This window comes from Sceloporus occidentalis, unplaced genomic scaffold, assembly GCF_023333645.1.
Source record: "Sceloporus occidentalis isolate IW3139 unplaced genomic scaffold, rSceOcc1.0.p SCAF_94, whole genome shotgun sequence".
NCBI lineage: Eukaryota > Metazoa > Chordata > Lepidosauria > Squamata > Phrynosomatidae > Sceloporus > Sceloporus occidentalis.
Genome location: NW_028317074.1, coordinates 2,434,611 through 2,578,789, shown reverse-complemented (window position 1 = coordinate 2,578,789; position 144,179 = coordinate 2,434,611). Strand labels below are relative to the sequence as shown.

The window sequence follows — 144,179 nt, the reverse complement described above, 5'->3', positions numbered from 1 at the left end:
TTATGCATTATGGTAAAAATAATAAAAATGCAACCTATTCTTTAAATGGAATATCCCTGGGGGAAACTACCAATGAGAAGGATTTAGGAATAATGGTTGACAACAGACTTGACAACAGTGCGCAATGCCAGCAAGCAGCTGCGAGGGCCAACATGGATTTGGCATGCATAAAAAGAGGTATTGATTCAAGGGAGGAGGATATTATCTTGCCTCTTTACAGGTCATTGGTAAGACCTCACCTTGAATATGCGGTACAATTCTGGGCACCGGTCCTTAAAAAGGACATAATGGAATTAGAAAAAGGGCAAAGGAGGGCTAGGAAATTAATAAGGGGATTGGGAGATAGTAGTTATGAAGAGAGACTAAAAAGAAATTATATACGCTAGAAAAACGGCGTCTCAGAGGGGATATGATAACATTATATAAATATATGCAAGGCCAATATAAAGAGCTCTTCAGTGACCTGTTCATTAACAGAAATATGCAAAGAACAAGAGGTCACCCTCTGAGACTGGAAGAGCGCAGGTTTCATAGACGACAAAGGAAGGGATTCTTTACAGTGAGGACAATAAAGGTATGGAATTCACTTCTAAGGGAGGAGGTGTTATCCAATACATTAGACACCTTCAAAAGGGGCCTCAATATTTTCTTAGAAAGGCATGACATACAGCAGGGGCGTCCAACATGCGGCCCGCGGGACCTCGGGGTGCGGCCCGCGTGAGATCGGCAGCCAGGATCACAAGAGCCCTGCTGCTTACTTGTGGGAGGGTCTATTGTCCTGCACAGAGGAAGTGGGAGGCTACGCCCCCTGCTGAAGTCTGTGAGCGGCATCGAGAGTTGTAGTGCAGGTAAAGGGGTGGGAGAGGGTGTTTGAATGAGTATGCGTGATTGAGGGAATGAATCTGTGAATGAATGAATTAATTTGTGTGTGTGTGTGATAGCATGGATGTGTAAGTGCTGGAACATAGGCATGATGGGACTGTGATTAAAAAAATTATATATTATGATTGTTAACAGCAATCTCAGGCATACCCAGATTCCAGCATGTACTGGTTGGCTGGGCATGATAGGAGTGCTGTCAACAATCATATATAAATTAATAGTTATTGTATTTTTTGTCCAATTTTAGTGCGTTAACACACCACAATTGGACAAAAAAAAAAATCAACAATATGACTTGGCATGATAGGAGTGTGATTGCTAACAGCAAACACACTCTTTTTATACCCAGGCAACAAGTAAATGCTGGAACCTAGGCATGATGGGACTGTGACTGCTGTTAGCAGATTGCTGTTAGCTGTTAGCAATCACACTCCTATCATCCCAAGTCAGCCAGTACATGCTGGTACAGGGTGGCTGTAAGTGCAGACCCCATACTGCTGGGAGCATCAATACACAAGGGGGGCAGCTAGCCAGGTTTCAGCATGTACTGGCTGACTTGGCATGATAGGAGTGTGATTGTTAACAGCAAACACACTCTTTTTATACCCAGACCAGTAAATGCTGGAACCTAGGCATGATGGGACTGTGATTGCTGTTAGCAGATTGCTTTTAGCAATCACACTCCTATCATCCCAAGTCAGCAAGTACATGCTGGTACAGGGTGGCTGTAAGTGCAGACCCCATACTGCTGGTAGCATCAATACACAAGGGGGCAGCTAGCCAGGTTTCAGCATGTACTGGCTGACTTAGCAATCACACTCCTATCATGCCTACAGCAATCACAGTCCCATCATGCCTAGGTTCCAGCACTTACACATCCATGCTATCACACACACACAAATTAATTCATTCACAGATTCATTCCCTCAATCACGCATACTCATTCAAACACCCTCCCCCACCCCCTTACCTGCACTACAGCTCTCGATGCCGCTCACAGCAGGGGGCGTGGCCTCCCGCTTCCTCTGTGCAGGACAATAGACCCTCCCACAAGTAAGCAGCAGGGCTCTTGTGATCCTGGCTGCCGATCCCCGAGGTCCGCATGTTGGAAGCCCCTGGTATATGTGCAGTGGCGTCGCTACAGGGGGGCAAGGGGGTTGCCCCCCTGCCGAATTTGGAATAAAGTCGCAATGCGACTTTAAATCCCGTCTTTTTTTTTTAATGAGGAGGAGAGAGAGGGGTGCCTAGCAACCGCTCGGCGCCCCCCATTCTCCTCTACGAGGCCTCTACCTCCATCGCGGTGCCGGCATTTCATGCTGAGCGCCAAAATATGACGTCATATTTCAGCGCTCAGCAGTGAAGCAGCGGCCACCGCAGCAGAGAAGGTAGACTGAAGCCTCGTGCTCCTTCGCTGGACCTAAAGGTGAGAGAACTACAAAGGGGGAGGGTAGATAGTGAGTAGGGAGGGGGGTTAGAAAGAGATAAGGGAGGGAGAGGGGGTAGAAAGTAATAAGGCAGGGGCGTCCAACATGCGGGCCAAATGCGGCCCGCGAGACCTCGATGTGCGGCCCACGTAAGATCGGCAGCCAGGGCAACCGATCTTATGCGGGCCGCACCTCGAGCATGTACTGGCTGACTTGGCATGATAGGAGTGTGATTGCTAACAGCAATCACAGTCCCATCATGCCTAGGTTCCAGCACTTACACATCCAACCAGTAAATGCTGGAACCTAGGCATGATGGGACTGTGATTGCTGTTAGCAATCACACTCCTATCATGTTAAGTCAGCCAGTACATGCTGAAACCTAGCTAGCTGCCCCCCTTGTGTATTGATGCTGCCAGCAGTATGGGGTCTGCACATCACTTACAGCCACCCTGTACCAGCATGTACTGGCTGACTTGGCATGATAGGAGTGTGATTGCTAACAGCAATCACAGCAAGCACAGTCCCATCATGCCTAGGTACCAGCATTTACTGGTTGCCTGGGTATGATAGGAGTGTGATTGCTGTGTGGGCAGTGTGGACGCCAGGGCTGGCTTTAAGGTGTGCAACCTGTGATCTATGCCTGTAATTTAGGGGGTTTTAAATATACCTTTTAATTACGTGTTTTTATGTGAATTCCAATTGATCTATACCTGCAAAGCTGGGTTTTTGCGTTATTCAGTAGATCCATATCTATATATTTCCATACATTATTTATGTATTCCTGCAAATACAGTGTTTTTTTATGTCTTATTCAGTTGATTAATACCTGCAATGCTGTTTCCATGTATTTATTTGATCTATACCTGCAGTGCTACGTTTCATATACTATTGTATACCTGCAAATACAGGATTTGTATGTCTGATTCTGTTTATTTGATATATACCTTCAGTGCTGAGATCACAAGTAAATTTCAGTTGATCTATACATGCAAAGCTTGGTTTGTGTGTTAATGTGTTGATCTATATATATGGGCAGCAGGGGCATCAATACACAAGGGGCAAAAACACTAAGGGGGGTATAAACGACAATGCAGTGTGAAAAATCCATTCTGATGTAGACGTCTGTGTGACGTAGATTGTGTCCTGCTGTTTGTGTGTTTTTGGTTATCAGTGTAGCAGAGGCTGTCCTCGGGTGTGTGTATAGGTGTTGGTGTGGCAGAGCCTGTCCTGGTGTGTGTTTGGGTGTTGGTGTGGCAGAGCCTGTCCTAGGGTGTGTGTTTGGGTGTCAGTGTGTCAGAGCCTGTTCTGGTGTGTGTGTGTGTGTGTGTGTGTGTGTGTGTGTGGATGTGGGTGTGGCAGAGCCTGTCCTGGTGTGTGTGTGTGTGTTTGGTTGTCGGTGTGGCAGAGCCTGTCCTGGTGTGTGTGTCTGGGTGTAGGTGTGACAGAGCCTGTGTTGGTGTGTGTGTTTGGTCATCTGTTTCCTGGCACTTAACTTACAGTAGGAATTATTTAATTTATATTTATCCAGAGATAAAATGCCCTCCTGAAGTTGTAGTGACTTCAGGGGACAAAACGTTCAAGGCCCTGAAATCATTTAGTGGAAAAGTTATTTATTGTGTTATAATATTTATTTCAAGGATTAGTCGCACTCAATTGTGGCTTCAGGCTTCCCATGTTGAATGATCAAGTATTATTTTAGCCCAATAACAAAAGTATAATTCCATAGCACATTACTTTTGGAAATTATGAATGCCCCCCCAGTTTGACTGTGGTCTCTTGTGTGCCCCCCTATATATTGTTTCTAGAGTCGCCACTGTATATGTGATATTAAGACAAACATGAATCAGGACAGAAAAATGATACCTCTTACAAAACTGCACATGAAATATTTTAGCAACTAACCTGCTGCAAAAAGATCTTTAAATCCACAATAGCAGTAGCCGTAAGTTCTGATAATGTAAGTTTTGATGCCTCTTCAATAATTTTTTTTATCTCAGATGCTGTAATAATATTAGCGCTCTCATATTTCAGAAACTAAAAAAATAATAAAAACATTTTGCAATTCTTCTAGGATATTTACAATTGTTTAAGTGTCAGCCCTGTCCTTTATTAGGAGGAGCAGCAAAGCACATTGCGATACACCACTCATTATTTCCTTATTTGGACAGTGAAAGGACTGGTTTGATTATTAATCATTAGCAAGCTTTTTAATTATTTGAATTATTATTTATATTTTTAAATCAGTCCAATGGCTATATTTTGCTACCGAAGAAACCAATGTTAACTGGCTTTAAGGAGTATTTGTATACCCCACACCAAACTACAGCCACAAAGTAATGCTCAGGCAAAATAAAATCTCAAAATCAGTTTTTCAGAACTCCGTAGATGTGTGACTTAATGCAACAGACCACATTATACTTCACATGACAGAGATTCCTCAGATGTTTAAGACTATATGCATTAAGGCTATTATGAATTTTGAAGTGACGTTCAAAATATTGAAAAATGTTTGGAATCGGCACAGTCCTCAAAATAAATTTCTGGCAACTCTAAGTGTACACTTATTCCTTAAAACTAGGTGAATACAGCGGTGCCACATAATGGTAGATCCTTACTCACAAGTGTCATAAATCGAAGAATTCCAGGCTGCAGGAAACCAGTTTCTAATTCAAGTGAAGTAAGAAGCACAAATCGGTTCCACGGCTGTGATGCCACATGATGAGCTAAAAAAAAAAAAAAAAAAAAGGTCTTTATATATATATATATTATAAGTTAAAAAAAGAATAGCGGACAAAGAAAATGATTTTATATATCCAGGCTACGGAGTCAAAATGTGTTAATAATCAAATATAGTAAAAGCCCTGAGCCAATATCATCAACCGATTGGCTCAAAACACAACCTTAATTTGCAGGCAGGACTCTGGAATATGGAGACAATATGGAGACAGCATGAGAAGTATCAATAAAGCTGAAACCAGATTGGATTAAGTGACAACGCTGGCTCCTGACTAGATGAAAATATTTGTGTTTTTTGGATGTGGCCCATGTTGATTTTATCCTGCCGATATATACATAAAATATTGTTTCCCACAGCACACAGCTTATCTTAAGGAAGTAAGGCATTTCCATCTTGCTCATAAGATCCACCACACTTATGCTGGCTTTAGTGAAAGATTATTTATCTGTGTGATCTAAGCTGGTTCTCCTATATCTTAACCAAGCCCTTCTATGAATTTTACATCAACATTAAAAGACAGCATATACAACGATAAATCAAAATGTTTTAAATATAAAAAGAGGGACTCACCAAGATTGAGATCTCTGGCATGCAGAAAATCTAACAGAGTTTCGATACAACTTATGGCTGCGTGGACAAGTAAAAAGTCTTTCTGTTAAAAAACAAAACAAAAAAAAAAACCAAAAACATAAGCGAATGGAATCACTGTATTCCTCTATTCTACAAGGATATACAAGCTTAACTTAAGTTAAAACATGTAAAATGTGTTGTAGCGTATATTGGCAATCTAAACAATGTGTTAAAAATAAAGACAAAAACAAGTAAACCTGGTACAGGAGTTAACGCACAAATATAGTCTATGCCATCAAAAAGTTTAGTGTGCCTTTAAACACTACAAAGCACTACTGAATCCTTGCTTAACAGAGATGTTCTGACTCTGTAGAGAGTCGGCAGCAAGCGAAACTGAGCATTGGCAAGGAGGAAAAAAATGTGCAAACCTTACAATTAATATAAGTAGTGCTTGCTTAAATGTCTTCTAAAGAAGCACCTATACTACTGATACTACTATCTGGATCATGTGTGCAAAAATTAGTATGTGTTATAGGGCAACTATTTTCCTTTTTTTTTCTTCTTTATTTTACTAATCACATTGTCATTAGTAAGCTGGGCTCCATTTGGTTGAATGCAGTACTTCTATTCAATAGCAATAATATTACAAGTTATGGATATTAGATTAATAGGGACAGAACGTTGATCCAGGGATTTATTCTGATTGCCATATTTGGAGTCGGGAAGGAATTTTCCCCCTGGTATGGGGCAATTGGCATCTGCTTCATAAGGGTTTTTTTGCCTTCCTCTGGATCAACACAGTAGGGACACAATATGTATATAGGTTGAACTTGATGGACTTTGGTCTTTTTTCAACCTTATGAACTATGTTACTATGTTACTATGTATTCAGCCTGCAAGGGGAGCCCAGAGTCCTCAGGAGGGTCTGGATAACTCTCTTAAATCAGGCATCCGTGGCCGTATTATATATATGGTGGAAGTTGACGCCCTGGAGAGGGGACACACGGGGCCCCTACTCCAGATCTCGATGTTGTTGAACGTTGTAGATCGCGTTCTTCATCCTAATGTGTCAGGCACGTCAGTTGTCACCAACGTGGTGTTTTTCCGTGATGTGCCTTCCACATCAATTGCCCTGAAGGGGTCAACTGTGTTGATATATAATCCTGATGATGCCACTCCCATTGGCAGAGTGGAGCATATGATTTGCATATTGGTTTAATTTTGCAAGCGCTACAGTACAGGCTCCTGCTACCTAGAAGTCCACTAGGTGGCTCATTATTCAGATCTGTCTGGCAATCCAAAATAATTCAATAAATTACTTTAATACAATTTGGACTTTTCTGACTTTAAGTCAGAAAAATTGGAATCTTGGTTATGTTTAAGCCATATTGCTTAAATCTCTGGGGATGGGGGGCAATGCCTTGTTGCAATGATGGTAGAATTCCCACCAAGTATCCGAATTGTTCTGGGAAGCAGCAAAAGAGTAAACATGGAATATTTATAATGTACCTGTATCAGTAGATTCTGTAAAGCAGCAAGTAGGTAAAGAATGCTCTTTACATTCAGGGGATAAAGAGCAGATTCCCTTTCAGTCCGTGACCAATTGCTGCTTTCTGAATGTTTAATCTTCAGCAGAGCTGAGGTAAATTTTTGCTTCAACAGGATTTTTAATAGCTGAATATGGCTAACTGAAGAGAGAATTAAATTACTGTTCATTTGTACTTTAAATGAAGAATCTTATTAAAGAAAAGTTCATACTGATAAATCTAAAACAAAGAGTAGTCATGAAATGTTGGATTCAGTATTTAACTGTGTGTTTTCCAGTTAGGGGAGCATGTAACTCAGTGACATTACTATGTATTAAAGAGGCACAGCCAAGTGATCTTCCGCTGTAACATGTGCCAAGTTGGCTCCTCTTTACACTTAGCAATAACGTGAGGAAAACATCAAACATTTATACAGAATCAGTGCACTGAAGTAGTGCTGTTGGAAATGGGATATATTTTCAAATATTCAAAAATAATACAAAGGATATACAAGCTCAGAACTTAAAGTTAAAAAATGTGTTGTATCGTCTATTTCCAACCCACAGCCTTAAACAAAATTGAATCTAGCGTACCTATAAGCATGGATGATTTCTTTTTAGAGTGGAATGAAATTAAATGTAGCATCTTATCTATATCCATATCAAATGATCTGTGCACCTGTTAAAATAACCATATTAATTTAAAAAAAAACTATTAATAATAACATGGATGCTTTTCTGATTTAAATTTGTTTCAGGGGAAACATACTAGATCAATGACAATTAGAGCATTGAATTTATATATATAAACAATTTATCGTTAAGTGTAAAAAAAAATAGTTTTACCTCAGATACAACCATTATTCCCTTTAAATATTTAAATGTTTCTATCATATCCCCCTGTCACATCTTTCTTCCAGGCTATATAGGTTAAAATCCTTTAACCTTTCCTGGTAAAGTTAATCCTGTAATCCATAAACCATTTTAGTTGCCCTTCTCTGAACTTTCTCCAACATATCTATATCCTTCTGGAGATACGGTCTCCAGTACTGTACACAATACTCAGTACAACGGCTCAGTACACTCTTTCTACTGCTAATACCTCTCGATATACAACCAAGCATTCTGCTCGCATTACCTGCTGCTCTACTCAGGGGCGTACCTAGAGTATTTGGCACCAGGGGCAGATCCTGTATGTGTCCCAGCATGAGTCAACTTCGTCCCCAAACAGCCCGGCCTGTGCCACCTTTGTCCCATAAACACCCTGCCTGTGTCATCTTGGTCTCCAAGGCTCAAACATCCTACTTGTGCCATCTTTGCCTTTCCACAAATCAATTTTACATCTATCATACACACGAACACTTTAACAGTCACTCACTAATTCACACTTTCATTCACATAATTAATTCACACAATCATTTATTCTCTCCCATTCACACAAATTTACACATTCATTAATGCATTCTCACCACCTCATTAATTATCTCCCTCATTCAGACAATTCATCCACACATTCATTCTCTCACTCATTCTCATTATCTACCTTTCCCCCTTTTCTACCCCTTCTCACTATCTACCCCCCTCTTCCTCCCTTCTCACTATCTAACCCCCTCTCTTCTCACTATCTACCCCCTCCTCACTATATACCCCCCTCCCTCCTCACTATATAGCCCCCTCCCCCCTCACTATATAGCCCCCTCCCTCCTCACTATCTACCCTCCCTCCCTCCGCTGCTTCAGTGCCGAGGGCCGAAATATTTCGGCGCTCAGCATGACATGCCTGCACCGCAACGGAGTTAGAGGCCTCGAGAAGGAGACTGAGGGGCGCCGAGCGGTTGCTAGGTGCCCCTCTCTCTCCTCCGTGTAAAAAAAAAAAGTGACGAGGCTGCCGGGGATCCGGGACATGTGGTCACCCTAGCCTGTGGCACCCCTCTGACGAGCGGCACCCGGGGCTCTACTGCATTGTCTACCTACCTTTAAATCCTCAGAAATAATTACCCCTAAATCCCTTTCCTCACATGTTGAGGTTGGGACAGTATCAAATATTCTATACTCTGCCCTTGGGTTTTTATGCTCTCGATGCATTACTTATCCACATTAAATGCCAGTTGCCACAGGTCTGACCATTTTTCCAGTTTACCTAAATCATTTGCCATTTGGCTTCTCCCTCCAGGAATATGAACCCTGTTGCAGTAAAAGTCTTTCAAAGACATTAGATAAATAAAGCATATCTGTTTTTTTCTTACATAAGTAAAATGTGACATATCAAAAACTAAAATAAATAAAAGTTGCAGGACCCAATAAAATACATAAACAGCTACACAGAAATGTTCTACCAAATCACTTCCATGTCATGCCCGGAAGAGAATTTTGGCACAAAGGGGTTAATAGTGTGATGAGGAACGGTTTAATATTCCGTTTTTCAGTTATTCTATGTACAAAAGTATTATAGGAGCTTTACATCAAAGAAAAATATGCTATAGGGGCAGAAAGGGATGTAACCATAATTTGTCTCATTCCTCTTCTATTGCTGGTTATAATGCATGTTTGCTCATTTGGTTAATAAACTATATGCTTGAATTCATCCATTGAGTAAAAGTGCCTTCTCTGTATCCTTGAACCTGTTAACCCCTGCCTATACACGCAGGTATTTCCAGTCCTGGGTTAAACACTTTGCTACTCAAATGTATCAGAAGTGTATGTGTGCGTGGGCCACACTCATTTTTCACTGAGAGAAAATATGGCCTTTTAGCTTTATATTAATATTTATATTTTATATTAATACAGGGTTAATTTGGCAAAATGCAGAAATACAAAAACCCACCGAAAATAATCATCCACAGGGGCCCTGCCGCTTCCCTCTGTGTTGCTCAGCAGCGTCTATTGCTCCTTCGAGGGGACGCAGGAACCCAGCGGAGTCACGTGAATGCGCGTCACCTCACGTGACTCCGCTCCTGGGCAGGTCAAGAGAAGTTCAAACAGACTGCGCGCAAAGCAGATGGAGACAGCGCTCCAGCGTAAGTCTGCGAGAGGCACCGGAAGAGCTGCAGTTCAGGTAAGGGTGGGGAAGGGTGTATGAATGAGTGTATGTGAATGAGGGAATGAATGTTTGTGATGAATGAATATGCATGTGACAGCATGGATGTGTAAGGGGGGGCAGGGCACAGGGAGGCTGTAGGTTATGTGCATGTATTGGCTGCATGTGCATGATAGGAGTCTCATTGCTATGTTAAATATATATATGATTACTAACAGCAATCACACTCCTATCATGCCCGCGCATACCCAGATTCCAGCATGTACTGGCTGACTTGGCATGATAGGAGTGTGATTGCTGTTAGTAATCATATATATTTAATATAGCAATGACCTATCCTGCACAAGCAGCCAGAGTAGCAAAAGCTATCAGAAATTACACTTCATGTCACTTCACAGCCGGGCAGCCGCTTTGAATGTGGTCTGCTGGCCCACGGACCGGCAGACCACCGCGTGAGTAAGCAGGACTGGCCAGTCCGGTCCTGCTCACTTACGCGGGCCACATCTCGAAGTCCGGCGGACCGCATTTGGCCTGCGGGCCGCACATTGGACGCCCCTGTACTATTAAATTAAAAGTATTGTGCTGTTCCCTTTTTTTTAGGCTTTCTGCGTAATAGAATTTTTCTACAAGACGAACACCCTGACTCCTTATCACTCCTATTACAGAATTGTGTTTCAGTTCCTTGACTTCACTATACATTATGACACGCCAGCCATTGAGAGCCTCTGCTGCAGGAAGAGTTTGTCCGGGCTGTATAATCAGCAAAATATCTTCAAACTCTTCTCACAAACTGCATTATGCATTATACAGGGCCATCTCAGCCCTTCTTGCTGGAGAGATCTGCTACAGATAGCCCTTCATAATGAATAGTGAAGTGAAGTAGTTAAAACCAACCAGCCGCAGCATCTATTGGGCTTCCTGTGGCATCACTGCTCGTTGGGCCGGTTAAATGGAGATTTATAATCTCCCAAAATGGCCCATTAACACTCTGAAGGGCTGTGCCGTGTCGAAGGGCTGTGCCGTGTCGTAGGGCTGTGCTATATTGCTCTTGCCCAGTGCCCTTAAAGGGCAGAGTGCCTGAAAATGACATCAAATCCTGGCTCTGAGCAGTAAGGGCAGTGAAGCGGAGGGGCAGATAGTGACACTGCCCTGGGTTAGACCTAGAGCGGCAACGATAAAAAAGCCAGTGCTAACAACTCTCCCTTTATTACCATTCAGCATTACACAACATTAACCTGAAGTCATCTAGGTGTGCAATACATTAAAAACAAAACTTTTAATATACATTTTTAGGGAATAATACCAAGATGGGCTCCTCGTACTATAATCGTATGCTAACCTCCAAGCTGTAGATGTGCTGAAAACTAACAAGAGAAGATGTGATTAAGTTAGCTGAGCAGCAGATGGTCTCTGATAAGTCACCGTGTGAGTCTTCCCATGTGAGTTCTAGAATCTTCTGGATTAGTTCAATAAGAGAAATGCTTGACAGAAGCATGGCTGTTGCTTAATATCCATGAACACAGAAGAGAAGAAGTTAATTGGTTAGCTAATTAGTTTTACTTTGTATAATTTTATCATAAAAAATGCCTACATGAGTCAATAACAAGCAACTTAACAATATGGAATCTATACACTTTGCTTTAAAATATCAATACTAATCCACAAAAGCACAGATCCATAGGTTTAGCTCTTATATGGCAGATTTATATCTACCTCCTAAGTAACCCGGTACAAATTACCACTTAACATTGATAAACAACCAATGCAATTTGAGTTTTTACCTCTCATTCTGCAGCTTGAACTCGATTGGTGAAGGCTGCAGTACAGAAAGTTGAAGGCTGGCTGTAGAACGCTCACGCTACATGGATTGCATTTTCCAGATAAACTGCTTACTGCAAGCATTAAAAATGTCTTAATTTGCCTTTCTATTTACAATCAAACTGACAATAAAGAATTGAAATATGTTTTCTGCAGATAAATTACCATACATTTACAGTACCGCGCAAAACTTTTAGACGTGTTTGAAAAATGCTGTAAAGTAACAATGCTTTCAAAAATAGCCATACTTGTATATTTTTATCATTTAACAAAATGCAAAGTGAGTGAAAAAAATAAAACTCTAAATCAAATCAATAGATGCTGTGACTACCCTTTGCCTTTAAAGCATGAATTTTGTGAATGAATTAAGTTTTTTAAGTCACACAAAAAAGAACCCTGTAATATGGGCTCCTACTGACAGGGGAGAGCCCAGGCTGTGTAATGTGTAACAGTGGGGGAACCATTTACGATTGGACATAATATGTCCTTATTACACTAAAGGGTTAAGAGTATTTTGCAGTGGTTATTGGTGATAAATACAATTGTATTACATTCTTTTACAAGAGAATGGCAGTTAAATAAATCTGAATCATTTTCTTTATAAAATAATGATGATAAAAGAAAAATCACATGGTGCCAATAGATACATTTTAATATTCAAATGTTTCATCACCATGATAAAGAAGCTTAAAGTTGATGCTGTCCGTCAAATTTTCAGGATTAGTTTTCAACTGCACTGTACAAAGAAGGCTGAGAATTGACGGCAGGTTCTTGTCTGCTAGGGAAAAATGGATGTTTGGAATAAGAATAGGTCGTTTTGGCTTACCAATAATTTGCTAGTAGCTACCCATATTATAAATCAGAAAATGTGTTTTCTACTATGTTTACAAAGTTTTCTACTATGTTTTCTACTACTATCTAGACAGCCCCCCAGTGTCCCCTAGAACGTAGGGAAATACAAGAATTTATGGAGAATCCTTAGACGGATACGTTTGTTTCAATGACCGTTGGATAGAGAAATTCCCATGGATAAACACAAGTCTGTAATCAGAATTGAAGAAAATGTGATTTTATCTCACTTTGTTCTTTATCTAAGGACCTGGATGCTTCCACTGTTGTCAGTGATGTAATCTTTTGGGGTATTTTCCAAGCCCAAACACCACACTGAGTAGACTCTATATGGAAATACTATAGGGGTACTTTTTCTCTCCACCATAGACTTTCATCAGTCAGGGTGTTAATGCGTAGGGGATTCCCACCAGGCTATTTTAATTGTTTACCACAAGGCAGTATGATCAGGAAAATCAGGATGTTTATTTAGTACATAAGATAGTAAGAGACTAGAGCTAGAAAATATACAAACGACTAATATGCAGCTTACAGTATGCAAAAAACATCACCCTATGTTTCAAAAATACAGTATTAAAACTGATACTAGAAAAATAAATAGTGGGAGTTCCCCTTTAAGAAAAGGCCAGTGTATAAATTCTCTTGAATCACAGTCTAATTAAAGATGTTACATTATACTGCAAATATCTACACATTAGTGTTACAAGACTACACTACCTTGTAAATGTATATCACCACTCTGTATTAGTATCCTCTGTAACACTTGTAAAAGTTGGCTTGAAATCATACCAGAGATATAAGAGTTGTTACTTTCTGTTAAGAAATTATTTAATACCAAAAGCACTTGATGAGACAATACTATAGATCCTCTAATAATGAGATCCTAAAAGAAAAAAATATATATACATTTTTGTTAGAACAATATATATGTTTAGACTTTTGAGGGCCAGGGGTCAGGACAAACTTTCACAATTTTGCCATAATTCTATTGAGGCGACAACCTTATAAACATCTTACACTTTACGTAGGGGAAGCAACTGCTTATAATTTCTTTTCTGTAGTGTTTTGCATTTGAAGACCATATTGGAAGATATTTGGCTACCAGTATATTATATCATAGTTAAGCCTAATTTGTAGCTTTGATGGCATTTTGGTGTATAACAACTCTCTCTCTCATTTCCACTATCAAAGGGTAATGCCAACTGTCTGAATGCAAAGTTGAATAGTCTTAGTCTTCACATTGAAACACTGATTTCAACTCTTGAACACTACATACCAGGAAAACTTTAACCGAGTTTGGATTGCTCTGCAAAATACTTTGCAACGGCAGGAAAGTACACTCATTATTCGTTAACAACGAGACACTGCAATCTCCAGATGATCTACCATCATCATTTGAACCCTTATAAGTAATCCAGAGCTTAATGATTTTGCCGCCATAGTTTTCAATCAGCTGAGGATACCGGAAGAAGAACTTGAGAAAAAGGGGGTGATGGAAATAGAGAAGCTGGATATCAGGAACACTCTTTAGAATTGTACATAATAGATTCACAGATATCTACATTGGAAGAAATAAATAGCATTAATATAGTGTTGTTGATTTAAGAATTTATGATATCAATAGGTTGTAGTAACATTTGTAGAACAGTTCTGTGTTATTTGAAAAATTTATTTATTAATTTATATAGCACTATTTTACTCTACATTTCTGTACAATAAGGAGATACATCACATAACAATTTGAACTCACAGAAACAAGAGGTTAGGAAGACACTATCATGAGATCTCATTTTGACAAAACTAATGTGGAGAATATGAAAGTAAACCAGAAATGGCATGCGTGGAAATAAATATTTTTTGAAAATTGATGAACTTTTGAAACTTTTCTTGATAAATGTTAAATCATGGTTTGTTTTTTTATTTCAACATCATATTATTATCATCATGATGTTTTAATGATATAGATTAAATCTCATCTCCTGTCATGACTGTGGTGACTGGATTAGGTGGGAGTCTGTTGCAGACAGCTGTCTAATGTAGCTTTAGGCTTCTTCCTTGGTACCATCTAACGGAACAGGACTGACAACAGACTGCGGAACTGTCAGCAGATGGACTGGGGAACTGGCAGCAGATGGACTGGGGAACTGGCAGAAGACGGACTGGGGAACTGGCAGAAGACGGACTGGGGAACTGGCAGAAGACGGACTGGGGAACTTGCAGCAAATGGACTGGGGAACTGGCAGAAGATGGACTGGGGAACTGGCAGCAAATGGACTGGAGAACTGGCAGAAGACGGACTGGGGAACTGGCAGCAGATGGACTGGGGAACTGGCAGCAGATGGACTGGGGAACTGGCAGCAGATGGACTGGGGAACTGGCAGAAGATGGACTGGGGAACTGGCAGAAGATGGACTGGGAACTGGCAGAAGATGGACTGGGGAACTGGCAGCAAATGGACTGGGGAACTGGCAGAAGATGGACTGGGGAACTGGCAGCAGAAAGACTGGGGGACTGGCAGCAGATGGACTGGGGAACTGACAAAACTCAATACTGCAGTGTCAGGAAGTACAATGCTCCAGCAGACCCTTCATTGCCTGCCGGGCCTCAGGTGTGTCAGCAACCAGTGGCAACCTGAAAAGGGACAGAAAGCTAAGTACCACTGAATCTGTAAGGGAACAACCCGCCGATATGGCCAGGCGTCTACTGATCTCAATAGGAGCCCTTTCCTGCTAATTCTACAGATGTTTCTCTAATTATTATTATTTATTATTGTTTCTCTATTATTATACAGAAAGGATTTTCTGGGGTAATAAAACCCTAAATACACTGCAAAAACTGGTAATGAAATCCTAACTCTTAAAACTTAACCTTTATTAATACTATACTAAAAAACTAAATGTAGTATCAGCTATATCCAAGACTTTTGCCTCTCACAAGATGGCAGCACCCTTTCCTCCAGACCCTTCTGAGAACTCTGGGCTCTCTCTGCAGGTTGAATACAGACAGGCCATTTTCTATTGGATAAATAGAGAAATATTCCCACAGAAACACTCCAACCTTGTGGAAAGCGTTCCCAGAATAGTGGAAGCTGTTATAGCTGCAAACGGGGGATATATATAAATGTCTATGTATTTAGAATGCGATGTAAAAAATGTCCCTGTTAGTGTAATAGGTGTCCCAATACTTTTGTCCATGTAGTCTATATCAATCTGGCTACACTTGGTGTTTTGTGTTTTCTTTTCTCGAAAAAAAAGTTGTAGATTGTTGAAAACTCTACATAGGATGTTGACTACCCTACATTAGCAAAACTTATAGCTTTCTCAGGCATATTCTCTATATTTATCCTGCATTGGTTTACTATTATTTTCCTACTCTTATTTTTGAATCTCACCAGGATATCAAACAGAAGGATGAACCTTATTTCATGCAATTTAGGCAGACACCAGGGTCATAATGGGAACAAAAAAATGTAAAAAACAAAACAACAGGCCATGAATGATTGTGTGCTTTCTGTAAATGAAGCTTAAGCCCAGGCCCACTATGCTTCCACCTCTGTGTGCCCTATGGATACAAGCCTGATTTGTGAAGGTCAGCTTTGGAGGACAACATGGCCCAATAAATGTATAGGAAAGGCTAAATTGTGACTAAAGGCTTATTAGGGTCAGCTATGTATATCCATAGAAAACGTGTATAAAGAAAGGAACATGATTACTGTTCCAGTTCAGGGGAGCCAGTAGACTGGAAACATTCTGGAGCACTAACATACACAAACATATGTTTATTTTTAAGTCCTTCTGTTCTTTTTGTAAATATCCAGTGTGAGGCAAAATATGGACCATACAAGGCTAATTTTTAACACATCATTTTTACATTTTATTGATTATTTCATTAATTTTTTTAGATCAATAAGTCCCCAAATAAAGCTCAAACTAGGGTTTATCACATGAGACTTTACCGTACTTAGATCTTCAGACTTGTCTTGACAAACTGCCAAAAGATAAAATGCAGCCCTAATAACATATAAAGAAATATGGCCAGCCCGGCTCTGTGTACAATGTAGAAAACCTAGCACTGTACAGAATAAATCTGCCTCCGGTATAAACCTGCCATAGAAGAAAGTAAACATATCACAAAAAATAAATATATTCTTTCATTTATGAACATTACGTAAAGCAATGTTTTTGACAAATGTATTGAGCATGCAGATGACAAAGACCTATAAACCCATGGCTTCAACAAATTAATGTGCTATCTACTTGTACTAATGTGGTAATTTAATGGTCACAGCATATTCTTAAAAAACTATGTAGAAAAATTGTGAGATCAGTTATTCAGTGCATTTTGTCAAAACAAGAGGAGGTATTAGGGGTTTTTGCCTTTAATCCAAGAATATATCACTTGAATTAATAGTCTTTACAAATATGTACATTTTAAGATAGATCCATGTTTCAGCCTTCTGTAATCTGATTGTGAGATACAGCAATTTAATTGTCAAATTAATTTATTGGCAAATATTTAAATGACAACATTTATGGAGACATCTGAGGGCAAGTAGATGTTTCTAATCTACCAACGTTTGCATCATTTGTTCAATATTTCTCTTTTAACATGCTCTATGTATCCATCTCAAAAACACATGGTGTATCATATGCAAATATCCAAATAAAGAGAAATAAATGCAAAGCAATGTTTTTTTCATGCGAGACTTCGTTATTGTAGCAACCATCACCACCACAGGTTTATAGCTGATAAAGATGACTACTAGTGAACTTGAAATATAACACCTGCAATGTTCTGTAAATCTAATCATTTGCACAACACACGTTCATTAATTAACACATTATATCAAATTGCGTTTTTTACCTGTCCTCCATAACATAAGCAACACAGAATATAACTAGAAGGGAATGCTGTTGGTGCATCAGGGAATTATGATCACTTGGTGCTTCCAGTAAAAGGGAAAGGCTTTCAGGAACACTGCCAGTCAGGTGAATTAGACTCTTTTGTAGTACATCAGATACCTCTGTCAAAAAGGTAACATGCCATTTAGACAATAAGCAAACCAAGCAGAAAACACATATTCCAGGTTTCACATAATTCACAAAATACACACGAGGACACACAGTCCATCAAATGGTGAATTAATGGTAATTCTCTTCTTTTTTGTGTGCTCCTGATAAATGAGGATGATAACTAGAATTTTTAGTCGTATCCTGGGAGATTGAAAATCTAGTACATTCGCAACTGATGACACAATGAGACAGACAGACCCGCCTGTCATGATTCCATACCAGATAATTTTGTTAACTTTCTCCTTGGAAATCTCAAGCTCTTTATAACTAAAATAAATGCGTACTGGGAACTAGTCTATTTAAACCAACTCCAACAAACCCTCAGTGCTCAGTTGTTTTGTTGCCTCCAGTGAGAACACTGAGTTTATGTGCAGTTGGACCTTGGACTTCGTTCAGTAGCGACCTTGGACTTCGTTCAGTAGCGTTACCTTGGATATACTATGTACTTTACTGAGACTTTGCACAACTACTGTGGTTCTGAAAACACAGATGTACCTAAAGCTGAAGGATGAAAGAGACATGGAAGGCAATTCATCTGCATTGACCACTAACTTTAGCCAATTGCACATGTAATACACTGTATTCATCCTGCAGACCTAACACTCAAGAAAAGTTCCTAAAAGTAACTGGTTCCCAATACCAAATTTCATAAACATTCACAAAGTTTCTATACTCGGAAAGAGTATCAGTGGAAAGCATTGACAGATTGCATTTTAATAAAGGATTCTTACCTTTGAGTGTTTCAGCTGGTGCTTCAGCAGCCACTGCCCATAGTGTACAACACAAGCTACCCAGGAATTCAGAACATGTCTGGTTCAGTTGAGGATTCCTTGTAAAAAAAAAATGTATGGTAGAGAACATACAATTAACAATTCACCGTGCATCTTTTAAGGTCGATGAAATAATGCTACCTGTTCCTTTAATTTCTTGCTTTGTAATAGATAACAGATAAGAAATATAAATAAGTCTATGACTATAGGAAGGGTGACATAAGAAGAAAATGCCGTTCACAAACAGCTAGATATAGCTGAACAGCCTTGATCTAGAATCCTAATGTTAATCCAGCATTATTAATACTCATTCAGTCAATTCTATAAAATGTGCCAGACTGGAATAAACTCAAAACAATAAACATGGGACATCCAAGTTTGTTTCTTAAGCATAATATATAATATTTATAAATGCACTACTATATCGTGTTTTGGTTAATACATTTCATTTCGCCTTTTCCCATTGCCTCACCTCTGCCCTGAACATAAAGCCATCTTCACTTCCAGTACCAGCCTGATGAAAGAAGCAGAACCTGTAAAAGTAGAGGCAATCAATATGTATCCTCCATCCTACACAATGAGTAAAAAGTTCAGCAAACTATTATTTTCTTCTTGGTGGCCGTGTTATAATAGCATTTTTTGTAACAAGCAAATTGTGGAACAACATTGTTTTCATGAATTATATAAAACGTACAATTTTGTAGACTAAACTCAGAAACTTAACAAAGCTAATGTTAGTAGTGAGAGATGCATTTTAAAAGTGCATGGCTCTACAAACGTCTAGATATGTATAAGAATCACATATTTTTATGTACACAATGGCAACTTTACATACCCAACTTAATGGCAAATGATTCCTTCATGCTGGGTACAACTGCAAACATACTGCATAGAACAGAAAAATAAATCTCCATCACTGATGCAACTGGGGCTCTTTCGTAATATTTCTGAGAAAAAAAAATGAAACTAATATTAAAGTCTATTATATATAGACTGGATCCATTTGCTTTTGTTGTTTGTATTTTGCCTTTTTATTTTAGGTATAATGTTATTGTCACGGCCGTCCCACCTAAGGTATCAGGCCGCGCACTTCCCAGGTCAGCTAGAGGGTCTCCTCCACCTTCAGGTGCATGTGTACATTTTTCACAAGCGGTACCCACGAGAATAGCAGGTACTCCATACACTTTGTGCTCCCCTGGGCACGGTAATAGGAATGCCCGCCAACACGCAGGCATGCTCATGGCGTCACCGGTTGTGCTCTAACCCTAACGGATACCCCTATGAAACAGCACTACACAGGACCAGCGGTGCTTGGTTATTCCAGTGCCCCAGTGGTAGTGTCCCAGCACCCACTGTTCCCTTTTTTCCGCCTGCAGAGTATCTTGTATTTTTTGATCTCCTGCCTACGATTCTCCTGTCTTAATAGTTTAGCGACCGTGATACTTGCCGACTGCCCCAACCTTCGCCTGTTTGATGTTTGTGAACCTGAGCCACTTGTCTTTTGGACCGATTCACCCCACTCTTATCTACTCCCTAGTATACTAGGTTGGTTGGACCAAGAAGGAGGAAGCTACTGCAGCATGGATGAAAAGTGTCTCAAGTAAGAGCTCTTCTCTTTTTCATTTTGGAAGAGTGCATGTTAGAGTACAGGAGCTGCCAGGGACTGTTATTAGACTATCCCTTTTATAGCTGACAAATAAATCGTAGTTGCCATGTTGCATATTTGTTAATTGTTGATCAGAGAACAATTTTCTTAAAAGCTGCTTAAAAAAATAAACAAATATTGTAAAATAAAAAATATCAGATCACTTCTAGATGACAAGGTCAGGCCACTGAAATTGATTGGTGAATAGGGCCAATAATCAGTGACCTGACTAGGGCTGCAACTAACAATTATTTTCATAATCAATTAGTTGGCCGATTATTTTTTCGATTAATCGGATAAAAAAAACATATGCAAATTTTTGGTTTATCTAAAATAATTTAATGAACAAACTGGGTGTTAAAAACAAACAGTAGAATAAAAAAACTTGACATTAACATCTGCCATTGTATCTCATCACCTTCCTATTTTACTGACATAATAAAACAAGCTATATTTTAAAGGTACAAAACCTCCAAACATAATATTTCTCAAACTAGGTTTTATTACTTAAAAAAGTTTTACTAGTAAATATGAATTCACATTTATTCCTTTTATTTTCCAACCTGTCTCCCAGTTATGCACATCTGACATCAGGCTTGCCACTCTGCCCCCCAGTTATGCCTTATACCCCCAGAAATGCCACTGCACCCCCCCGATATGCCTTATAACCCCAGATATGGCTTATCCTCCCTTTATGCAACTCTGCCCCTCTGATATGCCTTATATCCCCCCATATGCCACTGTGCCCCCTGGTATGCCTTATATCCCCCATATGCTACTGTGCCCCCTGGTATGCCTTATATCCCCCATATGCCACTGTGCCCCCTGGTATGCCTTATATCCCCCATATGCCACTGTGCCCCCTGATATGCCTTATACCCCCTATATGCCACTGTGCCCCTGATATGCCTTATATCCCCTATATGCCACTGTGCCCCGATATGCCTTATACACCTCTATATGCCACTGTACCCCATGATATGCCTTATATCCCCCTATATGCCACTGTAATCCCTGATATGCCTTATACCCCCCTATATGTCAATCCCAATCAAACAAATAGTGATGGGAAGTTCAGATCAGTAAAGTGAATCGGATCATTTCGAGTCGATCCAAGGCACCTTCCCTGGAGCTTCTATGACTGAGCAGCGGAAGGTCATGTTAAATGAAAACTATCTTTTTTTTTCAACAGAGACTAAATATACTTTAAAGTTTAGTAGCACTTTACATCAGTCTAAAACAGAAATACTGTAGACTTCTGTTTTATATTTGGACTTGAAAAGTTTGGAGGATTGTCAGCACTTGTGTATTTAAAGGCTCTTAAAATTCATTGCTCTTTATCTACAAACACTGCTAATAAAATTGATATGTTCTATTAACTTCCATGAAATATGCACAAGGTGTACAAAGTTGTTTCTGGTTTTATCGATTATCTCTAGAAAGTTATTTTTGTTTTTAATCTTTTTAATTATATTAATGTTATCATGGCCTCCCACCTGTATATAACTTGTAGTGGAACAAGCGTTATGAATAAATATAGCTTTATGTAGTTTTATATTCATTTGTCAAAAATTCCCAAATTCTTGCAGCTTCTATATCAGGGGCGTCCAACATGCGGCCCGCGGGCCAAATGCGGTCCGCGGAACCTCAAGGTGCGGCCCGCGTGAGATCGGCAGCCAGGATCATAAGAGCCCTGCTGCTTACTTGTGGGAGGGGCTATTCTCTGCTCCAGTCCTGCTTCCCCTGTGGGGAGAACGAGAGAGGCTGCGCCCCCTGCTGAAGTCTGTGAGCGGCATCGAGAGCTGTAGACAGGGCCGGCCCGACAATGGAGCCGAGTGGGGCAACCGCTCCAGGCGGCACTTTTGAAGGGGCGGCACTTTGCTGAGATTTCCGGCGCTCAGCATTACAAGCCGGCACCGAGACCGAACAGGGAGACTCGCCGCAGGACTGCTGAAAGGTAAGTACAAGGGGGGGGGGGGGGGCGGCAGGGACGGAGGGAGAGGAAGGGTAGATAATGGGGGGGGCGGCAGGGACGGAGGGAGAGGAAGGGTAGATAAGGGGGGGGGCGGCATTTTAAAATTCGCCCCAGGCGGCATTTTGCCTTGGGCCGGCCCTGGCTGTAGAGCAGGTAAGGGGGTGGGGGAGGTTGTGTGAATGAGTATGTCTGATTGAGGGAATGATTCTGTGAATTAATTAATTTGTGTGTGTGTGATAGCATGGATGTGTAAGTGCTGGAACCTAGGCATGATGGGACTGTGATTGCTGTTAGCAATCACACTCCTATCATGCCAAGTCAGCCAGTACATGCTGAAACCTGGCTAGCTGCCCCCCTTGTGTATTGATGCTGCCAGCAGTATGGGGTCTGCACATCACTTACAGCCACCCTGTACCAGCATGTATTGGCTGACTTGGGATGATAGGAGTGTGATTGCTAACAGCTAACAGCAATCTGCTAACAGCAATCACAGTTCCATCATGCCTAGGTTCCAGCATTCACTGGTTGCCTGGGTATAAAAAGAGTGTGTTTGCTGTTAGTGAACCCTGAATTTTCGGTTTTGGTCCAGAATTTTCATTTTAGTGCATCCCTAAAATAAATAAAACTATTTTTTTTTTTACTTATCCAGAATCCTGAATTTGTAGGCCCAGAAATCAGTGAGAGGAAAAGTAAAGGTTTTGTGTCATTTACTTTATTTAAATCTGCGGCCCTCGCACGTATACAATTCTGATGAAGTGGCCCACTGCAGAAAAAATTTGGATACCCCTGTTCTATATATATATATATTTTTTTTATTTTTTATTTAATGACAGTATTCTGTTTCACTCACCGTAACGGTGGGGATGCAAATTGTGTCACAAATTTCTAAGAGGAAAAAGGAAAACTTCTCCAACGTATCCTCACTTTCAGACATTGGTGCAGTGAATGCATTCTCCTGGGCACAAGGATCACTCTGACAATCTAATGCTATTCTTAATAAGACAAAGGGAATCAACATACATTAACCTATAAAACACTTTTTTTTAAACAAATCTATATGACAAGTTCTAGAGATTTCCATCTCTGACATATCTGCTTCCAACAAAAGTATAGCTACGGCATTTCATTCAAATTCTCCATCATTTCTCATGATCTTTCAGTAATGATCATGTCTGGTGGCACTGGAAGTGACATGATTCCTGGGCTCTATGTGTATTGCTTTTGAATGCTGCACATATACATATATTACCAGAGAGTGTTTTATGTTAAGTTACCCATAGAAGTCATTAAGTTATGTGACATGGCAGAAAGGTGACAACAAATAACATTGCATATGTTTTCGCATATATGGCCCCTTCTTTAAATCGCTTAATGCTGGGAACCCAATGTGGAAAAGAAAAGGCTGAACTGAAAGTATAAAATCCAAATGAAATATATTGTTGATCATCTCAGTTATTCCCGATTTCAAACCTTCCAATTCCTTAAAGTCCCACAATATATGTAACCTTGTTCCATGCCACATCTCCAACAGGTGAGTGTGTTTGATACACAGAACTTTTGAAGCATAATGGGGACAAAGTACCACCTAAATATGATCCTATAGTGGATCTCCCATATATTGATGCCATGTATAAATTTCTTAACCAATTTAGTTCCTTGTATCTAGTCTTGTTCTTATTTTTCCTAAGACTTATCCTTATGTTGAGACCTCAATAGTCTGATTGCCTTTTTCAATGTGGTACATAAAGCAACAGAGAACTGACCTAAACTCAGCAGTACTCACAAAATATCAACCAAAAGCGTCAACAGCAGCGAAGGTGCCATTATCGGCTTCATCAAAACTCTTTTATCCCTGCCTTTAAGCAGGTCTCAGTGCAAGCAACAGGTTATTAGTATAACTATGGATCAGTTTGTCATCATTCGGGGATAATTGTCTGATCCTTGTTTAAATGCAAGAATGGACATTGTGATGCCACCCCACCGGTGTCAATCCCTTTAAAGTACCCACTGCTGTCAGTTTCACAAAATTTCAGAACACGTCAAGATGCTGTTTTCAGAACATCTTTGGCCATTAAGTGCATATTTTATTCTTCTTACTTTTGTTTTATATTTCATTGTACTCCAGTGTCACTCCAACAACCAAATAGTAAACAGCCAGCTACAGGTTTATCTAAAACTAGAATTGCAGACCTAAAGCTAAATATATTTTGTTCAAAAGAACAGCACTGATCCAGATTTGTTTTTCTTACCATTACATCATATAAGAATCTGTTTTATTATACTTTACATTATTTTATATTGAAGACTTGCAAAAAGAAATTGTCTTGTAAATAAATATGCATACTTAAACAGCTTAAACAAAAAGCTTACCTACAAGCACTTTGAAAAGCTTGCAATGTGCTGGTCAGAAGATGTCCTTGCCGAGCAAGATGTCTGACTTGATCTCTATTTGTTGAATGAAACTGGATTTCAAATAAAAATAGATTCTAAAGTACAGAATCAAAAGACTTATAATACACATGTATTTTAGTATGTGTGACAACAACAGTATGAAAAACCTAGAAAACCAAATATAATAGAGAACTAAAATGCTGACATATAAAACAAAGTATACAAAGAAGACACGCAAAAACTAGAAATAGAAAGAGAAAGGTTTGGCTTTATTTTATTCTAGCACAAGCCTTCCAATCGTACACATGAAATAAATAGCCAGTGATCATATCACTGAAGTATCTACTCAAAGGGGAACTGTCATTCCATGTATATCTTGTTGGAAGGAAGAGAGAGAAGAAGTGTGACAGAAATATTAAATACATAAAGTACATCAAGGCAGTTATTTTCAGAGGAGATATGTTATGAGAAGAGGTCATGCTCTAAAACAGGAGGATTAGAGGCTGAGGTGTAATCTAAGGAAGCTTCTACTTTGGTGAGGGGTTAGCAGATAAGTGGAACACCCTTACAAGTAGGTAGAGGTTAATTCATGGAGTGGATTTAAACATGCATGTGACAGGCTTAAAGCTACCCTAAATATAAGGTCTGTGGTTTTTACAGTAGGAAATATCAGCCAAAAGATTCTTATCTGCCATCATATTCTTTGTTTAGCAAAAGTTAGCAAAGTTAGCAGTTTTCTGTGATGTTATGTCCCCTTTATCTCACCAATTTTGGCCAGAACATATCAGCATTCTATCAAAGAGGGGAAAAATATTTCCTGTTTAAAGTTTGTCAACAGAGTATCATCTTAAGGCATAACTCTTTCTCAACATCATTATTTTAATTTGTGTTGGGAGAGGTTTACTAGTTAAAACAATTTAAATGTTTTATTCATTACATTATTTTGAATTTTACTCTCATGATATAGAATAATTTACCTTTCAATTACACTTTCAAAAATTAATGAAATGTATAATGGGATCATTTTCTCTCTCAAACAGTTGCCTGCATTTGATAATATCTGAATGTTCCATGCCTTCTCAGAGGACAACTGATATAAAAGGTATTCACAATGTGGATACCTTATACAGCAAAAATGTTATTTAATTCTATGTGTATGTTGTAATATATCTGCACAAAATAAAACTCACCACCCGCCTCCTAATCATGGCTGGAAAAGGATTGTCAGCACATCGTTTAAGTATCTCAGTGACCAACTTCTGCAGTTCTCCATACTGTACAGGAGTAGTGAGGTGATCTTTCCTTTGTACGCAACAGGAAGAAAAGATAATAAATAGGACAAATTACTTTAATATTATTTTAATCTAACATACAGAATTGTCAATGCATAATACCATTCAGGGCCATTTACTAAAACAGAATTAATAAGAAGGTTTTTATTTTTCTGCACAGATGGCTTCTGTTTGACTTCATTCCATCTGTTACTTATAATAATTAAAGTGAAAACAGATATGCCCAATGCTGCCAACTGGATTGTATTGTATCACCTTAGTATTCTCTGGAAGTATATTGGTCCTTTGATCACTATAGAGTAAGCCATGATTGATTCCCAATGTAAGGTGTATTTTATGTAATAAAATAGGTCTCAAATATTAGTTTCATTACTAAAATGCCAAAAAATGTGCAGGGAAGATGATAATAGTGCATATCTGCTGCAAAACTCTATAAACTTGTCGGAACAATGCTATAAACCTTAGAAATCCTGAAGCACATTTAATGGCTTGAACTGCAACTTCAAGAACTTGGCAGTTAACAGCCTCCAGAAGAACATCAGTAGCAAATGTAAAAATTCCTGGATTTGTAAACAACTTGATTTCTTTGGGTTGTCTGTAATGGTCACAAGATAATTAAATTGTAAGTACAACATTCCTGAACATTCCTACTACAATGACAATGCACATATATCAGCCAATGCAGTTTTTTGCCTGTTTCTTGCTGCCAGATGTACCGTTGCCCGTACGATTGACGATTCAATTCAAAATCCTGACCCACTTTCAAAGCTCCTCATAGCAGTTAAATCTCTAACTTAGATCTCCTTCCAAATCTCGATCTCTCCATTCATCTGACGATCTTCATCTCTCCTCTGTTCTGAGTTCCAGTACTCAGGCAACCTTATAAGATTTCTCCCTGACGCTCTCCCTGTGTCTTCAGTCCTTTAAAATATCCTCAAGACCTACTTCTCAGGGAAGCCTGTCAGCTGATGGGTTAACTCCCTTCATCCCACCTTTCCTAATCCGTGCCAATTCGATTTATTTTATCAAATCGTACATTTTTAAAACACCCCATGGGAATTTAACATGCCAGTATTTTAACTCTTTCCGTGCAAGATTTTTTTTGTGACGATATAGCGCTAATTTTAGGACTTGCTCATAAAAATAAAATAAATGTCTTAAATATATATATTTTCAGACTTTTTTTTTTACATGTTGTTGGAACTGGCAAGTTCCCCTGATGGTGACATCAGTGGGGAATCATTTTTTACTTTATTTATTTTACCGATTTCTATTTTAGAAAGTTGTGGTCCATTGACTCGCATGGTTGAATGCAGTACCTGTTCTCAGGAGGGTCTGGAGAGACCCTCTTGGAAAGGTGTTTATTTTTTTAAGGATGCCGCCATCTTGTGAGAGGCAAAATCTCTCACAATGGGGCTTGTGAAAGCTCTACGGAGCAAAATCTCTCGCAATTGCGCTTATGAACGCTCTCCGGAGTGGTCACAGTGCATTCTAGGGTGGTTTTTTTGGTGTCGCTGAATGCCTCGATATAGAGGCATTTCAGCGACACCATTTAAGCTTAGGAGGCGATCGTTGATCAGGCGTCCATCGCCAAACAATATATGCCGGACATTGGCATCTGGGGGAGGGGCCCACGCAGGGCCCCTGCTGCCGATCTCGTTGTTGCTGACTGCCTCGATTTTGAGGCATTACAGCCACGCCATTTAGGTGTCAGGGGAAAGGGCACCAGGCAGACAGCCAGAATGGTTACCCTTGACAGGACAGGGGGAGTGGAGGATATAGTACTCACCTAGTTGTGCGTGTAGAAATAGGAGCGTCCTATTCAATAAACCCCAGTCTATTTCTCACCTTACACTGCCTGGGTGAATGAGAGCTATAATTACTTGGTTGTCTAGTGAATTATTGGCAAGGAAGATCTACACGGCGGAGAACGGTTCTCCCTCACAACATTTATATATTAGATGATAATGTACATCGTGTGATTTCACCTTTCAAGTATTTCTGTAAGCAGCAAAAGTCCTTGCTTGTGCAATTCCACGTTGTTCATTTTCAGTACGTCTTTTATACTTCTTAGGAGAGCATCTATGCCTATGCAATTATTAAAAGATTACAGATTACACGGCTACCTTCTGTTTAAAAAACTATTTCATCAGAATTAATTTTTTTTTAAGATTTTGATCTACTAACCGTTTAGTCAAAAAAAATATGTAATATTAGTTTTAATTTTTTTTAAAATAGTAATGCTATTATAATGCTATTACAAGGACTTATAATGTTGTTGTACATACCATACACTGTGTGACATTTAGAGAAAAATAGTCTCTCTTCGGTCATAAGCAGTAAACAGCAATATATGGACCAAATCAGGACTTCACTGGTGCTTGAGAGATGCTCAAACAGAAACTCTGCAAATTGTTAATTTATTATTAGTGGATACCAGCATATGTCCCTGTCAGTAAAATAATGTGCACTATTTCTTTCTATTTATTTCTTGACTTTTCTCTACCTTCCTCTTCCATTCATTCTTTATTTTCTTTAATGTTCTCTCTTTCTTCTCCCATTCTCTCTACCCCTTTTTTCAGTGTTGAACATGTACATGTATAGAGTATTTAGGTACATCAGGGATCTATATTGATGATTTCAGAAAGCCTCATCACAGAACAAATACTAACAATGATATGAATGAACAAGCTAGAGATAACAGATTATGTTCCTTTATTTTGAGGTAAGAGTTATTTTATGGAAAAACTGCCTGTGTACAGGACAACTATCTTGGATTGCAGTTTTTGTCAAGCTACCTGTGTGATAGCTTTCAAAGTAATGGCCTGGTTTGTCTGGAAAGTTTACCAAAACATCTATTAATTTAATTTGAAGCCATCAGTTTAGTTTACATATTAATCTATACATTTTATAAGGAATCCTCAACTTTCTGATGCATACAATGGCAAGGTTGTTACAGGCAGTTAGACGGTAGTTGAGCTGGCATTCCCAGGGACATGACAAGCAATTGCAATTATGAAGAGATTAACAATGAACCGTAGCAAATATATATGATACATATAGGTATAATATGTCTGAAGAAGGGACCTAAAGAGTCTTGAAAGCTTGCAATCTGTTATACATCAATTAGCCAAGAAAGCTATCATCTATACCAAATTTGTTTTCTCTCATTAGCAATAAACATGGCACGAATAAAGTACAGTGACAAACACTAAAACCCTGTAAAAGATAAGGAGGTTGCTTCATAAAATACGGTAGTATGTAGTATGTATAACAGTGCAAAGAATAATTCAATCTGTGTATTAAGTATTTGCAAGTTTCTCCTGCAAGATGGCATACGTTGGCAATGAATACATTGTTAATAAGGCGAGATAATGTTACTAAAAGAAACATAACGCATGTAGAGGGTTTCAGTTGTTTCCAGTTTGTTTCATTGGAAGGTGTTGCTTATACTTATTTATTTAATGTAACTGTATTACTGTGATTTACACCGTGTACTATAGTTACCATGACAACGAACACCCACAGCAGTACAACATTTAGGGAAAGAGCATCTTTTTCATTGTTAAGTTTCACGAATAAGTCTAGTGACTGCAGGTTACCTGGAATATCAGCTAGGATAAAGGATGGTGCATATTTTCTAGTCGAATGTACAAGGATAGCAGTAATGCATTGTGTACTGGCAATCTGTAATAATTCTTCTTTGCACAGTAACACCTGTAATAGGAAGTATACCTGTATGAATATAACATTTTAAGGAAATTGGGAGCCTTTTGAACTTTACTTCCTATAAGTATTACCTTTTTTAAAACTAGGGGCAAAGGGTTCAGTGCTTGTAAGGTAGGGGTGCTTTCAGAATCCCCCTGGTATCCTGATTCACTCATAATCACACTTACAAAATGTTCAGAATTTAGCAATTGTTTGAGTAATCCTGAAAGAAAAGCAATTAACATTGTTCACAAACATAATGTTAAACATTGAAATACAACAGTATGTATAAAAGGATTAAAATGCACTTTCCAAACAAAGGGAGGGCGCACAGTTACCAAGGGAGATAAGATCAAAATAAAAAACACTATATACTATATAGTGCACTTACAGACACAATATTGTTCAAAGTGTGTCACACAATCTTACAGGTACACCTGTAGTGTAATGAAAGTATTGCAAACAAAAGAAAAAAATCACACTTAGACTATAAAATGTGTACAAAAGCTGAACACAAAATACCTGTAACCTTCTATATATTCTAAATCCATTTTCAATCTGGAGCATCTGCAGGATACAAAGCACCACTTTAAAGCCACTAACGTCTGAAGTAAGAGCTGTGAGATGATCAGTAGAAGAGGCGTCAATCCAATGAAATAATGAAAAGAAAAAGGATCACTTGTTGTATTTCGCTTAAGGCTTCTTCGGGAGTGATTTAGAACGGTCTCTGGTATGTATGCTTTGTATCCGGCAGACATTCCAGATTGAAAACAATTGAAAACTCAGAAGTTGCTAGTGGTTTGTGTTCAGCTTCTGTTCAACTTTTATCCTGTAACTGCAATTGTAATCCTCTGTTTGCAAAATTACATTTGATTACACTATGTTTGTTCTCATTTTGCTGGTATTATAGGCACCGGTGGACATATTATTGTGTGGCACACTAGTGTGTCTGTAAGCCCGCTATATATAGGACTGAATTTCTTTTTATCATTACTACCTGCACTTTTTTGGTCTTTTTTATCTCCCTCTGTAAGTGTGAGCCTTTTTTATTATTGGGAATTCCTATATTTGGAGTAAACAAAGGAAGTACTTAGAGAGACAGTGTCTTTCCAGGCAAGTATTTTTCATTCCTACTTTATATACACACATTTTTGTTCTATTTCTAAAAAAAAAAGGATGCATCCAAACATGTGTTAATTGGCATTGGTGTACTACATTTAAGATGTTTCAAGAAATCATTATACTTTAGTGCTATTCAGAACATAAAGGGTTTAATCCTGTAGTTCATAACAAAGGAGGTGTAAACCCGCATAATACATGTTTAATCTGTGCTACAAAAAGCTGCAACTGAGAGAATCCATTAAAATTAGACACTTAGAAAATTTACAAAAGTATTCAATCTCAAAAAAAGTTATTCTGAGCTAAAAAAAAAAAATGCATTGAAATTCATGTAACAGTGAACCTTACCTATGCAGTTTATTTGCAGTTCCTTTGTCAGTGCACTTTCTAAAGTCGCCAGAAAAGGACCGCATAGGTTGTCAATGAAATGATTAGAGAGCTTCTCTGCAGCCGCCGGTGAGGAGTAAAGCTTGCCATACAAGTAACAAACAGCAGATTTGATTGATTCGTTAGGATACATCAGTCCACGTGGCATGCACTCCACGAGGTTGCCTAAATCAGAAAAATACCAACAAATCTACATGACTAAATTAACAGATGAACAGCAACTGTTTCTATTGGAAATATTGTGATAAATAGGTTCCAAAATCCATAATATTTCAGACTGGAATCAATGAAAACTTGATCCACGTGTGCTAATCCAAAATCTTATATTGGTTTTTGCTTCCCTGTGTTTTTACAACAGTGCAAACTTTGGTTAATTAAAACTAACATTAAGGGATGGCTAACACTGGGAAACAAATAAGCATAATGGAAACTTACAATGTTCGGTAGAAAACATGTCAGCAAGATGCGGCATTGCATTTACTAGCTTTCCCAAGAAGCTGAACACAGGCAGTATTGCTATGATACTTGATGTTTCTAACAACTGAAATAGAAATAAGATTTTAATGCACTAAAACAGGCTTTCTGTTTATTGACAGATCCTCCTGAACAATATGAGCTTGTATCAGAATATCCATAAAAAAAATCACCGGTGGCTCTAAATGCAAAATTAGAGTTAAAATTTAGGATGGGTGTTCAACATTATTATTATTATCTTTTATTTATATAGCGCCAATAGTTTACGCAGCGCTTAATACAATACATAAATTCAAGGGATATGACAAGACAAGAATTGACAGACTAAGACAAACTGATACATTTGGTGGAGAGAGCCCTGCTCGCAAGCTTACAATCTAGAGGGAAATGGGGTGACAAACATAAGGCATAGAGAAAGGGTGAGAGGTAGTGTGGTGGTTGTATCGATGACAAGGAAGTTCTAGCAGCTAAGAAGTGGACTTTGAGATGTTTCTTGAATTTTCGGGAGGGAGGGTGAATGCTGAAGGTTCCTTGGGAGTAGATTCCAGAGATATGGGGCAGCTCGAGTGAAATCTTGTAGACGGGAAAAGGAAGAGGTGATAAGTGAGGAGGAGAGCCTTAGCCCATGGGAAGAATGTAGGGATCGAGTAGGAGAGTATTTGCTAATGAGGTCAGAAATGTATGGAGGAACAGTATTATGGATGGCCTTAAATGTCAGAACCAGGATTTAATTCTAAAGGTAATTGGGACCCAGCGGAGGGTTTCACAGAGGGGGGAAGCAGAAGAGGAGCGACGTGCAAGGAAGATGGGCCTAGAAGCAGCATTTAGGGCAGACTGTAGAGGAGAGAGTCGAGACAGTGGAGTGCCAACCAGAAGAGTGTTGCAGTAGTCAAGACGGGAAATGATAAGTGAATGAACCAGAGTTTTTGTGGATTCTTGGGTGAGGAATGGGCGGATACAAGAGATTTTTTTTAGGTGCAAGCGGCAGGATCTGGCGAGGGACTGAATGTGAGGGATGAAGGAGAGGTTTGAGTCAAGGATGACCCCAAGGCATCGGGCCTGGTTAGTAGGCGAGATAGTTGTGTTGTTAATGGTGATAAGAGAATTCAGGTAGTGGAGTGGAGATGGAGGGAGGGAAGATAAAGAGTTCAGTTTTAGAAAGATTAAGTTCCAGGTAGTGTTGTGACATCCTTGAAGAAATAGCAGACAAGCAATTGGTAATACGGGACATGAGAGATGGAGTGAGATCAGGAGAAGACAGGTAGAATTGGGTATCATCTGCATATAGATGATACTGGAGGCCAAATGAGTTGATTAGTTTGCCAAGAGAGGAAGTATAAAGAGAGAACCAGCAGAGGGCCAAGGACTGAACCTTGGGGGACACCAACCGACAGTGGAAGGGGCGATGATGTCTTGCCAGAGAAGTTAACAGAGAAGCAATGGTTAGACAGATATGAGGAGATCCAGGAGAGAGCTGTATCTCGAATGCCTATAGAAGCAAGTGAGTCTAGAAGAAGGTGGTGATCAACAGTATCAAAAGCAGCAGAGAGATCCAGTAGTATTAGAATAGAAAAGTGACCTTTCGCTTTGGCAGAGAGCAAGTCATTGGAGACTTTTGTTAGAGCTGTTTCAGTAGAGTGAAGGGGTTTGAAACCAGACTGTAGAGGGTCAAGGAGGGAATTAGAGGAGAGGAAGTTAGTGAGGCGATTGTACACAAGGGAGCAGAGAGATAGGGCGGTAGTTAGTCAAACAGACGGGATCTGAGGAAGGATTCTTTAGAATGGGTGTGATTAGCACATGCTTGAAGGCAGATGGTACAGTTCCAGATGATAGAGAAAGATTAAATAGGTGGGTAAGTGATGGACCAAGGTATGGACATAGAGACTTTGTGAGGTGTGAAGGGATGGGATCAAGGGGACAGGTTGTTGGGTGAGAGGAAGAAAGAAGAGTGGCTATCTCTTCATATTAAAATTCACAAACTTCAAATTCAAGTAGGCCCAACTAAATAATGATATTACTGAGAACACATAGATCTACTAACAATACCAACTGTAAAACCCACTGGGTGTTATGTAATGAAGGTTATGCAGCAATCACACAAAACACGAGGGGACTCTTAAAACTGTGTTTGTGCCAATGTATAATAGGTTTGTGTGTAAGAGGACCAGTGGGTAGGTGACCTGAGCTGCCTAGGATGTCCCCATCTCCCTGATAGAATGGGCCCACAAAGAAAGAGGAACAACCCTTAGTTGAGCAAACATGATTGTTGGAAGGTCACCAAACAGTGAGTAGTGGTCTTCTTGAAGGCTGCCCAGCCTCTACTGGTATTGTGCTAAAACCTTTGCACAATACTGTAGGTCCATTGATAGCTGTTTTTACTGTCATTATACTGTCTACTAATATTTTATTGCTTGGTAACACTTTTTTTTAGTTAAGAAGTTTTTTTTGTATTTTCTCTTGTGTTTTTATTATTGTTTCCATGTTTGTCTTTAGACATATATATCCAACACACAATATTCTAGCACATCTAATAGGGCCGCGCCATTCAGGGAGATTTGATAAAATGTGTTGAGCATCTGTTGTATCATTTTAAAAGAAAATGTTGCAAAGACAAATTGAAATACCTGTTTATGGCATTCATCCAACACAAAATGAAAAAGATGCTCTAATTTTAGTTCGACCATCAACTGCACCAAAACTAAGGAGTAAAACAGAAGGTCAGTATATGCCCTTGTGGCATATGTGATAATATTCTATAAAAAAAAACTCAAAATACAGAGAAATAAGCTGTAACAAACATCAGCCTAGAATATTAGGTGAAACAAACGAAAAACAGAACAAAATAGAGCAAAAGCTAATAAATACAAGAGTTATGTTGTTGCACAGAATGAATGTTCATTCATCATTGTAGAGTTGTACAATGATGAATGAAGTCAGGTAATTCACTACAAATTATCTTACTATCTGTAACCAGATCCAAGACAGGCCCATCTTCAATACTCAACAACATCCCTGAAAGAGATCAAAGACAATGCATTGGTTTTCTGTCTTTAACAACCTAATTCATCTCTTCTATTCTAAATACGTTTTCTATAATGTTGGAATTTATCTTGGAAAATATTTGGTAATATTAGGAAAAATGTAAGTAGAACAAATCTACTTTACAAATTGTTTTTGTACATCTGATTATGTTGCTACCATACATTACCATAGTAACATATGTCCATTGTTTATTCTTAAGCATTGATTAATTTGTGCACCATATGAGGCAGCAAAAATGGTTACAATGAGTGCCAACCCTGGTACTTCTAAGTATGGATGACTGCCTCTTTTAGCTAGCAAGGTCTTCTTATTGCACAATCTAAGTGAATTGTGATTTTATAAATGATAAATATAGTTTTATCACAGTAGTAAATAAAGTATTATGTTCATGGCTCAGCATCAGTCTAGTGGAGAGGACCATAAAGACAATTATCTTCAATACAGAATGATTTGCATAACAGTAAAAAGGCAAAACAATGTAAAACACTTAACATAACATGTAAACATGAAGCAAACTTTAGTACCATTAACAAAGACAAATTAATATAGTTTTGAAAAGCACGATATAGGTACGGATACAACCAACAACTTTTTTTACAAAATTCACCCCTTTCTATTTTACCAAGCAATGTCTCTATGAAGTGTGTACAAACTCTTCCATCACTAGTCAACAGTTCTATAACAATGGATGAACTATTTTTCAAAACCATCTGGAAGGTGGACAGTACATGTTTCTTACGAATGACCTAAACAGAGACAAGAATCGTAGATTAACGAATGACATGGTTTCCTAGAAGACAAGAGCAGGTGTGAGGATATTATAAGCCACTAGTAGTATCTATATATCTATCTATACTATATCTAGTATTTAGTAGAGGTGGTAAATACAACCCCCGAGGACAAAAAGTAGCACAATAGAAAGGAGCTAATGGTTGGTTTGTATAGCCTTGGTTGGCTAGTATGTACAGAACTTAGGGGCCTGCAATAACATTTTAGAAGCCATGGCTTTGAGATGAACCTATACTTTGCCAACCATGTCTATTATGATTCAGGCTTTGCAAACTGTAAATCTGTAAAGTATGCTTACTTATTACTGGGCTTGTGTTATTGACGTTGTTTTATCATCTTGTATATACTGGTTAGCAAGTATATTTAGGAACTGTGGCATTCATATCTCAAAATCACACAGTATAACTTTATGGGAGTAAAAATTTTTGTATACATTGCACCAGTCAATTTGCTAGCAAATGTACAGATCAAATGGTATCCTACACAGTCTACTGTAGCTTAGTTTTATTTTTCCTGGCTAATAACTACAAACATGACTGCAATGTGTACAGCACTCTAGATGTTCTCTGTAGTTTCAGAGCTTTCAACGTGGACTTTTTTTTACAACAAAAAAGATAAGGTTGTGGCCGAATGCACAAACACTTGCTATCCACTTAATACCACTAATGGAAAATGTCCTGTAAACATATCACATTTGCATACATACTATATTTCACTGACACAAGATTATTATTATTTTTATTTAAAGTCTTGATTATGTGCATAATACTGTAACTTTAAATTAATATTTTTGAGCAGGATTTTATTATCACTTATGTATTATTTATCTTTCATTATTATTATTATTTGAGGCTTGTCAAGTTGTTTTCCATTACTTATCTTGTAAGTGTATACTTGTATAGTTTGGGGCCTTCATAATTGACTAAAGGCGTGGTGAATACATCAGTTTTATTATTGCCAAGTTACGGTATATTTTTTTAATAGTCAAACATTCAGAGAAAAAAAATATTTTGTGTCAAGCCTGCACTAGATATATTTATACATGGCATATCTGATGTCTTAAAAAAATCCCTTTTTAATTTTTTATTTATTTTGTTCGCAAAATAGCGTATCAAATTAGTCACTGTACTTGAATAATTTAGTTGGTTTACTTTAATCTAGATTGCTTAAATTATTACAATGTTTAATGTTCCGTATAATACAAAGAAGTCATTCTGTGTATGTACTCGGCACTGGCCTCTCGCATGGCAATTTAACCCAACAGACACCCATCATTCAACAACATGAAAGTGTGTCAGGAAAAGGGGTACATTTACTCACTGAGTGTTAGTGTGTGTTACATGGAGTGTGTATGTTAGTATTTATTTGTATGAGTGTGTAAGTGAGTGTATGTAAATGTGCTAGTGTGCATATTTGTTATGGGGGGGGGTAAGAGGTTAGTGGAGCTAATTTACTTTACCTGTCCCCCCCACCCCGGACAATTAGGAGTTAAGACAAACGCATTGTGAAGGGGGGGTAAATGGCCTTTATTATTTCCTACTACAGTGTTGTGTCATACTACATTCGACAACAATTTAAAATGTTATTTGGGAATAAATTGGTTACCACTGAAAGGAATATACTCTTCAAAAACCAACTAACACAGAGGTGAATCCACGCTATTTAACAATGAGCCTTGAGGTAATTTAGATTCGCTGCTCATTAGCGAATGGTAGATTCGCTAAAAAAATAAAAAGTGACCGTAACATCTAATCATTAGGTCGGGCTGTAACCATCCTAAAACTTTCATGTGCCTCGACTTTCTTCACCGGGATTCTCACCGCAACGGCCTCGTCTTCCACTATCTCTATAACACAGGCTAAGCAAACAGCCGAATCTTCGCTTTCACGACCAGATAACAGCCAGCTGGTGTCATGACGGTAGTGAAACCGCTCATATGTCAGCAGCTCTGCCATGGCCATGCTATTATTGGACAAGAACACTAAACTCAGGCGAGATCTATTAAAAAACATACCTTCCCGCTCTTTCCCCGAACCTTATACTGAACGGTGATTGGTGTATCAAGTAGTCTGTTCGTTGATTGGCTGAACTGCGCAATAAAAAACAGTTTCGCCCTCGGCATTTCCATGTTACTACAGGTGATGCTGGTTTCTGCGGCGCTTCTATACAGGAAATGCACATAAAATACATTTTAAATACCTCACGACATAAAATGGTTATCCTATCATTTATTTATTAAATAAGGTGTGCGTTTTCACTTTAAATACTCAACAACTGATTACTAGAGAAGGCAGAATGTTTTGCAGATCATTGGCGGCAGTTATTAAAAAACGTCTTGTGCCTACGTCACCAACACCGAACTTTAATGTATTTTACAGAATTTATGCACTTCTAAATATCAGATAATCTGTGCACTGTCAGCTGTATCAAATTGCAGCTGGGGAGCTCCACAGGGAAGCCCCTCTCAGCTCCTCAAGATTCCCTCTTCGCTTCAGTCAGTCTCTATAGAGTATATCGGAGGGAGCGGCTACTGTGCTTGCAATCACAGAAATGTGCCTGGAGACTATTAAAAAGTTTTAATACAATGTATTTTCACATTTGTAATAATTTGGCACACGTGATCTGCCCTAACCCACTGAAGATGTTACTTTGTAAAGCTGATAAGTACATACCATACATGACTTATGATTGCTGCTTCTCATGTGGAGTTGTGGACCACCCACTTCAAACCTTTCATAATCTGGGTCTCCATGACACGGTTCTATCCTGGCTTTTATCATACCTCTCTCATCCTACACTCATTGTCATCTTTTCAAGTAATTCAATCTCCCACTCATTTGCCATACCCCAAAGGCCCAGTTGTTGGACCCTTGCTATTCTCAATTACTACTGCTTCTTTTGGCAAGTTTTGTTGTTCTGCATGCAGTATTACCTGTATTAATGTCATTAAAATATACCTACTTCCAGTATCTAACTCCCTCCTCTCCTCAGTTCTTAACAGCCCAATTCCTAAAACCCGATCTCCTTAAAGCAAAACAATTTACCTTCCCTCCTTCCAAAGCCAACATTCCTCTATGTTAATGGTAAAACCATCATACCTACTTCACATGTTCTCTCCCTAGGTCTTGCCATTGACTGTGACCTAATATTCACCTTTCACATTTAATCTATTTCCAAAAATTGCTGCCTACATCATACACAACTTTACTTATATTTGCCCCTTCCTAACACAAGATGAAGCTAAAGCTCCTGTTTATATGATTATCATCTCCCTTGTTGACTACTTTAACTCAGTCTAAGCTGATCCCCATCATTCCCCATTTACAAATCATCAACCAGTGGCATACCTAGGCAGTTGGCCCAGGGCAACATAATCATCAGTAGGGTGCCACCAGCAGGGCCATCATCAGAAGGGTGCAACCATTACAGTCATAAGGGGCCTGGCTGGTCTAGGGGGGCACTTGCCCTCTGTTTAAAAAAAAACTTGTTTTAACTTGTTGATTGGCTGATTCCTTCCACACAGAGCTCAGTGTAAGTTGCCGCCAGAACCAGGTAAGAGATGCCCCAGGCAGGCTCTTTTAGAGGAGGCAGAGATGCCCCAGACAGGCTCTTTTGGGGAGGACAAGGATGCCCCAGACAGGTTCTTTTTTGGGGGGATGCAATCTGGGTGCCAGGGCTGATTTGATACTAAAGGGGGGGCTGGCTGGGTGGCATAAATACACAATGTGGAGCTGGCTTGTAGCAATATGCAAGCGTGTTGCGGGCATTAATTCACAAGGTGGGTGCTGACTGGGGCATCACATACATCAATACTAAAAGGGGGGCTGTCTGGTGGGATAAATATACAATATGGGGCTGGCTGGGGGTATAAATACACAATGAGGGGCTCACTGGAGTGCACAAATACACATGGGGGCCAGTGGCATTAATACACAAGGGGCAGCTGGGTCCATCACATAAATCAATACCAAAGGGAGGGGCAGGCTAGGGGTATAAATACACATAGGGCTGGCCGTATTGTATTGTATAAGTATTGTTAGCTTAGCCGGTCCGGATGCAGCAGAGCCTGTCCTGGTGTGTGTGTGTTTGGGCATTTGTGTGGCAGAGCCTGTCCTGGTGTGTGTGTCGGTGTGGCAAAGCCTGTCCTGGCGCGTGTGTTTGGGGGTCAGTGTGGCAAAATGTGTCCTGGTGTGTGTTTGGGTGTCAGCATGGCAGAGCCTGTCCTGAAGCGTGTATTTGGTTATCTGTTGATTGGCACTTTATTTACTGAAGGAATATATTGAACTATTTCATTTTAACCAGAGATAAAACGCCCTTCTGAATTTGTAGTCACTTCAGAGGACAAAACTTTCTAGGCCCAGAAATCAGTGAGAGGAAAAGTAAAAGTTTTGTGTTATTTACTCTGTTTCAATCTGAATATTTTAAAAAAGGATTAGTGGCACTAAATTGTGGCTTCAAGCGTCCCGTGTATGATGACTTTTTTAGCATACTGATTCCCATCCCAGTACATAAGATTCTATCTTATACTATCGGCCAAGCACTGATGTTCTCTTCGGTGCACATGGATGCAGAGGAGTTCAGATTCTGTCTATTCTGTGTATTTTCTTTATTTCCATAAAAAGGCCCACCAAAATCCTCAGCACCAGGCCCATTGTGCTCTTAATCCAACCCTGCCATCATCTGATATTATCATACACTGGAACTCATGGTCTCTGGGTGAAGGGCAGGTTCTTGGGGTCATACAGTCTGGAACTCCTCACTCTACATTGCTGGGATCATTTCAAAGGCTCTCAATTGCTTCCGGTATGTTTGTATCAATTGAGCGTATCTTTAAATAACGACAAGTCACCGTTTTATTAGGGATCGCTATTAGAACAATTTGGTTATCATATATGGCAATTAACAGAATCATGACGTGCTGTTAAAAGTGACGTGACATGGCGCATAATGTATTGAAAACGCATTTGAGGCTGAATTGTAAAGGAATCCAACTCTGACTCCAAAAAAGGAACACGTTCTAAACATGCACACACAGGCTAAAGGTTACGTGGTTCTGAGATTAGTGATGTCCGGATCATGAACGAATCGTTCATTTGATCCGGTTCTTTTTAGTGATCCGGATGAGTCGGTTCACTAGACTGAACGATTCGTTTGTAGCGGTTCAGTCTGTGAATCATCATGCAGCTGTAACCTGATCCTAGAGCTGTGAGTCATCTGCAGAGCACTCTGGGGTCAGGTTACAGCTCATTAATTCTCACAGGAACGATGACTCATAGAGTCAGAGATTCGTTCAAAGAGTCGAATGATCCGAAGAGTCGAATGAACCGAAGAGTCGAATGAACCGAAGAGTCGAATGAACCGAAGAGTCGAATGAACCGAAGAGTCGAATGATTCGAATCTTACAGGGATCCGGATCTTACAAGGATCCGAATCTTACAGAGATTCGAATCATTCAGAGAAAATCACTGATACCATACTTTTATAAATAAATACATTAATAATGTTCACACTGCCCCCAGGATTTAGATTCCCCTGAGTTTGCCCCCCTTTACCTATAACTGCACCTACAGTTAACTTTATTAAATTAATTAAATTAACCCTCAATCATCAGCATAAAATTAACCCTTATACCCCATCAACCATAACTGCCCCTGACATTAACCGTAAAGATCCCATTAACCATAACGGCCCCTGAAATTAACCCTAAAGATCCCATTAACCACAACGGCCCCTGAAATTAACCCTAAATACTCCATTAACCATAACTGCCCCTAAATTAATTGCATGTACTCCAGATAAATTACCTAATAAATTGGTATGGTTGATGGGGTCTTTAGTGTTAATTTGGGGGCAGTTATGCTTAATGGGGTGTTTAAGGATAATTTAGGGGCAGTTATGCTTAATGGGGTCTTTAGTGTTAATTTAGGGGCAGTTATGCTTAATGGGGTGTTTAAGGATAATTTAGGGGCAGTTATGCTTAATGGGGTCTTTAGTGTTAATTTAGGGGCAGTTATGCTTAATGAGGTGTTTAGGGTTAATTTGGGGGCAGTTATGCTTAATGGGTCTTTAGTGTTAATTTAGGGGCAGTTATGCTTAATGAGGTGTTTAGGGTTAATTTGGGGGCAGTTATGCTTAATGGGGTTTTTAGTGTTAATTTAGGGGCATTTATGCTTAATGAGGTGTTTAGGGTTAATTTGGGGGCAGTTATGCTTAATGGGGTGTTTAGGGTTAATTTGGGGGCAGTTATGCTTAATGGGGTCTTTAGTGTTAATTTGGGGGCAGTTATGCTTAAAGGGGTCTTTAGTGTTAATTTGGGGGCAGTTATGCTTAATGGGGTCTTTAGTGTTTATTTGGGGCAGTTATGCTTAATGGGGTGTTTAGGGTTAATTTGGGGGCAGTTATGCTTAATGGGGTGTTTAGGGTTAATTTGGGGGCAGTTATGCTTAACGGGGTGTTTAGGGTTAATTTAGGGGCAGTTATGCTTAATGGGGTGTTTAGGGTTAATTTGGGGGCAGTTATGGTTAATAGGGTGTTAAGGGTTAATTTTAGGGGCAGTCATGGTTGATGGGGTGTTAAGGGTTAATTTTAGGGCAGTCATGGTTGATGGGGTGTTTAGGGTTAATTTAATGGTGAGGGTTAATTTAATTAATTTAATAAAGTTAGCTTAAGGTGCAGTTGCAGGTAAAGGGGAATGTAAATCCTGGGGGCAGTGATTATGAATGTATTATTTATAACAGTATGGTGACATTCTCTGAATGATTACAATGCCAATGAAGGCAGAGAGTCGTTCAAAGATCCGGATCTTACAATGATCCGGATCTTACAATGATCCGGATCTTACAATGATCCGGATCTTACAATGATCCGGATCTTACAATGATCCGGATCTTACAGTGATCCGGATCACTGTAAGATTCGGATCCCTGTAAGATCCGAATCTTTGAACGACTCTCTGCCTTCATTGACATCACTGGAGGCAGGGGGGAGGATTCATAATGAAAGGGGCGGGGCCAATCGTTAGTGTGCCTGCACGGAGTTACTGGAAAACAGTAACTCCGTGCAGACACACTGAGTGATCCGAAGATCCGGATCATGAATCGGATCATTTCAGTGAACGAATCGAAATGATCCGATTCACTTTAATGATCCGAACTTCCCATCACTATCTGAGATACGAGAGCCCTACTAAACACTCCCCTTATTCTCGTCACCGCCCCCACATTGGGCGACACTAAACTAGGGGACGGGGGAAAAAAAACCCAACGTCATAGCTCCTCCCCATCCGGATTCGAACCTCGCCGGAAACGCACAACACGTTTTAGTCGCATTGCTCTTTCAAGCTATTCTTTAGTATTCCTCCGTGAAGCTTCCGGGCCGAGAGGGCTGTGTTGTGTGCTCCCTTGATTTGGCTGTCGCTCGATCGCAGATATGGTGAGTATTGCGATAAAAGGAGGTAGTGTTACCGGGCTGACATTCAGCCCGTGATTGGATAGCTTCCGAGGAGGAATAGCAGGGGAATGTCCGATGTGATACTCAGAAGTAATTGCTTCTGTAATATTTTGGCCAATGTATTTTAAACTCTTGTTGCACCCCTTATTTTGTTATATAGAATATATTAGATGTTTTGGGTGTTTTTCACTTTGCGCATTGTCGTTCTAATTATTTTACGACACAAACTCTGTAACGTAGAGCTTTTATCTGTTTCTTAACTTTAAATCTGTTGCGTGGCGTTGTGTTAACACGGTCTCCTTTCCTCCGAGACCCGTTCCCTTCCCACGTGCTTGCAGCGGGTCTGACTGCACCGTCCCTATCCACATGCAGGTTAACCATTAGTATGCCACCTATCGGTAAACTCTGTGCCAAGTAACCTTTACTCACCGATTACGATTAACGTTCAAACAATTTACTTGGGGTGCGCGTTCATATAAATAGTGATAAGCCCGTTTAGCTTTGGAGACCAGGGCCTGTTGTGTGGATGAGTTCATTTAAAAAAAATTGAGTGGTGTGAATACATTTCCAAAGCTCAGTCTTTGTTTTTTATTGTAGACTGAGGCAGAAGTGAACCCCAAGGCCTACCCGCTGGCAGATGCCCAGCTTACAAAGACTCTGCTAGACCTTGTGCAGCAGGCCTCAAACTATAAGCAGCTCCGTAAAGGGGCCAATGAAGGTAAGTTTTCAGCTTTGACTCTCAATGTTTCCAGTAATGTGCAAGGGGTTACTATACGGGACATTGCCTTATTTCTATTGGACGACACGTGTTACTGAATGCTTTATTTGCCTTTATGCCTAGTGCTTTTGAGATACCCTAGAGATATGCATAGAGCATTAGATGCTGCAGCCTCTTACACACCACTGATGCATTACTAACACACTAAACACAACCCCCACGTTTATGATTGTCTCTGTTCCATTTCTGATTGCGCTATCGGCGCAATGTTTAGTGCGGTGATATCATGAAACCAGACACAGCTTGACTATCCGTCCATGATCTTTACATGGTAAATCACAGAACTTCTGTGTCTGCACACATGGGTCAGATTCTCAATTCTGTAATAGCCAATAGATGTGTTTGTGTAATTCAGTCTATCTGGTTAGTTGAGACTGTTGGTCCTGGGTATGATCAGCTATACAAGCATTCATTCATAGTTGGCTGAACATAATATATTGATAGAAATTTAAGTCCTAATATATTGGGCAGCTGCAAATACACGTTTAGCCATAAAGTACCGTATTTGCTCGATTATAAAACAAGGTTTTTCTATCAGAGGAAATGCTCTGAAAAATAACCATAGATTAAGATCCAGATCCTCCACAGCACTGCAGGGGACCTGGATCCTTTGCGATGTGTGCAGACAACCTCCACTTCTACCGGGCCTTCAATGACTGAGAACCAGCATCACATGACCTTCTGGTGCTCATTCATAGAGGCCCTGGAGGAAGTGCCAGCAGCAGCGGAGGCTGTCCGTGCGCATCGCGCAGACCTTCACCTGCTGCCCCTGCTAGACACCAAGGAATCTGAAGCACAGGGAGATGTCGGGGGAAGGGTAAGAGTGGCATATGGGGGTATACAGGCTTTCTGGAGGTAGTGGCAAATAGGAGGTTAAAAGGAATATCAGGGAGGCAGACTGGCATATAGGAGGTTAAAAGGAATATCAAGTGGCATATAAGGTGGTATAAGGCATATCTGGGGGCAGGTTGGCAAATAAAAGGAAATAAAAACAAAAAATGCCTTTTTTTTTCCCCAATCATGGTTTTTATTAAACATGAAAAAATAGTTAATATGTGACTACTAGCAACTTTTTTTTCTTTTAGGGTGGTCTTATATTCAGGCTTTTTCTTTTTTCCTAAATTAATATTATGATGGTCGTCTTATAATGAAGCAATACGGTATTTTCATTGTGTGAATGAGACATTTTAACTTGGCTTACATGAGACATTCAATAAGTTGTAAAACTAGTTTCATTCTATAGCAATGCGTTTGTGAAGGAATTCTGTTTGATGGTTAAAACTGGTTTCATTACTCAGTGTTGTGTCAGATATCCATCTTTACCTGTAATTCTCTTTCAACAGCTACAAAGACCCTAAACAGAGGTATAGCAGAGTTCATAGTGATGGCAGCAGACGCTGAACCCCTTGAAATTATTCTACATCTCCCTTTGCTGTGTGAAGACAAGAATGTGCCCTACGTCTTTGCACGCTCCAAGCAAGCTTTGGGTAGAGCATGTGGAGTCTCAAGACCAGTTATTGCCTGTGCAGTAACCATCAAGGAAGGTTCTCAGCTGAAGCCTCAGATCCAGTCTGTCCAGCAGGCGATCGAGAGACTGCTGGTGTAGCACAATGTTGAAAGATGTTGTCAGTCATTATTCTGACATCTAAGACCTGAGTTCTGTTATCCCTACCAATCTTATCAGGTTTCATAATAAAATAACATTAGTCTGGCAGAAATTGCATTCACAGGACTGAAGCATTTTGTATCAAATTGATTCTCTATTTCTGTTTTCCTGATCTGGAATGCAAAGCTGCATTTCGTTTCAGTGATGTAACATTTTGTTTTAATGTTTTCGGTAGTTTTGAGCAAGTAAAATATTTTTGTACCTAAAACACCTTATGGTTAAATGTACCTGTGGGAAATGCCAGGCTTCATTTTTTTTTCTTCATCTTGACCTATTATATGTATTTCTTAATAAAATATACATGTAAAAGATTCCATGTGTTAAATTTATGGATTTAATATGCACATATTAAACTTCTATGATCCACATTTGCAAGAAAAGGGTGCCTTTAACCCCTTCGCGACCTTTGCCGGTTCAGGACCGTCATGACATGAAGGTCACTAAATGACCTTTGACGGTCCTGAACCGTCAAAAAGTAAAATAAGCTTAGAAAGTGATCAACGATCACTTTCTTCGCTTAAAGGGCGTTACTGTAATGCCTCGATGTCGAGGCATTCAGCAAGGCCGAGATCGGCATCGGGGGCCATGTCTGGCCCCTCCCGGAGGCGTCAACAGCCGCCATACATTGTATGGCGGCGGATGCCCGTTTTAAAAGCGTTTAGGAGGCGATCAATGATCGCCTCCTAAACTTAAATGGTGTCGCTGGAATGCCTCGATCAGGAGGCATCCAGCGACACCAAACACTTACCTCTGGGTGGGCTGTGACCGCTCCGGAGAGCGGTCACAGCCGCCGCTGCTGGTGATCTTCGCCATCAAGCAAGATGGCGGCGGCCCGGGAAATAAAACAATAAAGCCGAAAAAGTTCGCTAGAGGGTCTCCAGACCCTCTAGAGAACTGGCTCCACTTGCTGGTTGAATACAGGTACTGCATTCAACCATGCAAGTCAATGGAGCCCAGCTTTCTAATCACTATGTGATTAGTAAAATATTCAAAAAAAATGGAAAAAAAAATTAAAAAAAAATGTGCTAACATTTAAAAATTATTATGCAGAGATGTCACTAGATGAACCATCCAGTACCAGAAAAATGTGTAAAAAAAATATATAAAAAAAGTATTAAAAAAATAAAGTTTATTATTTTGAGCAAGTGCTAAAATTTCTCAAAAATCTCAACAAAGAGTTAAAAAAAAAAGCACTTCAAATACCCAAGGGGTGTCTAATATATAAAAAAAATGGCTGATGGGGTAAATTGGAGTGGCCTAGCTCAAAGATAGGGCATAGGTACAGACTGACCAAAATGGAGAAAAAAAGCGCACTTCCCAAATGTGGCATTTTAAATCTGAAACAACCCGACAAACCCATGCATGTCGGGTATCACTGCACTCAGGAGATGTTCCTGAACACACATTGGGGTGTTGTTTGACAGTGGCATATACCAGGACCTGTATATCTATAACTAAAGTACAATTTGTGTGAAAAAAAAATAAAAAAAATTACTATTACAAAGTTTGACAAAGTGTAGTTGTATAATTGGTGCATGGAAAGGGTTAAAATAACAGCATTTGGAATACCCTGGGGTGTCTAGTTTTCAAAAATATATGGTTTGAATGGGTTAAATTGAGTTAACCGGCTTCAAAGATGTTCCAAAGAGGAGATGGAGGCAGACTGACCAGATTTGTTAAAAAAGATTTGGAAATCATAAAACGCTGCTTGTACTTATTGCCCTATAACTTACAAAAAACAGCAAAAAAAACATTGGGTATTTCTAAACTCAGGACAAGTAGTAGAATCTATTTAGCTAGTTTTTTTACTTGCTTTTCTAGGTGAGTAAAAGATTTTTCAAATAAAAGTCATAAAATGTGTTTTTTTTTCAATTTTTCACCATGTTTTTTTAATTTTTTTATAGTAAATAAGATGATACGATCAAAATAATGGTATCTGAAGAAAGCCCATCTTGTCCTGAAAAAAACAATATATAACTTATGTGGGTACACTAAATGGGTGAGGAGAAAATTACAGCTGAACACAAGCACCACAAAAGTGTCAAAACAGCCTCGGTCCCACAGGGTACAAAACGAAAAATGAGCCCGGTCCTTAAGGGGTTAAAAATGTGATATTACATTTAATACATAAACATATGCTTTTGGGAAGGTTTGATTGTATGTAAGATAAGCTTCCTGGTTTTACAACATGAATGCGTGGTAATGCACTACAGACAGTTAGGAATCAAATGCTCCAATGGAGATGGGATGATATCCAGAGGGTAAAAAACCCAAAGCAAAAGGTACTGTTTTTTCACAAAGATTCTTAATTACTGGGTTATACAGGAACTTTCTGGGGTTTCTGAAAGGTACAAGGGATTTTGGGATAACTAGAGGACTGCAAGAGTCCTTGCCAGAAAAGAGAGCGCGGTGAATAGAGGTGTCTGGATCAGGAGACTGAGCGAAGCTGCGCAAGATGGCTTCTGTAAGAATGCTGTGAGCTGAGAGGCTTCCCAAGGATGAAGGCGAAATTGAAAAAAAAAAACCCCACATTTTAATGCTTAGGTATCACTTTTATTTTGCATTCAATTGTTATGTTTTATCATGTAGTAATAGTGTTAAAGTGGATGGGGGCAGTGAGAGGGCAGCTATAAGAGATAAGGGGTTAGTGGAGCAGAAAGTAAGTAGTGACAGGCATCACATAAATTTTACCAAATAAAATGGGGTACTACGCATTTCTTTCAGTGTTTAACAAGTAGATCGGAAGGTCCCTGGGTATCATTGGTGGATTCCTGCCAAAGAAAGTTTACTATGCACAGCCGCCAAGGACACAGAACACATTTTCTGAAAACCATGTTTTTTGTTGGTAAAACACAAAAAAAAAACCCCCAGAATTGCTCAACAGTATCTCGTGTTAAATGGGTGATAAGTACTGTGGCATGGTTGCCATTCAGTTTAAACTCACAGTGCAGAACAACCAACAGAAACTTGTGGCATGTTGGGGAGGGACGGTAACATCTACATTATGGCAATTTATAGCTATAGTTCCATAGCTGGAGCAGAATGTGACAGCCCCGGGTTAATCTGTGCCGTCTGTAGTAGTTATGACCATCAGGTTAATAAGTGGCGCTTATATCCCTTAATGTTTGATTTGTGTATTTCTTTTATATATTTGTCTGTGCTTTGTTCTCCCTCCTGTCCTACCCTATCCATGTGCCTCATGCCCTGCCCACAGACTTTAACCAACCCGACCACAGCCCTCTTTTATGGAGGTAACCCATGGGTGGTGGGATACAGACAAGGGGTGGTTCGGAGAGGGAGTCTCCGGTAGATTCCCAGTTGCTGCGACTGCCAGGAGAACGGAGATCTGCCGGTGCAGTTATCATACGCACACCGGCTATCTCGCGGTCTGTCCCGGGGAAACTTTGAACTGTTGTCGCCCAAGGTCCCTTCGGCTGATCGCGTCGCTTTTTGGACAGGATACCCCCAGGACCCCAAGCTATCCATCAGCACCCCGGGATCACCCCGGGAATGACGGCTAAAGTCATACAGACTCCGCGGGGCTTGGTGGCCTGAATGTGGCGCCGGACTGTCTGGGCAGGGGGGGGAAGATGTGGACATGATTTATGGTCTTTTTCTCACCTAACCTGTATATAAGCCTGTGTGTTTCCCCAATAAAGTGTTGTTCTACCTCTGGACAATTAGTCTCGTCTAATGCTTCAGGGACCCGCTATGTCACCTATTGTCCTTCTCAGGACAATCTCTGCACTGCCTGTAGCTGCATCTCGGAGAGCTGCGGGGCTACGATCGGAGAGACAACGGGCCAGTTCCTGAACGCTGCCTCGCTAGTATCGTCTAGCACTGGCAGCGGTTTAACCCTAGGCATGCCCGTCACACAGAGATAGGAAAGGCATCACCAGGACCCTGGGACATGGTGAAAACTTTACCCGCCAACAATGGTACTGAAGGGCTAGAACAATGTGAAATGCATAACTTATGAATTAGCTTTTCTAATACACAATTTTTTGGCTTACAAAAAAACACCACACGAAAAAACAAAATCCACAAGTGTTCGAGTTCTTTATTCTGAAAAAAATACAAAGAACAAAACTTACAAAATGCCATATCGGTTTCTGTCCAAACTATTTTTCTGGAGATGTATATTCCCATATTTAAAGTCATACAGCCTTCAGTATTTTTTGACCCACTGAGGAAACATGAGACATTTAACTACATGAGTAGATTCTATAATAAAAATGACTTCAGTGCATCCTGAAGGACTGTGGTGACAGCATCATAGCTGGCATGCTACCGAGCAGTAACAGGATCATACAAAAATATGAAAGGGGCATGTTTCATTATTCTGCTGTAAGTAAAATATAACTATGGTGTTAAATCGAGTGGGTTTTATAGAACGTCATTTCAAATAACTGTCACTGAAATTAGCATGAGTTATGCTACATTTCACCCTGCCACATCTTGGCATGACCATAATGGAAAAGATTAGCAAAATAACTTAGCTGCTGTCACGCTGTGGTACAATGGGCCAAACATACTAGAAATAACAGTATGAATCTTTGTAAACATGGGTAACCTTCAACCGTTGGATTATCAAAGTGTCAGATGTCTAGTTATTTTTGAAGTGATTTACAAGAGCGTCAATTAGCTCCTGTTTTTTGCCACCCTTCAGCCCATAACCACGACAGGCCTCTTTTAACACAGGCACAGTCAGCTTGCCTAGTGTCCCATTCTTCACATAGTTCCTGAGGTCCTCTTCTGATACGGAGATATCTGCTTTGGCTCTTTTTTCAGCATGTTTTTCTCCATCACCTGAAATGAGCATGTTGTTTTGTTATCATATTTAACCCCTTGATGACAATTGACGGTCCGGACGTCGCGTGAAAAGAAACCGGTTAACAACAATTGACGTGCCAGGACCGTCATGACTTCAAACGGTGTTGCTGTAATGCCTCAATGTCTAGGCATTCAGCAACACCGAGGTCGGCATCAGGGGCATCAACATCCACCATATACGCCCGTTTTAAAAGGCATTCACCCGAGGACTAGAATTGTACCTCTCCTGTGATACAACCAATGTTTTTATGGATGTATTGTTTACATAAATGATTGACGCGTTCTCTTCAACTCCACAGCAGATATTACCGTTTTGCTAAATGGACACCACAGACTGTTCCTTAGGAGACCCGACAGAGCAATAATGATGCAGATTAATTTGCTGCACCACACTGAATGAACATTTTGTACAAACTTACATAAATATATATAAAAAAAACAACACACATCTCTTAGTTAAGAAAATACACACCTTGCTTTCTTTTAACAGCTTTTCCCTCTGGGTTGTACCCTGGTGGGTAAACCAACTCCTTAAACTCCTCCACCAGAGATCCCAGGCGAGTATCTATCATCTCAATCTTTGGCACTAAACAGATAAAAAAAAATGTGCTATTTTACATGTACAGTATGTATAATGTATGAAGTTTAAAGAGTAGATGTCATGGGCAGGACACCATGTCCAAGACCACATATTAATTTACGAGTGGATCGGAGGCTTAGAAAATTTTTACTTCACAGGAAGGATGGAAGTTTCCATCGCACGGCTACTAAAAGAGATTGTATATTATATTACGCTGCGTGATATGTATTGTTTAGAAACGAGAAGAAACCCACACACACATACATTTAACTGAGGTAAAAACTGCTGTTTTGCAGCTGCCCTCCTACTCCTCCACAGTCAGATAATTCTTGACACAGACTTGCTGCTTGAACCAGTCAAACAGTTGCAGGATAGAATTCCCATTTAAATAAATAAAATTGCTTTCCATGAATGCACAAAGGGGTTTGAACAGACACCAGCCTGCAGCATTTGCCGAGTAAAAACTGGTAAGTATATGACGTGCGTGGAGGTGTGTTTGGGGTAAGAGCATATGGAGAAATTCTACAGAACCCCCAATGCAATTTGCAAGGGAGACACCGTGAAAATGTAATTAAAGTGCATATGATAGCAGTGGTGTCCCTTTAACACAGTGAGGAATGCAAATACACATGGGATAGGCTTATGGCTCTCCTAAATATAATAATAGGAGACTAAGAACCAAATATTCTCACACTAGATAAGAACCATCTGGCCATTACATAAAATTGTATTTAAATCTATATATATTGTACAGCACTGCAATATCAATATATCATTTCTATAAATACCCTTGTCACTGTTGGCCGTGTAAAATAACAAAGCATTCTAGGTCTCCAAAATCTTACACGTGAGGTCCTCTATGGGCTCTGGCTCCATCATGTCCAAAGCAAGAGCCTCCAGGTTACGGAAGTGCTGCTGAAGTACAGGGTTCTCAAATGCATCACTCCTGAATATCCAAATACAAAAATATAAATTGACAGACAGAGAGATAGAAAACCTCAAAGTAAATAATGTGATAGTTCTAATAAAGCAGACACTACACTTGCGCATTCGGATTCGTACAAATTGCAAATTTGGCTATTTATATAAAGCCAAGGCAAAACCCTCCCCAAAGCGCACAAAGCAAAAAGCTCTCATTCTCTCTCAATCAGCCTCTTTCACGTTCTCTAAATGTTTCCCTACCTTCTCTGCCAACCACTTCCGCATATTCTTCTTCTTCGCTCTCTTTTATCTTTGTCTGCATCTCCTGACATGAACTTCCACCAAAATGATAGCGCTTTTTGAGGGAGAGGACGTTACCAGAAACGTCACCATTAAAGTTACCATTGTGGTGGAAGTATGTGTCAGGTTATTTCAGCGGAGATGCAAAAGTGTAAGCAGAAATGTAAGTGATTAGCAGAGAAGGTAGGCAAACATTTAGAGAGCATGAATGAACGTCGGTACCAGGCAACAAATTTGGTTCACAAATTAATAAAACGCCACAAGATTTTCATGCAAACCAAATGGGCAGACAACATAATTCAGTGCTCGAAAGCCCAAAAAAGATTAGGTTTTTGGCTCATTTGCAGATATTTAGTAGACACACATCATCTACTCCCACAAGGCACTTGGCAAATCACTATTTTTTTTCATTATATCAAGTTTCCATTTCTGAAGCATAATGCAGTACACAAGCTGAAATAAAACATTGTAAGATAGATTCCCGTGAGCACTCGTCTCACAAATGTTGGTCCATCATTCTCCATTGGGATATATTGGACTCAGATCTCAGTCATTGGTGCTAGTAATTTCAAATAAAACATCCTAATTTGTGTCACAAAACTAGGGCCATGTGTTATAATTCTGTGATTTACTGTGTTGAGTGTAAAGCTTTCTTGGATTATAATGAAACTAAAAAGGATGAAGTAACCAAACAAAAAAAACCGATGTCAACAGGAGAATCGCTAAGCCCAGTAACATAATTCAAACAACTGCTCAGTGCATACTCCTTGTGCATATGGAATCTTAAGGTTACTTTGTTGCTCTGTAAAGTATTCTTAAAGGGACACCCCCAACAATAGTATACACTTTCCCATTTTCACAGCTCAGCTATTTGTTGTGCAGGCAATATACTAAACGCCAGGCAGCAACAGTGCTGGCTCGGCATTCAGTCCAGACAGATGTCTGCAAGCCCCCCGTGCACCGAGTTCTCCAGCTGATTTCAAAGGGGATTGCTTTGCTGTCACTGATCGGCTAATTCAGGACACGGAGGAGACATTTTACCGCAGCTTCTACCAAAGTATCCCCCGTCAGGGTTTTGTGAACATGTATGAAAGTACTTACAAAGTACTTTAGTATGCATTCTTTGTTGAATATACCACCTGGGATGCTGGAGTTGCCCTTTAAAAACTATGTCTGTGAGTTTTTATTATCTCTGTATGTATTTCTCCATGGTAGGTGTTGATGTAATTTCCTCTTTTGCTTTATTGATCATTGAAGCCCTATAAATATTTGGGAAACATATGAGGGGAAACCTGTGGCGCACAGTTTCCTAATTTGCACACTCACAGTTATCTTTATCTTGCACTTAAGTACAGACTCACCTGTATTTAAACCTCAGTTTATGCACAATTTCTTTCATCTTATTGACTTGTTCATCATTAGCAGTGATCTTTTCTGGAAAGTCAACTTTTCGAATGTCATCAGCAAAGGGTAGGAAATGAAGATTGAACCCTAAAGCAATTAGGAAAAGTCACACACAGAATACTTCACTATATAAAACCTACTATGTCAAACTAACAATTATGGTAAATTAGATAGATTAGCAGCATGCAATATGTATACTAATTGTGCATGTTTTCCAAGGAAGTGTTTTCCATAGTAATCAAGCATGAGAGAGAACAGTTATTTGTCTCACCTGGCGGTTTAATCTGCACATTATCATCATCCAGTTGCTCTTGCTGTGGGACCAATGCTACAAAACGAGGCGGCGTGTTTCTGCGAGGTGTATATCTGCAGATGACCATCACCTCCCGAGACAGGCACCTGGTCAGTAAGGTCTGAAACAAGGTGCTACTGCCTAAGATAAATCAGAGAGGTCAATTTCATTTACAAATGTGCTAGGAAATTAAAGTCACTAAACCAAAACATATTGCTTTGATTTCAGGTTAATTATACCCTAAAAAAATTAGCTTGCTGCTTGAGAGCTGCAATCGAATTTGTGCAGATTTTTCAAATATAAGATTATACAAAGCAGCTACAAGCCACATGTAGCAGATCTCACACAATGCCAGATGTGTTGATACTAATGGTTCGAACAGACTAGGAAAATATGTTGGTGGCGGGTGCCATATCCCCCACGGTTTATCATAATTATACATTGTTTGGTACGGATTCCTTCCTCAGCCAAAGCTCCTTCAAGTAGTATAACCATCACCCTCCCTTCCCAATTCAAAACAGAGAGGAGACAATAATTATTTGGTAAGGAAGTTTTACAATAGAGCTTTATTTACTAAACTGGGAGTTGGCTGGAGGGTTTTGATAGGAGTTGCAGTGCCATGTCACCAGCTTCATTATACATTATGCTGCTCCAAGAAGATCTTGCCTGGTTCTGTATAACTAAGTAATATTTCATTCCGTCACTGATTGACCTAGCAATTATGCATGTCCAGCTCAGCCCATCTTACAGGAGAGACTTGTTTAGGTTGGCCCTTCATAATGCACAAAGAATTCAGTGAGCTGTAACCATAACTCTGCTAAAATAAACTCTCCTGCTTTGGTGAATAAACCCCAGAGTTTGAGGTTTTTTTACTCTTAAGCAGCAGGTACTTAATGTCCACAATTTATTGATATATTCTTTATATTATGTTAAGTATCATAATTATATTTTAAAGGGATGAATAACCATTGGAACATGCCAGCATTGGAACCGAGTGCTCCATATTGACCCAGTTACCAAGTGGGTCTTCGAGAACTCAGAAAACGCATCACCAAACTAGCATCTTAAATATCCTTTTAATAGCTTTCAGCAACTATCCCTTTGAGCTCACCGTTAATGAGAGATTCCTCTGGGTAGACAAACTGTGCAGGCTTAATGAAATGTTGCTTCTTCAGGAAACTTATTGGTTTAAATCCAGTAAGTACCAAACTAGGATCATCAAACCTTTTTAACAGCTCAGTCTCCTCCTTCTCCAGACAAATCTGACGGTTTCCATACGCCTTAAAAGAAAAAAATATGAAAACAAAACATCCGGGGTATTAAAGTGAACACTGTACATTAAAATACAAAGAACTAGGTAAGTGGTCCATTGCAAACTGAATCAATTATGCACTAACTAAAGGAAGCACATGCAGAGGAAATTGGACTTAAGTGCTCAGTCCAGGGAAACTCATGGCTGTAGAGCAGAATGGAACTTTCCCTGAGCTGTGCTACTTGGGGCAGGATAAGCATACCAGCAACTTATCACGTCTTGGGGAAACTAAAGGTTTCTTCCCAAGTACAATACAGTATTTGTTTCCCCCTTTACCTGAGATCTTTTGGTATCACTGGGAAGCAGTAGGCTTCCGGTCTCCCTGTTGAAAGTACATGTCTTGGTCTTCACTGGTTCATTGGACTTTTGGTAAAGTTTCACAGCAGCTGGCTTTACAGCTTTCTGAACTAAGTTAAATATCCCCACAGAGAGATTGACATCATTGCCCAACTTGAAGGTCAGCCTGGAGATAAAGAAAAAAAGAAAAATATAATACATTTTAACCCCTTCAGTGCCCTATAGTCGTACCAGTACGTCCATAAAACGCATCTCAAGAAACACATATGGACGTACCGGAACGTCCTGACCTTCTTGCAGTGGCAGGGACATATCAGCAGTTCAGGTAAGGGTGGGGGAGGGTGTATGAATGAGTTTACGTGAGCGAGGGAATGAATGTTTGTGATTAATGAATATACATGTTATAGAATGGATGTGTAAGTAGGGGGGGCAGGGCACAGGGAGGATGTAGGTTATGTGCATGATAGGAGTCTCATTGCTATATTAAATATATGATTACTAACAGGAATCACACTCCTATCATGCCCGCGTTGGACGCCCCGGCCTTTTAGCATGTTCCCTATAAGTGCTGGGAAAGTATTGAAATTCTATATAAAATTAGGTATTTCTGAAACTAGGAGACCTGAATTGATAAAATTGGAGGGGATTTTTTTATCACTTTACCTAATTTTGTGAGGATTCAGATGAGAAAATATATATAAAAAGTGTTTTTTTTTCTAATTTTCTCTAGCTTTTACTAAATTTCTCATCCTAAATTTTGAGCTAATTATCTAACTATGTTATCAAAAGAAAGCCCTCTCCTTCCTCGAAAAAACAATATATAGTTTACATGGGTACACTATTATCAGGGAAGGAGAATAATCGCTTAACCGACATACCGCAAAAATGGCAAAATTGCTCCGGGACTTGAGGTACCAAAAACCCCTGGGACCGAAGGGGTTAAGGAAATTGTTACAAAGCCACGACAGTAAAAGAGGTGTACAAATATCATTGCTTAAACTAAAATGCACTATATTTATGGATATATGCAGGATTCTTTTGCACAATCCTTTCAACATCTTAACGTGCTTAATCACACGCGTACCAAGAATGTACCTCGCTAGGAGAACAGTCTTTTGTCATAACTAAGTCAAATGTATAAAAAAAAAAAACTACCTATAAGCTTGTTCCATTGACCATTTTTAAGATAAACACAGATAACGTTATCTCAGGTCTCCTCAACCCACCCTTCCATAGGCTGCATGAACAAATCAACAATAGGAGAGAGTAAACTTTGATTTAGGGAAACACTATAAATATGACATAAAAATAAAAAATTTTTTTACTATAATAGTATTTCTAGTTTTGGTCCTCAAGAGAACAAGAAACAAAATACATATTTCTATAAGGGCAATTAGGCAGGAAACTCTGGTTCATTTGGAAAGAATGAGTAGGATTATTTTTACGTTCTGCTGTTAGTAAATTACATAAAATTCTTCTGAAATAAAGCCATCCAGTGAAGTTGCAAATCTCTTTGATGCTTTGCAAACATTCTCTATGTAAACACTGGGTATTTGTAATGCTTAGTAAATGAACATAAAGTTACAGTAATGCAGTACACCTGGAAACAGCTAGCTACATTACATGCAACCAACCCCAAAAATGCTGGAATATCTTACCTTGATAGAGCCCTTTTCCTAGATTCCTTGGCCCGTACCTTCTTCATGAGATCATCTAGCTTTTCTGATGGTTTTACCTGCACTCCCAAGTCCTCATCCTCATCAACGTTGACAATGTCTCGATAAAATAGGTTAATGTTAAAACCCTTGGCTTTCTCGAGATGCATCAGATCGACAACAATACCTAAAAAGAGACACTATTATAAAACAAAAGTTTCTCACAACCAATATTTTAGAGAACAGCTTTGTGCGTCTGTTGCCATGTTCTATAGTATCTAAAATATATAAAACGCTTCCTTTCAAGGAGATATGGAACTTCAGAAAGGCTCTATACATCTCAAAAGGGCTGAAGCAAAATGTTTAAAGCGTGAGTTCTGTCACATGTAAAACTGCCTTTTTATTAACAATATTGTTTTCACCCATTTCTCGGAGATCCTTGGCCTTAGCTATTGCCTGCGTGGTCTTGGCAGAATCATTAGAATGAGGGTCGTCTTCGTTCGTGAACAGCATTATTCGCTTGTGGCTCATTTTGAGCTTGACGTTGCTGAAGAGGTTTGAGCACTTCCAGAGGGCATCGCCCAGGGAAAAATTTCCTTGGTTCCCAATGGTGTCGCAGAACAAAGACTTCCCCTTTTCATCCCTGTATTTGTCCAGTTCTAGGACTCGCTTAGCACCTGAACAAAGAAAAACAGAGGCAATAGCTAAAGTTTTGTACAAAATTCAGCGTACGTTAACATCAACATATCGGCCTGATATTCAAAAAGCTACCTGACGTACAATAAATCTGATTACAGCTAAATGAAAGTACCTTGAAGTTGTATTTTTTGTATATATATATATATATATATATATATATATATATATATATATATATATGTTTATATATTCATAACAAAATTTCATAAATCTACTCAGTCCAATGCACATCACTGGATAAGCATAAGCCTCACTGTCTTAAATAACTAACTTATAGCAATAAATAAATATCTACTGCAGCTCCCATTAATACCAGTCAATGAAAGTGTTTGACTATACTATTCTTATAAAAACTCATTATCCTAGTATATGTGATATATATATATATATATATATATATATATATATATATATATATATATATTTACACACACACACACACACACACAATATCTATGCAATAACTCAGTTTACTGTAAAAGTAGAAAACAGCAAAAGAATATGCATCACAGAAACAGATTATCAATACAATGTTACAGTATAATAATGTTGGCAGATGTCAAAATATTACACAGAAAATATTATACATAGGAATCCAATAACAGACATAAGAGAGAAATAAAGTTAAAAAAAAAAAAAATTAAAGGAAGAAATCGTGTTGCCAATATCCAATACAATAAGCAATAATAAGATACTGTGCTAGTACCCAGTAATATGTGTTTGAGGACTAAATTTAGCCCCAGTAGCATATGCATTTGACCTACCTGGAGTATCAAGATCATGAAGAACATAGACATGTTTGAACTCTGAGTTGCTCTCTTTGGTTCCAAAAAATACTACAGAGAGGAGATCTTGTGCACTGCTGATGATCTTAGAGGTGTACACATTGCGAATACACTAAAAAAAGAAAACAAAAAATAAACCAGCTTCTGAGTACTGGAATTTTATAGCAGCATATATTCCATTACACATAAGCTTGATCTAAAAAGTCACATGCAGCCCTGCTGTATAAATACAAATAAAAAAAACGGACTTCGACACAGATTTCCACAGCAGACAAAAATGAGAACTTCAGATGGGAGCACTTTTCCCAAGGGTGTTTGTGATGGTGGCCAAGAAGCCATTTCTTGCATTGACTTTTTAAAATAGGCCATTTTCTAACTGAATTTTATTATAGCGATTGGCCCAAGTAAGTCAACCAAAGATGTCAGCAATATTACCGTATTTGCTCAATTATAAGATGACCTCCAAATCTGAATATTAATTTAGGAAAAAAGTTTTACCAGTAAATGTTAATTCATGTAAACTATTTTTTTAAATAAAAGCTATGATTGAGACAAATATTTTGTTTTTATTTCCTTTTATTTTCCAACCTGCCCCCCAGTTATGTACATCTGCCCCCAGGCTTGCCACTCTGACCCAGAAATGCCTTATACCCCCTATATGCCACTGTGCCCCATGATATGCCTTTTAACCCTCTAAATACCACTGTGCCCCATGATATGCCTTTTAACCCTCTATATGCCACTGTGCCCCATGATATGCCTTTTGACCTCTATGTGCCACTCTGCCTCCAGAAATGCCTTATACCCCTATATGCCCCTCTGGCATTTAGGCGGTTAACCCCTTCGTGACAAAGGCTGATTTTACTTTTTGTACCCTTCGTGACAATGGCCGTTTTAACATTTCTGCGCTGCTCGTGTTTAGCTGTAATTTTCTTCTTTCCCGTTTACTGAACCCACACACATTAGATATTGGGTTTTTTAGTTGAAAAATCTTTTACTCATCTATAAAAAGTAATGAAAAAAACTGCTAAATAGATTCTACTATTTGTCCTGAGTTTAGAAATACCCAATGTTTTTATGTTTTTTTGCTTTTTTCTACACGTTATGGGGCAATAAGTACAGGTAGCGTTTTGCTATTTCAAAGCCATTTTTTCCAAATCTGGTAATTCTTCCCCCCATGTGTCATTTCGGGTATCTTTGAAGCCGGCCAATGCAATTTACCCCACCAAGTCATATATTTTTGAAAACTAGACAGCCCAGGGTATTCCAAATGCTAGTATTTTAACCCTTTCCAAGCACTAATTCTACCATCAGCCTCTGTCAAACTTTATGGTAGTAATTTTTTTTGCATTTGTTTTTTCACACACATTTTACTTTAGGTATGAATAAACAGGTTCTGGTATATGTCACAATCATAAAACACCCCAATATGTGTTTAGCAACATCTCCCGAGTACAGCGATACCTCACATGAATGATTTTACCTGGCTGTTTGGGGGCACAAGGGCCACATTTGGGGCATGCGCATTTTCAATGTTGAACTTTGGCATTTGGGGATCCACTGCCCATGCCCTATTTGGTACATCTTTGAGCCGGGCCATTTCAGTATGCCCAATAAAGCCATATATTTTTGAAAACTAGACACCCCAGGGTATTTCAAATGCTAGTATTTTAACTCTTTCTATGCACCATATCTACCACCAGTCTTTGTCAAACTTTGTGGTAGTCATTTTTTTGCATTTGTTTTTTCACACACATTTTACTTCAGGTATGAATTAAAAGGTTTTCGTATATGTCACTATCACAAAACACCCCAATATGTGTTCAGCAACATCTCCCGAGTATAGCGATACCTCACATGAATGATTTTGCCTGGCTGTTTGGGGCAAAAGGGCCACATTTGGGGCATGCGCATTTTTCAACGTTGAACTTTGGCATTTGGTGATCCACTGCCCATGCCCTATTTGGTACATCTTTGAGCCAGGCCATTTCAGTGTGCCCAACAAAACCATATATTTTTGAAAACTAGACACCCCAGGGTATTTTAAATGCTGGTATTTTAACTCTTTGCATGCACACATTTCACCACCAGAATTTTTTCAAAGTTTGCAGTAGTATTCTTTTGTGTGTATTTTTCCCCCACACACCTATGTTATGTATGAATTTACAGCTCCTGGTATATGCCGCTGTCACACGACACCCCAATATGTGTTCAGCAACATCTCCTGAGTACAGTGATACCCCACATGCATGGGTTTGTCATTTTTTGGGGGGAACTAAAAGGCCACATTTGGTACGTGTGCATTTTTCTAATTGGAAATTAGATGTGTGGCCATCCTTGCCCCCGTGTTAATTGGGACATTGTTGAATCCGGCCAATTCAATTTACCCCATCAAATCATACATTTTTTTTTAAAGTAGACACCCCATGGGCATTTAATATGCCAGTATTTTAACTCTTTCCATGCGAGAATTGTTTTAAGCTAATGTGCTAATTTTAGGACTTGCTCACAAAAATATTTTTTATATATATATATTTTAATTTTTTTTTGCCTTTTTTAAAACATTTTAAAAAAAAATTTCAACTTGAAGGTTCCCCTGATAGTGACATCAGAGGGAAATTTTACTGGTTTTTTTTACTATTTTTTTCTAATTATTATTAATTTTATTTTATTTTTACTAATCACACTGTGATTAGAAAGCTGGGCTCCATTGACTTGCATGGTTGAATGCAGTACCTGTATTCAACCTGCAAGTGGAGCCAGAGTTCTCTAGAGGGTCTGGAGACCTTCTAGCGAACTTTTGCATCTTTATTGTTTTTTATCCCGGGCCGCCGCCATCTTGCGGATGGTGAAGACTGCATGCAGCTGTGGCTGTGACCGCTCTCCGGAGCGGTCACAGTCCATCCTAGGGTAAGTGTTTGGTGACGCTGGATGCCTCCTGATCAAGGCATTCCAGCGACACCATTTAAGTTTAGGAGGTGATCGTTGATTGCCAGACATTGCCCCTGGTGCCGATCGTGGCGTTGCTGAATGCCTCGAGGTCGGTTAAGGGGGTTAAAAGGCATTTCATAGAGCACTCTGCCTACAGAAATGCCTTATGCCCCCCATTTAACACTCCCCCCACAGTTACCAGTGCTTCTGTTTCCCCGGTGTGTTGTCCGGGCAACAGGTAGACGTCTACGTGATTCCCGTAGACAACTTCCTCTGCAGCCAGAAGGAGGTGCGGTTAGCAGCGGGGGTTGTCTGCGTCCATCGCGCAGACCTTCCCCGGCTGTCAGTAGAAGCTGCTGCTCCAGAACGCCTCCTCTTTGTCTCAATGTTTCATGCCACTGACTGGCTGCTTCAAGCAGCCAATCACTGTCAAGAAAGCATTCCCACCCCGCTAAGTATTCACCAATCCAGCACTGGAGCTGACTGGCTTTAGACATATCAGTTGCATAGAGGTGTGTACAGCTGAAACACATCTCCTGCATGACAAATAGCTGGGGTGGGAAAATTAATATGGGGGTCAGCCCATGCACCACATGTAAATTTAAAGGGATCACTCAGCTATCATATGCACTAAAACGCATACGATGGGTCGAGTGTCCTTTTAATGTAAATAAATAGCTGTGGTGAACAACCTAAATACTTATAGTATTCTGCTAATAAAAATGTGTCAGCCAGCCGACAATTGGATGAATTTACAGATTAAATGCAGTCCTAGCCAAAGGTGCCTTTTTGAATCTGCCTTAGTCAGGGGCAAGCGTGGACAAAAAGTATGTGCATCCCCTTTTACTAATTTGTTAACCTTTCTTTAAGTATAGGTAAAATATATAAAATATCAGTTTACTTGCCACAGGCAAAGTAAAAAGCAACATGAACTTTATAACATAGGTGTTCAGCTGTATCACCTGCAGAGTGATATCAAATGGAGTTAATCCGTCTTCACTAATGCTTTGAAACATAGGCTTAGATGCATCAACAAGGAATATAAGACTGTCTCTTCCTCCATAACGATACTCTAAAATAAAATAACAACAACAGATAATGCATGGTTAATGTCCCCTTAAATATATTGCAAATTAAGCAATGTTTCCAAGACCAACAAAGAACAAACACCTGCATAATGTATAAAAAAGCATGTACCATCTAGGGCTGCAACTAACGATTATTTTCATAATCGATTAGTTGGCTGATTATTTTTTTTAGATTAATCGATTAATCGGATAAAAAAAAAATATATGTACATTTTTCATTTATTTCAAATAATTGAATAAACAAACAGGATGTCAAAAACAAACAGCAGAATAAAAAAACTGACAAAAATGCATTTCTTGTTTTTATTTCCCAATTTATGCACATTTGAGCCAAGGCTTGCCACACTGCCTCCCAGATATGCCTTATATACCCTATATGCCTTATACCCCTGATATGCCACTCCGTCCTCCCCAGATATGCTTTATTCCCCACTAGATATGCTATACTGCCCTCATAGATTCCCAGACTCGTTCGCAGCACACTGACACAATACTTTTATAAATATATTCTCCTTAGTTTGCCCACCTTCACTTCTAACTGCACCTTAAGTTAACTTTATTAAATTAACTCTCAGTCCTCAGCATTAACCCTAAAGAGACCAATAACCATAACTGCCCCCAAATTAACCCTAAACACCCCATTAACCATAACTGCCCCCAACTTTCAGCAACCCAAATATAAATTTTATATTTACGGTTAGATGAGTTGCTGAGCAGTGTGGACGCTATAAGGAAATGGGCGGAGCCATTCGTCGGTGTGACTGCAGGGAGGGACTGGGAAGCAGAATGGGGCAGAAAGAGCATTTGCTCTGAAAAAATCCCTCATCCTATAATCGATAAAAAGATTTATTTTTTTTTTAGGTAAATCAATATTTACATTTTTTCCAATTGGGAAATGGGATACAGAAAAGAAAAAACAGGGGGGGTGTAGAAAATTATGCATCGAGTCCATGTAACCAATACGTCCTTCAGTTTAGGTGTCAATAAGCAGCAGTGACCCACAGGACTGTAGTAATGCGTAGGACAGATAAAAAGATTTTATTTATTAGTTGTTGCAGCCCTAGTACCATCGTTGTCCCCAAACAGCTTGTAAGTGCCCCAAGATTGCCTGTGCTATGTTTGCCAGGAAACAGCTTGTCAGTGCTCCAAACAGCCAGCCTGTCCCATATTTGCCACAAAAAAAAATAAAAAAGACGAGTAGCAGACAAAAACCTGGTTTTGTGGGGTCCCAAAATTTCTGATGACAGCCCTGGAAAGGGGTATCAGGGACATTAGACTGTCCTTATAAAGATAATTCTGACTAAGTTTGTTTTATAACTGGTATCAGATTAAAAATATTTTTCAAAATATATAATGCGGGTTTCTAAACAAAAATTCCACTTTTGCATGTTTTAAGGCAGCTGCATATTAGCCATTTGTATGTTTTCTAGCTGTGTTACTCTACTGGACAAACGTGTGAAAATATATAGATGGACAATGTGCTTAACCCCTTCAATCCCAGTGGTTTTTGGTACCTCAAAAGCCCAGAGCAATTTTGCCATTTTTGGGGTATGTCGGTTTAGCGATGATTCTCTTTTCCTGTGAATAGTGTACCCATGTAAACTATATATTGTTTTTTCAAAGAGAGATAGAGCTTTCGTTTGATACCATAGTTGGATGATTAGCTGAAAATTTAGAATGAGAAATTTAGTAAAAACTAGCGAAGATTAGAAAAAAAACCAAATTTTTTTTTAAATTTTCCCTCTGAATCCTCACAAGTTTATCAATTCAGCTGTCCTGATTTCAGAAATACCTAATTTATATAGATTTTCAAGACTTTCCCAGCACCAGGGAGCATACTATTAGGTGTACAATTTTGTATAATTTTTATGCCTATGGCTTAACGGGTTTGGGGGTTGTGAACGGGGGCAGGAGGGTTATACTGGCTAGATGTTATGCTAGGGCAATGGGAAGTAAGGTTTTTTTAAGAACTTTTTTATTATTTTTTTTTATATATATTTTTTTTATTTTACACAGTAATGGTTAGACATCACAGCTCACATTATAATTTTTTTAGTATTATTTATATCATTATTTTAATGATTTATTTAATATTTTTTAAATGGTTTAACTTTTTTTTTTTCAGCTTTTCCGTTTCAGGACGGGAGGGGGAGTGAGAGACATGGTTTCTCACTCCCCTCCCCGCGATCCCCCTGCACCGATCACACTGTGATCTCTATGCAGGTCCTCACAGACCTGCATAGAGATCGCAGCGTCTCTGTGCCTCATCGGAGGGCAGGATATCCCCGCATCCCCGATCGCGCGGGCACTTTCAAATGTAACAGCTTACCGGTTTTCATGCCGGAAGCCGTTACAGGAGATCGAGCAGCAGAAAGCCGGCGATGCCGGCTTCTGCTGCCAGGGGGGAGTCCAGGCTGTCAAACGACAGCCTGGTCTTCCGTGCAGCGGCAACAATGTGTTCCTGACGCTGCACGAAGGGCTGGACGTACCGAGAAGTCCATAGGGGTTTCTTAGTGGTCGTTTTTTGGACGTCCCGGTACGTCTATAGGGGATTGAAGGGGTTAAATGCATAACACACAAACAATGATACTCTTTCATATCGTTATTGAACTCACGCGTTAATCTGTGCAAGTAAATCGGGGTTGACCTCTCTTGAGGTCATTCCCCAGCATCTTTAATGAGTTAAGGTCTCGGCTGTGACTGGGCCACTGCTCCCTCCACCGCACTTCACTGTCAGGATGATGTTTTCGTGTTGGTCTGCGATCCTTTTTATGCCATACGTAGTGCTGCATGTTTTTCCCCAAAAATTCAACCTTAGTTTCATCAGTCCACAAAACATTTTCCTGATAATGTTTTGGAGTGTGAAGGTGCTCTTTGGCAAACATCAGGCGCACAGCAATATCTTCTCTTTTTGAGAGCAGTGGCTTTCTCTGTGGTGTCCTGCTATGGACTCCATGCCAGTTCTGTGTATGATAAACTTATGAACAGAGATGTTAACTAGGGCTGCAACTAACAATTATTTTCATATTCGATTAGTTGGCAGATTATTTTTTTGATTAATCGGATAAAAAAAAAAAAATGTAAATGTTTAATTTATTTAAAATAACTGGATGTTTAAAAACAAACAGCAGAATAAAAAAACTTTGATAAAAATGCATTTCTTGTTTTTATTTCCCAACCTGCCCCCCCGATATGCATATCTGAGCCCAGGCTTGCCACACTACCTCCCAGATGTCACATATCCCCCATGTTTGAATTTTGTATTCAAAAGCCTGGCAGATAATATGAATTAACCAAGCAATCTCATGTGAACACAACGGACAATCGACCCAAATTCACTAGAAGAGATTGTAAATTTTGCAGTATACTTGTATCTTATTATTATTGAATTACATGGTCCCAACATTTTCCGCAACAGTATAGAATCAAGTTTAAACACTTCTAGTCTAGTGTGTAAAAGAGCACCTGAAACAGGTTTTGTTATATGATGAAGATATGCGGAGGCATGTGCATTTTAATAGCCATAAGGAATCAGCTCAGTATGGAAAATGCCCCCGAAATACCACATAACAAAAATGACACCCTCTGTGTCTGCAGATAAATGAGATAAAACCAGGTTTTTGTCAATGCTAGTCTAAATTACTGTATTATAGGATAAGTATATATATAAATGTATATTTTTTATACTTATTAATAGAGCTTCCCCTTTAAATCTCTGAATTGTAACTGGTAAATGTATAAAAATAACTAACTTAATGTTGTGTTGTTATATCTAGCGTAGTTACGCTAATCTGCTCCAAAACCAAAAAGTGTACAACATGAAATGCCCCCTTTATGTCAATCATAAGGCCCTTCATTACTAACTTTGTTAAATAATGACAATTTGGAAGCAAGAACAGCGGCGTTACAGGACAATCGTGAGGATATCGCTGCGACGACAGTCCTGTCAAGTCACTTGGGAAGTATTATGACGCTTGCAAGAATTACACGATGCCTCCTCCTCTGGTAGTTGTATACAACAGAAGACTGCATTTTTTAATGACAGGTACCAGCAATCGAAGGGTAAATGTTCAAAAAATATATATATATGTTGTCTTGTGTATCTTACCACTGGTGACTACTTCTCCATCTTCCAAATCCTCCTCATCATTCCCTTCCTCATTAGCAAAATAGGATCCCCATTCAGGCATTATTAGAGAGTTCAGTATAACCTACAACAATATACCAGTCTATCAAACACGCAAGAGACAAGCATTACACGTAAAACATTCACAAGTTACAAAATAAGTTTAATCGGCGGCTGGTTTTACTTATCATAACAGTTTACATAATAGTTTTTGGAGTGTTTTTTTTACATTATTTACTTATTTATAAAGGTCCCAAATCTATACTCTTATATGGAGAGGTAATCTGTCTGCATGAGATTATTACATTCTCTCTTCCAAATATTGGTGTAGACAAAGCTCGAACAGCCAATCAGTGTCTCTGGCTAAATTAATCTGAGAAATTATTATTTCCGCTTGTGGTCTTCCTACGAGTCGTACGGTTAAAATAGAACTAAAGTACCCAGCTCTGCACATTTTAGTCGTCTCCATATCTGAGGCCACCTCGAATCTACCGACTGGTTTAACAAGCGAACTATGTACGTATAAGCGGAGTCCTAAGTAAAGTTGACACTTTGTAATAAACCAACAAAACGACGTAAAGTTGCATAGTCATAGTCATTCTGTACCTCAGAAACACCTCCCAACCAGCTCAACACTACCCTGCAGGTACGTTCAAACCCACGTTATTCACCTTTCGCTTTTTTCAGTGGGCGGCACTTCCTGACATTTTATATCAACGTCATCATCCGTCGCCCGAATAGATAGGCGTGGTATAATGCATCAGCATGTTCGGTTAATGACATTGCAGTTTCCTTATTGGTAGTGACTGAGCAAATGGGCGTGGCCTCCTCCATGTTGCGTTTTGTTGTTCCCTGGTTGGCGTGTCTCCGACGAAGATACTAGCGTTGATTGGCCAGTCTCCCCGCAGCGGGCGTAACTGGAGAAGCTGACAGCGTTAAGTGTTGCCGGGCTGTCAAGCTGCGTTTAGCAGATCTCGGTGGCTTTGCACGGTGGCAATGGAGAAACCTCAGGGACCTCATCCGGTTCGCTTGTATGTGTACGATCTCTCTCGCGGGTTAGCCCGGAGGCTTAGTCCCGTTATGCTCGGTAAGGTTGGAAAAACGTTTTTGTCCATGTGCGCAAAGGCGAATGCTGCGTTTGTTGATTATGAGGATGCGTAGATGCGCCGTTTTATGTTGTTCGAAGTAATCGGCCTAGCCTGCTCGCAGGGACCCCTACGCGATATTGCAGCAGAAGTGGTAAATTGGTTATCGAGCACCTACTGTCGTGCAACGTATGTGCGGGGCCGTGAAATATACACGCGATGAATGCTTCCTGAGCGTTCTGTGACCGGCTGGGGTCGGTAGGGTGACATTCTTGTGGGAGTGCCCTGGGCACTTGGGATGCTCTCTACCTATCCGGCGTATCTCTATATGCGCGACAGTTACAAATAAATATCAGACACCGACATTGGTAGGTAAGACGGGCGGGAACCGTTCTCCGTTCTGAAGGGAAAGCAATAACTCAATTTGAAATCATGCATTTTACTTATTGTTTGACTAAAAACGAATATTTCCCTCCTAAGACCTTGGGTGATATTATTCCCTGGCCCTCTAGGACAATGAAAGTAATTAACAATCCCTATTCTGACTAGACTACCCCCTCACCTTAAAACTGTAATCAAGGAGCTGCATTGATAACGGGCTCCTTCATGTCTGTCCATTTCCAATCACTGCTGCGGTCTCACAGCTGTGGTGTCGCTCGTGGTCTCGGATTGCCGCATATTTATAGGCGATACCGTCAAATTCTATAATATCTCATTATATTTTTTTTCTTCCCTAGGGAAACAATTAGAAGGAATCTGGTAAGTAAATTAAGTTGCATTTGTATCATATGTTTTATATTAAGAAAAAAAAATGCCAGCAAAGGAACACAAAAAAAGATTTACTAAATCTAATAAGCAAATATGATAATTGCTTTATTTTACCATGTTTTTTGATTTACAAAAATATGTAGTATATATCTGTAAAGTATACCACTGCTTCATCGATTGATGTCTTGGCACAATGAGCTTTCCATCCTTACACTCAGGGAGCTGGCACGTTGTATTGTGTTTACAGTTTACTTCACTAATCCTTGCATGTTCGAGTCGCCCAAAGAACACATTTTACATGTTAAAGACCCAGGGCCGGCCCTACCATGGAGCAGAGTGGGGCAATTATTTTATTATTTTTTTATTTTTTTTTAAAGCGGAGGAGAGAGAGGGCACCGAGTGGCTTTCGCTTACCAAGTTGTCAGTACCCGCTCGGCGCCCCTCTCTCTCTCTCTCCTCTGCGAGCCCTCTAGCTCGGTCTCGGTGCTGGCTTGTAATGCTGAGCGCCAGAAGATGACGTAATTTCCGGTGCTCAGCGTTACAAGCCGGTGCCAAGACTGAGCAGGGAGACTCGCCGCAGGACTGCTGAAAGGTAAGTACAAGGGGGGTAGATAATTAGGGGGGGGGGCATTTTAAACTTCGCCCAAGGCGGCATTATGTCTTAAAGTTTTTCACAAACCTTTAATTCATTTTGTTACAGGCACACCTCCATTATTGTGTTTGAGGAAGAATTCTTCTATGGCGGTGGTGGCATTACAAGCTGTGTACCTGTAAGTGCCAAATTGTCATATGGAAAGGTGTCACACGCCTGTCCAGGTCAGGTCTATATTCATACCAATATACGTATGTGCCTAGCCCTTTGTGCTTGCATGTGTTTTAGGGGGGCACAATGCTAGGTGAGCCAGACACTGTAGTGGATCTTGGGAATACAGAAGTGACCGAAGAAATCTTCTTGGAGTACTTATCCTCTCTTGGAGAATCTGGGTTCAGGTGAGATCTGGAGGAACTTTTTTATGTAAAACACTAATAACGGCAGCTGTTTTATAGAATGAGCCTAGAATAAAAATAGACGTGTCTGGTTTACACTTTTATGTAGTTCTCTTCTGCAATGCTCCAAGATTATTTGTGCTTTTTTTTGTATATGAAAACATTAACATACTAGATGATTAATCCAGTGAAGCTTTAACTGGCATAACACAAAGCCAATAAATACATTTTTCATTATGTACTGTTATTTATAAGTAATTCATGTTATTTATAAAGATATTAACAAGGAACTTTTTTATGATTTGAAAATTCAGAAAAATAAAGATAAATTAGTATCTTGAAACTACTGTATGCTAAGGTGGATGCATTACCTTATTTTCCCACAGTGGGGTGGCCTATAACCTGTTTGATCACAACTGCAACACGTTCAGCAATGAAGTAGCCCAATTTTTGACGGGGAAGAAAATCCCTTCATATATCACAGAGCTACCTTCTGAAGTCTTGTCCACGTAAGTACCTTCTCCTTTCCAGGTAGTAACTTAAGAGACTTGGCATTTATATTAGAGGTGTTAGAGGTGCTGCCTTAGCCCTGACCAAACTTATTGCCGGCTGAATAATGTTTGTGCTCCTCCAGCACGGATTTGTATTACTCGTAAAGAGAGGCTTGATTTCAGCTTTTTTTTCCAGAGAGCACTTAATATGCTCTGTTGAAAGAGCGCTTAATACGCTACAAAACTAACATAAAACAGAATTTGACGGCAATATAGTCTGGCCGTTTTTTTGATCTTGTCTTAGATTCATCGTATGTCTTCATTCTTGCGCTGTGGCAATTCTCCCCCACTATAGCGTTTCCTTGCCTAGGGTGGTAAGGGCAATTGGGATCTTGGGTATTCACCTTGACAGTTACGTAATTAAGAGGTAAATTCCGAGTCCCAGATTTACCTCTGTCCCAGAAAATGCTGTGGCCGTGTTAGTCTGCATTCCGCAGGAGGGTTCTGGGCAGCCTTTGGGCAAGTAAAAATGGCTGACTGACGCTCTTGGTATGGCCCTGGAAGGCAGGTGAGAGGAAGAACATTCAGAGTGTGTTTGAGGGGAGGGTTGATGTTGTCACGGTCGGGACTACTTGCCAAGCCATGACTGTGTGGAGGGTGTGGACATGAAGGGGTTAATAGCACCAGGCCTCTCGATTTACTAACGTCACCCCTTAACAAGGCATAAATGACACCAAATTAACCCCCAAATCCTGCCTGTATCTCCCCAGGTAATCTGCCACCACTTGCGATTTTGATACCGGATTCGTGAGATAATGGAATTAGAATATATATCTCTATCTATCTATATCTATCCTGTAGAACTTAATAACAATATGGTAACGTGATCCTCTCTTAGGGTCAGAGGCGTATGTACTGAAAATAGCGCCTATGGCAAGCACTGAAATTGCGCCCCTGTCCAAATATCTAAAACAGGCATAGATCAACACATAAACCCAGATCAATTGAAATTCACTTGTGATCTCAGCACTGAAGATCTATATCAAATAAACAGAATCAGACATACAAATCCTATATTTGCAGGTATACAATAATAATATATGAAACGTTGCATCGCAGGTATAGATCAAATAAATACATGGAAACAGCATTGCAGGTATTAATCAACTGAATAAGACATTAAACCTGTATTTGCAGGTATACATAAATAATGTATGGAAACATAGCATAGCAGATATGGATCTACAGAATAACACAAAAACCCAGCTTTGCAGGTATAGATCAATTGGAATTCACATAAAAACACGGCATTAAAGGTATATTTAAAACCCCCTAAATTACAGGCTGCACACCCCAAAGCAGGCCCAGATTGACTTAGGCCCCTACCTTAAAAAAGGCACAGTCAGGACCGGACTGACTGGGCCTATGCGGCCTCTACGGCCGCATTAATGCAGGGCATAAGGGGCAACTGCGACCGGGCCGGGCAGTCCCCATCAGGGCCAGCCTTAGGGGTGTGCTGCCGCACAGGGCTTAAATTAAAACATCGGGGGGGGGGGGGGGTATTTATTTTTTTACTTTATTTCACATCCTCCATGTTACTTTTTTTTTTTTTTTTAAACTTTATTTAACATGGAGGATTTTAAATAAAGTTAAAAAAAAAACAAAACCCCCCGATGTTTTAATGTAAGCCCTGTGCGGCCACACACCCCTAAGGGTGGCCCTGATGGGGGCTGCCCGGCCCCCTAGAGTGGCGGGCCCGGTCACAGTTGCTGCTTACTCCGGTAAGAAGTTTGAGGGAGGGGGTGCAGTGAGAGGGGGTACATAGTGATAAGGGGGAACATAGTAAGAAGGGGAGGGGGAGAGGGGGTAGTGTGAATGTGTACAAGAATGAATGAATAAATGTGTGGATGAATTGTGTGACTGCGTATGAAAATTAATTAATTCATGTGTGAATGATTTGTGAGACTGCATTTATGAATATGTGTTAATGATTTGTGTGAATGAGCAAGTGTTTGTGTCTATCATGAATGTTTAAGTGATTTGGGGAAATGCAAAGATGGTACATGAAGGGTGGGCTTTAACAATAAATAAATAAAAATGGGCTGCTCAGTCTTAAATGCCCGGGCCTATTTTTTGTCCCAGTCCGGGCCTGTCCCAAAGCCAGCCCTGGCATCCACACTGCCCATATACAACCTGACCAGCACCCAGATAACACACATAAGATTTGCCATCTTTGTCCCCAAATAGCCTTTGTCCCCAAACAGTCCGGCCTGTGCCATCTTTGTCCCATATACACCCTGCCTGTGCCATCTTGGTCCCCAAGACTCAAACCTCCTGCTAGTGCCATCTTTGCCCTTCCACAATTATACATCTATGATACACACAAACACTTTTAAAGTCACTCACTAATTCACCTTTATTCAGACAATTGATCCACACATTAACTCATGCTCTCCCTCATTCAGACAATTCATCCCCATATTAACTCATGCTCTCCCTCATTCAGACAACTCATGCTCTCCCTCATTCACTCAATGCATCCACACATTAATTCACACTCTTTACTTATATCTACCCCCTCTCCCTCCCCCTACTCACTATCTACCCTCTCCTCCTTTGTAGTTCTCTCACCTTGAGGTCCAGCGACGGGAGCACGAGGCTTCTGTCTTCCTGCACTGCTGCGGAATATTTCGACGCTCAGCAGTGGGCACCAGCAAGCGGCTTTTAAACGCTGTCTGTTTTTTTTTTTCTTTTGTTTTTTTTGATGCGGGGGAGACCGCATCAAAAAAAAGACGGCGTTTAAAAGCGGCTCACTGGCGCCCCCCCTTTCAAATGGCGCCTATGGCACGAGCCATAATAACAAAAAGACAAACATTACACAGTGCCACAATTAAAAAAACAGGACATACAAAAGAAAAATAAAGCCGCAAACAGTTCTTAAAAACAATGGGACTTAAACACAGGACCCTCGCTCACGAGTTTCTCCAATAAGTAGGCCTGTGGGAACTCCTTAAGTCCAGATGTTTTCTTATGATTATCAGAGTATATCATGGAGTTCTGCTTTGAGGTCGCTGCATTGCCTCTAAATCAGACTCTTTTGCAAGAAAAGCCCCTCTGATCACATGGCCAATTATGACACCTTCCCCAAGAATTGGTTCCCATCTTCGATGTGCCAATAAGTTATGGTGGGCTAAAGGTGATGGAAACACCTCCACTTAAGATAGGAATGGAATTCCTATAACTCAGGGTCCTTATCTGTTAGGCCATGAATCACCACAGGGGTACTTTGGGAAGATGACACCTCTTGCCAGAACAAATACAGAGGGCATGCACAAAGAAACACATTTAAATCAACATCAGATTAACTCATGGAATGCTTAAACAAAAAAACTAACCACCTCTGCTGGGTTACCCTTCCTTGCATCCACTACATCATATGAGTTAATCATGACAGATGTGTTGTGCATTCTTAGGGTAATCTGTGGGAGGAAGGTTCGAGGCTGTGCTTGTACTGGAGATTTGTAGACTGAGGAAGACCATCAAGTCAGTGCACATTTTGTGGAAAGATGGTGATCGGCTCTGTCTGGAACACTACAGCTATTAACAGATTTTGCAGGCCTGTTTTTCTGTGTGGGGGGGGGTCCAAAACGCATACACACTGTCTGCTAGTTACAGGGTTTTCACCTCCCTTTTTTTTCTTCCACCTTTGCTCTTATCTCTGATCCTTTGTTCTTCACTTTCTCTCTTTCTCCTGTCTTGTCACTCCTTTCTCTCTCCTATCATTTTTAACCTTTCTTCACTTTGTCTCCTCTCCTTTTATCTCTATTCTTCCTTTCTCTCTTCCCTCTCTTTATTCTCTTTTCTTCCTTGTCTTTCTCTCTCATTTCCCTTCTGTGTACTACACCAAACATTTTAGCTATCGTGGCCACAACCTGATCAAAGATATCCCAGGAAAAACCTCTCAATGAGTGTCCATTAAACAACTTGGCAAAAGGGGCCAACCCTACACCAAGATGGGTTGCAGCTCACTAGGCCAGTTGGGAAGATTTCACTAGAGAGGTCTGTGTTAAATGGACACTGGCCCATCTAGTAGTACCCCTTGGAACTGTCACCTTTGGATGCAGAGGGTGTTGGGATATAAAGTCATGTTCTGGTGCTCAGCACACAGATTTTTCTTATCTATCTTTTCCTCCTATCATTCTGCTTTCCTTACTCCTTTAGATACCACTTCTTTTTGTTTGCCTTATTAACCCCCCCCCCCAAAAATGACGTAACCCAATGTGCATGATGATGGGGCAAAACCTCTGCCAGCCAGCCTGTGGTTAGAGCGATGTGTATGTTTTTGTATAGGTTTCTACCCAGCTATCCACAAGCATGTAGTTTTTTTTTTCTTCATTTTGACATATACCTAGGTTTTTTATGTTTTGGGTTTTTTTATATATATATATATATGTGTGTGTGTTTCTATTCTGTCTGTATCTGTGTTCTCACATTTTACATACAAGTACATATAATGGCCTTGATGTCGGATGCAATAAAGAAGCTGTTCATTTCATTGTTTCCTAGTTCCTTGTTTAAGATCACAAAAATGGGTCGGTCAGAAAGACTTAGGTAGCTGATTGAATGTTTTGGTCTTGACAGATTATGAGTGAGGGGGGGCAATTAGGAACTGAAGGTGGGAAGCACTTTCTGAAGTATTCCTTTGCACTTATCTGGAGAAAATTGTGTTTCATTATGCTATCTTGCGTTTTAATCTAGATAATTTCTACTTCTCTATCGTTCTAGCCCATTTGGACAAATCCTCCGTCCTATCTTGGATTCTGTTCAAATCCAGCCACCCGGAGGGAACAATTTTAACAGACATAATGGACCAAGCTAACTGGGCTGAAGCCTCCAATTCAGCATGGCTGTTGCCCTGCTTTTTAACCTAACCTATTTTCTGTTGCTAACCATAACTGTTAATTATTTAATTCCGTTACAAGAAGATCACACCGTATGGGGCCATATTGACAACATTCATATTTTTATATTTCATAATATTCAAAAGGTTTTGAGTCTCAATTTTATGTAAAACTGCATGTTCTTTAAAATGTATTTGTTAAATACACTACACTTAAAATGGTTTTATTTTTTGCTTGAACCAAGCAAAGTTTTTGAGGCATAAGCCTAGAGTTACTTGGTAAAACGTAAGGGGCAGAAAGATCCAAAAATCTTTTTGTCCCGTTGTCACCACCGGTAATCAAGCATAGACTGCCACTATTTGTATGGGTGCTGCACGAGGCAACGAGGCATGGGTTAATAGTACCCCTACCCATACATGCCTGTGTGTTATTTTCTGATATACCCTACCTGATTAGCTCATTGGCTGCACATCTTATTCCTACCTATTTTCAACTTTTTTTATGTTTTAAAAGCGCACAGGGCATGCCTTTGACATTAGAAACTCCTAGAATGTAAATGTGCCTTTACATAAGGTATGCATTTAACGCCGATGTATAATATACACCAACATATCTCATACTGTTGCGCCTCTGTGCATTACATGGTTTAAATTTTCATTCTTAACATACCCATCTACCTTGTAATAAAAAAAATGGATAGATTTGCTCTACATGTTATGGCTGGGAGTACTTCTAAATCCATCCACCCATTGTTGCAACAAGTGGTAGTACTGATAACAGAATGTGATCATTACTGGTTTCCATGGCTCCTCTATCTATGTGAGACGTTCATTAAAAGCCAAAAATGACCCTTGTCCCCTACAGACCCATGATAAATGTCCAGAATGTACCACTGCTGATGTGCAAGGGGGGTTGCTAGAGATTAAACATTTGCCGCATTTCAAAACAACGCTCTTAACAGTTCAAGTTCTTGGAAAGATCTGATTAAGCTTGGCGCACATATCTTCCATTGATTGTATTAAGGCTGCCTGCACTTTGAATTTCCTTTCAGAATATTTCTGTCACTTCTGATGCAATGTTGAAAGCATCAACCGCCATTTGTTTGTTTTGGGATTGTAACGCTATTGATCTGTTTCTCTCAAACAGAACATTATTGATTTTTGTCCAAGTACGCAGGTTTAACACATTATTTTGCACTTTGCCATATATACCGTATTTGCTCGATTATAAGACGAGGTTTTTTCCAGAGCAAATGCTCTGAAAAATACCCCTCGTCTTATAATCAGGGTCGTCTTATAATCAGACCTCAAATAGGTCTGATTATGAGACTAAGATCCAGATCCCCCGCAGCGATGCAGGGGACCTGGATCCTCCTGTGTTATGCCCCCCCCCCCAACTTACCGGTGCGATACAATCGCGTAGAGCTCTACACGCTTCCCGGACTAAGCACTGGGGACTCGGAAGCACCGGTAAGTTGGGGGGGGGGGCATAACACAGGAGGATGCAGAGGACCTGGATCCTCCTGTGTTATGCCCCCCCCCCTCCAACTTACCGGTGCTTCTGAGTCCCCGGTGCTTAGTCCAGGCAGCGTATATAGCTCTACGCGATTCGCGTGGAGCTCTACATGCTGCCCGGACTAAGCACCGGGGGCTCAGATGCAGGGGACCTGGATCCTCCTGTGTTATGCGCCCCCCAACTCAGAAGCACCGGTAAGTTTGGAGGAGGGAGGGGGAGTGTTAAATGGGGGGTGTAAGGCATTTCTGGAGGCAGAGTGCCCTGTGAAATGCCTTTTAACCCCTTCAATGCCACTGCCTCCTGAAATGCCTTTTACCTCCCTATATGCCACTCTGCCCCATAATATGCCTTTTAACCCCCTAAATGCCAGTGGCATATAGGGGTATAAGGCATTTCTGGAGGCAGAGTGGCACATAGGGGGTTAAAAGGCGTATCATGGGGCACAGTGGCATTTAGACGGTTAAAAGGCATATCATGGGGCACAGTGGCATATATGGGGTATAAGGCATTTCTGTGGCAGAGTGGGGGGAAAAAAAGGAAATAAAAACAAAATATTTTTCTCAATCATAGCTTTTATTAACAAACAATTGTTCACATAGTTTACATGAACTAACATTTACTGGTAACTTTTTTCCTATAGGGTCGTCTTATATTCAGGCTTTTTCTTTTTTTTCATATTCAGATTTTGGGGGGGTCATCTTATAATCAGGGTCGTCTTATAATCGAGCAAATACGGTAATATTAGTGCCAGTCCTCACTTTCTACAATGGCCCACAGCATAGTTTTGCTGTGTATTAGAAGATTAAATACAGGCAGTACTAACTTTACATTGACTCAACCTACAGCATTTTCTACTTGCCGTATAACTTCAATTTAGTATTGATATGAAGTAAAAAATCTTATTGCCTTCTCATTATTGTTTTGTTTTTACCGTCCTGTGATCCTTACATTTCTTCTCATTGTGTTAGAGGTGCTTTGTAAAATACATAATATACAATGATGACATGTTTAACTATGTTCTGTACTGTTCAGTGTACTGTATCTTGTTAATGTTTTTAATATAGTTGATGAAAGACTATGTAGACCAATTGTTATCTGGGTACTGTGTATCTGACCTTAGATCAGGATCATAGTCCTATCTCTATCTGTATGTAAACATCTTAAAACAACTTTTCTGGAACCTCAACTTAAAATAAAAAACATCCTATGTCCATCCTGGTTAGAAATGATGCATAGAGGGTGGAACTTTGTAAAATTCATATACTTTATTCATGCAAGTGTGTGCATTTTCAATAGTGCTAGGCAGGAGCTTGTGTAATTCATAGTCGTCAAATTTTAGATATCCTATTTGTCACTTTTGGTCTCCATGGTTAATAAGAGGCTATTCCTGTCAGCTGCAAAACCATGCCAAAAACACAAAACACACTGCTCTAGGCAAACCAGACAGGCTTCTTAACACTACGTAGCAGCGAAACAAAAAACATGTTTGGGGTTTTTTCCACTAAAGGTATTTCTTACGATTGGTTATGAGTGGATGAAACTGTCCCAATGCATAATCCACCTATACTCTAATTAGGGTGACCATGTGTCCTTATTTGCCCAGAACAGTCCCATCAGTCTTGTGTGATCTGATTCTGGGACAATGACTTGGATTGAAAAGTAGCCGGTCGCACTGCTGGGTTTAACTTCCCCAGGCACACATTTGATGTGTCCTATTTGAGAGGAATTTTGTTGGGGGATGGTATAGAGGTGGGACCACCCTTCTACCTTAGCTCACCCTTTGGCTATCTCTCTTGTCTCAGCTTCAGTGCATTGTGATGTGGCCATGTGGTAACTGTGATAAACCTTGTACAGATCTCTATCTCACACTGACCCCCATGGGGGGGGCAGTTGTCCATCAGGGGTGGGCTGGCAAAGGGGCAAGTGAATAGCTGCCCTCTGGGCAAGCCTGATTTAATGAGTTGGAGTCGCTACCAGCTACGTTTGTGTTTGTTTTTTTTTGTTGTTTTTTTATACATATATATATATATATATTAAAGCGATTGTACAAATAACCACCATGATAAATGACTGCACATTAAGACTGGATCCTTTTTCTGCACCTTTTATGACTTTTCTATATACTCTTTCTGAAAATGTGTTTGGAGCAGGACTGGAGAATACTCTCTGCTAAGCTGTCGCTGTCTCACATGCCAATGCTTATCAGCCTGTATCTGCTGCTACTGACAAGTTAAAATGGCGTCAGCACCCTTACATATCTAATGCTTGTTCCTTAGTAAATGCTGATTGGACAGGGTGAAAAAAGTAAAGAAAAACTCCCAAAAACATGGACCCATCAACCACAGTCATAACCATCATTGAGACCACCCCCCTGTTTTGTTTTTTGGCTATTCCTACCTATCTCTCCTATACACAGTCCCTCTTACCATACCTCCTCGATGTACCTGGGAACTCTGGGTCGCGGGGTCTTCACACGCCCCGCCCATTTTCCCTTTAAATGGGGGTGTTTCCAACCAACGTCAGTGGGCAGTCCTGGCCTCGTCCCGCAAGGGAAGGCTCCGGGTAGCCGGAGCCCAGAAGTTCCCAGGTATGCTCATCAAGAAGAGCCAAACCAGCTTGCAATGGCACTGGCTACGTGTAGCGATGAATTTCAGCACTTTTGCAAGTCGTTTTCGTCTGTTTTCATCAGAGATCGCTCTCTTTTAACAAAAAAAAAAAAGTGAAAACAAATGAACAAGTCAAATGTATTTAAAATAGTATAAGTGATGAGATGGGCGGATTTGCAAGCATTTGATTTATCTTTGTATGCAATTTAAGGGTTATTGAACACTGAGATGGCGAGTCAGGTTGCAAGCAAAATTTGCTAAGATATAAGTATTCAATTATTTAGTGAGTTGCTCTTTTTCCCCCCAGCAGCAACTTGACTGCTACCAACTTAAAACCCTATTCTCTCTTCTTAATACAAAACTAGACCGCCCGATCCTACAAAACATTTACAAGGTCTTGTTTATTTTCTCCTTTACTATTTCTGTGACCTTTGTGTACATCAGAGAAAAGCAACATTTGTCTCAAATTTCATTTTTCCACCTTTGGGAGGAGTCATATTCAGTGTATCCTCAAAGAGATGTCTTGGTGAGATGCTGCAGTAAGGTGAAACCTGAATGTTGGTGAAGTGAGGCAAGTAAACATAAACAACGCTTCTATCCCCCTCTGGCACTCTGTGTTAACGGTCTGATCGCTTATTTAGTCTTCATGTTTTCAGTGTATATATATAATCCTCACTTCTACTTTAAGGCTGTTTCAAATAACTGCTTCTTTTTCTATGAGGCAGATCGTTGATGGATTTCTTCCTCTTTCCATCTCCGAATCATGAGTCCATGTGCTCTCTATGTAGCAGCCGGTATTATCTGCATGTGTGTAATGTGCCTGAAAGGTCAGATAGGTCAGAGTTCTGTCTGCACAGTGACCTTCAACCTAGTTGGCCATGTGTGGCTGTAACATGCACGCAGGAAGGGATCTATGATACGTGCACAGTGTCTTGTTTACCAGAACCAGCTGACCTGGCTGCAACCGTGTGATTGGCTAGAGAAACAGCACACCTCCCTCCTCTGTACCAGCCTCCTATACGCCCAATTTCCATTCATTGCACATGCAGCAGCCTCTGCATATGGGGACACCATGGCAGAGAGAGAGCTCTCAAAACACAGGGACGTTCTGTGTCTGTTTGATGTGGATGGGACCTTAACCCCGGCACGTCAGGTAGGCAACAATAATGCTACCTCTTAAACCTTAGCCTAACATTTGTTTTTATCCAAACTCACTGAGAATGCTGTACTTGCAAATTATACTTTTACAATTTTGCTTGTGGTCAAATCGCATATAAATTTACTACATGTAAGTAGCTCTGCTTATTCTTAATTGAAAAATATTTTTGCGCTAATTTCTAATTTTGTTTATATATTTATTTTCCATTTCATATATTAATTAATATATTTTTGTAAAAAAAAAAACATTTAAGATCATTGACCAAGTCAGGTTTTCAACAGGAAATGAGAGCCAGTCCCTGATTAAGGTTGAATCTTTGGGCAATTTTATTTTTTATTTTTTTGGTAATTTTCATGTTTTGAGAGAAAATATTTGCTTTCCCCACCACACTTTTATTCATGATATGATGAAATACAGTTAAGGATAAAAGCTGATTCTTAGCTGATCCACAACATAAATATTATTTGTTTTTTCAAAAATATATACGTAGTGGTCATACAATTACAAAAGATATATGGTCTTCATAGCTGGATCTCGTTCTTAGCTGTAGTCTGTAATCTCCTCTCCAAATAAACTTGTGCCTTAACTGCTAAATTATTTGTGCCAAAATTTGTCTGCTCAAGCAGAGGTGCTGGATTTGAAAGCAAAGCGGTCCTGTATAGAAGTATAGAAGTGTAGTAATCACATGAAAACTGGAAGTATAGTACGGTTTTTGTGTCTATTTTATTTTGGGTTTGGGGTATGCAACAAAAAGTGTTTTTGTTAACTGTTTAGTTGACCAACTATCGGCATGTGTGAGAAGAGAAACAAATAGCAAACAACGGGGAATGTCCTGCTCCTGAGAGCTTAGAAGCTAACTTTCGTCTCAACATATAAAGCGTGATAATGTACAGACTTAATACATTCCAAAATTGGATACTAATTATGATAAGTGCTTTATAGCAAGCTCCCAAAATAGCTATAATCACCCTGCGAGTACTCTCAAGGACTTCTCACTTTACGTTTAATTCCAACTCTGTGTGTTTAATCTCTTTTGTTGTCTGTGTAGGATAAAACCAGGGGAGGGCTAAACACTATGTGGGGCAAGACCAACCAAATGACCCAAAACATATTCAATGACTTCGTTTTTAAAACTTTGCACTATACAGCCCTCTCCAAAACACATCCTTCACAAAAAGAAAACCCGTAAGAGGAGCAAAGACATCCCACTCGTTATGTAAATGCTGCCCAAATGCCTTGCTTACGCTAGACGCTCTGGTAGTTTAAATTTAAATAACGTTAGCAAAACATCCTCTTGAGTGATCAGGCCCCCCAGTGTGCCACTATTCAATTATTACTTTTGCATTACTATTACAATATGATCTCCCCAACCATCTCATTTACGCTATGGAAGACTGTGCCTAGGTGGCTCGGGCTCCATCAGGTGCATTAAAACTCTTCTCCTGGAGCCTCAAACTCACTCACCGCACTTAGAAAGTACTTTAATATGCATGTTTTTCTCTCATCATGTTAAAAAATAAAGCACGAACCTGCTTCTAATGTTGCAGGGACTGTCTATGAATGTCCACTGCAGCCAATCAGTGTTGAGGAAACTGCCCCTATTGAAGTCAACAGGAGTAGCAAATGTGCATGCACACACGATCTTGCAGTTCCAGGGAAGGGACAGGGCACCTACGTGAAGGCAGGGCAAAGCAAGCAATCCCTCTATGCATTTGCTTGCAATAAATATAAATGAACACTTAGCTCTCATATCTGATAAAGTGCAGGCGTTTTAATGTGAAACCACAAGGCCGTGTGAGCAGCCATGTTGCTGAAGTGGCCGTTCTGTAGATGCATTGGACAGTAGAAGAATTAACAAGTCATCCTATGTAGACAGATGGCGTTATTGAGATGATGACACTGGTGGATCATTAAGCATGAAACATTGCTGAGAGCTTGGCTATTTTGCACGCTGCTACAAGGCTTTTGTCTACGTGTGTGATCTAAAGCAGTTTATTTTTATATTTTGGCTGAAACAGGCCCTGTTTTGCTGTTTCTACTTGATCAAAATAAAACCTTTTGCTTCTCATATGCTTGACTCTGATTTCTACAGATTCAGCGTTTTTGCATAAAGCAAGAATTACACAATGCTTGGCTTTTTATGGCTTCCTTATGTTATTGTGATAGCAAACAATTGCTCAATGCTGTATTACCGGGCCCTTCGACAGGTCTTGTTCCCTGGACTGAGATTTGCTATAATAATGTCCTAAATTAACGTCACTGCTAAATAAAAAAACACAAAACGTATTGTTTGCTTGACTGTTTTTAACAACCAAAAAAAATGTAACTATCTTTGCTTATCTACAACAAAGTTTGCTTTTGTGCCACTTAAATGGGGACACCCATTATGTGCCTTGGAGTACAGCGGTACTATATTGCTGAGCTTATCTCCTGGTGAGAGATTTGCCAGCCTTCCACTAGTTTAATGTGGTGTTAATAACTTGTTTTTCACGGTATCTAGTCTGTTATTAATACCATATTGTCCAGATTACTGGTTGCACTTGTTTTGGAGCCCCTTCACATTTTCTAATACAAGTATCACCTAAAACAGTCTGAGAATAAAGTGTCGATTTTTTTTTGTTTGTTTCAAGACGTTTCTGCAAAATAAAATCTTTGTTACAGCTACATATACTTTTTGTGTTTTTAGAGCTGTTATTTTAGTCCAATCTAATTGGAAAACACACTAAGGCCTTATTATACTGCCTCTGTGGTAAGCTATAAAATATGTCGCCCACTGGGACGCTATGACAAATGATGGTCCTATAGAGACAGGGACTCTTTATCATAAGTAGGACTTAGTTAGCATTAACATAAAGAATTAGATTAGTGTGAAGTTTGAGTTTGAAAAGTAACAACATTGTGACTACAGTTGTTACCCCTAGGGCTGCAGGTAAGCAAAGTTAATTGGAACAATGTGAAAAAAATCAACTTTTCTCTTGTTCAACATTGCATTACTATACAACATATACAACATCGTATTAAAGAATCAAAGTATATGTCCCCTTTCAATTGTAATTTTTCTTCTGCATCTTCGACAAGAGATATAAAAAAAAAGTTCTCCTTATTCTATTTTTTTTTTAGATAGATGGATAAGGCAAACATCAAATTTCACTCATTTTAATATGGTTCATAAATGTTGGGGGCCAGTAGAGGAGCAATTTTTCCCCATTTAACACTAGCCGTATCGGAGAGTGATGAACACTCACTACTTCCTGGGGTAATCCTTGATGTGTTTTAGAGTTAAGTAATTCTATACATACTGAGACTTTGGTGGGGGGATTGTCCACTGGACTAAAAGTTTTGGCGTTCCACTGATTTATTGTGGTGTCAGTAACTTGTTTGCCCCATGGCTTGTATGTTATAGATATCGTATGGTTCTGATTATAGTTTGTGCAATATAGCTATGTTTTACTAAAATTGAATCCCTTAACTCTTGGGGATTACCTAAAATATCAAGACGGCCAGCACTACTCAAATATTATAGTATCATTAACTCGGCTCTTGCTAAACACAGCTCTTATTCCACTTAAGTAGAAGTCACCTCACCCACCTACTTACACAGAATGGGTAAACAAGATAAAAGCACTATGGAAGACATGGTACACACGGCTTGAAGTACAGTCATCTGAACGAAATGTGCTGTGCGCCCTGGGCTGACCACCTATCATGTAACCCGCATAGGGCCCCTTGAATTGACGAGGCACACTTTGACGTTCCATAACAAATCAGAAATAGATATTGCTCGGGGACTGATGGACTGGAAATGCTAAGTTGAACTCCTTTCTTTTCTTCTGTCTTCATCTTTCTGAGCTATTTTAAAAACAAAATAAAAAAATTGGTTTGGCTGTATCCATCACCCTTTTATTAAAATTAAGCCGCCAAATGGACAAAGCCTGTCTTTATAACACAAAATGTACAACTGATTCACATTTGACATTTATGTGATACTCTGCATTGAAACTCCAAATAAACCTTAAAAAAAAACAATCAGGATGATGAATAGATGCTTAACCCCTTCGTGACAAAGGCTGATTTTACTTTTTGTACCCTTCGTGACAATGGCCGTTTTAACATTTCTGTGCCGCTTGTGTTTAGCTGTAATTTTCTTCTTTCCCGTTTACTGAACCCACACACATTAGATATTGTTTTTTTCAGGACAAGAAGGGCTTTCTTTAGATGACATTGTTTTGATTGTATCTTATTATTTACTACTAAAAAAAGTATAAAATATGGTGAAAAACTTAGAAAAAAATGACTGTTTCTAACTTTTAGTTGAAAAATCTTTTACTCATCTATAAAAGGTAATGAAAAAACCTGCTAAATAGATTCTACTATTTGTCCTGAGTTTAGAAATACCCAATGTTTTTATGTTTTTTTGCTTTTTTCTACCCATTATGGGGCAATAAGTACAGGTAGCGTTTTGCTATTTCAAAGCCATTTTTTCCAAATCTGGTAATTCTTCCCCCCATGTGCCATGTCGGGTATCTTTGAACCCGGCCAATGCAATTTACCCCATCAAGTCATATATTTTTGAAAACTAGACACCCCAGGGTATTTCAAATGCTAGTATTTTAACTCTTTCCATGCACCATATCTACCACCAGTCTTTGTCAAACTTTGTGGTAGTCATTTTTTTGCATTTGTTTTGCCACACACATTTTACTTCAGGTATGAATTAAAATGTTCTCGTTTATGTCACTATCACAAAACACCCCAATATGTGTTCAGCAACATCTCCTGAGCGCAGTGATACCCCACATGAATGATTTTGCCTGGCTGTTTGGGGGCAAAAGGGCCACATTTGGGGCATGCGCATTTTTCAATGTTGAACTTTGGCATTTGGGGATCCACTGCCCATGCCCTATTTGGTACATCTTTGAGCCGGGCCATTTCAGTGTGCCCAATAAACCCATATATTTTTGAAAACTAGACACCCCAGGGTATTTCAAATGCTAGTATTTTAACTCTTTCCATGCACCATATCTACCACCAGTCTTTGTCAAACTTTGTGGTAGTCATTTTTTTGCATTTGTTTTGCCACACACATTTTACTTCAGGTATGAATTAAAATGTTCTCGTTTATGTCACTATCACAAAACACCCCAATATGTGTTCAGCAACATCTCCTGAGCGCAGTGATACCCCACATGAATGATTTTGCCTGGCTGTTTGGGGGCAAAAGGGCCACATTTGGGGCATGCGCATTTTTCAATGTTGAACTTTGGCATTTGGGGATCCACTGCCCATGCCCTATTTGGTACATCTTTGAGCCGGGCCATTTCAGTGTGCCCAACAAAACCATATATTTTTGAAAACTAGACACCCCAGGGTATTTTAAATGCTGGTATTTTAACTCTTTGCATGCACACATTTTACCACCAGCATTGTTTCAAAGTTTGCAGTAGTATTTTTGTGTGTGTATTTTTCCCACACACACCTACTTTATGTATGAATTTACAGCTCCTGGTATATGCCGCTGTCACACGACACCCCAATATGTGTTCAGCAACATCTCCTGAGTACAGTGATACCCCACATGCATGAATTTGTCATTTTTTGGGGGAACTAAAAGGCCACATTTGGTACGTGTGCATTTTTCTAATTGGAAATTAGATGTGTGGCCATCCTTCCCCCGGTATTAATTGGGACCTTGTTGAACCTGGCCAATTCAATTTACCCCATCAAATCATACCTTTTTTAAAAGTAGACACCCCACGGGCATTTAATATGCCAGTATTTTAACTCTTTCCATGCGAGAATTGTTTTAAGCTAATATGCTAATTTTAGGACTTGCTCACAAAAATATATTTTTTATATATATATTTTATATTTTGTTGCCTTTTTAAAAAAAAATTTTTAAACATTTTTTTTTCAACTTGTCACATCAGTGGGAAATGATTTTTACATTTTACTGTTTTTTTACTATTTTTTTCTAATTATTAATTTTATTTTATTTTTTAATTTTTTTTTTACTAATCACAATGTGATTAGAAAGCTGGGCTCCATTGACTTGCATGGTGAATGCAGTACCTGTATTCAACCTGCAAGTGGAGCCAGAGTTCTCTAGATGGTCTGGAGACCGTCTAGCGAGCTTTTAAAACTTGCTTGTTTCTCTTGCAGGACGGCGGCCATCTTCCTTGATGGCGAAGATCACCGGCAGCTGCGGCTGTGACCGCTCTCCGGAGCGGTCACAGCCCACCGAAAGGTAAGTGTTTGGTGTCGCTGGATGCCTCCTGATCGAGGCATTCCAGCGACACCATTTAAGTTTAGGAGGCGATCGTTGATCGCCTCCTAAACGCTTTTAAAACGGGCGTCCGCCGCCATACAAAGTATGGCGGATGTTGACGCCCCGTGGAGGGGCCAGAGATGGCCCCTTCGTGCCGATCGCGGCGTTGCTGAATGCCTCGATGTCGAGGCATTCAGCAACGCTTTTTGGGTGCAGAAAGCGAAAGTAGATCGCTTTCTGCACCCGTTTAAAGACGTGCCGGTCCTGGCACGTCAATTGTCGTAAAGCACATGCTTTTCCGTGTCGTGCCAGGACCGGCAATTGTCGTTAAGGGGTTAAGGGAAAAGTGTCTCCTACTTCCTTAATACGTGAGCCCTATACAGAAAGATTTTGTTTGGTGTGTTGACTCTCCAGCTTCACTTTCTAACTCCCAACAGTCGACAAAGCCGACATCTTTGTAGAAGGTGTCTGTATTTATGTAAACACTAGAAATGAAAAGAGACGGAGATAGACAACCAACTATAAACAAATGTGTTCCATGCAGCGTTTCTTTCAATAGGGAAGTTGGAGGACTTTCTTCTGCTCTCTAGTTTCCAATCTATTACAAACTCGAAGATGCTGAAGAGTTGGCAGAGCTGTGTTGCATTACCGCGATCAGGCATCATACCCTAGTACTAAGAACAGTGTAAAGATTTGTACTTTCAAAAAGTTCTTTGAAAGAATCCATAAGTATATTTTAATAAACATGTTTAGACATTTTAAACTACCCTTGAGCATGTTTTTCTTCCAAAACATCGTGTATGTTCCTTTTATGATTACAGCCTCCGTGACCTTTGTGTGTTATTCTTTTGCTGGGTGTGACTCCTGACCTGCTACATATTTCTAACCACCTGAAAAACACTTTGTACTGTAACCTTGTTTTGTTGTGCATCTGTTTTTATGTGAAAAGGTGCAGGGCTAGCATATGACTTTATCATTGAGCCATTTGCACATGTGCTTAATATGATGTAATGCTTCACTCACATTAGTCTCGTAGGTACCTACGCACTGTAACAAGGTGCGGGGTGTTGTCGTGGAAGGGGTATACATTCCCCCTCGATTTTGCAGGGTTTTATACGACATATAGGGCAGGCTGGTGCTCCACCCCGCAGTTTACATGCACCTGGACTGGGAGTTTAAACTGGGAGTTTAAGCTGACTCCAATGCACTGGTCAGCTGCAAGTAATTAGCTGCACTGACTGCAATATAACCTGACCTGTTGGACAGAGGGAGAGAAGAGAGTTTGTTTGGAAGCAGCAGAGCTTGCTATGCCCAAAAGAGACCATCAAAGAGGTTGGTGGGATTATGTTTTGTTTTAGTTTAGACCCTTAGTAGTGAGGGAGTTATATGTTAGTAAGCGCTCAGACGAGCTAGGCTTTTGTTTGTAGCGAATTTGTGTTCTATGTAATCCTGTAAATATCTTCATACGTGGACTACAAATAAATCGTGGGTGATTACCTAACTGAGATGTGGCGTTAATACCCTAGAGGACCGTGCTGTTTGGTACCCTGTGTGGGTGCAGGATCACAGCACACAGATTTTAGTTTAGCCGTCAAAATTTTCAACAATTATTAATGCTCGTATAAATAAAGGAAGGTCAATTAGCGAGAGACTCATTGAGCCACCAAGCCAGCCACCGTGGACACACTGTACTGTTTGTGGTTTCTTAGAATCGTTTTGGACGTCTTTAAGTAGACAGAATGTATGTAGAATCCTATGTCCTGAATGTGATTAGCTGGACATTAAAATGTAAATAACAATGTGTTGAAATGGGTACAAAAGGGCAAAAAGTATGTCCTAAGCAAACAATGCTATAAACCTGCTCAACCATATGTTTATAGTCTGGTGAACCTTTGGCACTATTATTGCAACAAGCAGGCCCGGACTGGGACAAAAAATAGGCCCGGGCATTTAAGCCCGAGCAGCCCATTTTTATTTATTTATTTATTTATTGTTAAAGCCCACCCTTCATGTACCACCTTTGCATTTACTCATTCACACAAATCATTAACACATTCATTAATGCAGTCTCACAAATCATTCAAGCAATTCATCCACACATGAATTCATTAATTGTCATACGCATTCACACAATTCATCCACACACCTATTCATTCATTCTCATACGCATTCACACTACCCCCTCTCCTCATCTTATCTGCCCCTTCTCACTATGTTCCCTCTTTTCACTATGTACCCCCTCTCACTATCTATCCCCTCTCCCCATTTCTCACTATCTAACCCCCCTCTGCCCCTTCTCACTGCACCCCCCTCCCTCAACCTACTTACCTTGTTGTTGGAGTAAGCAGCAACTGCGGCCGGGCCCACGGCAGGACCGGACTGACGGGGCCGCATTAACGCAGGGCATAAGGGGCACCTGCCCCTTAAGCCCGCCGCAACTGCTACCGCATCCGCCACTCTAAGGGGCCGGGAAGCCCCCACCAGGGCCGGCCTTAGGGGTCTGCGGCCGCACAGGGCTTACATTAAAACATCGGGGGGGGGTGTTAACTTTATTTAACATCCTCCATGTTAAAGTTAACAAAAACTTTCATGCAATTACTCATTCACACAAATCATTAACACATTCATTAATGCAGTCTCACAAATCATTCAAGCAATTCATCCACACATGAATTCATTCATTCTCATACGCATTCACACTACCCCCTCTCCCCATCTTATCTGCCCCTTCTCACTATGTTCCCCCTTTTCACTATGTACCCCCTCTCACTATCTATACCCTCTCCCCATTTCTCACTATCTAACCCCCCTCTGCCCCTTCTCACTGCACCCCCCTCCGTCACCCTACTTACCTTGTTGCCGGAGCAAGCAGTAACTGCGGCCGGGCCCGCGGTAGGACCGGACTAACTGGGCCTATGCGGCCTCTACGGCCGCATTAACGCAGGGCATAAGGGGCACCTGCCCCTTAAGCCCGCCGCAACTGCGACCGGGTCCGCCACTTTATGGGGCCGGGAAGCCCCCACCAGGGCCGGCCTTAGGGGTCTGCGACCGCACAGGGCTTACATTAAAACATCGGGGGTTTTTTTTAAACTTTATTTAACATCCTCCATGTTAAATAAAGTTAACAAAAACTTTATTTAACATGGAGGATGTTAAATAAAGTAAAAAAAAAACCCCGATGTTTTAATTTAAACCCTGGTGGGGCTGCCCGTCCCCCTAGAGTGGCGGACCCGGTCGCAGTTGCGGCGGGCTTAAGGGGCAGGTGCCCCTTATGCCCTGCGTTGATGCGGCCGTAGAGGTTCTGACTGGGCCTATTTTAAGGTAGGGGCCTGGAGCTGCAGCTCCATCAGCCCCTAAGTCAATCCGGCCCTGCCGGGGCCCGATGGCCAGTCCGGGCCTGGCAACAAGTCTTTCTTGCCTTCTCTCTCACCTACTTTATTTAAAAGGCACCACATGAACTCATTATTAATTATACTTCTCTCCCTCTCTTTGTAGTTTGCATATTTGAGTTCTTGTATGCCTTATTTCTTCCTTGCCATTACTTTTGTAGAAGGTAGATCCAGAGGTGGACAAGTTTCTGCAAGATCTACGACAGAGGGTAAAGATTGGAGTTGTCGGTGGCTCTGATTACTCAAAGATTGCAGAACAGCTTGGAGAAGGTGATCAGGGTAAGTAACCTTAAACCAGCTATAAAGCTGCTACAATCTTCTCCCCTATGTACAAAGAGGAAATGGCTCATTGTTAAGACTTTTAGTAAAGTGGGTGTGTGGCCTTGCGTACTGAATAATATATATTGGTCATGGAACGCATCACTAAGATTCACTCAGTGAGTTATACGTTGAACAGTTGTGTTTACTACACATTATGAAAGGCTATAAAAACATTTTGTGTGCCAGTTTAATAATGATGTAATGACACGGCTCCATACACTGCTTCCCATTGCAGAAGTTTTCTTGTAAAATACGCCATATCATGATGTAACAGCGAGGCAGAGTTAAACACTTTTTTATTACATTTTATATCTTTCTTGAATTTATCAAAACTCTCAGACTATGTTTCCATGTTTCATGTCATCTCTTATAGTGGTTCAAAAGTTTGATTATGTGTTTGCCGAGAATGGAACGGTTCAGTACAAGGATGGCAAGCTTCTTTCAAGAGAGGTGAGTCTGATCAGTGCTTTTCTAAAGAGATCCACCTGTTTAGATTCCCCCAAAATCAAAAAATGTGTATTATTGCAATGTCGTGCAAACCTTTAAAGAGGACTTATTACCATGACATTTATGTGTATTTAAAATGATACAAGCCTTTAAAAAGCTTGAAATGAGAAGTAAGCGCAGGCTGTGATACATCATCAATATTTAAAGTAATTTACGGATCTTGTTTTCCCAGCCCATAGATTTGACCTGTTAAATTCCCACATTTGTCCCTAGACAAAGATAAAAAGTTAAATGTTGTTGTTATGTATGTCCTGAACACTGATTATTGTAAAAAAACAAAACTGTTTTAGGCTATACAAAATCACCTTGGGGAAGAGCTTCTTCAAGATCTTATTAACTTCTGCCTCATATACATAGCGCTGCTCAAACTACCCAAAAAACGGTAAGTAGCGTTGTCACATCCCACCAAGAAAACGTTTAACCCATCGCTCTCTGAAAAATACCTTACCATTGCTAAATATATAGGATAGACATAGGGTGAGCACATTTTTTTCTGCTATTCAGGGACACACAGGCGTATATTATATACCGTATTGGCCCGAATATAGGCCGCACTTCTCCCCCCCCCCCACTTTAAAGACTTAAAGTGGGGGGGGGGGAAGAAGTGCGGCCTATATTCGGGGTCTAGCGCCGGGCAGGCAGCAGGGTTAGGATACAGATCCCCGCAGCCGTGCAGGGGACCTGCATCCTACTCTCCGATACGCTCAGACAGCCTCCCCTGCCGGCACTTTCCACAGGGGGAGTGCCAGCACGGGAGGTTGTCTAAGCGCATCGTGCAGACATTCACCGGCTGCAGCGATGTGCGCGTAAACAACCTCCGCTGCCGCCACGTCTGCACGATGTGCTTTAACAATCTCCCTTGCCGGGAATTCCCACGAGGTGAACGTCCGCACGATGCATTTTACCTCTGCCCCCAAGACTTACCAGAGCAGACTCGTGTATACAGCGTATTGCGTAGATGTCCCCCTCTGGCCCCGCAAGACACCCGGGAGTCCGCTCTGGTAAGTCGGGGGGGGGGGGTCGGCGTCAGCATATCTCGAGGGGGGGAAGGACAGAGTGGCAGTATATCTCGGGGGGGGGCAGAGTGGCAGCATATCGGGGGGGGAGAGTGGCAGCATATCTCGGGGGTGGGGGGACAGAGTGGCAAGCTTAGAAAGAACCTGCTTGGCAAAAATGGAACTGCATGGCAGATAATTGATGATGCTTTTGCCATTACTGAATATAAACAGTTCTGATAAATAATACATTATTTTAAGGTTGTTTTTTTAATACACCACTTCCTAATCAGAAAAACCATAATATTATTATTATTTTAATACAGAGGGACCTTCATTGAATTTCGCAATGGAACATTAAATATCTCTCCCATCGGGCGCAGCTGCAATCAAGAAGAAAGGATTGAATTCTCTGAACTAGATAAAGTATGTTAACATTATAGGCATGAACAGTCATGTTGGTGTCTGTTACATTTTAAAAACAGGAAAAACAATTGATAAAATGTTAAATCAATCTCAATATGAATACCAGATCAACCTTAGATGCAAGGTTTCATAAATCTTAAACAACTCAAATTTACAACAGTGTTCTCCAACACACAAATAGGAACTATAGGTTGGGACCAAATCACATAAAGTCAAATATGCAAAGCAGTAGAATCTAAGAAGCAGGGGACCACATATGGCCTTTATCTGACTACTTTGTTTTACGTTAATATACACCATTGTACAAAAGTTTGGGGTCACAGAAATGTCCTTGTTTTTGAAAGAGAAGTATATTTAATATTAAAATAACATGAAATAGATCAGAAATACAACGTAGATATTGCAAATGACCAGCGTAGTGGGAAACGTCTGAATTTAATGGAAAATCTTCAGTGGAGTACAAATGTATGTCTTAATCTGAGTCTAATCTGCAACAACTGTACAGGTGCATAACCTATACAGGAGCACAGCCATAAAACATTAGATGATGCAAGTTTATAGCAATGAAGAAGCAGACATACGTCATATGATTAGCAGGACGACTTTTTTTTTTTTTTTTGCAAGATCAACCCCTACACAGTACAGAAATGGTACCTGATGTTTTTTTACATAAATTTTTTTAAAACATTATGGGCACCGTCCTCGTGGATAAACCCTTAGCTGCTCACTGCTCAGGGGCATAATGTTGGTCCAGGCAGCAGTGGCCGCAGGGTCTCCAGTGCCAGAGCCTGTATGCTTCTCAGGACAGTTCTAGGAGTTCTTTTCCTATCCTGAAAAACACACCTAATATAACATGAACGCAAGTCCCAATTTCAGGTGTGTAGAGCTGCATAATTAGCAAGGCAGCCATAAAACCCCAGAATTACAAACATAGAGGACCCATTCAAGTATATGGCCGAAGTTCTTAAACATTTATATTTCACCATTCCTACTGTCTTCTCATTAAAAAAAAAAGTTCACACTAAACATAACATTGGACTCGTCAAAGCAATGCTATCTTTCTGAGTAGTGGTATTCGAAAGTTTCGAATGCTTTTCCTGTGAAAGTATTTCCAGTATTGGACCATAGAACTCCTGTAATAAGTGATGTTTCTGCAGCGTTTTTCAGCAGAGTTACATCGGATGAGTTTCTTTCCCACATACATAGGCTTTTCCTGGAATGCTAAACACTGCTTATCTTTTTACGTCATAAATGTGAAAATTAAATAGACTCAGGCGCTCACAAAAAAGCAATGACAAGTAATATTTATGTCTTTCAACAGAAGGAGAAAATAAGAGAAAAGTTTGTGGCAGCTTTACAGAGAGAATTTGCAGGGAAAGGTTTACGATTTACCAAAGGTAAACACTCGTGTTTCTTTTACAGGAATCTTTATTTCCATCAGCCTTGTGTTACTTGTCCCCCGTCCCCATCGCTTCTTGGGCAACCCATTTTCTGTTTTAACCCTGCCCTTCCATTTCACCAGTGCTCAGTTACTGTTTATTTCACCATTATTCCCTGCTTTAATAGACTTCCACGCTTTTGCTCTGCCGTGCTCTAATTTGTTTCATCCTCGCGTACTTCCCTTCTTTGATGCTTTATTCCCTATAGGGAATGTCAGGCATTGCGGTGTCACCCAATGCAACTGGCTGTGTATAACACAGTATCATTTATTGAAAGTCACCTCTTCAAATGAACTATGCGCAGAGCAGGGACAGCTTAGACTTTGCAGAGGAAACGTGCGAGGGATGGCCCTTTATAATAAAGCCATTGAGTTCAAACCACAACCCTGTGCCAACTTTTGCCACCTCCCGACATAGTGAATATATTCCTTTGTTCCACGTGCCTGCCTGCTTCGCTTATTTTTTCCTCACTAACTTCTCTTGGTTTCTTAGGTGGGATGATCAGTTTTGACATTTTCCCAGAAGGATGGGACAAGCGTTACTGTCTAGATGTTCTGGCTGAGGAGAAGTTTAGTAGCATTCACTTCTTTGGCAATGAAACATCACCGGTAAGATCCATTTGTGCCATGAACGCCACAAGGTTAATCAGCATCATTAACAGATTTCATTTTTGTAGCTGAGGGCAGCTTTTAGCATTCGAACATTAATTGACATTACATATAGCTTGCACCTTTTTATTCTGTCAATGTAATTGTTTTGGAGATATGTAGTTTAACCCCCTCGTGACCAGTGACATGCCAGGTACGTCATTAAAAGATGTGCTTACAAAACCAATGATGTACCTGGTATGTCATCAATAAAAATAGTCCCATATTGCGCAACTTGAACCTAAGGTGCTATTTTTGTATATAGACTTTTAAGTTTAGATTTTGAAGTGAGTGGGCAATTAGGGTTAGGCGGTTAAAAAAAAAATTGCAATTTAGAAAAACTAAACTAAGATAAAAATTTTATAGGAATATAGGGTGGTTTCCAAATCAAGGCAATACATTTTTGGTGTTTTATTTGTCCCGTTTATATTGGATGTGTGTCATTTATATACCTAGCTAACTGTGAATAAATGTTTGTTTTTTTTCAAATCTGTAATCATATAAATGTTACATATATGAATATGGTTTCAAAAGCCCTACTTGCCCCCCCCAAAATGTCATTTTGTGGGTACACTAAATTAGAGGGAAACAATAGTCGAAGAAAGACATAGCAAAAATATGAAAATTGCTCTAATCCTTTAGTGTAAAAAAGTGAAAAAATAAGTAGTTTTGTGGGTGCTCCTTAAATATTTGCTCTGTAGCAAAACCACTCAATGTATACATATTATATGTGGGCATGTTTTTTTTCTGTAGTGTAAAAAAAAAAAAAAAAAAAGCCTTGGTTCTTAAGGTTAACATCATGGAGACTTAAGTCTATGGCAGTCTCAGATCCAGCATTATCTGATCAATTTCCCATCCTGATATTCTCACCAAGCCTTGCAAAACGTAGGAAGTAGCAGGAGATGCTATTTTTAATAGGGAAGTGGGCAAGGAAAGAGGCGAGTTTCCCCTTAGTGACCCAGAGAAGTGGTGCTTCACCTGGAGTCTCGGAGTGAAACACAGAGAGTTTCCATGTATGAGTATATAGGTTAGCCAAGCACTTTGTGCTGCAGAAGCTCCCTGGGGGTGGACCTTTATAATGTATAGCACAGTCAAGTATTGAAACCACAACTCTCCAGATAACCCTTTAAAAAACAAAAAAGAGGTGTTGCACAATTTGCCGAATTGTTGTCGGTGCACTTATACTGTGAGAGAGCCTTTTCTAAGTCTAGCAAAGCCTCTCTGATATTTTGCAACATATATAGATGCAATTTAACCGGTACAAGCCTCAAAATAATAAACCTTACATTGCATGAATACTTGTTATTTAAAGAAATAACTAGAAAGATATACTTCAAGGCTGCACCAATGTGTTATTCTCAGTGAAAGCCTCTATAGCTATACTATTAAAAAATAAGAATCATATAACCACAAATGTCACATTTCCCTAAAGATCTACTCTGAATTTATTCACTGTCTTTGTTAACTCTCATACAATGGGGTTTTATTCAAATAAAAAGGTTGGAGTACTATGCTATCACACAGTAGACCATGCTATCCCCATAGTCTAACTTGTCCAGCATTTGTACAACAGTTAAACGCATAGATCACTCAGCGTCGGTTGTAAGTATGCATGGAGGAGACACAAATATCTATTCACTCTTACTAAGCGAGTAACTGCAGCGGTTTGGACCGATATAATATATATATAATATATATTTAATGTTACTCGTTTTTCAAGGGAGGAAATGACTACGAGATCTACGCTGACCCCCGTACTATAGGACACACTGTGGAATCACCGGAGGACACGGTACGGAGGTGCAAAGAAATCTTCTTCTCTGAAAGAGACAATGAAATGTGATATTGACTTCAGGTTGTGATTTTCTCTGATATGCAACAAGGGAGCAGCTTATAAGCCCTCCTGCTTCAAAACATTACCCTACGTGAATTGAAAGTTCCAATTAACATCTCCTGCATTCAGTGGGGAAAGCTGGTCACTCCTTGGTGCATTTGGAATACCATCTTCATGAACTAACTTTAGATTAATTTTTTTGGTGTTTGCATTTTGTGACACTGGATGCATCATTACCCACAAGGTTACAACCGTGGAATCAAGCGAGACTGAATCTAGTCTATAGTCCTGAGCTGCAGGATTTAATGGAATTGAATGAACATGAAAATGAGTATATGTGTGTTGTTATATGTGTGTGAATCCAACTTATCCAGACCTGCTGTCTTGTAACGGATATGTGATTAAGCTTTTTTGCTACTGAAATAATGATACACTAGTTGGTATCACTGCTATTGAGAAGCTCCATTTCAATGACAGAAATTGTATGTAAATCCATTCATATCACAAAGCAGCAGTAAACCAGAATGTAATGTCCATGTAATTTACGTTAGTATAACAGACCCCAAGTCATTTTCTGATGCTCCATGGGGCAGAGAATACCTGTTTATTTCTAAACAGCCAGTAACGTGGTGGTCGTGTGTACAGTAATAAGCAGGGCGACTGACAGACTCTACCCCATAGATCTGGTACTGTGTACCAGTAAAAAACTGTGAATATCCATACCCGGAGTGGGAGGTGCTAAACAAGGGGCATGGTTTGACATGGAAGGGGGGCAGGGCCAGCCCCACAGAGCGTTACCATAGTAGTGGGTGTGGCTAAACATCTCCCCTGTCCTGGAGAAAGAGGAGAGTGACCCGGGTGAAACGCAACTCCAGCTCAAGCCCTGAGAGTTCCCAGATATGACAATATAACAATTTCCAGTGATATCAATGAACAGTCTAATAGTAGATTTCCATAGAAGTTAACACCAATCATTACATTTACAATCCCTGTAATCTGGATGACCTGGGATTTTTTTTTTATGTGCAATATTCTAAGTACCGAAGATGGGCCATTGAGTTTGGCTGCTTAAATCACTAGGTTATAACATTTTTGAAAATTATACTAATATTCCGTAACCACTAATTTCCCAATTCATTCTCAAAAAAAAAAAAGCAAGTGTGGGTTTCATTAGGAATATTGAAAAAAGGATGTGTAAATGTCATGATGTATTTTTGTGACCATGTGTTTTTATGTACCTGGACTTCTGTATTCTCATATTATGGCAATACTGCCTTAAAGATGATGGAGTTTTTTTTTCTGACACCTCTTGATACAGACCAAAGACTGTATTTATCTAACCCATTTACTAAAGGATAAAAAGTGACAGTACTCCCTCTTACAAAATGCCAAATATAACTTTAGTATCTTCAGAATAATGTACAACAACTTCAGTATCTTCAGATAAACAGCCTAAATTCAATGATTGTTTTCTAATGAATATCCTTAAAAATGAGCCTGCTTATATAGGTTAGTGGACACACTAAACAATCATTTGCTGCCATAATTAACGCTTGGTTAAGACATTAAAGCTACCTATAGCTATTTTGAAATGTTGCATAGACGTGCAGATACTACTAGTTTTGGACTATGAATTATATTTTATGCAAAGGAATAAATGTTGTACATATGAATCAGTTTTAGCAGTTATATTGGGTTAACTATGTATTGTGTAATATGTCATAGCAATCCTTATACACCAAAATGTTTGCTTTCATTGCTGTATCAGCCATCTATTTTCAAACAATAAAAACATAATTCAGTGTTGGGGAAAAAAATGAAGCAACAGCCACATAGTCTTCTACGATGTCTAAAGATGTAATAACCATATCACAAAAGAAAATTCCAGTCCTGCTGGGGTTAAAGCAATGTGCACTATGGATCTTCAGTGTAAGCCCTACTCAGCATGGCCAAGAATTTGCACTAATAGGGCTTCAAAATATCCTCGGCCATTAAATGCATTGCATTATACAGGACCAGCACAGTCCACCTTGCTGGGGGATTGCCAGTTGTAAGAAATTAAGGGTGCCTTTAAAATGGGACATTACATTTATTGCATAATGTTTTGCGGACGATTTGGGTTTCTATAAGGTGAGATATCTGGTTTTACAATGTAAGGTAATTTGCATAGTAATGCATTACAAAGGGTTTGGAACAAAGGCTCCAACAGAGGTGGGATACCCCACAGGGGGTCAGACAACTGAAGCCGATGTATATTAACATAACTGTGTGCATGTTTGCATAGACTACCTGTCTCCTCCATAATTGGGTCATACAGGAAATGTCTGAAAAGAGGGGTTGGGTGAACCACTTTCTGGGAGGTACAAGGAATTCTGGGATGACTAGTTAGGGGCTGCAGGAGAAAGAGCAGTCTGAGAAAAGAAGAGTCTGAGAAAAGGAGAGTCTGAGAGAAAGAAGAGTCGGAGAAAGAAGAGTAAGAGAGAAAGGAGAGTCGGAGAAAGAAGAGACAGAGAAAGAGCGCAGTGAACAGAAGTGTCCTGGGTCAGGAGACTCAGAACAAAGCTGCGCAAGATGGCGTTCGGGAGAAGCCTGTGAGCTGAGAGAGGTTTCCCAAGAATGTGCTTAAGTATCCCTTTTGTTTTGTATTATTATCAAACGTTTTCTGTATGTTATATGTTTTATAACCGGTAACAGTAGCCTAATTCAATATCAATATACATTTTTCTATACGTTTGTATTTGTGCTTTATTCGTCACACATTCCCTAAAAGAATAACCCTGTAAGAGGGTCAAAATTTCTTACATATTGGCGAGCCAGGTAGGAGGGATTTAGTGTGATTTATGAGTACATTTATAAGTGTATATATTGTGTGTTGAATTGGGATAGTGTTCGGGTTTTGCATATACAAATTTCAGTGAATTCTGCTTTGTTAATGATGGAGGGTTTATTGAAAAAGGTTGCTAGGGCCACAAACCCCGATGGTATTATTCAGTATATAGTAGGAACCTCAGATCCATGGTTCCAAGCTCAGGAGTATGTGGCCAAGGCAATTTATGAAAAGAAATTATCCAAATCAAAGGGGAAAACTGTTCTGGATTTTGCTGCCCGTTGGATAGCGGAGCAGTACAAATCAATGAAAGAGCAAAAAGAACTTTTGGAAGCAAAAGTTGTAAGTTTGAACATTGAACTTGAAAAGTGTAAGATTTTTGCACAGAATGCTGCAGCTTTATGTGTAAGCAACCAGCAGACTTTGCAGGAAAATGAGGAATTGCGTAGTGCAAATGAGCGGCTTACTCAGAGGCTCAGGGATGCAGAGGGGGAGATTAGGACCCTGGCAGCTTGCAGTAAGAGGGAGGCTGATCGTGTGCATTGCACAGCTAATGGTAACACCTTAAATGTACAGCTACAGAAAAGAAATGATGTTGTGGCTGCAGTCAAAGTGTTAAAAAATGATGATGTGAATGAAATAGATGGGCAAGGTTTAGATGAGAAGCACAATAATGCTAATCATAAAGTCATCCGAAATCACAGCAAAACCATTGCAAAGCCTGTGTCTATATTAAGCCCCTCGCTTCAGAGACAGTTATATCAAAGCAGGCTCCAAAACAATCAAGGACCCATAGGTAAAAGGGAAGCCTTTAAATGTTTTGCTTGTGGTAAAGTAGGGCATTTTGCCAGAAATTGCCACTCTCGCTCTGCCAAAGAACACCATGTTCAGGAAAGAGCCATGGTTGATAATTGGAGGCAGGGAGATAAGATTTGTTTTAATTATACTAGGTGGGGATCTCAGGGAAGAGGTAATGGTGTTAGAAAAGACTACATGAAGCCCTGGGTTCCTTACAAGGTTATTAAGGCACACAAAGAAAGAGTAGAAAAAGAGAAAAATGAGCTACAGTGTAAAGTAACAGAGTATATGAAGGAACTGGACACTGTAAAGACAGAAGTGTCCAGAATAAAAGAAATGCTAGGAAACAAAAAGATAGCTAAATCAGAAGAAAACTAGTGTGCTCTTCTAGATTTGTTGTAACATATGATGCTAATTTATTTGTTTAAAGTTTTGTTTTTCAGACAAAGAGACGATACTAAATGAAAAAGGAAAAAAGAAAGGAGACAAACCTGTGAGGAGATCGGGACATTAACACGTGTGATTTCTTGCAGGAAATTCAAAATATTAATAGAGGACCTTAATATCTATTTTTATTTTTCTTAAGGATAAGCCTCTAAATTTGTTCAGTACAGTCAGGTGGGCAAAATTTCAAATGATTTTTGTTTTATTAGTTTAGGACGCCTGCACTGCCAGCTACAGATACCTTAATTTTTGTTTGTTGCTGGATTAAATACATTTAAAATCATAGATTAGGTGAATTGTTGCCAATATGGGGTTTATGTTTTGATCACAGTGGAGAGATGTGATTATGTAACATTATTGTTGGTCTTCAGCAGTATATATTTTTGCTGCTCTAGATTTTTGTTTTGTTTTAATTTTTGGTTACAAACAAAATATAGCCTCAATCTGATTTTTATTCATATTTCTGAATGGCAACAGACTTTTTATATTTTATTTTATATAGATTGCATTCTGCCAAGACATTGTGAATGTAATGGTAGCATTCAGTCACCTTTTTGTTCTCTCTCCATCTTCGTAGGGATTGGTTAAAATTAACATTCTCAAAGTGGATGCCGAAGACACCACAAGGTTACTGTTATGGGAAGTCTTAGTATTTTAGTATCTGTTATGTACTGTATGTATGCTTTGTGTATTTTATGTGTTTACAATGTTTTAGATCTGTAAAACCAGATATTAATGCTGAGACAAGAAGGATAAGAGAACCACTAGTAATTTGGGCAAGATAACAATACACACTTTCTGTGTAGAGTATCTTTTAATTTCCAGAAGCCATGGGCGAAGTATCAAACACCTTCAAGGGCTGAAGCACAAACCCACTCCAGCTATACAGGTTTCAGTAAACGTGCGCAAACACCTTCACGAGTATTACCACTACACATATTCAATAAACCGAGTTTCTCTCTGGTGTGGTCTCTTCGATACACTGTGTAAGTGAACAGCAAAGGGAATGCTGTTGGTGTGAAAATACACCAGATGTCACGGTGGGCAGAGGTCAGAGGCCTAGAACAAGGCATGCAATTTGAGGGTTAAAGGAAGCTATGGTGGGAGCAGCGTTGGTGGCACAGGTACCTGAGAGTGATGGGAGTGAACACAAATGGTTGCAGTGATGCCAAGTCTGTGAGGGTAATGGAAAGTTAAAGATATGGCTGAAGGAATTCAAACTATTAGTGAAAAATGATAACTGTGAGTGCCTCTATGATTTGGATAAAATATGCCTTACAGTACCCTAAATTTTAAATATCTGTGGTTGTCAGGTCACTCGTGTCTCAGTGAAAACATACAATCTTCAAAGCACACGTGGTAAATGTACTCATTTATTTGAGAGGGCTCATTTTCTATGGGAGTCATTCGCCCTCTAGGTGGGGACTGTAAGAAATTAAGGGTGCCTTTAAAATGGGACATTACATTTATTGCATAATGTTTTGCGGACGATTTGGGTTTCTATAAGGTGAGATATCTGCTTTTACAATGTAAGGTAATTTGCATAGTAATGCATTACAAAGGGTTTGGAACAAAGGCTCCAACAGAGGTGGGATACCCCACAGGGGGTCAGACAACTGAAGCCGATGTATATTAACATAACTGTGTGCATGTTTGCATAGACTACCTGTCTCCTCCATAATTGGGTCATACAGGAAATGTCTGAAAAGAGGGGTTGGGTGAACCACTTTCTGGGAGGTACAAGGAATTCTGGGATGACTAGTTAGGGGCTGCAGGAGAAAGAGCAGTCTGAGAAAAGGAGAGTCTGAGAGAAAGAACAGTCTGAGAAAAGGAGAGTCTGAGAGAAAGAAGAGTCGGAGAAAGAAGAGTAAGAGAGAAAGGAGAGTCGGAGAAAGAAGAGACAGAGAAAGAGCGCAGTGAACAGAAGTGTCCTGGGTCAGGAGACTCAGAACAAAGCTGCGCAAGATGGCGTTCGGGAGAAGCCTGTGAGCTGAGAGAGGTTTCCCAAGAATGTGCTTAAGTATCCCTTTTGTTTTGTATTATTATCAAACGTTTTCTGTATGTTATATGTTTTATAACCGGTAACAGTAGCCTAATTCAATATCAATATACATTTTTCTATACGTTTGTATTTGTGCTTTATTCGTCACACATTCCCTAAAAGAATAACCCTGTAAGAGGGTCAAAATTTCTTACACAGTGATGGTCTGTCATAATGAACAGTGAAGTGAGGGAGTTGAACAAACAAATCTCTTTCAAACTATCCCTAAAAGTTCCTCCCAAACAATCAGACATGAACCCATATTGGGGTCTTGTTTGAAAGTGACACCGGGGGGGGGGGGGCGTGGCTTGCCTTGGTTGAAGATGGCAGCTAGAGCCTTTAGCTCCCCAGCACGCTCACTATCATCCGCATCCATCCGCCCTTCTCGTTCACCATGGGCAAACAGAAACGACAGTCACAGCGCCAGGCGGCCCCGGAGATACCACCTGTACCATCGGGTCACTCGCTCCGCGATTATTTTCAGACTCCGGCGGCGCTCGACACACAGCCCCCTTCACCCAATATGGCGCCCTCCCCGGCCAGCACATCGGCATCGGACGACGCTCCCCACTCACTATCTCTGGGGGGTGCTCCTCCGTCTGCGGGGGACCTACAAGCAATGTTTCGTTCTCTCCCCACCAAAGCGGATTTCAGCAATCTTATTGCTGAAGTAAAGCAGGCACTGCACGAGGAGATGACTGCCTTGCGCGCGGACATCGCAGGAGTTGAACGCCGCACCTCTCAACTTGAGACATCACACGCCCGTGTTTCACATCAGGTCACGGAGCTGCGGCAGACCACAACACTCCTGAGCGGCCTGACTACCGAACTCCTTCGAAATGTGGAAGACCTCGAAAATAGAGGTAGGCGTAACAATGTGAGGGTCTACGGGAATCTGAGGGCCCCGAGGACCTAAGGGCACTACTTCAGCGTTTATTTAACGATCTCCTCGGCCGTGCACCTGACACACCTATCCGCCTAGATAGAGCACACCGGGCTTTACGGCGACGTGGAGGACCTTCCGACCCCCCCAGGGACGTTATATGCTGCTTTCAAGACTTTCTGTTAACCCCTTCGCGACCTTTGCCGGTTCAGGACCGTCATAACAAGAAGGTCACTAAATGACCTTTGACGGTCCTGAACCGTCAAAAAATTAAATAAGCTTAGAAAGTGATCAAGGATCACTTTCTTCGCTTAAACGGCCTTGCTGCAATGCCTCGATGTCGAGGCATTCAGCAAGGCCGAGATCGGCATCGGGGGCCATGTCTGGCCCCTCCCCGGGGCGTCAACAGCCGCCATACATTGTATGGCGGCGGACGCCCGTTTTAAAAGCGTTTAGGAGGCGATCAACGATCGCCTCCTAAACTTAAATGGTGTCGCTGGAATGCCTCGATCAGGAGGCATCCAGCGACACCAAACACTTACCTCTGGGTGGGCTGTGACCGCTCCGGAGAGCGGTCACAGCCGCCGCTGCCGGTGATCTTCGCCATCAAGCAAGATGGCGGCGGCCCGGGAAATAAAACAATAAAGACGAAAAAGTTCGCTAGAGGGTCTCCAGACCCTCTAGAGAACTGGCTCCACTTGCTGGTTGAATACAGGTACTGCATTCAACCATGCAAGTCAATGGAGCCCAGCTTTCTAATCACTATGTGATTAGTAAAATATTCAAAAAAAAATAAAAATAAATAAAAAATGGAAAAAAAAAATAAAAAAAAAATGTGCTAACATTTAAAAATAATTATGCAGTGATGTCACTAGATGAACCATCCAGTACCAGCAAAATGTGTAAAAAAAAATATAAAAAAAGTATTAAAAAAATAAAATAAAATTAAAAAATAAAGTTTATTATTTTGAGCAAGTGCTAAAATTTCTCAAAAATCTCAACAAAGAGTTAAAATAAAAGCACTTCAAATACCCAAGGGGTGTCTAATATATAAAAAAAATGGCTGATGGGGTAAATTGGAGTGGCCTAGCTCAAAGATAGGGCATAGGTACAGACTGACCAAAATGGAGAAAAAAAGCGCACTTCCCAAATGTGGCATTTTAAATCTGAAACAACCCGACAAACCCATGCATGTCGGGTATCACTGCACTCAGGAGATGTTCCTGAACACACATTGGGGTGTTGTTTGACAGTGGCATATACCAGGACCTGTATATCTATAACTAAAGTACAATTTGTGTGAAAAAAAAATTACTATTACAAAGTTTGACAAAGTGTAGTTCTATAATTGGTGCATGGAAAGGGTTAAAATAACAGCATTTGGAATACCCTGGGGTGTCTAGTTTTCAAAAATATATGGTTTGAATGGGTTAAATTGAGTTAACCGGCTTCAAAGATATTCCAAAGAGGAGAGGGAGGCACAATGACCAAATGACCACCTGAATTACGCATGCCCCAAAAGTAGCCTTTTACCAGCCAAACAATCTGACAAACCCATGCATGTGGGGTATCGCTGTACTCAGGAGATGTTGCTGAACACATATTGGGGTGTTGTTTGACAGTGACATATACCAGCACCTGTATATCTATAACTAAAGTACAATTTGTGTGGGAAAAAAAATAAAAAAAATTACTATTACAAAGTTTGACAAAGTGTAGTTGTATAATTGGTGCATGGAAAGGGTTAAAATAACAGCATTTGGAATACCCTGGGGTGTCTAGTTTTCAAAAATATATGGTTTGAATGGGTTAAATTGAGTTAACCGGCTTCAAAGATGTTCCAAAGAGGAGATGGAGGCAGACTGACCAGATTTGTTAAAAAAGATTTGGAAATCATAAAACGCTGCTTGTACTTATTGCCCTATAACTTACAAAAAACAGCAAAAAAACATAAAAACATTGGGTATTTCTAAACTCAGGACAAGTAGTAGAATCTATTTAGCTAGTTTTTTACTTGCTTTTTTAGGTGAGTAAAAGATTTTTCAAATAAAAGTCATAAAATGTGTTTTTTTTTCAATTTTTCACCATGTTTTTTTATTTATTTTTTTAGTAAATAAGATGATACGATCAAAATAATGGTATCTGAAGAAAGCCCATCTTGTCCTGAAAAAAACAATATATAACTTATGTGGGTACACTAAATGGGTGAGGAGAAAATTACAGCTGAACACAAGCACCACAAAAGTGTCAAAACAGCCTCGGTCCCACAGGGTACAAAACGAAAAATGAGCCCGGTCCTTAAGGGGTTAAAGGAGGAAATTATGGCGCGAGCGAGGAACTCCCGCACCTTTACTTTTGAAGGCCAGGTTTTGGCGCTCTACCAGGACCTATCCTCCATTACCCTACGTAACAGGCGCGTACTCCGACCGCTGATGTCACTGCTTCAAGACAGAGGTATACGATACCGTTGGGGGTTCCCTTTTCAGCTTATCATCACCCACGACGGCTCTACTCATATAGTGAAGAAGCATCATGACGTGCTGGATGTAGCAGATGCCCTCGGGCTTCCCACGCCGAGGGTGGAAGATTGGTCGCTCATGTCGGCACTACCTGCCCGAACCCCACGTGAGCCTCCGGCGCTCAAGACCGCGCCGAGGAGACGCAGCGGCCGACGGCAGTCACCCCACACACTCTCGGGAGGAGTGACGCAATCTGGTTAACTCACGCTTTGGTGATGTTCCCAACTACACATATGCTCTCAGGGATTTATTTTTCTTTACTTGACTCGTAGTGAATATGTGCCTGTATGTATATGTATGCACAAGTCTGTATGTATTTATATGCGTGTATATATCTATGGGTAACAATACCCCCCCCTTTTTTTTTTTTTTCTTTCCTTCTATGGTTTCTCATGCCTAATGCCGGTTCTTAAGTGTCATGAGCGACTGAGGTGGTTTCGCTACTGAGGGCCATATACTTCCTGCACCTGTTTGCCTGTTTTTGTTTTTGTATATAGGGGTTCGCCCCCTGGTTGCTTCACTTTCATTGGCCATATGTTCTCTGCACATGAACGCCTGTCCTCATGTTTCCTTGCTATTGTCTGTACCACCACGTATTGCTACCGAGCTATCTGTTACATTTGTTAACGCACTAAGTGGCTGTCTGATGTGGTGTGGACAGGAACTGCCGCTTGTGAAGGTTTGCCCTGTCTGGCTATCACCATGCAGGGCTGCGGCGTTTGCATGCTTACACACACACACACACACCCCTTTTTTTTTTTTCTCTCTCTATGCTTTCTCATGCCTAATTGCCTAAAACCGGTTCTTAAGTGTCACGGGCGACTGAGGTGGTTTCGCTGCCAGGGGCCATATGCTTCCTGCACCTGACTGCCTGTTTTTGTATATAGAAGTTCGCCCCCGGTGGCTTCACTTTCATTGGCCACATGTTCTCTGCACAGGACAGCCTTTACTTCCTATTGTCTGTATAACCACGTATTGCTACCACGTTACCGGTTACTTTTGTTAATGCGTTCAGTTTCCGTCTGAAGTGGTGTGGACGGGTATTGTCGCTTGTGAAGGATTGCCCTGTCTGGCTATCACCATGCAGGGCTGCGGCGTTTGCATGCTTACACACGCATGCACCCTTTTTTTTTTTTTCTCCTCTCTCACTCTACGACTTGATATACATGTTATGTTTATATTGCCATCTCGGCGCTGTTCACGCATGGATATTGTTTGCTTTATTACATGGGGGGGGGGGTTGGGGGGCTTGGGTTGTTTCTGTGGCTACACTTCGCTGTCTTGGACGGGGCTTCCACGGCTCCCTTGCAGTTCGGATTTTTTTTTTGGGCGACAGGCTCTGGACTTGTCCTGGTGTTCTAGGTCCTCGCTCATCCCGATATCTGCGGTACAGCGTTACTTCTGTTCCCTGTCTGTTGTCTCCTTCCCTTCCTGTTTCCTCTTCCCTATATAATCCCCTCCTAGCTCCTTTCCTCCCTCCGTTCCCCCCCCTTTTTTTTTTCCTCCCCTCTCTCGCTCTTTCTTTGCTCACACTTTTTCTCCCTGTTCCCCTCTCTCACTCCTGTCCATCTTACCATGCCCCGCCCTGGCGCTCCCTTTCGGCCCGCGGACCTGGTGGTCCTGAGCCTCAATGTCCGTGGCCTTAATGTTCCCGAGAAAAGGTCCAGGGTGTTCAGATCACTTCGTCGGTCAACTCTGTCGGTGGTCTTATTGCAAGAGACTCATCTACGTGGGGCTGGAGCCCCCTCTCTTCGCAGTCCCCCCCAGTCGCAGTCCCCCCCAGGTCTTTACTAGTAATTTTGCGGACTCTAAATCGCGGGGGACCGCCATGTTACTCTCCAGGCATGTCCCTTTTCTCCTGTCGGCTTCTAGGGAGGATCCGGGTGGGAGATACACGTTTGTCAAGGCCTCCATCTATCTCCCCAACAGGGGGCAATGTAAGGTGTTGTCCCGCATTCTCCGCTCCCTTATGGAGTTTAAACAAGGCATACTCATATTGGGTGGAGATTTTAATATGCCCCCGGAACCACGCTTAGACACTTCCCTGGGATCCTCTCGTACGCTACCCTCTCACATTAAACAATTTAATTCTATTCTTCGGCAATATAGATTGGTTGATTGCTGGAGGGCGTTTCACCAGGGTGACAAGGATTACACCTGCTTTTCTGCCCCGCACAGATCCTACTCCAGAATCGACCTTCTCCTAATGGAACACTATCATCTAAGCTTGGGAATCGGCTGCGCCATTGGTCCACAGATCAGTCCCCAGTTCTCTTGCATCTCCGGGCTGACCTTTATAGACCGACCTCCACCTCATGGCGTCTTAATGAGTCCCTGTTGGCCAATGCAGATGTAACTAGTGCTGCTGCGGAGCAGTTGCAATGCTTCTTTCGGGAAAACGCGGACTCGGGGTTGAACCACTCCACTACCTGGGAGGCACACAAGTGCACGATTCGGGGCCTCTTTATCTGTAAGGCCTCACACTGGAAAAAAGAGAGAACGCGAGAGATCTCGGATCTCACGCAGCGTATCGCGAGGGTGGAATCCATCCACAAAAGCACGTGTGATGAGCGCACCTACCTGGAATTGACTGAGCTGCGACGTCGCCTGAGCACACTTCCCAATTATAATATTCAAAGATAATTTTTGCGCACACAGGCTCTTTTTTATGAGCATGGTAACAAATGCGGTCGCTTGCTAGCCAAGGGCATTGCGAACTAAGCAACAATCGCTTTACGTCAGCAAAATTAAACTGCCTAGCGGCCTGATCTCTTGCTCTCCCATGGATACAGCCGATTCCTTCTGTAATTATTATCGTTCCTTGTACAACCTCCCGGGTGATGGTACGGGTGCTCATCGGAACGCCCTTATTAGTGGCTACCTGGAGACACACGTGCGCCGTAGGCTCACTGTGGCCCAATTGGAGGAACTCGACGAGGAAATCACCACAGAGGAATTGTGGGCAGCTATCAAATCTATGCCAACCGGAAAAGCTCCAAGACCGGATGGTCTCCCGCTTCGGTACTATCATTTTGGCAGCAACTACAGGCCCCCCTCGTGGCTCTCCTCAACGCTGTGTGTCGGGGCGAGTCCTTTCATCCCCATTCACTAATGGCGACCATTACAGTGTTGACCAAAGAGGGTAAGGATCCAATGTTATGCCAGAGTTATAGGCCCATTTCCCTGTTGAACACCGATCTCAAGCTCTTTGCGAAGGTCTTGTCTACCAGGCTTCAGCGGGTCCTGGGAGCTTTAATACACCCAGACCAATCGGGCTTTATTGTGGGGCAGGAGGGGCGGGATGGGACTTTTCAGGCTTTGAATACCATCTCTCATGCCCAGGCTTCTGGCCAGAGGCTTCTTCTCCTGTCTACTGACGCGGAGAAGGCGTTCGATAGGGTCGCTTGAGACTTTATGTTCCAGACCCTCCGGACCATGGGATTTGGTGGCTTCTGGCTCCATTGGATCACCTCCCTATACTCTTCCCCGTCTGCGCGCATTCGTTTGAACGGAGCCCTCACGGACTCCTTTCCGATTCGCAAGGGAACGTGGCAGGGCTGTCCCCTCTCGCCCCTCCTGTTCGCCATCACCTTGGAGCCCTTCTTGCAGGCAATCAGGGACAACCGCAGCATTCACGGCCTGATGTGCTCTGGTCGTTCGCTTAAAGTCGCTGCGTATGCGGATGATCTGCTTTTCTCGGTGTTACAGCCCATTGTTTCGCTCCCACATATACACGACGAACTGGGAACCTACGGTTCCCTCTCTAACTTCAGGGTCAACAGGGATAAGTCTGAGATCTTGGATGTCTCCCTGTCCTCTGCGGAGGTGCGGGCGCTTCAGGCCTTCCTCCCCTATCGGTGGTGCCCGGGACGCATTAAGTACCTGGGGGTCTGGTTACCAAAGGATCTCGCCTCCGCTTATCGGGAAAATTTCCCCGGACTGCTACAACGGCTCAAAGGTGACTTGCAACGATGGGCTCTCCCTCATGTGTCGTGGCTTGGTCGGATAAACGTCATCAAGATGAATGTTCTCCCGAGGGTGCTGTACCTCTTTCAGTCCTTGCCGATTTGTGTCCCGAGGTCGTTCTTCTCTGAGCTCCGCACTCTTATCATTCGCTACGTCTGGAGGGGGAGGCTCCCCAGATTGAGGTATTCGGTGCTCACGCGCCCAAAGGACAGGGGTGGTCTCTCCCTTCCTGATTTCTTTCGCTACTATTGCGCTGCCCACTTGCTCCGACTACTCGAGTGGAGATTTCACCCTGCCCCTAAGATATGGATTGAGATGGAGCAGGCCTCCTTGCCATTTCCCTTGTCATCTGTTGTTGGGCTTCGTCCTGGTGCTCTCCGGCTCCTGCTTTGTTCGAACCCCTTTGTGCGTGCCTCCTTGGGAGTTTGGCGCCGGAGGCGGATTGGTGGGTCCGTCTTCTCTTTTCCGTCTCCGCTGACTCCTATAGCTGGTAACCCGGATTTTGTTCCGGGACTGGAGAGGGGCTTCTTGGAGTCTCTAGGCCTGTCCCCCACTTTGAAGCTGTCTGAGGTCTGGGATGGGTCGGCCCCTGTATGTTTCGAAAGGGCTTCTCCCACTGCCCCACGCTCCATGTTGCAGTGCTTGCGCTATGTCACTTCACTTCCGTGTAAACAATCTCAAGAGAGAGCTGACCCCTTTTGAACATCTCGCAGAGAGGGAGACTTTGCCCAGGGGTGGGATCTCCCTTATTTACCGCATTCTTCTGCTGCAGGACTCTTCGGTGTCCCCGTCGTTTATGGGATTCTGGGAATCTGCCCTTGGTGTCGTCCTCTCTGACCTCCAGTGGGAGAAGATTTGTGTCTTGACGCACAAATGCTCCATCGCTTCCAGGGTCCAGGAGACTGCATACAAGCTCTTGACCCTGTGGTATCGTACCCCTGTGGCTGTTAGCAGGTTTTTGCCGGTAAGTGATCCGTCCTGCTGGAGGTGCGGCCTCGAACCTGGTACCTACCTGCATATTTGGTGGGAATGCGGCCGCTTGAAGTCCTACTGGGCGGGTGTTTTTCGCTGTCTGGGGGAGGTTGTGGGCGAATCGATAGCGCCTTCCCCGACTCTGGGTCTCCTTCTTCACTCCGAGAGGTCCTTGGGTACCATGAAACTCTCAGTTATGCGGCATCTTCTCCCTCTGCCCTCTTTCCACCCTGTTTTCTGTGTCTCTGTTTGTGAGCCCCCCCCTTTTAATGTGTATGTATGTGTATGTCTGTATGTATGTGTGTGTGTGTATGTATATATATATATATATAATTTTTTTTATTTTTTTTTTTTATCCTCACTCTTCGTTGGAGCTTGAGTCTTTTACATATTAACCACAATGCTTTACACCATACTCATTCTTGGTTTATTCTGGCAGTACAGAGCGGTGTCTGTGCTCCAGTGTGTTCTTCAAGCATTTTTTTTTTTTTTTGTACCTATTCTGGTCTATTTCATTTTATTTTCTGTTATAGTCACCATTTGTTTTATCTCTCCCAAACTTATTTGTTTGATGTTTCTATGTCTTTGAAAACAATAAAATATGATTTACCCGAAAGTGACACCCGGAGCTGTAAATCCATACCTGAAGTGCAATTTTTGTGATAAAAACACACAAAATAAATTACCACAACGTTTGACAAAGGGTGGTAGTAGAATTAGTGCATGGAAATGGTTAAAATACCAGCATATGAAATGCCTTGGGATGTCTAGTTTTCAAAAATATAAGGTTTGATGGGGTAAATAGCACATTGGGGCAGAATGACCAGATTTTTAACTTGCAGAAAAAAAACATTGGGTATTTCTAAACTCAGGACAAATAGTAGAATCTATTTAACAGAGATTTTTCAAATAAGTTTTTTTTTTTTTTTTAATTTTTCATCATTTTATTATAGGAAATTAGATATGATCAAAAATGCTCTCTGAGGAAAGCCCTTCTTTTCCTGAAAACCAATATATAGCTTGCGTGGGTACACTAAATGAGTGAAGCGAAAAATACATCTAACCACGAGTACCACAAAAGTGTTAAACACTAAACTGTACAAAGAGTAAAAAAGAAAAAAAGTTGTGTTTTAGTCCTTTGATCCCTCCCAAAATGAAATAATGTGTATATGTATATTTTGTTTTAATATTACTAGACTCCTGGGGGCGTAGTAGAATATAAATTAGGGTTGTTTGGGGCAGATAGACTTATTCTGTGGAATAAATCTTATTTAAAAAAAAATGTAGAAAATGCAGTTTAGGTTTGCCTCATGATTTATAATGTTGGTTAGACAATGTATCCATGTAGGGCAGGGGTGGGCAATTAATTTTCCCATGGGGCCACATGAGAAATTGGAATGGTTTTAGAGGGCCAGACCAACATACGAAGGCTCCATGCACATTGCCGTAATGGGGCCGTATTCCAGCCGCCCGATCGGCCGTAACGGCCAGCTGAAACTGACTGGCGTGCTGCTACGGCGAGGAGGAGAACGGTGTTTCACCCGTTTTACCGCTCGCCCTCTCCATTGGCAGACTCTGCCAATGGAGAGGGGAGCGGTAAGGAGCACTCCCATCTCCTCTCCGCAGCAGCACGCCGTAGTTTCGCCTGGGTTACGGCCCGGGCGAAACTACAGCAGTGTGCATGAGCCCTTAACTTCATTCTACCAATACCTGTATACTGCATACATATACTATCCCTTCTTAAAAAAATGGTAAATGAAACTTTACAATGAGTCAGTGAAAAGATAATAAACTTTAATGAACCTGCATTACAGTATATGCATCCTTACCATTTTTTTAAATCAGATATTTCTTTAATACATTTTTCAACATACAAAAACAGAGAAAAAAATCACAACAGTGACAAACACCGTAACATTACCATTTTTAATGTATACAAAAACGTTCAATGAGAGAAATCTAGCCTGTTTTGGGCTTGAACAAGTGCATTAAAATCAGGTTGAATATCCGAGGTGGCTATGCGAAGGACAGCACACAGGTGATCATCACTGAGAGAGGATCTGTATCTGGATTTGTTGAACTGCATCATTGAGAATGTTTTTTCACATACGTAGGTAGATCCAAAGAGAACTAACATCCTCTGAGCATGCGTCCTTATGTGTGGAAAGTTTTCCACCTTGAGAGAAGAATAAAACTCCAGCAGTGATACTGACTTAAAATGCTCTGCCAGTAGATTGTCAGACTGCAGATCAATGAGTTCAAGCTGGGCATCACTGGGTGCATTATCCACACTGCATGTAAAGGGAGAAGAAATCATGTGCATTTCACTCTCAATTGCTTTGAAGTCTTGAAATCTTCTGGTAAACTCATCATGTAGTGCCCCTAACATGGATGAATACCTTTGGAGGTGATCAGCTGATGGTGTGACTTCTTTCAGTGTTGGCATGTGAGTGAGAATTTTGTCCTTCAGTTGACTTGAAAGAAACGTCAACTTTCTCATGAAAGCTGTCACAAAGTTGAACATTTCATGTACAAAGAGGCCTTTGCCTTGCAGCTTGACATTTAGTTCATTCATGAGTGCAGTCACATCAACAGCAAAGGCCAGATCTGCCATCCAGCGTGTATCTGAGAACTCTGGGATGTCTTTGCCTTTCTGCTCACAAAACTCCTGAATCTGGGCTCTCAGGTCCCATACTCTTTTAAGCACCTTGCCAACACTGAGCCATCTCACAGCCGTCTGGTAGCCTATGTCACTATGTTCACTGTCATGCTCCTCCAACAGTGCAACAAATTGTCTGTGATTTAGTGCTCTTGCCCTGATGAAATTAACTATCTTAGTTACAATATCAACAACATGGCTGATTTTTAGCACCGACTTGCACAGCACCTCCTGATGAATAATGCAATGCAGAAATATACATTTCTGTTCTGGATTCATTTCAGTCACTTTTTCTTGCATCCGCTTCAAAAGTCCGACATTTTTCCCTGTCAGATTTGGACAGCCATCGGTTGTAACACCTACCAATTTGTTCCATTTTAGTCCTAGCTTGTCCATGGATGCATTTACCTCTGTAAACAAATCACTCCCCGTTGTAGTATCTTTCATTGATCGCATAGCTGCCAGCTCTTCCATCATCTCAAAGTTTTTTGTTATCCCACGTAAAAAAATAAGTAACTGGGCTGTATCTCGGATATCACAGCTCTCGTCCAGAGCCAAGGAAAAAAAGGTAAAATCATCCGCTTTCTTTTGCAGCTGAAGCTCCAAATTCCCCGCTATGTCTTCGACCCGTCTCGTTATAGTTCGCCTGGAGAGGGGCACATTTGCGAATGCTTCTTTTTTCTCAGGACAAATTAGCGCTGCAGAGTCCACCAAACATTCTTTGACAAACTCCCCATCAGAGAATGGCTTACTGTTTCTTGCAATTTTGTAGGATACTACAAAGCAGGTCCTTACGGCTGCATCCCTGGATGAGTGAAGCTTTTTAAAAAATCCTTGCTGACTTTGCAGGTTTGCTAGCAAATCTTCAGATACCCGTGCCCGCTCTGCCTCCGTCAAGTTCTTGTATTTCTCTCCGTGTTTAGTCTCATAATGGCGGTGCAAATTGTAATCTTTAAATACAGCTATCTGCTCTCCACAAACTAAACACACAGCTTTACCTTTGGTTTCAGTAAATAGATATTTAGAAGTCCATTCTTTGTTAAAAACTCGGCATTCTGCATCAATTTTTCTTTTTTTAATGTTAGCCGCCATATTTAAGGGTTAACAGCTAACCTCGGAAAATAGATTTTTTTAATACACAGTAGTATGCTCCTAGGAGAGGGCACAGAGAGCTGCCCCAAGAAGAGAGCTTAAAAAGTGAATATTATTAGCATTATTATTATTGTAATTACAATGCAAAGGGAAAAGTCCTGACACTTACCAATGACGAGCGTGGAACGATTGTCCTGGCACTCCCCAAGGTCCGCAACGAGCATCCTGGCACTCAGAAGTTACAGTGGCATCACTTACTCAGCATCGGGAAGCAGTGAAACTACAAACTCCGAAGCCTTGTCCATTTTGTTAACTTATGTGCTGTTTAATAAAGTTATTCAAGCCTACGTCATTGGTAGAGGTGCTTGAATAAGTAAGGCCTGAATAACTATTAGCACAGCACAGAAGTGAACAAAATGAACAAGGCTTCGGAGTGCATAGTTTCGCTGCTTCCCGTTGCTGACACCGGACTCATTGGTGAGTCACCAGGACACTCTTTGCGGGCCGGTCCGAGCTATTCAGCGGGCCGGATGTGGCCCGCGGGCCGTGCTTTGCCCAGGTCTGATGTAGGGTGTTAGAAAACCTTTGTGAAATAGCCTCCCCTATATAACTTTTGTTGGGGAGAATTAAATAAGTATAAAACTACAATTTTGTTTTATTGCATTTATTAATTATTGCCAACACATCAACCATAAAGCAATTAAACATGAACTATAGACTTAAAATTTACAGACACACTTAAAAATTTTTTCTTATAAAAGGAAAATAAGCAGGCAGTAATCACATTTAACCCTAGGATGGATGAGACACTGTGTAGTGTTAATAAAAGCAGAGGTTGTATTTGAATTTTTTATTTTGCGTGTAATATTCTCTGCGTGTAAAACACAGACCATAATCTGTAGTTTGTACTAAAGGGATTCCAAGGAAATGTAGATATTAGGAGAAAAAGGCATATTTGCATCAAAATAGCTAAATTAATTTGCATGTGCTTTTTTCTTTGTATAATATCACAAATAGCTTTTTTGCTTCATTAGACTTAATAATCACAGAGATGTTTGTTTAAAAATAAACAAAAAAAAACCATCATTGCAGACCCCCCCCAAGTCTACTAATTAGACTTTCTCCATGTTTTTAAAGACTGTATTAAAATCAAATCTTTAGCCATTTGATAATTTTCAGCTTTTTTGATATAAATCCTATAATATTTGTATTTTTTCTTTCCAATCTGGTTCAGAATTCATAGATCTCATACCATAAGATTTATAAATACACACACTATATATATATATATATATATACACACACATATATTATATATATACACACACACACACACACACCTTACAACATACAATTTCAACTTCTGCTGTGGATCCTTTATTTAAATTGTGATATAAAAGATTATATATGAGCCTGTTAGAGCTGGGAAATCTTGGTGTCTCACATGTCTAACAGTATTCAAGTCTTTGCTCTCATATTTAATGACCCTATAATAAAATAATACATTATAAATTAGTTCTCACTTGGTTGGGACAGACATTGAGTGGTAATAAAAGTTTTGTTTGCAATAAAGACACCAGATCTTTACTACAAAGAAATTAAATTCTACATGGTTGCTGTATTGTGGTATGAATTCTACAGATTTGAATTTTGACTTCTGATAAACAAGGGGACGAAACCTATGTCACTACCACAATAGAAAACAGAAAGACACAAACCCTCAGGTACAGATAAGTCAGCAACAGTATAAAAAAACATATGTAAAACAATTTACAGAAGAAGCTGTAGCAGGGATTTTCATCAGTGGCTTCAAAAGTACCCCCAAGATTTAGGAGCCATAGAGAAGCCCTACGATACTGGCTCTGCTGCTTCTACCTTCCCTCATTAGTTTCTATATTGATTGGTTTATTGGATGTGCTTAACTGACTACAAAACAGTGCATTTGCTAACAGGGAATTTGTGTTCTAAGACACAGCCATTTAGATTGGCAAAAACCTTAAATAGCCGACCGTTTACTGGCCACCAGAAGTTTTCCAGTGTTGCATGAGACAGATTAAGCTTCCAATGTAAAATAGGTTTTGAATGTGTTTGTGTGTTACATTGCAAAGCATTTAAAGATGAAAATTGTTGCTGTTTAAAACTTGGATCCCTGGTGTACAGAACTCACTCTAGCCAGTTTTATCACCACTTGGTTTGTATCTCCTTTCATGCCCATCGTGTGGCAGATCGCTTAACTCACTTGAAATAACAAAAATGTATGCAAAATTTGCTTTGCCAATGATATCTGTGAATGTCATACGCTTTAAATTTTTTCTGAATATGTGAAGGAAAAAAAAAAAAAAAAAAAGCTTAAATCATAGAAAAGCTGAAGGAAAAGTTAAATGCCAAAAGTCAGAAGTACACAATAGCAAAATGTTTACACTTTTAAAGGGTATTTGGCACTATATTTGCAAAAGGAAAACAAAAAACAAAACTTACTTCCTGATCCGTGTTTTATTGGTATCAATATATTAATCTGCTAGTATAATAATTTGGATTAATATTTATAATGAATTTACACTGCTCTATTTCATAAATATGTATATTTACATATTTAACATTTAAAAAAAAAAGTATTGTGAAGGGGCCTACAAAAATAAACTAACAGATTTAAAAGTTGATAAAGTGTGTGTGTCCATCATTCAAGATTTCTGCAAAGGCCTTACAGTCATATGTCCTTCTATATCCTCTGTATAGAAAGAAGCTGCCACAAGTAAGTATAATTGAGAGAAAAGAACAGCTTTGTAAACTACACTCTTCCATAGCCTAATCTATGCAGGGAACTCATTTCTATGAGAGGACATCTCTACCTATCCAGAACACACGTGTGTAAATCAATATAGCAATACTAGTAGAAAATACTCTTCAGAACTCTTCCATCATGGCAGTGTTTAGAGAATAGACCAATGTTTTAACCAATGTATAAATAACCATACGTTTTTAAAAGGGTATGCTGTACTTATCACTCAGTGGCCAAGAACAGGACCACCTTCTCCTTCAGCAATAGTACCGTATTGGCTCGGATATAGGCCGCCCCCGTATATAGGCCGCACCCTAAAAGTTTGGTGCTTTTTTAAAGAAAGTTTTTTTCTTTAAAAAAGCACCAAAAAAACATGCTGCCACTGTCCTCCCTCCCCGAGATATGCTACCACTGTCCCCCCCCCCCCCGAGATATGCTACCACTGTCCTCCTCCCCCCGAGATATGCTACCACTGTCCTCCTCCCCCCGAGATATGCTACCACTGTGTCCCCCCCCCCCCCCCGAGATATGCTGCCACTGTCCTCCTCTGCCCCCCCGACTTACCAGAGCAGACTCCCGGGTGTCTTGCGGGGGACATCTACGCAATACGCGTATACAACTTCCGGTGCCGGCACATGGGGGGGGGGGAGCGCAGAGGTAAAACGCATCGTGCGGACGGTCCGCATGATGCGCTTAGACAACCTCCCGTGCCGGCACCCCCCCCCCCCCCGTGGAAAGTGCTGGCAGGGGAGGCTGTCTCAGCGTATCAGAGAGTAGGATGCAGGTCCCCTGCACCGCTGTGGGGGATCTGTATCCTAACCCCGCTGCCTGCCCGGTGCCCGGGACTGCATGTCCCGGGCGTCGGGCGCTAGACCCCGAATATAGGCCGCACCCCCACTTTAAAGACTTAAAGTGGGTGAAAAAAGTGCGGCCTATATTCGAGCCAATACGGTATGTCATAACGTGTGCTAAAATGCTATTGTTAATTAACACTTTCCCCGATCTTAAAAGGGTTATGGAATCTACAGATGCTCTATAAATAAAATGTAAATCAATACAGAATGTAAACTCCCAAAATATAACTAAAGAAAAGGCCATTTTTTTTTTTTTTAAACATCTCAAAGTGAAATAGAATCGGGGTATATCCAGTAAAACAGGAGAACTGCATTTTCAACGCACAGGCTTCACAATGTATAGTTATAAAGGGTCAACCACCGTGATCTTCTCCTGCAATTATAAAATAGACAGCCTGCACAAGCGGGTATTATGCAGGGTCAGTCCTACATAATGTATAATTGGCAAGCTGAAACCATCACCATCAAACGTAACATTTAAATCTTTTAGAACATCTGCATGCAGCCGATCTTCAGCCGCTCTCTACAGAGTTATTTTGGCATCGTAACTTTTGTCAAAAAGCACTACAAACACTTTAGCGACTACTTTGGCGTTATAGGCAAACAGGTATATCAGTATAATAATCTTTCTAGAACGACGTACTTTTACAAAATAAAGCTTAAAAAAAATTAAAATCCATAGCACATGTATTCTTCATCACAAAATCACTGCAAACTGTACGCCTTGTTAGGTTGGATTACTCTCTCTGCCCACGCCAATACAATGAGCGCACTACAACAGTGTCACTGGTACAAATATTATTGAACATCAAGCCTGTCGCTGCACCTTGTATATAGAATATTAACTTACCAATTCTCAAGTAACACAATATGTAACATATGGTGCTTGGAAGCCAAAGGCTTATGAGAGACCCTCAGTCTAAGGTTCTCATGGTTATCACTAAATTAATTGTAAAAATACACAATTTAGATGGCTATTTAAAGTGGTAGCTTTATAATTGATTATAACCAGCATCACTTTAATATTTAGCTATATTAAATATTGTGTCTTGTTTTAGAACTGCTTTAGGTTTTCATAGCACATCATTGTAACCAAACACTCGGACTTCTTATGTTGTACCCAGAGGGGCTCTGACTGGTGAAAGTTGGAGGAAATTCTATAGATAAACTTTAAATTTACACATTAATTACACTTATGATTTATTGCAATTATGTTCTTCGAAGTCTGATGGTCACTTTTTGGATGAGTAAAGGATGTTATTCCAAACAGGAACGCCAAGAGGCGCTAGCATAAAAGAACAGCAGTGATGTAACACAGACACCAAACCTTTCACAAACCTTAAGGCCAAAAAAATGGTAATTTACAAACGGTACTTTATTTTGCTGTAAAGCTGAACTACACAATACTACTAAACAGCGATAACATAAAATATACATTTAAAATATACATTGTTTTAAAGTGTCCATAGTTCAGAATGTATGCCGCTCCCCCAACTCTTGGAGAGGCAGTGTTTTTAAGATGACTTCTAAAAGTACTAGTAGCAAGAGAAGCTTCCATTAGCTAAGACTTACAAAGCAACAGATCTGTGCTGCTTCATTATGAAAGGTACGCGACATACACAAAAGCAAACGCGTGTCCATATTAGAAAGGCATGTAAGAAAATGACCTTACCAAAATCAAAAGGACAGGAGAATGTGGCCGTTACTAGACGACTCCTTATTTAAGTGTAAGTCTGGATCGTACAGGTTTTCCTATCTAATCTCCAAAACGGTTCATATTTCATGATCTGGTTAACAAAATAAGCGTCACAGACGCAATGATTTCTGTCCACATATAAATTACGCAACCGAGACTAAACCTAAACACCACTGTACATGTTTTACCTACAACAACAAGCATTCAAGACTTGCCTTTTAGTCCTGGACCCGCCGTGATTACACGTTTTCAAAAAACGCAGAATAGATTTTTAAGCAAAATGAAACCTTTGTATAACCTTGGTGCAAAACAATGGATGTCTTAATCTTTTGTTTTTGTCTACACAAATTCTACTCCTTTCTCTGATCTAAAAAAAAAAAAAAAAAGAAAAAAAGAATTTATAAAGGTTATCTCTGTGAAATTAGCATTTCTCATCAGGAACAGAATTGCAAGAAAGACATTAAAGTATTTTTTCTAATCTACAACAGCAAATACTATATGTGTGTGTCTTAGGTAATGTACATTTAGGTCAAAATAGTATTAATACGTAATCAATTATTCTCCCCAGACTCAAACGCTCAATACGGTTGTGCTTACTAGGTCTTGTATTCTCAGTCAGTCATTCTCAACCCATTTTAAGTGACTTGCCATCGCTATTTTACTGACATCAAGTAATGTATTGGATTACTCCGCAGGTGTACACAACAAATTCAACAATATGCACGAATCAGAACAAAACAAAAGCATTGAAAAGAAAACCCAAAACTTGACAAACATGATTAACATATCACAAATTACTTAAGGCACACGAAAAAAAAATCCCCTCTTCAAACTCCCTAAACAGACAACAGACTGGAACCCCTAGATTTTCACCATAAGCACACATGTAAATCAGTCATTATCGTTATAACTTTGACAGATGCTTTTAGGCTATTGGAATATGCATGTTTCTGTGAGTTACTGAGGACTGACTTAGTGAAGCTAAGAATTAAATATATACAAGCAGTTATGAATACTTAAGTACAATGCGTCTTGTCCAGCTATTTCTGGATTTAAGGAATCTAATGGTAGAAAAAACAGATGGACCGCTCAAAACAAAAAAAGGAGGCCACTGTGGCTCAGGTTAACCCTAGGCAGCTCTGATAAAGAATATACCAAAGTAAGAGCACAAGACATATTGCAATGGGAAATGTGGAGAGCAGCTTTAGAACTTCTCATACATGAACGAAGCACTAAACTTTTCAGTTTCAGATCTTAAAATCTAGGCCCACAGTGCAGAGGTTAAATCCAGCCTTGTTACAGCAACACCAAGACAGGTGGCCAGGCTAGTGAGAAGCTCAGATCTTTGGGACAGATTGAGCCAGTCTGTTCCTCATCATCTTTACTCTATAGGACTAAATAATCCCATGGAACTTTGAGAAACAAATCAGTATGAACCTGGCTCAAACTCTCTAGAAGATCTGGTGTCACTTTAGTAGCCGTCAACATGGCAGTTATATATATCTCTTGGTCCCCATCACCTATGAAAAGTACTGTTTCGGTCTAAGAGCTGATGATTTGCCCCGACCATGTCTCATGCTTTGTGTGAGGGGATAGATGGGTAAGAACGACCTCCACAGCCTGAAATTTCTGGTTCTTCGGTGGGATTGGGCACATCTTGTATGTCACCTCATCACCTTCAACTGGCACATATTCCCCTTCAATGCTGGTGGAAGAAAAAAGTGATTCAGAGAAGGGGCAATTAAATTATCATGCATTAGTCACTTAACCCCTTAATGACAAAGCCTGTACATGTACGGGCTCAAAATGCATTGTTTCAATGGGTTTAGGGAACGCCCATTGTCCTTAAGTGGTTAATTATGGTCTTTGCTGTTTATTAGTACACATTAGGTTGTACTGCAACTTAAAAATGTTACTGAACTATACAGTATGTAGGGTCAGCCACAGGTTACACAAGGGCAAAGTGTGAATATCTACTAAATAATTAACTTAATCTATTAAAAATGAGTGAAAACTGAAGAGAACACACTTACTCTGATATGTGCACAAATATATCTTCAGTCCCATTTTCGGGAGTGATGAAGCCATGACCCTGGGAACGGGAAAACTGTTTGCAAACCCCTTTATATACAGGTCCTGCCGAGGCCCGTGCAGTGCTAGAACAGATCAAAGAATAAAGTTGTGATTTATTTGATAATGAATACAATCGGTACATATAGAGTTTCTACTGTTGATACCGTAGTTGTATCTGCAAGTAACTCGTGTGTGGAAGAAGACATATCCAACACTCACGCCGAGTATGTTCGAGTTCTCTTGGTTGGTAGTGGGCTAGGCAGTTCCCCTAAAAGAGCATGACTTCTTTCCCAGAGCTTACTCCCTTCGCGGTGGAACGGGTAGGAAAGAGCACCTGGAGATTTTGGAGAATGGAGCGGTTGGGTGGGGTCTGATGACATATTTGCGATTAACAGGATCAAGGAGGAACTACTCTTCTACCACCTGGAATCAACACAAGGAATTAGAGATAAGATAGATGTACAAAAAAACAAAAAACTATACGCCTATAAATGGCCAGAACAGCATGTTCACTGATGGATTCATACAGAGACCCATTGTCTAAGTAAAATTGAGACTACAATGAAATGTATCAATTTGAGGGTCTGTACATGAATCTATGTCAGCAATTGCATTGGACACCACGACACTATATCAAAATAAAACAAACACATGATGGCCAAGGGAAAAGAAAGTTAAAAAGGTAAACAAGTAGGATGAAGAGGGTTCATGGAACAGCTATCATGTACAGAGCAGTTATTAAATTAGAAAAGCAAGGAATTCAAGATATTCCAGATTAATATCAAAACAAACCGTGGCAGACAAAGGACATTTTAAGGGAATTAAGTTGTGCTTCTTAATTAAAGGCTAGGCTATGTTGAACACGTCACCACATGCGGCTTTTGAGTGTCATTTAACAAGAACCTTTAACCTGATAGTGCTTACATCACAGGTTAAGAGCTACCTGTTTCAGGAATATGGTTATGGAGATTATTATGAGGTATAACCGTTAATAAATATGCCCCATATATCAAAGAAACTTACAATTGCTTTATTGCTTATCTCTAATTTCATAATTTTACTTCAGCAGGTTTCTTCTCACATGTATCCCTCTGATCAATTTTTAATCATTCGCAGTGAAAAAGCAGTCTGCTGAATGAATGCATTTTTAAGTATATTAATATGCATTATTTAACCTGCGTGGGGCTTTAAAAGAAGCTGCAGCACATTGTTCCCCTCTATGGCCCATACCTGTGGTTGAAGCAGACAATCAGAAGCAAGAACACACTCCCATCGCCATCAACGGAAGTGTTTCCTTTACACGTACCTGGGGCTCTGGAACTGGCCGGTGGAGAGTATAACTCATGCGCGCTGTAGCACACGTTCAGTCAAACATCTCCTGTGTGCCAAGAAGTGCGGGGGGAGTGGATTCAACAGGAAACAACTGACATTGAACCAACATGCGCACTACACTCATGGTGATTATACATCATAAAACGATTTTAAAAAGGCCTTTAACCAGACGAATCCAGATCAATTGTCCCACATCATCACATGAGCCAAACCCTCCACCTACAGATGACAGTTTCTGTTAAATTTATTCCAGGACAGAAAATACACATCATACGCGGTAATGCCACAAGGGACACAATCATCAGCAGCATAAACAAGTATATACAGGCATAACACATACAGTCAACAGCACACGAAACACCCAAACATCTGTACAGTACCACAAAGCAGCACAGCACTAATTAAACATACACAGAGAGAGAATGAGATGAGTGGTGAAAAGTGGGGCAAAGGGGAAAGCAATACAAGAAAACACCAAGGGCTGAGGAGGCAGGAAAGGAGGGATGGGGATTAATCCTCCTCCTCAAGACTGCCAATAATAGACTAGTGTTTAAAACGGCAGATCAGTGAACAGTGACCTGCTCACCCCACGGGATCAGGCAGTTCCTAGCAGGCCACTAAGCAACCTTAAGACACTAAAGCGCCGGGATTTTTTAATGGCACCCTAGTTCCTGGAATAAGTCCATAGAAAACAGAGTGGTATGAGCTGCTTCCTCTCCACTGAGGATTTGTGTTCATTTTCCAGGGTTCCTAGCAAAGACTGTGCAAAAGGGCACTACCAGCAGAAGTATACAAGTATCCTCTGCAACAAGACATTGTGGGCAATGTCTGTACCTGCACAGCCACCTAACATGCATGAATGTCCTGCCTGCCTGAATGTCCATGCCCTTGCGGTTTCTTCACTGAAGGGAGAGTTGCCAGGAAACTTGTGTCTTAGCTCCCCTAACGAGTTTCTGTTTCAGGAAGATCTTGGCTCAGCCTGTATAATGTATAGTTAATTCAGCAAAATTTATTCAGCCTCCTTACTCACACATAATGCATTATACAGGTTAGCCATTCATGCTGGAGAAACGCTCTACTGTTGGCCCTTCATAATGAACAGTGAAGTGAGAGTGTTGCTCTCTTACAAACTCCCCTGACAACTTACCCTTTAGTAAGTAAATCCCCTTGTGTCTGTTGGTCTAGTTGCTTGATGCCAAACATTCTCCAGTGCGGCATCAGGGAGCTTTGGAATATGCTCCAAAATACACTAGGCTCAGATGAACTAAGATGCTGTTCCCTCCCAAACTTTATAACACCCAGGTGAAATCAGGATGCTTTGTAGTTGTAAGGGAAAAGGGCATCTCTTTCAACTAAAAGGACATTGAGTTCCCTTCAAAACTATTTGCAGTGTCCCTCACAGCCCTATGGAAACAGTTGCTCCAAAAAAAAATAATAAAAATTATAATATATTTATATATATATATCTGCCCTGATGATGTCTCAACTGACTAGCCATTGAGGCCCAATATACTGCAGCATTGAAAGAACAAGAAATGTGTCCTCATTAAGGCTTCTAGAGCTCCAGTCCGATTCATCCAGTTGCAGTAAGATTCCTGGCCCGTACAGGGTCCCCAACACCAAACCTCACAAACCATGCAAACTTGTGTGCTACCTTTACGTTGAAGGAACTGCATTAGGCAGGATTCCAGGTAGCGATGTTCTCTCTTTGGAGTTATATTTAATTGTGTGACTCGACTGGTCCAGACTTGTTCTAGCTATATAAGGAGATTGCAACAGCAGGCAAGGTGCCTCCTACTCAGAAAGAGCATGATCATTATCTTGTACAAACAGAAAGGCAAACAATGTGGCTTAGAGAACTGCTGTCCCTTGTTCCACAGACTACAACATCTAAGCTAAGGTATTAGCTGCCAGGTTACCATAATACAGTGTGACCCCTCGGACCAGACCTCTGGCACTTCCTCACAGAATAGCAAACTACCTATATTGATGTAAGTCCAAGTTCATTTGGCCTGTAGGTTTGTTGGGATGGCTATGTGTAGGTTCCGCATAGAGGAGATGATTTGGTTCTTTTGTTAACTGATAAATATACAGCCTGGTGTTGGCAATTGACACATAAAATTAAACTATGGGTTGAGAATCTTTAGTCTCCTCTTACTCTCACATTCTCACGACAAGCTCCCTTGATCCAATACTTTCTGATTTTCTTAATAATTTGCCACATTTCATAGTCTCCATGCTAGCACATATTCAATTCCTCAACATCTTCAGGTATGTTTCCCTCCTCTTTAAAACATTTGAGTGTATCTCAAGGACCACAACATTAGACCCCATATCCCTTTTGATCTACCGATCTAAATCACTTTTGTCATTTGCAGCTTTTCTCTGCATTGTGTACACAAAATTAATGTAATGCATCTATTTTCTTCATGCTGATTCTCATTTAAAAGTAAGTAGAAGGTTGCAGCATGTCTTACAGCTGTTGCTTCCTGGGTAGCTCATCTTCAACGACTAAAAGTTAATATGTCAAAGAGCGAGCTCCTTTCCAATACCTCACTTTAATCTGTGGATCGCTCCTGTGTCAAGTATGCGCTGCCTAGTGGTAACTTCAAATTAATCTCTTTTTATGGAGCACAATAAGTAAATAAGTAACCAAATTTGAACTCTTAAGTCCTTACTCCTTGTCCTTCGTATTCCCCTACTAAGCTGTTCTCAACTTAGCCACCAGTATACTCCAGAACAGAACTTTTCCCTACACTGAAATACATATCCTGGCTTCCCATAAAGCCCCCTCCCCCTTCAAAATCCTCTTTTGACCTTCAAGGTCTTCAACTCATCTTCAAAGGCAGATACATAGACTCACATAGGGCAAAACCAGTGATGTATTGCCTACAGAGAAATCCCCCCCCCCCCAGCTATCCCCCTACCGTACAGCTTTGCAAAACACCTTCTGTTTGTGCAGAACACCAGGATGTAACATTGTATCCCAGTGCTATGCCTCAAAAGGTCACACAACACAAAGGAGAGATATTACAGAGGTCTATGTAGACAAAGCACATTATAAATGAAACAAGGGTGGGATTGGACAAGATTGGGACTCTTATGGGAATGCATTTGCATATTAATATTTCATGCTGTGCATCTCCCGTTAACCCTGTTGGTTTACATAGAAGTTTGGGTTATATTGTACAACCATTTATGCAATGCAGGCAATATTAATAATTAATCTAGTGAAGAAAATCATGTAGATTGTCCTCTTAACACTAGCTAAAGCACCCATCACAGCTTCAATAAACATCTGGTTATTGATGTTAACAGTGTTCTACTGATGCACGGTATATGTAAGATGGCAGTATTCTTTCATGGGGAGCCTTCATGCTCAGTGCCATATTCTGCCCTAGATTATCAGGGAAAAATTGATCAGGCTGATCAATGGGCTGCGGCTTAATGGCCTAGGTGGGTTATCGTTGATCTTCTTTGTAACTCTCATTTATAATGTGCTTTGTCTACATAGACCTCTGTAATATCTCTCTTTTGTGTTGTGTGACCTTTTGAGGCATAGCACTGGGATACAATGTTACATCCTGGTGTTCTGTACAAACAAAAGGTGTTTTGCAAAGCTGTATGGTAGGGGGATAGCTGGGGGGGGATTTCTCTGTGGGCAATGCCCTAAAAAATACATCACTGGTTTTGCCTGATCAATTTGTGGGTGCAGGGCAGAGTGTGGGTGCAGGGCAGAGTGTGGGTGCAGGGCAGAGTTGGAGACTGGGTGCAGGGCAGGGTGGGGGTGTGGGTGCAGGGTCAGAGTGTGGGTGGTGGTGTGGGTGCAGGGCAGAGTGTGGGTGTGGGTGCTGGGCAGAGTGTTGGGTGTGGGTGCTGGGCAGAGTGGGGGTGCGGGTGCAGGGCAGAGTGGGAGACTGGGTGCAGGGTGGGGGTGCAGGGCAGGGTCAGAGTGTGGGTGGAGGGCAGGGTGGTGGTGGGGGTGCAGGTCAGAGTGTGGGTGCAGGGCTGGGTGCAGGGCAGAGTGGGAGACTGGGTGCAGGGCAGGGTGGGGGTGAGAGTGTGGGTGCAGGGCAGAGTGTGGGTGCAGGGCAGAGTGTGGGTGCAGGGCAGAGTGTGGGTGCGAGACTGGGTGCAGGGCAGAGTGGGGGTGTGGGTGCAGGGCCGGGTGCCGAGTGCCGGGTGCCGAGTGCAAAGTGAGTAGTTTAGGTATTAAAACTAGTTTTCTAAATATTGTGTTTGGGTTCTTGTACTTTGAAAATATTGTTTTTTTTATTACATCATAACAAAATAAGAATGTTAATGTACATTTTAAGTTGTTTTTTTAACATCCAGTTCATTAAATTTTAAATAAACGAAAAATTTGCATATTGTTTTTTTTTTATCCGATTAATCGAAAAATAATCGGCCAACTAATCGATTATTAAAATAATCGTTAGTTGCAGCCCTAGCGGGATCTCCTGCTTACAAGGTGGCACCCAATTGAAACTCACTAAACCATAAATTGCAGACGAGATGAAATTTCTTGTCACCAGCAAATATCTCCCACAGTGGACAATGAGCTGGTTAGGGCAACTCTTATGCAGGGGCAAGTGAGGCTACCACCCCAGAGCCCACACTTACAAGGCCATTGTAGAGCTGTTGCTACTAACTGATCTTCCTAACACATGCGGCCTCTCTGGCTCTCAGAGATGTTATATCCAAGCGCTCCACTCCTCAGACCTGCAAACCCCATATGCATGAGGGTAAACAGTAGGGTCAACCAGGTCTAAAGGTGAAAGGGTCCTGTCAATTCTTCTCACTCTAGAGCTGGTCCTACATAATGCATAGTCTAAGATTTCAAGAAACCACGATTGAAACCAAAATTGACGATATGCAGGACCAGTTGTCCCTTCTTGAATTAAAAACCACCTTGGGTTGGCCGCTCATAATGCGCATTCAGGAGGTGTGATGAAAATGTACAGCTCATCGAAAATGCATGATACTAGTGCCTAGGGCTGATTACAGAGTTCCAAAAAGAGTCTTGCATGTGTTAACACATCCCCGTACATTACAAGACGCTTCCCTTGCAACATTGCTCAGGAGGCATCCTTCACAGTAGTGGAGTTGCAGGAAAAAGCTGTAGATTATATTCTAAAGAGGAGCTCTAAATTTTATGTTATCATGCGACTCTTGGCAACCATACTATATTCCCACACATCAGTAACTGTTTGCTTTTTGGCAGTTACTTAGCAAATCTGTGTGTTAACTGCCAAGGTTTCCCATGAGCTGCAAATGCTCCTGAGAAATGAAAGCCTGTTTACTGAAATGTCACGATGCAGTCATTTAAGACTTGTAAATTTTGTTAAAGAGATGGACAACAGGGGACAACTTAATGCACCAATAACCCAAGAACACAACGAACCAATCTGTGTTTTATGTAAAGACGTACCATTTAATATGGTTATGGTTTATTGGTAAAGTGTTACTAATGTGGGTCTATCCCAGGAACGCCATCCACCTTCCAGCCAAGTACTAACAGTTCCCTTGTGTACAAATATTGGAGGCTGGTCTCCTACCAGCAGATAATATCTGCTGTGGAAAAGCTACCCATTGATAAACATCAACAGTAGCTAAAGATGCCTTCTTTTATTGCATTTACTTTAATGACAGCATCCGTTTCCATAGCCTGCAAACACCTCTTACAGTACACACTGGAATGGTTTACTTCATGTCCAGAAGCTCCTGGCACCATGTCGGCTTCTCATATGACCCAACAGAGCCATGAGGCTAATCATCACACAGGCAACAAACAGCTTTCGCTCTAACCCGGTAATCTGTATAATATAGAATACCAGAGCACCAAAACTCCTCTAGATCATTAGCTTGTTTGAGCTCACCTGTTTTCATAAGTCAAATTGTTATGTTATACACCGCTACGGGACATTACGACGCTATATAAAACAATAAATGTTAAAGGCAGAGTGGAAGCGTTTAAATCAAGTAACTTAATTCCTTACTTTGAAAATAGGCCTCATATCAGATTATATTTTTTTTTAGTCATTTAACCGCTGCCAATTCTGCTTACTTCTATCGGCCTATAGAACGGTATTTTGCCAAGTGCCATATTCCAGGACCCAATGTGTGCTGTAAACAGCATTTCAGCAACAACACTGCTTTGAAATGGTTATTACCACACTCCCTCGGGGACTCCTGCAAGACGATTTCACAAGACACTCGACGCCTTGCCAATGCGAGCGTCTGCTTCTTCTTTGTGTCTCATTTTGGAAGCAGGTGCATTTAATGTTTAACCGCGCAGCCAATGCACAATATCACAGGCATAAACAGAACTTGCCGTGCCTTATCTCTAAATACCATGTTCTGTTGAACACGCAAGGCGGCTACAAGAAAAATACTCCTGCAATCAGACTCTGCCCTCCTGGGATTGTGACACATGAAGAAATCAGTCTATATACGGCAATCGCTAACAAACAAAAACACTGAGCTCGCAAAAGAAAAGCCGTAGGGCATCAAGGCCCACAAACACGATCTTATGCCTGCAGAAACTATAATGTCCATTTAATCATAAATTATATATATATAATACCTACAATCGCTGTATTGCTATGGAGGACTGGCCTGTGTATACTGATCTTTCACTGATCTGTAGCATAATGTGTATTTAGGGAAGCCAAGAATTATATCCTATAGAAATTCCAATGCTTGGCATAGGATGCCTCTAATACTTTATATTACAGAATGCATACACTAAACACTTTCCAAACATCTAGCTGGAAGTCCGAGGACGACCGCGTTTGGTTTGCATTAAACAGTAATTCTTACCCCGATCTGCCTACACACAGCTACCTAGCAGACAGACGCACATCACCCTCCTCTTCTCACCTTAGCGACCGATTCGTGGGAGACCCTTCTCCGGCGATCCGAATCTGCCTTGTTATTCTGCATGTAAATCCTGCGCACGCCCCTCCGCCTGACGCCCGTGACAGGAGGAAGGCGGGGTTAGTAAAAGGCTGTCCTATTAAAGCTGTAGCGTCACAACCAGCGATCGCCTCGGTACACTCTCAGTATGGCCTTTTAACACGTTCGCTGCCAAAGCCATCTAAGATAGTACATATCCTTAAATACGTTTTACTCTAAATTAAGGAGAGCTACAGCGGTCTTCTTGGAATCCGCGTTGGCTTCCATATTGATATCGACAACGGAGTAATCGTAACGTTGATGATAAGGCGGATTAACTTTATTACGTATTTAAAGTAACAATTGTTTGCATATTACCCTCTGGAAAGCTACACACTTAGCACAAACACATATATATATCGGAGCCAGTTCTACAGCTATGTATTTAGACCGCCAGATAATTAAAACAGGGTGACTGGTGGGCTGTCATACGCTTTTAGAATGGTACTGAGGAACAACAGCTGTTAGACTAAAAATACAATACCCAGACCAAAACAGAGTTGCTAGTTTATTCTAGAATGATCCTGTGGTGCGTACTATTTACAAGTGACGCATTTATAAGGCACATACGGTAACCGTATCAACAAAGATGACCATGGCGTTGAGCAATTCACAGTCAAGGTGGCGTAATCACAGTGTAAGCAACCAGCCTACCTTTCGCTCATGCGTAAAGCATACTTGAGGGACCAGGGTCGCGCTCCAGGTTCAGCGCGTGCGCATAAAATGCTATCTCGGGAAGAAGCGTTTACGTCTGCATCCGCATTTACGCATGTGCGGCAGTAGTTCAGCATTGGAGGATTTCTCATTGGTGGGCGGTGAGGGTGGGACTGTTTCCTTGGTGATGAGTTGAGCGGAAGTGATGGGAAGTGAGAAGTCTGTGGGACAGCGCACGTGAGCGTTCAATTGACAGCTCTTATTGGCACATAAAGGGCATAGAGTGGAGGTATGCCTCGTGTCTGGTCTCACTGTGTACTAAAGTACTAATTTGAATGTAAAACCGCCATTTTTATAGGTCTACTAGTCCTCTTGCTGACCACAGACGTTTTGTATGACTATGACAACTTTAGGTTTTGTCCATACAATATAATATATTCATTTAAAACGTGGCTAGCTTGCCAGAACTGTTCAGAACACTGTTGGCAATGCAAACAGCGATGCAACTAACGCCATCTAGACTTACTTAAGATATAAGTTATACTGCTTTGGAATATGTTTGTGGCGCGGTGCATGTTAACCTACTTTGGTCTTTGATATACAGCACTAAATACTGACTACCATGTTTGTGCTTGCTGAAATGATGGACACGGTTCGGACAACTCCATGGCAGTTTGAACGCAAATTAAACGACTCCATAGCAGAAGAGCTTAATAAGAAACTGGCCAACAAGGTTTGTAATCATCAATCAATGGGTATGATGTTACTTTTGTAAGTAGATGTACAGTATTTGTTTTCCTCGCAGTGACATATTTACGTTGGTAGCTCTCCATGGCAATAAAAGCTGCAGCATGCCTTTAACAAATGGAGCGCCGGGATATGACCTCATATCCTGACGCTGTGTGTTAAAGGCACACACAGCCTTTTAATGAAGTTTATGGTGGCTGTGCTGAATCGAAACAGCCTTTATACTGTACATAGGATCTCCCACCTAACCGGCCCATTGTGCAGTGGGACACTGGAAGGGGCTTGATCATCCAAGAGGGCTTAGGCAAGAATACGCTACTGCTTTCTAGAAGTCAGGCTTCCAGAATTAATAATTAAGCTTGTTTTGCTGATCGACACATTTGGATTCCGTGTCTTTAGAGGTAGATCGGTAAGTATATATATATATCAAATCGCATACTTGAGGTCAGCATAACACATATGCATTGAGAGAAAGAAAATGATTAGTATGCAATTATTTAGGGTCCTGGCTTAAATTATAGCTTTTTAAATGAACCCCAATCATCCTTTATGGTAACATTGTGTTTTGCTCTTTTTTTGAGGTTGTATATAATGTAGGTCTCTGCATCTGCCTCTATGACATCACCAAACTGGAGGATTCCTTTATTTTTCCTGGGGACGGAGCGTCTCATACAAAAGGTAAAACATCAAAGCATTTAATATTTAAGGTTAGATGCGGCTTGTACTGGTACAAATATAAAAACATTAGATCAGTCGATACTTCAATATTGTCCTCAAGCCACAAACTGTTGGAACAGCATATGCCTTTTAAAGACATTTTTTAAGAGCAAAGGTGGCTTTAGCATACGTATATGTATATTTTATGTGACTGCTGTAATGTGCACTATTATATTCCAGAAATAAAATTACATTAAAGACAATTAAGCAAAAAATAAAATTCTATGGATTCTATATGCATATTTCCTAAATTTTCATCTTCATTTCTTACACCTGTTTCAGTCCATTTCCGCTACGTGGTCTTTCATCCTTTCCTTGATGAGATACTGATGGGCAAAATCAAAGGCTGTAGTCAGGAAGGTGTGCATGGTGAGTGAGCTTTGTAACCAATGAAAGCAAATCATCTGGAATAAACATACCTGTTTGAGGCATTTTAAATGTAAACAATTCTCAGCAGGTTGGAATAATTGTTCTTATACTCATGAACCCCTTAAGGACCAAGGACGTAGGGGATATGTCACCAAAAAACTGGTCCTTAAAGACCAAGGACTTATCCCCCACATCATGGGGATTTTGTACTATTATACCCCAAAAATAAAATTGCATTAAAGGCAATTAAGCCAAAAAAATCCCAAAACTTAATTTGATAAACCGAGATCTGGCAGCCTGGGGCCGAAATTTGTTGCCCTGAGCTCTCCGATCAGATGTAACGTCGCTCTAATAGTGAGCCGTTACATTCAATAACGTTTTAAATGCCCGAACGTCAGTAACCAAAATTCAGTAAATTAGCAATTCACACGAATCTGAATGCACAAGTCTAATATGTGGATAAGCAAAAAAATGATGCTGTTACCCTCCATTATTCTGCTAATACACATTTTATGAGATCCACATACAGTATATCATTTTTAAGTTGTGCCCCCAATATTTGTCTATTTTTTAATTTGCAACACAAACCCAATTACAGTGTGGAAATGAATGTCTTCGAACCAAATTCTGAAACTTTTAAAACTGCTACTTCCTTGTGTTAAACTGTGTGTGGGGATAATGTAGCACCTAAAACTGGGATCCATAGCTCTCTTCTTTTGTAAATAATGCATAAAGTTCAGGTGACCTTTGCCTCCTGCTAGGTGAAGTACTACTGCAGGTAGTTAAGATAGTTTCAGATTAAGGGAATTTGTGTTGTGTATAAGAAAACAAGTAGCAAACGAGCAGTTATTTTGAAGAGGTTTCTGATTTAAAGGGTACGTTTACTTTACCTAAAGAAGATTGGCCGAATGGTTCTTATCTGCCGTCGCTTGTGTTTCTATATAAATGTACTCTTTAAATATGCATTCTTGAAAAATGGAAAAACAAATAAAGGCACTTTATTCAGGTAGAAGCTGCAGCCAATCAGTGGCAAATAAGCTCTCCTATTGAAATCAACACCTTTAACTAAACCACTGCCGGCAACATTCACCCACTCTGCAGAATCTGCCATACATTTGCAAAAGGGACATTTAAAGGGACCTCTGTGCTGTCATATGCATTAGAGTACACATGCTGGCTGGAGTGCCCCTTTTAATAAGTGCTTTATTCATTCTCTCTTCTGGAATCCAAGTAGTTTTTCCATGAGTGTTGCTTGTTAACTTACCTCTTGGAAGGCAGCTAATATCACATGTATTACTTGGTTTGTTAATTATATGATGGCTTTCTGTGATGTTATCTGATGATGTTTCCGTATTTAATTTGTGAGAGCATTTGGTTTCTATGGTACTGACAAAATCTTTTTTTTTTTTTTTTTTTTTTCTTCCAGTGTCTCTTGGCTTTTTTGATGACATCATTATTCCACCAGAATCATTACAGCAACCAGCCAAATTGTATCCTTTATAGTTGTATTGAGATATGGCATTTGTATCTTTTTCTTAAGTCTTTGCATTTGAGGCAATGTGTTCTTTAAAGTGACACTAGTGTCCCAAGCAACCCCACCAACCTATTAAAGTACTTTATAAGTCTGTTAGTATATGCTTAGTTGAAAGTGATGCGCCATACTACCACCTTCATTTTGCAAGTTTCATGCAATTGGTGCCTGAATCAAGCAGCCAAGCACTGGCGGAAAACGCACTCCCATTGAAATAAACAGGGATAATTTCTTTATATGCTTGTTAGACCCCTGAAACTCTCAATGAAAGGCAGCATTTGAGCTGGCTGATGCATTTGGTCAGATGCCTGTTCTGCATGTCGAGAAGATGGGGGTGGAGAAAGAGGGGAAATAAATAGGGGGATTCGAGTGACACCCAGGACACTCATATGCATTAAAGTCTGTGAGCAGGGGCAGCCTTAGGTGTACAGGATGCCTGTACGGACTACTTCTTTGGCGCCCCCCTCGACAAAAAAGAAAGGGAAAAAAAATTGTAACAAACAACTAGTTTTAATTAGAAATTATTCATGTTCAAATGCAAACAAGTACAATAAAATATAACTGGAAACACTGGTAACAATAATGTACCGTATATTCCGGCGTATAAGACGACTTTTTAACCCGAGAAAATCTTCTCAAAAGTCGGGGGTCGTCTTATATGCCGGGTACTAAAACTTACCGAGCCGGACTGGAGAATCTGCAGAGAATCTGCGGCGCGGTGGAGCAAGAGCGGTGCGGTGCCCAGAAAAACACGCCTCTTTCATCTGTCTGGCCTGCCCTTGTATCCTAGTACCTCCTTCTCTGCCTCTCAGATCGCGCGCCTGCGCCGCTTCACTGCAGTCCTCAGGAGCAAGATCTGAAAGGCAGAGAAGGAGGTAATCGGATACAAGGGGCGGGCCAGACAAGTGAAAGAGGCATGTTTTTCTGGGCACAGCGCCGCTCTTGCTGCACTAACGCTGCCCCTGGGCACTTGCCAGACCTCATCAAAAGTCTTTTTTGGAAGATCTCGGCGAGGGACAGCACTAATAAAGGTACAGTACTTTTGGAATGTGGCCAAAGCAGTCTATAACCTGATCTGAGCGGTCTAAAACGCTCAGATCAGGTGACAGACTCCCTTGAAGCAGCCCCCTCTCCCTGCTCTCTATCTCCCTGCTCTCTTCACAATTTTTATTTGGTGTGCGTGGGAAATAGGGGTAGTCTTATACGGCGAGTATAGCCCAAACTCTATATTTTAACTGGAAAAGTTGGGGGTCGTCTTATACGCCTATAGGAAAAAACAGCTAACAGTGCAATCTTTGTAACAAAAACATTTTTCCTTTTAAATATTGAAAAAAATTGGACCCTAGGCAATTATTTCCTTTGCACCCCCTCCATGCACCCTAGCATGCAGTCACTCCCTCAGCTCCCACAACAACAAAAAAATATTTGTCACACTGACTGCAGGTCAGGGGAAGAATGTGAGAGTCAGTGCAGTCTGCCCTCCTTCTGACCCTACCGTGACTTTGAAAGCATTGCAGGTATAGTCCTACAGAATAACACACAAACCCAGCTTTGTAGGTATAGATCAACTTGGAATCACATGTAAACTCAGCACTGATGCTATAGATCAATAATAAACAACACATGGAAACAGCACTGCAGGTATAGATGAACTAAATATGAGATACAAACCCTATATTTGCAGGTATACATAAGTAATGTATGGAAACATAGCATAGCAGATATAGATCAACAGAATAACACACAAACTCGGCTTTGCAGGTGTAGATCAACTGGAAATCACATATAAACTCGGCATTAAAGGTATAGATAAAAAAAACTAAATTACAGGCATAGATCATCAGCCCTGGTGTCCACATAGAACTTGACCAGCACCCAGATCGCGCACACAAATTACAGCCCAACCTGAACCATTTTTGTCCCCAAACAGCCCGCCCTGTGCCATATTGGTCCCATAAACACCCTGCCTGTTTCATCTTGGTCCCATAAACACCCTGCCGTGAATTTTCCGTAACATTTGTCTTGTCAGCGATGAGACCGAGCAGGTGTGGGTTTGGGAATACGAGACAGAGGATGGAGCTCATGACCTGTACATGGATGTGGGAGAGCACATCCGCTTCCGGGTGGTAGATGAGACCTTTATAGATACATCACCAACTGGGCCAAGCTCAGCTGATGCATCCACAGCAAATACAGAGGAAATACAACGCAAAGAAGCACCATATACTTTAGTGGTGAGTGAATTAGCAAAGTCTCTGGGTAAGGGTGAAGGAGTCAAATATTTCAGTAGTAAATATCTTTATGTATATTATTTGTTTTATGTGCTATAATCGGCTTTGAGCCAAACAATATATGATCAGATTCATATTTATTTATGTTACCAAATTGTTGTCCAATAATTGCAACAAAATGACACTTGATAAGAAAATCCTAACAATATTTTGAAATAATGGCACTATATATCTTGTCCCGTGATACAAAATTAACCCCAAATCAGCTACCATACAAAATCTCAAGTTCTGAAACCTTATCCCAGCAATTGTGATTTAACAATATGATATTCTTAAAGGGACAATGGAATTTTTTGAATTCTTACAGAATGCTTTGCTCTATTAACCTGCATTTCCTGTATAGGGTTCTATAAGTGAGCCAGGTCTGGGCTTACTTTCCTGGTGGACAAACAACTAAAGAAAGAAAACTTTACTTCCACCTTACAAAAAACTGTGCACCTCTTGGGACGTTGAGATTTCATCTTATAGCCATGGAAGTACTTTGCAAGTAAAACTGCAGAAAGTTAAATTCGCAAAAAGGATTGTTGAAATCAAACGAGTTTGAAACATAACAGAAGACGGATGTTTCAGGATGGGGGCCTCCAACAAAGACCTCACTGGCTCCCATTGAGTAACTTGCATTACTCATAGAAAGACAGATGCATGCTATGGCTGGAGAAGAAATGGGCTCTATCTGTATTAAATGGCAAAAACAACTGTCAGCAAAAATACAATTACAGAATAAAGTCAACTCATAAACTAAGAATAATTAATAAAAGGCTTAGAGATTCCTAATCAAGCTCTTAAAATTTGCCTTTAATTATAAGTACTCGTAATTTTGCAGATCCCTTTTGCCTTTTAATTATAATCATGCCTCTGATTGTAGCAGGTGGTTTATTTTGACCTGACCAAATGTTTTGTTGTATGCGCTTGTCATTGCATTGGTGATTATATAGGAACAAAAAGGAATATCCTTAAGAAAAGAATCAAGCTATCCTCTAATATATGAAAATTAAAGTTTGCACAAATGGTAAGTTTTTGAGTAGAAAACCTACATTACTGATTTCTTACGGCTGCCTGCTCCCTCTCTGACCGTACAGGGATTGGCAGTGTCAAGCACTGACAGGAACCAACAACGCGTTATGGACACTGCCGGTGCCCTACTGTCTGATAGAGGGAGCAGAGAGCAGGGCGTGATCCGGGGCAAGGCAAGTAATAGCGTTTTATTCACTCAAATGCTTAAAATAACAATTGTACAAAGCTTACTTATATCAAAAGCAGATTTTGCTTACTGGTTTCCTTAAGGTGTAGTTTAATGTCACTAAACAGCATTTGCTTTATTGTACTTTATATTACACACAAGTCATGGTCCTATCAGTAAGTGCTTTTATTTTTGTTTTTATCCATGCTCACATACAGTAAAATATCCTGTTCACCATTCTGTATAATATATTGATCTTGCTTTACATGGTTACTGTGATTTGTCGAACCCTCTTATTCTACAGGTGTTGAACTCTTTTTGTGCCACTTTATGTTGACATGTTTGTATATACCTTTCTGGCTCATTGATTCCACACTGTGTTTAGAGACATAAGGAATGTGAAGTCAAGGCAGGGCTTTAATCTATAACTTACACAAGACAACTAACATTCAATTTAAGAGGTTTCAATTTTATGTTTTGAACAAACTAGGTGAAAGCGTGGTAAAGTGCTCTTGTCTGTTTTTCTTATTGTGTCTTTTGCCTGGGAAAAATCTTGAGGTCATCCTGATATACTGCACTTTCCATTACCTGCTCAAGACACTTCGTGCAATTGGAAATAGCTTGACTTTACAAAGTTGGACTACAACTTGTAGATCACTTTGTTAGAAAAGCATTTATATGAGAGTGATTACATTTTGTATATATTCACAGGCCACCTCCACATCTCAACTGCAAATCACTTTTTATTGCAACTCATTTGGTTATGATAAAGGGAGTATAAGTATAAAGATTATTTTAAAACCCATAATCACACTCTTTCTTATAGTGGTTGGTATGAAAATAAATACCATGAAGTCAGTGTGATGCGACCAAAATATCACTGTGTTATCTGAGGATTTGTTAGAAGCTAGATAGCATGGGCAGTGAACTGTCTACTGGTACAATATTAGATCGGGAACAGGAACAAGCTGTCTGGAACTGCAGTTAAGGGTGCAGGTTTTCCATAGTGATTAATAAACCAGTATGTGCTTGGCTGGCTTATTCATCACTCCACCAACAAGTCTATGCTGTCCTAAGATTATCATCACATTCCTACAGTGCTGGTGATATAATAAGACATGCTGCATGCAGTTCTGTAAACACAAAGTATGCCTGGCAAATAATCAGTACAGCTTTTAAAATGAAGTGTACCCAGTAACCATCTGTATTTATGCTTTTATAGTACAGTATGTGTTTTCATTTGAAGAAAAATTAGGAATACAGTTTTTTTTTTTTCTCTTGTGAAAAGTGTGAAACATGTTTTCTTTACTTTCCTCCAACATCTGAATAAAGCAGCAATATCTTATGCTTGTCAAAACATATTCCTAAATGATTCCTTTATAGGTGGTATCTGGTCCCCACGAGATTAGTGAGAATATCAGAGTTGTTCAAAATGATGCTGGAGGTGGTGTGGAATGGGGAGAGCTATTGATGGACCTGTCCAAAAAATTGACCCCTGTGTGGGATAGAGCATTTAAGCGGCCGTGCATTCCGTCTAGCACAAGTTTTTGTAAGAAGTTCAGTATAACAGCATAGCCCTGCTATAATGTTAACCCCTTCACGACAAAGCCTGTACATGTACATGCTGCTGTTAAACACCTGCATCGCAGCTTTGCAGCATCCACGGAGGCCTCACAAGTGAGACTGGCTGTGGATCAAGGGAGGAAAGCCCTCCCCCTACAAAAAATGGCAGCCGGCTAAAACAGAGCTTAGGAAGCGATCAGGAATGTGAGGCTGATGGTAGAATTAATGCATGGAAAGGGATAAAATACCAGCATTTGAAATACCCTGGGGTGTGATTTTATGGGGTAAATTGCATTGGCCAGCTTCAAAGATACCCGAAATAGCACATGGGGAAGGATTACCGGATTTGGGGAAAAAATGGTTTTGAAATAGCAAAACGCTACTTGTAATTAGCGCCCAATAACTTTCAGAAACAATTTAAAAAACATAAGGTATTACTAAACTCAGGACAAATAGTAGAAGCTATTTAGCAGGTTTTTTCATTAGTTTTGGAAGATGAGTAAAAGATTTATTTAAATAAAAGTGAGAGAGAGTTTTTTTTTAAAAAACAAAAAATCACCATATTTTATCTTTTTTTATAGTAAATTAGATGATATGATAGAAATAATGATTTATAATGTGTGTGGGTGTACAAAATGAGAGAGAATAAAATTACAGCTAAACAGCAACACTGAAAAACGTTAAGAGCCTTTCTCCCAAAGTGTACTACGAAAAAGAAACAGTCTTATCATTAAGGGGTTAAATAACTGTGTTACCTTAACAGTGTTTACATTCTGAAACTAGAGCATCTGCTAATGATGCAGGTAATTGGCAGCCAGTTTCAGAACTCTTAAAAAATCTACCTCCACCTGTGATAAAATTCAATCTTTGGGAACTGGCCTCTGAAACCACTACCAAGCTAGGTTTGTGAATGGCCTCAAAACTACAAAATGAAGCATACTCTGCTTTATCGTTCGTGGAATGTTGAAAATGAGCCACATTATCCAAGAAAACACTATTTTGCCTATTCTAGCCACCATCTCCCCTCAAATAGCATCCATTACTTACACACACTCTAGTATTACAATAGTCTACAACAACAAAGTATTACATGTTCTCTCTCTCCCCACCTACTCTTTCTTAACTATACCTCTTCTCCTCTTGTCTTTCTTACCTCGTCTCTTTCCTATCTTATCTGTCCCTATTCTATTATCCCTCCACCTGCTCTCCCTCCATCTTGCTCTCCCTCTCTTCACTTCGCCTCCTTTTTAATCTTTTTTGTTCTTTCATCTTTTTCCACTCACCCTCTTTTTCTTTCTTGTCCTACTTCCTCAACCCACACTACACACAACACTATTTGGCAGGCCTAGCCTGGCCCCTGCCACACACAGAATCATAAAAAGTTATACTTTGTATAATGTAAAGCAAGTGTTAAGTATTGGGTTGAGCAACACACTGCTCCTCAGTTTATACCGTGCTCTGTTCCTCCCTGGTATATATATACTCCACTAGATTAATCCACAGGTGAAGGAGCAATATCAACCAGGAGAACTCAGCTTGCTTTATGCGCTTCTGATCATTGCCCTGATTGCTCTGATCATTGCCCTGCTGCATAACACAACTGTGTTTGACCATTAGGCCACAAATGGATGACCAGACATTATCCTTCAGGATTTTCTAGTAGAGAGCAGAATTCATGGTTCCATCAATTATGGCAAGTCGCTCAGGTCCTGATGCAGGAAAGCAGTCCCGGACCATCACACTATCACCACCACCGTGGTTGAGCGTTGATAAGATGTTTACATGGTAGAATGCTGTGTTACCATTACGAAAGATGTAACTGTCCCCCTTTTTGACTCATTAGGCCACCGAATATTATGCCAAATGTCTTGGGGCTCATCAAGATGTTTTAGTTTTTTTTTGGCAAATGTGAAACAAGCCTTTATAATCTTTTTAGTCAACAGTGGTTTTCACCTTGCATCTCATGGATGCCACTTTTGCAGTCACTTATTGTGGAATTGTGAACACTGACCTTAACAGAGGAAACTGAGGCCTACAGTTCTTTATGTTAGCCTGGGTTCTTTTGTGGCCTGCGTCATGAGTCATCCATGTGCTCTTGGAGGAATTTTGGAAGGCCAACCACTCCTTGGAAGGTTCACCACTGTTCCAAGTTTTCTTGATGTATAGATTATAGCTTGCCCCATGGTTCGCTGGAATCCCAGAGCCTTAGAAATGGCTTTGTAACCCTCCCCAGACTGATTAATGTCCTCATCTGTTCTTGAATTTCTTTAGATTGCAGCATCATGTGCGGATTTTTTTTTTATTTTATTTTTTATATATAGACATTTTAGCCTACTTCACTTTGCAAGACAAGTTCTGTTCAATTAATTCCAGAGCTTGCTGTAATCATGCCTGGGTCTATTGAAATTAAACTCAAATGTCTAATTGGTTGATTTAGTAACTAAAATGCCAATTACCTTTTCACACAGGGCCAGTTAGGGTTGAATAGCCCTTTTCTTCCATAAATGAAATCATTGAAAAACTGCAATTTGTACCCTTTTTTGTTTACTTGGGGTATCTCTAGTATTACAATTTGTTTGATAATCAGACATTTAAGTGTGAGAAATATTCACAAAATAGAAGAAATCAGCAAGGGAGCAAATACTTTTACACAGAACGGTATACATCCTGAAAAAAAAGCAGCACTCTGTTCCATGTCGTGGCATATAAAATCAACATTAGATAAGATGGTTGCCAAGGAAATAGAAAATTCTCACTTTTTCTTAATGTATTTTCCTTGCCATTTCTCAGGTAGCATGTAGCGCTGTCTAACCTTGCAGCATAGGAAACTAGAAAACCCCCCCTTACCCTCAGACTCCATGTTATTTCTGGTAGCATGCACTAGGAGCCATAAAGTGCTTGTAGAATTAGGACAGCTTCCAGGAGGAGGTTCCTTTAAAGCCTTTGCGTAAGATTCTTAATGATTAACACAATCCAACTGGCTGGCTCCTCCAGCCACCTCCCCCAGTTGTGGCTGCTAAATCCTGACTGATCTGGCCGCATGCCCAACAGCAATGCTCAAAAACTTCTCTACCATTCCCTTCTAGTTAACATCTCTGGGATCTAAACATCGATTCTGAGTGCCCCAGAAGAAAAGGGGTAACCTCTTGGTTGCTTTAGTCACAGGAGGATCAATATTGCAGGCAGCACATAACTCCAGGAGCTCTCCTGCAAAGGGTAACAGTCTGGACACTCAACAGGGCTTACATTCATAGTTATAGTACATAAGGTTGAAAAAAGACAGATGTCCATCAAGTTTAACTCTTCTACCTAACCTTCCTACTCTTGATACAGAAGGCGGCAAAAAACCCTAATTAAGCTACTTCGAATTCTGCCATCAGGGGGACAGAATTCTTGACTCCAACCTGACACCTGATTTCTCCTTGGATCAAGAAGCTCTAAAATATTAATTCTATTTATAGCCCTGTGTGTCATGTCATACAAAAACAAAAAAATCCAGACCCCTTTTTTGAAGGTATCTAATGTATTTGATACCACCACCTACCTTGGCAGTGAATTCCATACCTTAATTGGCTGTAAAGAATCCCTTCCTTTGTCTATGGAATCTCTGCTCTTCCAGTATTAGAGGGTGACCTTTTATTCTTTTATTTTACTGAACAGGTCACTGAAGAGCTCTTTATATTGGCCCTGTATATATTGTTATGCTATATCTCCTCTAAGATAACATGTTTTAACCTTTTCTTTTTTTAGTCTCTCTTCATCACTAGTATCTTCCAATCCCCTTATCAATTTTTTAGCCCCACCTTTTCTAGTTCCTATAAAGTCCTTTTAAGGACTGGTGCCCAGAATTGTACCGCATATTCAAGGTGAAGTCTTACCATTGACCTGTAAAGAGGCAAGATAATATCCTCCTCCTGTGAATCAATATCTCTTTATGCATGCCAAAACCTTATTGGCCCTTGCACCTGCTTGCTGGCATTGCACACTGTCAAGTCTGTTGTCTACGATTATTCCTTCTCATTGGTAGTTCCCCCGGGATATTCCATTCAAAGTATAGGTTGCAGTTTTATCATTTTTACCATTATGCACAACTTTGCATTTATCTATGTTGAACCTCATCTGCCACTTGCACGCCCAGTCACCAACTCTGTCTAAATGCTCTTGCAAAGAAACATCAAGATTAGTCTGAATTACCTGGCCTAATTTTGTGTCATCAGCAAAAACCGACATGGCTCTTAATGCAGCTTGGGAGATCATTTATAAACAAATTAAAGAGGACCCAGGACAGAACCTTGAGGCACCCCACTTAATACCTGTGTACAGTCTGAGAAACATCCATTCACAACAACTCTCTGCATTCTATCTTTTAGCCAATTTTTCATCCAAATAGACATTTTCCCCTAAGCCTATTTCTGTAAATGTGTAGAGTAACTTTATGTGGAACCATATCAAATGCCTTAGCAACGTCCAGATAAATCACATCTCTAGCCACACCCAGATCTATATTTTACCAACGTTATATAAACCAATAGGGACTACACAGATGACACGAAACACCAGCAGTAGGCCTGAGTTGTGTGTCTGGTAGAGTCTCCATATACGTATTTGTATATGTATTTTAGTCCACTTCCAAAAATTGTTCATCCAAGTTTGAAAGCAGAGTTTACATGCATCAATTTAGGTACACACCCGCCATGTAAACAGAAGAGACATGATTGAAGACTTACCCAGAATTTTGAGAAATGTGACTATCTGCACTACAACGGGTTAGAGTAAAACAAACCAGATAATTACATAAAAGCTAACCTTTTGTGTGAAAAAAAACAAAACCTGGTTTCTACACAGAAAGCTACTGTACAAACATGAATATCCATTCACAGAAATTTTATTTTGATTAGTTAGTTCACAGATCTTTTTCTTTCAAAGGGCACCACCAATGGGTTTATATAAACTTGCTTTTATATGTATACCAAAATTAGTTTGCACACACATTTTGCCATGTCCCTTTGTATACCAAAAACGTAATTTGAAGCTGAATGCAAAGCCTATTCATTGACATCGGAGAACAAGAGGTTGCAGGAATAAAGCCCCAAATATCCTTGGAACTGATGATCATTGACAAGTGGGTAGGACACATTCAAAACCTAACCTGCACATAAAGCCAAGTTATAGTTTCCCCACTTAGTGTCCATTTTTATAATGCAGCATTTTTAATTTTACCCTTCTCAGACTGAAGTATAATTTAACCAGGTCAGCTTCCACAGAAACTGGCAATA

General features: G+C 40.4%; 7 protein-coding genes and 1 pseudogene across 9 annotated transcripts; 4 read left to right on the top strand and 4 right to left on the bottom strand.

The window, feature by feature from the left end:
• Window positions 1-19,131: 19,131 nt before the first annotated feature.
• Window positions 19,132-31,690, bottom strand: LOC149284400 (meiosis inhibitor protein 1-like). Its single transcript, XM_089496803.1, has 11 exons — window positions 31,639-31,690; window positions 31,165-31,368; window positions 29,790-29,920; window positions 29,592-29,706; window positions 28,278-28,394; window positions 27,978-28,077; window positions 26,450-26,584; window positions 25,888-25,999; window positions 24,677-24,768; window positions 23,157-23,298; window positions 19,132-19,200 (listed from the first exon to the last, which is right to left on the bottom strand). The coding sequence occupies exons 1-11, from the start codon at window positions 31,673-31,675 to the stop codon at window positions 19,132-19,134; spliced, it is 1,254 nt and encodes a 417-aa protein (XP_089352929.1). The 5' UTR covers window positions 31,676-31,690.
• A 5,486-nt stretch (window positions 31,691-37,176) lies between these two features.
• Window positions 37,177-45,341, top strand: LOC149284399 (NHP2-like protein 1). The gene is made up of 3 exons (XM_089496802.1): window positions 37,177-37,188; window positions 43,555-43,675; window positions 45,079-45,341. The coding sequence occupies exons 1-3, from the start codon at window positions 37,177-37,179 to the stop codon at window positions 45,339-45,341; spliced, it is 396 nt and encodes a 131-aa protein (XP_089352928.1).
• A 4,666-nt stretch (window positions 45,342-50,007) lies between these two features.
• Window positions 50,008-66,688, bottom strand: LOC149284398 (DNA repair protein Ku70-like). Of its 2 annotated transcripts, none has more exons than XM_089496825.1 (12): window positions 66,607-66,688; window positions 62,373-62,482; window positions 58,459-58,591; window positions 57,418-57,672; window positions 56,999-57,182; window positions 55,320-55,506; window positions 54,843-55,011; window positions 53,711-53,872; window positions 53,397-53,526; window positions 51,660-51,760; window positions 50,707-50,820; window positions 50,008-50,210 (listed from the first exon to the last, which is right to left on the bottom strand). In XM_089496825.1, exons 1-12 carry the CDS (start codon window positions 66,686-66,688, stop codon window positions 50,008-50,010), a joined length of 1,830 nt encoding a protein of 609 aa, XP_089352951.1. The 2 variants fall into 2 exon arrangements, with proteins under 2 accessions (XP_089352951.1, XP_089352952.1); XM_089496826.1 differs by having other exon boundaries at window positions 66,610-66,688.
• Window positions 66,689-67,620: 932 nt separating this feature from the next.
• On the top strand, window positions 67,621-74,834 carry LOC149284397 (desumoylating isopeptidase 1). The gene is made up of 6 exons (XM_089496846.1): window positions 67,621-67,711; window positions 68,447-68,468; window positions 69,178-69,247; window positions 69,358-69,467; window positions 69,851-69,973; window positions 74,741-74,834. The coding sequence occupies exons 1-6, from the start codon at window positions 67,621-67,623 to the stop codon at window positions 74,832-74,834; spliced, it is 510 nt and encodes a 169-aa protein (XP_089352972.1).
• Window positions 74,835-80,049: 5,215 nt separating this feature from the next.
• On the top strand, window positions 80,050-95,968 carry LOC149284396 (phosphomannomutase 1-like). Its single transcript, XM_089496828.1, has 8 exons — window positions 80,050-80,130; window positions 89,952-90,069; window positions 90,485-90,561; window positions 90,909-91,000; window positions 91,940-92,039; window positions 93,361-93,436; window positions 93,971-94,086; window positions 95,846-95,968. The coding sequence occupies exons 1-8, from the start codon at window positions 80,050-80,052 to the stop codon at window positions 95,966-95,968; spliced, it is 783 nt and encodes a 260-aa protein (XP_089352954.1).
• A 16,386-nt stretch (window positions 95,969-112,354) lies between these two features.
• On the bottom strand, window positions 112,355-114,160 carry LOC149284395 (general transcription factor II-I repeat domain-containing protein 2B pseudogene; annotated as a pseudogene).
• A 6,871-nt stretch (window positions 114,161-121,031) lies between these two features.
• On the bottom strand, window positions 121,032-121,942 carry LOC149284394 (cold shock domain-containing protein C2-like). The gene is made up of 3 exons (XM_089496842.1): window positions 121,782-121,942; window positions 121,523-121,645; window positions 121,032-121,194 (listed from the first exon to the last, which is right to left on the bottom strand). The coding sequence occupies exons 1-3, from the start codon at window positions 121,940-121,942 to the stop codon at window positions 121,032-121,034; spliced, it is 447 nt and encodes a 148-aa protein (XP_089352968.1).
• Window positions 121,943-131,127: 9,185 nt separating this feature from the next.
• On the top strand, window positions 131,128-136,557 carry LOC149284393 (DNA-directed RNA polymerase III subunit RPC8-like). Of its 2 annotated transcripts, XM_089496829.1 has the most exons (6): window positions 131,128-131,238; window positions 131,834-131,930; window positions 132,252-132,338; window positions 133,765-133,828; window positions 135,899-136,103; window positions 136,504-136,557. In XM_089496829.1, the coding sequence occupies exons 1-6, from the start codon at window positions 131,128-131,130 to the stop codon at window positions 136,555-136,557; spliced, it is 618 nt and encodes a 205-aa protein (XP_089352955.1). The 2 variants fall into 2 exon arrangements, with proteins under 2 accessions (XP_089352955.1, XP_089352956.1); XM_089496830.1 differs by lacking the exon at window positions 132,252-132,338.
• Window positions 136,558-144,179: the final 7,622 nt, after the last annotated feature.

Bases quoted from the DNA above. Each gene is read 5' to 3' on its own strand.
- LOC149284400 (XM_089496803.1), bottom strand. From the start codon at position 31,675: ATGCCGCATCTTGCTGACATGTTTTCTACCGAACATT. The intron at 31,369-31,638 runs GTAAGTTTCCAT...TTTCTGATTTAG, and splicing joins CATGTTTTCTACCGAACATT to GCAACCTCGTGGAGTGCATG. The intron at 24,769-25,887 runs GTGAGTTTTATT...TTTGAAATCCAG, and splicing joins CCATGATTAGGAGGCGGGTG to TTTCATTCAACAAATAGAGA.
- LOC149284399 (XM_089496802.1), top strand. The intron at 43,676-45,078 runs GTAAGTTTTCAG...CTCTTTCAACAG, and splicing joins CCGTAAAGGGGCCAATGAAG to CTACAAAGACCCTAAACAGA.
- LOC149284398 (XM_089496825.1), bottom strand. From the start codon at position 66,688: ATGCCTGAATGGGGATCCTATTTTGCTAATGAGGAAGGGAATGATGAG. The intron at 57,673-58,458 runs GTAGGTCAAATG...TTCTTTGTTCAG, and splicing joins TCATGATCTTGATACTCCAG to GTGCTAAGCGAGTCCTAGAA. The intron at 50,211-50,706 runs GTGTGTATTTTC...TGCTCATTTCAG, and splicing joins AGCTGTTAAAAGAAAGCAAG to GTGATGGAGAAAAACATGCT.
- LOC149284397 (XM_089496846.1), top strand. From the start codon at position 67,621: ATGGAGAAACCTCAGGGACCTCATCCGGTTCGCTTGTATGTGTACGAT. The intron at 67,712-68,446 runs GTAAGGTTGGAA...TTTCTTCCCTAG, and splicing joins GCTTAGTCCCGTTATGCTCG to GGAAACAATTAGAAGGAATC. The intron at 69,248-69,357 runs GTAAGTGCCAAA...CATGTGTTTTAG, and splicing joins GCATTACAAGCTGTGTACCT to GGGGGCACAATGCTAGGTGA.
- LOC149284396 (XM_089496828.1), top strand. From the start codon at position 80,050: ATGGCAGAGAGAGAGCTCTCAAAACACAGGGACGTTCTGTGTCTGTTT. The intron at 91,001-91,939 runs GTAAGTAGCGTT...ATTTTAATACAG, and splicing joins CTCAAACTACCCAAAAAACG to AGGGACCTTCATTGAATTTC. The intron at 92,040-93,360 runs GTATGTTAACAT...GTCTTTCAACAG, and splicing joins AATTCTCTGAACTAGATAAA to AAGGAGAAAATAAGAGAAAA.
- LOC149284394 (XM_089496842.1), bottom strand. From the start codon at position 121,942: ATGTCATCAGACCCCACCCAACCGCTCCATTCTCCAAAATCTCCAGGT. The intron at 121,646-121,781 runs GTGAGTGTTGGA...GATCTGTTCTAG, and splicing joins AGAACTCGAACATACTCGGC to CACTGCACGGGCCTCGGCAG. The intron at 121,195-121,522 runs GTAAGTGTGTTC...TTCTTCCACCAG, and splicing joins ATATTTGTGCACATATCAGA to CATTGAAGGGGAATATGTGC.
- LOC149284393 (XM_089496829.1), top strand. From the start codon at position 131,128: ATGTTTGTGCTTGCTGAAATGATGGACACGGTTCGGACAACTCCATGG. The intron at 131,931-132,251 runs GTAAAACATCAA...CACCTGTTTCAG, and splicing joins CGGAGCGTCTCATACAAAAG to TCCATTTCCGCTACGTGGTC. The intron at 132,339-133,764 runs GTGAGTGAGCTT...TTTTTCTTCCAG, and splicing joins TAGTCAGGAAGGTGTGCATG to TGTCTCTTGGCTTTTTTGAT.